At 43.8% G+C, this 144,179-nt stretch overlaps 1 protein-coding gene across 1 annotated transcript; it reads right to left on the bottom strand.

Moving 5' to 3' along the window:
- Positions 1–54,718: 54,718 nt before the first annotated feature.
- Positions 54,719–134,650, bottom strand: LOC121536720 (contactin-associated protein-like 5). The gene is made up of 24 exons (XM_045206593.1): positions 134,437–134,650; positions 117,916–118,026; positions 115,469–115,662; positions 105,765–105,912; positions 103,604–103,807; positions 102,637–102,821; positions 102,288–102,431; positions 101,040–101,307; positions 100,050–100,193; positions 99,724–99,892; positions 83,786–83,892; positions 82,817–82,936; positions 81,170–81,370; positions 79,293–79,449; positions 78,671–78,798; positions 78,287–78,457; positions 77,382–77,600; positions 77,028–77,267; positions 67,914–68,138; positions 67,674–67,807; positions 63,376–63,463; positions 61,324–61,527; positions 56,822–56,896; positions 54,719–56,175 (listed from the first exon to the last, which is right to left on the bottom strand). The coding sequence occupies exons 1-24, from the start codon at positions 134,519–134,521 to the stop codon at positions 55,940–55,942; spliced, it is 3,957 nt and encodes a 1,318-aa protein (XP_045062528.1). The 5' UTR covers positions 134,522–134,650; the 3' UTR covers positions 54,719–55,939.
- Between the last annotated feature and the right edge of the window lie 9,529 nt (positions 134,651–144,179).

Here is a 144,179-nt window from a genome sequence, read left to right as displayed (position 1 = left end):
ACAAAAGTTTCTCAATACTTTGTTATATACCCTTTGTTGGCAATGACACAGGTCAAACGTTTTCTGTAAGTCTTCACAAGGTTTTCACACACTGTTGCTGGTATTTTGGCCCATTCCTCCATGCAGATCTCCTCTAGAGCAGTGATGTTTTGGGGCTGTCGCTGGGCAACACAGACTTTCAACTCCCCTCCAAAGATTTTCTATGGGGTTGAGATCTGGAGACTGGCTAGGCCACTCCAGGACCTTGAAATGCTTCTTACAAAGCCACTCCTTCGTTGCCCGGGCGGTGTGTTTGGGATCATTGTCATGCTAAAAGACCCAGCCACGTTTCATCTTCAATGCCCTTGCTGATGGAAGGAGGTTTTCACTCAAAATCTCACGATACATGGCCCCATTCATTCTTTCCTTTACATGGATCAGTCGTCCTGGTCCCTTTGCAGAAAAGCAGCCCCAAAGCATGATGTTTCCACCCCCATACTTCATAGTAGGTATGGTGTTCTTTGGATGCAACTCAGCATTCTTTGTCCTCCAAACACGACGAGTTGAGTTTTTACCAAAAAGTTATATTTTGGTTTCATCTGACCATATGACATTCTCCCAATCCTCTTCTGGATCATCCAAATGCACTCTAGCAAACTTCAAACGGGCCTGGACATGTTCTGGCTTAAGCAGGGGGACACGTCTGGCACTGCAGGATTTGAGTCCCTGGCGACGTAGTGTGTTACTGATGGTAGGCTTTGTTACTTTGGTCCCAGCTCTCTGCAGGTCATTCACTAGGTCCCCCTGTGTGGTTCTGGGATTTTTGCTCACCGTTCTTGTGATCATTTTGACCCCACGGGGTGAGATCTTGCGTGGAGCCCCAGATCGAGGGAGATTATCAGTGGTCTTGTATGTCTTCCATTTCCTAATAATTGCTCCCACAGTTGATTTCTTCAAACCAAGCTGCTTACTTATTGCAGATTCAGTCTTCCCAGCCTGGTGCAGGTCTACACTTTTGTTTCTGGTGTCCTTTGACAGCTATTTGGTCTTGGCCATAGTGGAGTTTGGAGTGTGACTGTTTGAGGTTGTGGACAGGTGTCTTTTATACTGATAACAAGTTCAAACAGGTGCCATTAATACAGGTAACGAGTGGAGGACAGAGGAGCCTCTTAAAGAAGAAGTTACAGGTCTGTGAGAGCCAGAAATCTTGCTTGTTTGTAGGTGACCAAATACTTATTTTCCACCATAATTTGCAAATAAATTCATTAAAAATCCTACAATGTGATTTTCTGGATTTTCTTTCCTCAATTTGTCTGTCATAGTTGACGTGTACCTATGATGAAAATTACAGGCCTCTCTCATCTTTTTAAGTGGGAGAACTTGCATAATTGGTGGCTGACTAAACCCCACTGTAGCTATAAGGAACAAGAGATTGTGATACACTGTGCGCACATAGTCATAGCTGAAAGTTTCGTTTGTCAAGAGGCAAATATATTATATTCTCAATGTGTTTGTCTCACATTGTCTCAGCAAACTTTTATTTAAATAAAACATTAATTCAGTTTTCAAACATAATTTTTCTGTCATTTGAGTAGAGACCAAAGAAATGCATCACACATTTAGTTGATATGATTCTAAGTTAGTCTAAATATCCAAACCCATTTGTTTCATACCACATGCAGTGAAACCTTTTCTGTATCTGCTCTCTCCTCTAACAGGCTGATCTCTACGTCTAAAAATACCTACCTGTTTCCCATCTGGTGGCGACGGACGTCAGTTTTCAACAGGGGAGGGGACACTTATGTGGAGGGCCAAACATGAGGGCCTACAGAGGTACTGAGGCTTATTCACATTATATTTCCAAGAGCATTTGGTTGGTGTAGGACCTAGCATTTAAGTGCACTATATTCATCAACTGTTAAATTAACAGAAATGGCTAATTCAATTGTTGCTTGGCAACCATTTGCATATATTGCAAAGATGACACTGAATTGGTCACAAAGTTTTAAAATGCTAAGACTTTAGTCTCTCTCTCTCTCTCTCTCTCTCTCTCTCTCTCTCTCTCTCTCTCTCTCTCTCTCTCTCTCTCTCTCTCTCTCTCTCTCTCTCTCTCTCTCTCTCTCTCTCTCTCTCTCTCTCTCTCTCTCTCTCTGTCTCTCTCTCTCTCTCTCAGATTCAGATGAGCTTTATTAGCATGAATGACAAGGCCACTTTTGCTAAAGCAAAGTGATATAATGACAACAATAACATAAATTTTTTTATAATAGTAATGGTGATTAGAAAAAGGGGAATATATACAGTACCAGTCAAAAGTTTGGACACACCTACTCATTCAAGGGTTTTTCTTTATTTTTACTATTTTCTACATTGTAGAATAATAGTGAAGACATCAAAACTATGAAATAACACATATGGAATCATGTAGTAACCAAAAAAGTGTTAAACATGATGAGAGCCCAAGCACCTCCCCAGTGTTTCCCCAGATCAAGTATGCAGACATGGCGCAGACATGGCGCAGTCTAGCACAAACGTCTTCCCCCTGGCACATTTTCTGTCTGGCGCTCGCATTGCCTTCATTGTTGTTTTCCTTACAAATAATAACTTTGAACATGTGTGCGTTTCAATCAAAGTACCTTCTTTTCTGTATCTGTGTTGTCGTTTCTACTATAGCATACAATATGTATGTATGCAGCATAACGTATTTACTGTTTTATTCACATTTTCAAGTACTGGTGACAAATCATGCATTCCGGTTCTTGCATAGATTGTAATGGACACATATGATTTGTGTAAAATACTTTTTGATAGGTTGTACTGATTATGATGAGCTAATGCTAAGCTATTTGCCAGCTATGTGTGGCACCATAATAATAATAATAATAATAATAATAATAATAATAATAATAATAATAATAATAATAATAATATGCCATTTAGCAGACGCTTTTATCCAAAGCGACTTACAGTCATGCGTGCATACATTTTTGTGTATGGGTGGTCCCGGGGATCGAACCCACTACCTTGGCGTTTCAAGCGCCGTGCTCTACCATGTTTGTTGACATTATGCAATGCATTCTAAGTGTCACGTAACGTCTTTCAGACCATAAGTGTTGTTACAAAGTGAGGTGAGGAATGGTTCACTCATCTTTCGAGTAAGCTTCCGGAAGCGAATGAAGGGAAATTAATGATGGTAGATGACACACCCCCTTCAACATGCATACTGCAAACAGACCAAACGCATCTTGTCTCCACTTATCTTTGGTTAACCCTAGAAAACAAACATAGTGACAAGCACAAACTACCCATCGTCAGATTACTTTCGATTTTTATCAAGTGTTTTACTCAATTATTTTGATCAATGATGAGCTCACCTGTGATGTGATGAATTGTAAATAGCAATTTCTATTAGCTAATTCATATTATGGTTTCTGTCAGACAAATATGACTGCTTCCTCAGTTAGCGCTAGGACTAATGTAGCCTACATTTTCCGGTTTGGATGATTGTGTTATGCTGTCGTCACTTCTGTGAATGTCTGAACATTGCATCCAAAAATAAACAGGTCACATTCAGGACATAACTTTGTAAGGACTGTTTGTGCAAAATGTTTCTGTGAAAAAAACAGTGTTGCCAGCTCAAACACTGACTTTTGCGTCAATCGAAACTGGACGTTCTAAATAAGCATTCTAATCACACCGGTTTGAGCGTATGCTGCAGGGACCATGGTAGAATGATCACACCTGTGTGTTGGTAGGCATCAAAGGGTTAGGGAACATTTTAAAGATTGGAGGCAGTCTAGGAAGCCTGTCAGTAAACCAGGGCGGCCATTTTAATAGCATGACTGCCATTCAGATTTCCTGTTAGAAGAAAATAGGTTTAAATCATTCCAAACAATATCAACAGGACTTTGTAATGTTATCTACCCACTAAATAAACCCCACGGATGAAATAGACAATAATTCTGATCAAAGGTACTCTTAAGACATTCATGGGGGTCATATTGAGGTCATTTTGACCATAGTCCAGCGGCTACTCGATAACATTGTGGACTTTGTGATAGAGCCACCAAATTTCACACACAGCCAAGGCATGACGTATTTTGAGACCTTTCAGGCTCCACACAAAGTAAGTAAAAGTCCAAATAAATATGTCTAGCTATGGTGCCATTGCATATTTAACCTATTATACTCTAAAGGACCAGTTTTGCAAAATGACCGCCAACCAGCTCCATTGGACAGGATCCAAATGGCCATATCTCCGTAAATAATTAGTACATTAAGCCCAATGATGGCTTAAACTGTTTGAGGAGGCCCGAGTATGCTATATATGATATTCTGTACCTTCCCTCTACTTATTTCCCTGTACTTAAAATGGAACCATAGACAGTAAAGAGGTCAATGGAAATGCCATTGAAACACGTGGGGGAAAGATCTGCATCTCTTTTTTAATATGTATATTTCACAAAATGTTGAGGTAAAATCAGAGTATAATGCTTGTATGGATGTCAACCCCAATATACACTACATTACCAAAAGTATGTGGACACCTGCTCATCGAACATCTCATTCCAAAATCATGGGCATTCATATGGAGTTGGTCCCCTCTTTGCTGCTATAGCAGCCTAAAGTCTTCTGGGAAGGGTTTCCACTAGATGTTGGAACACTGCTGCGGGAACTTGTTTCCATTCAGCCACAAGAGCATTAGTGAGGTCGGACACTAATGTTGAATTAGGCCTGGCTCGCAGTCGGCATTCTAATTCATCGCAAAGGGGTTTGATGGGTTAGAGGTGAGGGCTCTGTGCAGGCCAGTCAAGTTCTTCCACACCGATCTCGACAAACATTTCTGTATGGACCTCGCTTTGTGCACGGGGGCATTGTCATGCTGAAACAGGAAAGGGCCTTCCCCAAACTGTTGCCACAAAGTTGGAAGCACAGAATCATCTAGAATGTAATTGTATGCTGTAGCGTTAAGATTTCACTTCACTGGAACTAAGGGGCCTAGCCAGAACCATGAAAAACACCCCCAGACCATTATTCCTCCTCCACCAAACTTTACAGTTGGCACTATGCAATGGGGCAGGTAGCGTTCTCCTGGCATCCGTCTGCTGCCTCAGTTTTGATGATGGCAATTTGCATATACTCCAGAATGTCATGAAGAGTGATCAGATGAATTGCAATTAATTGCAAAGTCCCTCTTTGCCATGAAAATGAACTTGATCCCAAAAAAACATTTCCACTGCATTTCAGCCCTGCCACAAAAGGACCAGCTGCCATCATGTCTGTGATTCACTCGTTAACACAGGTGAGAGTGTTGACGAGGACAAGGCTGGAGATCACTCTGTCATGCTGATTAAGTTAGAATAACAGACTGGAAGCTTTAAAAGGAGGGTGGTGCTTGAAATCATTGTTCTTCCTCTGTTAACCATGGTTACCTGCAAGGACACTTGCCGTCATCATTGCTTTGCACAAAAAGGGCTTCACAGGCAAGGATATTGCTGCTAGTAAGATTGCACCTAAATCAACCATTTATCGGATCATCAAGAACTTCAAGAAGAGAGGTTCAATTGTTGTGAAGAAGGCGTCAGGGCGCTCAAGAAAGTCCGGCAAGCGCCAGGAACGTCTCCTAAAGTTGATTCAGCTGTGGGATCGGGGCACCACCAGTGCAGAGCTTGCTCATGAATGGCAGCAGGCAGGTGTGAGTGCATCTGCACGCACAGTGAGGCGAATACTTTTGGAGGATGGCCTGGTGTCAAGAAGGGCAGCAAAGAAGCCACTTCTCTCCAGGAAACCATCAGGGACAGACTGATATTCTGCAAAAGGTACAGGGATTGGACTGCTGAGGACTTGGGTAAAGTCATTTTCTCTGATGAATCCCCTTTCCGATTGTTTGGGGCATCCGGAAAACACCTTGTCCGGAGAAGACAAGGTGAGCGCTACCATCAGTCCTGTGTCATGCCAACAGTAAAGCATCCTGAGACCATTCATGTGTGGGGTTGCTTCTCAGCAAAGGGAGTGGGCTCACTCACAATTTTGCCTAAGAACACCGCCATGAATAAAGAATGGTACCAACACATCCTCCGAGAGCAATTTCTCCCAACCATCCAAGAACAGTTTGGTGATGACCAATGCATTTTCCAGCCATGAGGCAAAAGTGATAACTAAGTGGCTCGGGGAACAAAACATCGAAATTTTGGGTCGATGGCCAGGAAACTCCCCAGACCTTAATCCCATTGAGAACTTGTGGTCGATCCTCAAGAGGCGGGAGGACAAACAAAAACCCACAAATTCTGACAAACTCCAAGCATTGATTATGCAAGAATGGGCTGCCATCAGTCAGGATGTGGCCCAGAAGTTAATTGACAGCATGCCAGGGCGGACATTTTGTTAAAATGGGTTACCTGTCTCTCTGCTGGACATAATGCATTCCTATGGGATTTCACCTAACATGACGTGTACAGGGAAGTTTTCCTATTGACTCAAAACAAAATATCATGTTATGTATCATTGCAATCAGTAGACTTCAGGGAACACTTTTTAGAGTGGTTACATGTACACTACTGGAACTAGCAATGAAAACATTGACAAAAAACAATAATTTGTGTATATATGGCATATTTGGCGCATTCTATTGTGTTTTCCAGACCCCGTCAAAGATTTTAAGACATCATTGGGCTGTATGTACCAATTATTTATGGAGATATGCTGCTAAATTACGTAAATGTAAATGTAAATGAGATATGGCCATATAAATCCTGTTCAATTTGGCCTCATGCAGCTGGTTGGCAGCCATATTGGAAATGGCCATCAGGGGGGCAACGGACAAAATCTGCAGAATGATTGTCTATATTATCTGTGGGGTTTATTTATTGGGTAGATAACATTACAAAGTCATTTTGATATTGTATGATTTTACCCATTTTCTTCTAACAGAAAATTGTATTACAAAGGCTGCCCTGGTTGACTGACAGTCTTCCCAGACTGACTCCAATCTTTAAAATGTTCCTTAAGGTATGTAGCATTAGTGTACCAAGTTTGATAATTGTATCATAAAATGCACGATCTTCAGAATATTTGGTTTTCATCTGCTGGTCCAACTCATAAATCATTTTAGAAAAAGTCTCAGTGCCGTTATATCCTCGCAAGGTGAGGTATTGAAAACAGGGGTGTCAATAATTTTTACCCCTATCTTTTTGAGATTTTTTGTCAATTACTTGTTGAACCAAATCTCTTTCTCTGAGCAATTGTATTAGTATAAAATAATATAATTTCCAAAAAATGTTGAGCATACAATATACACAACATAGCCAAATAGTGAATTCGGCTATTTCAGCCACACCCGTTGCTGACAGGTGTATAAAATTGAGCACAATGCCATGCAATCTCCATAGACAAACATTGACAGTAGAATGCCCGTATTTAAGAGCTCAGTGACTTTCAACGTGGCACCGTCATAGCTGCATGGCACCGTCATAGGATGCCACCTTTCCAACAAGTCCGTTCGTTAAATTTCTGCCCTGCTAGAGCTTCCCCGGTCAACTGTAAGTGCTGTTATTGTGAAGTGGAAATGTCTAGACGCAACAACGGCTCAGCCGCGAAGTGGTAGGCCACACAAGCTCAAAGAACAGGACCGCCGAGTCCTGAAGCGCGTAGCACGTAAAAATGGTCTGTCCTTGTTTGCAACACTCACTACCGAGTTCCAAACTGCCTCTGGAAGCAACGTCAGCACAATATCTGTTTGTCGGGAGCTTCGTGAAATGGGTTTCCATGGCCGAACAGCCGCACACAAGTCTAAGATCACATTGTGCAATGCAAAACGTTGTCTGGAGTGGTGTAAAACTCGCCACCATTGGACTCTGGAGCAGTGGAAACATGTTCTCTGGAGTAATAAATCATGCTTCACCATCTGGCAGTCTGACGGACAAATCTGGGTTTGGCAGATGCCAGGAGAATGCTACCTTCCCCGATGCATAGTGCCAACTGTAAAGTTTGGTAGAAGAGGAATAATAGTTTGGGACAATTTGGGGAAGGTCCTTTCCTGTTTCAGCATGACAATGCCCCTGTGCACAAAGCGAGGTCCATACAGAAATTGTTTGTCGAGATCGGTGTGGAAGAACTTGACTGGCCTGCACAGTTCCCATGACCTCAACCCCATCAAACAAGTTTGGGATGAATTGGAATGCCAGGCCTAATTGCCCAACATCAGTGCCCGACCTCACTAATGCTCTTGTGGCTGAATTGAAACAAGTCCCCGCAGCAATGTTTCAACATCTAGTGGAAAGCCTTCCCAGAAGAGTGGAGGCTGTTATAGCAGCAAAGGTGGGACCAACTCCATATTAATGCCCATGATTTTGGAATGAGATGTTCGACGAGCAGAATTTGAATTAAGTCATTATTGCCCTTTATTAAGGGTGTCAATCATTTCGGACACACTGTACATGTAAATATTTTAAGATATTATTCAAATAGAAATAAAAATAGTTATTATAATGTGATAATCTAAAACAAAAGTAAAAGGAAACAAAATAAAAAATAAAAAGAAGATACAGTGGGGTCCATCATTATTATTTTATTTAAAAAAACTGTATAAAATAAATAATACAAATACTGAGCTATATTGTTGTTATTTTATACTAATACAATTGCTCAGAGTAAGATATTTTGTTTAACAAGTAATAAAAAACTATATGAAAAAGATAAGGTTCAAAATTATTGCCACCCCTGTTTTCAGTACTCCAGCACCCTACCCTTGCAAGGATAACAACATTGAGCCTTTTTCAAAAATGTTTTATTACATTTACATTTACGTCATTTAGCAGACGCTCTTATCCAGATCGACTTACAAATTGGTGCATTCACCTTATAGCCAGTGGGATAAGCACTTTACAATATATTTTTTTGGGGGGTGGGGTGGGGTAAGGGGGGGGGTTAGAAGGATTACTTTATCCTATCCCAGGTGTTCCTTAAAGAGGTGGGGTTTCAAATGTCTCCGGAAGGTGGTAAGTGACTCCGCTGTCCTGGCGTCGTGAGGGAGCTTGTTCCACCATTGGGGTGCCAGAGCAGCGAACAGTTTTGACTGGGCTGAGCGGTAACTGTGCTTCAGCAGAGGTAGGGGAGCCAGAGGTGGATGAACGCAATGCCCTCGTTTGGGTATAGGGACTGATCAGAGCCTGAAGGTACGGAGGTGCTGTTCCCCTCACATCTCCGTAGGCAAGCACCATGGTCTTGTAGCAGATGCGAGCTTCAACTGGAAGCCAGTGTAGTGTGCGGAGGAGCGGGGTGACGTGAAAGAACTTGGGAAGGTTGAACACCAGACGGGCTGCGGCATTCTGGATGAGTTGTAGGGGTTTAATGGCACAGGCAGGGAGCCCAGCCAACAGCGACTTGCAGTAATCCAGACGGCAGATGACAAGTGCCTGGATTAGGACCTGTGCCGCTTCCTGTGTAAGGCAGGGTCGTACTCTCCGAATGTTGTAGAGCATGAACCTACAGGATCGGGTCACCGCCTTGATGTTAGCGGAGAACGACAGGGTGTTGTCCAGGGTCACGCCAAGGCTCTTCGCACTCTGGGAGGAGGACACAACGGAGTTGTCAACTGTGATGGCGAGATCAGGGAACGGGCAGTCCTTCCCCGGGAGGAAGAGCAGCTCCGTCTTGCCAAGGTTCAGCTTGAGGTGGTGATCCATCATCCATACTGATATGTCTGCCAGACATGCAGAGATACGATTCACCACCTGGTTATGAGAAGGGGGAAAGGAGAAGATTAGTTCTGTGTCGTCTGCGTAGCAATGATAGGAGAGGCCATGTGAGGATATGACAGAGCCAAGTGACTTGGTGTATAGCGAGAATAGGAGAGGGCCTAGAACTGAGCCCTGGGGGACACCAGTGGTGAGAGCACGTGGTGCGGAGACAGCTTCTCGCCACGCCACTTGGTAGGAGCGACCGGTCAGGTAGGACGCAATCCAAGAGTGAGCCGCGCGGAGATGCCCAGCTCGGAGAGGGTGGAGAGGAGGATCTGATGGTTCACAGTATCAAAGGCAGCAGACAGGTCTAGAAGGACAAGAGCAGAGGAGAGAGAGTTAGCTTTAGCAGTGCGGAGAGCCTCCGTGATACAGAGAAGAGCAGTCTCAGTTGAATGACCAGTCTTGAAACCTGACTGGTTTGGATCAAGAAGGTCATTCTGAGAGAGATAGCAAGAGAGTTGGCTAAAGACGGCACGCTCAATAGTTTTGGAGAGAAAAGAAAGAAGGGATACTGGTCTGTAGTTGTTGACATCAGAGGGATCGAGTGTTGGTTTTTTTGAGAAGGGGTGCAACTCTCGCTCTCTTGAAGACGGAAGGGACATAGCCAGCGGTCAAGGATGAGTTGATCAGCGAGGTGAGGTAAGGGAGAAGGTCACCGGAGATGGTCTGGAGAAGAGAGGAGGGGATAGGGTCAAGCGGGCAGGTTGTTGGGCAGCCGGCCGTCACAAGTCGCAAGATTTTATCTGGAGAGAGAGGGGAGAAAGAAGTCAAAGCATAGGGTAGGGCAGTGTGAGCAGGACCAGCAGTGTCATTTGACTTAACAAACGAGGATCGGATGTCGTCAACCTTCTTTTAAAAATGGTTGACGAAGTCATCCACAGAGAGGGAGGGGGGGAGGAGGATTCAGCAGGGAGGAGAAGGTGGCAAAGAGCTTCCTAGGGTTAGAGGCAGATGCTTGGAATTTAGAGTGGTAGAAAGTGGCCTTAGCAGCAGAAACAGATGAAGAAAATGTAGAGAGGAGGGAGTGAAAAGATGCCAGGTCCGCAGGGAGTCTAGTTTTCCTCCATTTCCGCTCGGCTGCCCGGAGCCCTATTCTGTGAGCTCGCAATGAGTCACGGAGCTGGAGGGGAGGACCGAGCCGGCCGGGAGGATAGGGGACATAGAGAGTCAAAGGATGCAGAAAGGGAGGAGAGGAGGGTTGAGGAGGCAGAATCAGGAGATTGGAGGGAGAAGGATTGAGCAGAGGGAAGAGATGATAGGATGGAAGAGGAGAGAGTAGCGGGAGAGAGAGAGCGAAGGTTGCGACGTCGCATTACCATCTGAGTAGGGGCAGAGTGAGTAGTGTTGGAGGAGAGCGAGAGAGAAAAGGATACAAAGTAGTGGTCGGAGACATGGAGGGGAGTTGCAGTGAGATTAGTAGAAGAACAGCATCTAGTAAAGATGAGGTCAAGCGTATTGCCTGCCTTGTGAGTAGGGGGGGATGGTGAGAGGGTGAGGTCAAAAGAGGAGAGGAGTGGAAAGAAGGAGGCAGAGAGAAATGAGTCAAAGGTAGACGTAGGGAGGTTGAAGTGCCCCAGAACTGTGAGGGGTGAGCCATCCTCAGGAAAGGAACTTATCAAGGCGTCAAGCTCATTGATGAACTCTCCAAGGGAACCTGGAGGGCGATAGATGACAAGGATATTAAGCTTAAATGGGCTAGTGACTGTGACAGCATGGAATTCAAATGAGGAGATAGAAAGATGGGTCAGGGGAGAAAGAGAGAATGTCCACTTGGGAGAGATGAGGATTCCTGTGCCATCGTCCCGCTGACCAGATGCTCTCGGGGTATGCGAGAACACATGGTCAGACGAGGAGAGAGCAGTAGGAGTAGCAGTGTTTTCTGTGGTAATCCATGTTTCCGTCAGCGCCAAGAAGTCGAGGGACTGGAGGGTAGCATAGGCTGAGATGAACTCTGCCTTGTTGGCCGCAGAACGGCAGTTCCAGAGGCTGCCGGAGACCTGGAACTCCACGTGGGTCGTGCGTGCAGGGACCACCAGGTTAGAGAGGCAGCAGCCACGCGGTGTGAGGCGTTTGTATAGCCTGTGCGGAGAGGAGAGAACAGGGATAGACAGAGGCATAGTTGACAGGCTGCAGAAAATGGCTACAATAATGCAAAGGAGATCGGAATGAAATTAACTAAACATCTGGGAAAGGAGAGAGCGGGGCCTCCCTCATCACAACACCCAAATATAACTCTCCCAACTTCCACCTCAGAAACTATAATTGTTGTAAACTACAGCGGTTCAATGTTTTCTAGGAATAGACTAACTTAGTTTATTCAGCTAGCTAACTAGGTACAGTATTCTTCCGTGAAAATCGTCCAGGGCACCTAGTCATAAGACGCCACAGCCAGCTAGCATGCCGGACTCCAACAACACGGTTTAGCACCAATAATCGGCCACAACAAACCACCAGTGTGTCAACACGCCAAGCAGATCGTTTGTGTCCGTGTCTAACGTTGTGGGTTAGTCCCGACAGCTTGAGCGAGTCCGTCGTCAACTTATTCAGCCAGTTAGTTAGCTAGAATAGTTAGCATACTAGCTAGCCATTGCTTTCAGACAAAGAAGAAACCCCTCCTTTCACGGCACGAACATACAGAGAGAGCAAAACTAACTTTAACTAGTCACCCATGTCCCGAATTCCTTGAACGACTCTAGCTACCAATATGTAAAAATAAAACACAAATGTAGGTTATGACTTACCCCTAGCAGCTACTGTTAGCTAGCCAATTGCAAAGCTAGCCACTGAATTGACTCAGACAGTTCGCGTCTGTTCGCTAGGTCGTGTTTACTAGTTGCTATCCAGGTAGCAACAAGCTAGCTATATTTCAAGCACAGTAGCCACTTACTACCTAACGTTAACGGTTCAGACAATGAGGTTAGAAAACAGCTGAATGGTAGGCAATTATTGTATGTAATTATTGTAGGCAGCCAGCTGGCGTAATTACAGGCACTCTCAGGCGTGAAACAATTATACAGTTGCTAATAGTTGCCAGTAGCTACCCGCTAGGTAGTGGGTTAGCCAGCTAGCTTCGTGCTTCACCGGGCTCAGCCGAATACAATACTAACCTACAATAATTACATACAACAACCCACGATAACTACCTACAATACCTAACTACAATACCTAACTACAATCTAAATACATAGTTTAAGCCTTACTCGACAAAGCCCAAACTATGTATAAAGCCAAGCTTACCCGACGACCTCACCCGACAACCTCCTCCTGCTAACATTTCAAATCAAATCAAATCAAATTTTATTGGCCACATGCGCCGAATACAACAGGTGCAGACATTACAGTGAAATGCTTACTTACAGCCCTTAACCAACAGTGCATTTATTTTTAACAAAACAGTAAAAATAAAACAACAACAAAAAAAGTGTTGAGAAAAAAAGAGCAGAAGTAAAATAAAATAACAGTAGGGAGGCTATATATACAGGGGGGTACCAGTGCAGAGTCAATGTGCGGGGGCACCGGCTAGTTGAGGTAGTTGAAGTAATATGTACATGTGGGCAGAGTTAAAGTGACTATGCATAAATAATTAACAGAGTAGCAGCAGCGTAAAAGGATGGGGTGGGGGGGGCAGTGCAAATAGTCCGGGTAGCCATGATTAGCTGTTCAGGAGTCTTATGGCTTGGGGGTAGAAGCTGTTGAGAAGTCTTTTGGACCTAGACTTGTCACTCCGGTACCGCTTGCCGTGCGGTAGCAGAGAGAACAGTCTATGACTAGGGTGGCTGGAGTCTTTGACAATTTTGAGGGCTTTCCTCTGACACCGCCTGGTATAGAGGTCCTGGATGGCAGGAAGCTTGGCCCCAGTGATGTACTGGGCCGTACGCACTACCCTCTGTAGTGCCTTGCGGTCGGAGGCCAAGCAGTTGCCATACCAGGCGGTGATGCAACCAGTCAGGATGCTCTCGATGGTGCAGCTGTAGAATTTTTTTGAGGATCTGAGGACCCATGCCAAATCTTTTCATTCTCCTGAGGGGGAATAGGCTTTGTCGTGCCCTCTTCACGACTCTCTTGGTGTGTTTGGACCATGATAGTTCGTTGGTGATGTGGACACCAAGGAACTTGAAGCTCTCAACCTGTTCCACTACAGCCCCGTCGATGAGAATGGGGGCGTGCTCAGTCCTCTTTTTTTTTCCTGTAGTCCACAATCATCTCCTTTGTCTTAATCAGCAAGAGATTAGATATGTCGGTACAATGAGATCATGTCGTATATATACGGCTACAGGTATAAGTGTAACAACATTGAATAGGTACTATGACATACAATGAGATCATCTATGGAATGTAGGTGTGAATGCAGTTGTCAGTAGTGTCTGTCTGTGTGTGTGTGTATGTGTGTGGATAAGTGTATTACATGTTCTTTGATGTATTACTTAATGTGTATTTAGAGTGTGTACATGAGGTGTTGTGTGTGAGTATGTCCAGAAATGAAATGAGTAAAATAATTAAGTAAGGACACAAAACAAAAACAAATCAAAACAAACACAACGAAACAAAACAATAACACTAACAACCGCAAAGTCTATCCCATCTCTCTCTGGTTGTGGCACAGGGTAACACATTTAGCTGCCAGCTCTCTCTCTCTCATACACACCCTGACTACCAACAGGCACACAATCACACATACATAAACATGAACCACCCACTTCTCCTTCTTGGCCTCTATAAGTACATTTATATGCATTTCTGACTATGACAGGATATTAAATTATGACCCAAGGTATAATTACATTCCAACTTCAATATCGCTGAGCCTCTTTCCATCCTTTGTAAAAGCCTTTTTTATTTCAAATCAAATGAACCTGTTGAAAATGATCAACAATGCAATGAGGCTGAACTTCAACTTGATGAATATCCCTGCAATCTTCCCTGCTTTAATGGCTCCCAGCCTTAATCAGATGCGATTTTAAAATACCCAAGTGCAAAAACAATTAGGCCCAGACCCCAATGAAAAAGAGAAAAACAGCTCGTACTCCTTGCCTTATAGCAGCCCTGTAGCCTACAGATTGTTGCCTACCCTGCGCATTACACATTTAGGGAAATGTAGTATATGCATAAAACATCAGATAGGTCTATTTACTGATTGTACTAAAATGAGTACATCTATTTGCATGGTTCCCTTATTCATTGTAACTTGATAGTCAGTTGCAGACACTAATTTGTATTATTCAATTTAATGAAGATGCAGTTCTGACTATGGATTTACTTAACCAACATGAACTTACACATAACTTTTCAATAGACAATAGGCCCTTTCTGTCTGACAGTTTGGTAGTTGTCATAGACTGTTGTACCATGTTTTGTATAGTAGAAATTGAAGTACAGTGCATTCGGAAAGTATTCAGACCGCTTCCTTTTTTCCACATTTTGTTACGTTACAGCCTTATTCTAAAATTGATTTAATATTTTTTTCACCTCATCAATCTACACACAATACCCCATAATTACAAATCAAAAACACCTTATTTACATAAGTATTCAGACCCTTTGCTATGGTACTTGGAATTGAGCTCAGGTGAATCCTGTTTCCATTGATCATAATTGAGATGTTTCTACAACTTGATTGGAGTCCACCTGTGGTAAATGCAATTGATTGGAGATTATTTGGAAAGGCACACACCTGTCTACATAAAGTCCCACATTTGACAGTGCATGTCAGAGCAAAAACCAAGCCATGAGGTCGAAGAAATTGTCCGTAGAGCTCCGAGACAGGATTGTGTCGAGGCATTAATCTGGAGAAGGGTACCAAAACATTTCTGCAGCATTAGAGAGCCCCAAGAACACAGTGGCCTCCATCATTCTTAAATGGAAGAAGTTTGGAACCACCAAACTGAGCAATCGGGAGAGAAGGGCCTTGGTCAGGGAGGTGACCAAGAACCCAATGGTCACTTTGACAGAGCTCCAGCGTTCCTCTGTGGAGATGGGACAACCTTCCAGAAGGACAACCATCTCTGCAGCACTCCACCAATCAGGCCTTTGTGGTAGCGTGGCCAGATGGAAGCCATTCCTCAGTAAAATGCACGACAGCCTGCTTGGAGTTTGCCAAAAGGCACCTAAAGGACTCTCAGACCATGAGAAATAAGATTCTCTGGTCTGATGAAACCAAGACTGAACTCTTTGGCCTGAATGCCAAGCGTCACATCTGGAGGAAACCTGGCACAATCCCTATGGTGAAGCATGGTGGTGGCAGCATCATGCTGTGGGGATGTTTTTCAGCGGCAGAGACTGGGACTAGTCAGAATCGAGGGGAAAATGAACGGAGCAAAGTACAGAGAGATGCTTGATGAAAACCTGCTCCAGAGCACTCAGGACCTCAGACTGGGGCGAAGGTTCACCTTCCAACAGGACAACGATCCTTAGAACACAGCCAAGACAATGCAGGAGTGGCTTCGGGACAAGTCTCTGAATGTCCTTAAGTGGCCCAGCCAGAGCCCGGACTTGAACCCGATCGAACATCTCTGGAGAGACATGAAAATAGCTCTGCAGCGACACTCCCCATCCAACCTGACAGAGCTTGAGAGGATCTGCTGAGTAGAATGGGAGAAACTCCCCAAATACAGGTGTGCCAAGGTTTTAGCGTCATACCCAAGAAGACTCGAGGCTGTAATTGCTGACAAAGGTGCTTCAACAAAGTACTGAGTAAAGGGTCTGAATACTTATGTAAATGTGATATTTCAGTTTTTGTTAGTTTTTTTGGTGCAACTTTTTCTAAAAACCTTTTTTTTTTGTAATTATGGGGTATTGTGAGTAGATTGATGAGGGAAAAAAACAATTTAGTCAATTTTAGAATAGGCTTGTACAGTGGCTTGCGAAAGTATTCACCCGCCTTGGCATTTTTCCAATTTTGTTGCCTTACAACCTGGAATTAAAATTGATTTTTTTGGGGTTTGTATTATTTGATTTACACAACATGCCTACCACCTTGAAGATGCAAAATATTCTAAATTCTCAGATTCTCAATTGGATTGAGGTCTGGGCTTTGACTAGGCCATTCCAAGACATTTAAATGTTTCCCCTTAAACCACTCGAGTGTTGCTTTAGCAGTATGCTTAGGGTCATTGTCGTGCTGGAAGGTGAACCTCCATCCCAGTCTCAAATCTCTGGAAGACTGAAACAGGTTTCCCTCAAGAATTTCCCTGTATTTAGCGCCATCCATCATTCCTTCAATTCTGACCAGTTTCCAAGTCCCTGCCTAGGAAAAACCTCCCCACAGCATGATGCTGCCACCACCATGCTTCACTGTAGGGATTGTGTTCTCGGGGTGATGAGAGGTGTTGGGTTTGCGCCAGACATAGCGTTTTCCTTGATGGCCAAAAAGCTCAATTTTAATCTCATCTGACCAGAGTACCTTCTTCCATATGTTTGGGGAGTGTCCCACATGCCTTTTGGCGAACACCAAACGTGTTTGCTTATTTTTTTCTTTAAGCAATGGCTTTTTTTCTAGCCACTCTTCCGTAAAGCCCAGCTTTGTGGATTGTACCTTAAGGTGGTCCTATGGACAGATACTCCAATCTCCGCTGTGGAGCTTTGGAGCTCCTTCGGGGTTATCTTTGGTCTCTTTGATGCCTCTCTGATTAATGCCCTCCTTGCCTGGTCCGTGAGTTTTGGTGGGCGGCCCTCTCTTGGCAGGTTTGTTGTGGTGCCATATTCTTTCCATTTTTTTAATAATGGATTTAATGGTGCTCCATGGGATGTTAAAAGTGTCTGATATTTTTTTATAACCCAACCCTGATCTGTACTTCTCCACAACTTTGTCCCTGACCTGTTTGGAGAGCTCCTTGGTCTTCATGGTGCCGCTTGCTTGGTGGTGCCCCTTGCTTCGTGGTGTTGCAGACTCTGGGGCCTTTCAGAACAGGTGTATATATACTGAGATCATGTGACAGATAATTTGACACTGAGATTGCACACAGGTGGACTTTATTTAACTAATTATGTGTCTTTTGAAAGTAATTGGTTGCACCAGATCTTATTTAGGGGCTTCATAGCAAAGGGGGTGCACGCACCACTTTTCGGTTATTTATGTTTTAGCATTTTTTGAAACAAGTTATTTTTTTCATTTCACTTCACCATTTTGGACTATTTTGTGTATGTCCATTACATGAAATCCAAAATAAAAATCCATTTAAATTACAGGTTGTAATGCAACAAAATAGGAAAAACACCAAGGGGGATGAATACTTTGGCAAGGCACTGTAACGTAACAAAATCTGGAAAAAGTAAAGGGCTCTGAATACTTTAGGAAAGCACTGTATGTATTACTCTGCTGCTAGTAAAATGCTGTTTATGTCATTATACCAATACAACCAACAGATTAACACTAATAGTAGCATTTGATTAACTTGACTTCCATGGATTTACCAAATGTCCAAGATTTTGGCTGTAGCATTTTTCTCCAGCTGTAGCATTGATGCAGTCTCCCTATAAATTAGATTGACGCTTGTTTATTATAATGACAGAAAAAAAAACGGTGCTACATTCCCAAGGCCAGGCAGGCCCAGACAGACCTCTGATTGGCTTTCTCAGTGGACTTCACACACACACACACGCACGCACGCACACACACACACACACACACACACACAGACATACTCACTGGAATCAATCAGAGGTAAATTGCGCAAGCCTGATCCAACTATAGTTGTAATTACTACAATTATGGCAATGGAGTTGATGGCGTAAATGTGTTTTTACACCGTGTGTGCTTGTGGGGGAGGGGTGTGTATGTGTGCGTGCCATAGAAATGACTTCACACCTGCAAAGGTATTTTATTACATGCTTGTCACCCATCTACACCGCTAAATATATTATTCACATGAATTCCCTCTGCTTCCTTGTCTGTGTGGGTGATTGTTTGTTGTGAGCTGTGTGTAGCTCGTTGAGCTACCCTTACCTTGTTGTTGCCAGAGTAGTATTTTCCCCTGTGCCTGAGTGTTGTTGTCGCATGCTTGCACAACTGTTTATCGACGGAATAACATTTACATTTACATTTTAGTCATTTAGCAGACGCTCTTATCCAGAGCGACTTACAGGAGCAATTAGGGTTAAGTGCCTTGCTTAAGGGCACATCGACAGATTTTTCACCTAGTCGGCTCGGGGATTAGAACCAGCGACCTTCCGGTTACTGGCACAACGCTCTTACCCACTAAGCTACCTGCCGAATAAACTCTTTGGATGCGTATTACTCTCCTGCGCCTGACTCCTTCTATCACACACACGCATCACAGTGTTATATAATGCGTTTCTATGGGTTTCAGTAGTAAAGGCCAAAATCTATATTTTATCAACAAAAACATTATAAAAATATATATATACTTAAAGGGGTCCTAAAAATTCAAAATCAAACAGCTAAATGATCCATAGTAAGACCATTTTAAACCCCCCAATGTCTTAGACTAAAGAATGAAGTACATTTTCAACATGTCCCTGAAATTCGATTACATTAACCTTATGTGAATTAGACTTGCGCTAAGAAACTCCAAGCAGATTTCTTTATTTCTTTATTTGAACCATAGCTTATGAGTCGGGATGTTTTGGAAATGCAGTAAAACAACGAGATGAGCAGTGTCCCCCAAAGTTACAATGGATGGCCCTGAAGTCATTAAGTAATTGCTGAATCTAATAAATAAGCAAAGAAAGTGATTTTAATCACTCCATTTCATCCCTCTCTGGTTTCTTGGATACAAGTTTACTGTGTGTGTGCGTGTGCGTGTGCGTGTGCGTGTGTGTGTGTTTGTGTGTATGTGAAACAATTCGTACCCTCTGACTTCGTCCACATTTTATTGTGTTACAGCCTGACTCACTCTGTGTGCAATAATAGTGTTTAACATTACTTTAGAAAGACTACCTCATCTCTGTACCTCACACATACAATTATCTGTAAGGTCCCTCAGTCGAACAGTGAATTTCCACCACAGATTCAACCACAAAGACCAGGGAGGTTTTCAAATGCCTAGCAAAGAAGGGCACCTATTGGTAGATGGGTAAAAAAAAAAAAAACTGACATTGAATATCTCTGTGAGTTATTAATTTCACTTTGGATGGTGTATCAATCCACCCAGCCACTACAAATATATAGATAAAATCAAATCAAATCAAATTGTATTTGCCACATGCGCCGAATACAACAGGTGTAGACATTACAGTGAAATGCTTACTTACAAGCCCTTAACCAACAATGCATATAATTATTTTTTTAAAGAATAAAAGCAAATAACTAAGGAGCAGCAGTAAAATAACAGTAGGGAGGCTATATACAGGGGGGTACCGGTGCAGAGTCAATGTGCGGGGGCACCGGCTAGTCGAGGTAATTGACGTAATATGTAAATGTGGGTAGAATTAAAGTGACTATGCATAAATAATAAACAGAGTAGCAGCAGCGTAAAAGAGGGGGATGGGGTGAGGGTGGGGGTGGGGGGCAATGCAAATAGTCTGGGTAGCCATGATTAGCTGTTCAGGAGTCTTATGGCTTGGGGGTAGAAGCTGTTAAGAAGCCTTTTGGACCTAGACTTGGCGCTCCAGTACCGCTTGCAGTGCGGTAGCAGAGAGAACAGTCTATGACTAGGGTGGCTGGAGTCTTTGACAATTTTGAGGGCCTTCCTCTGACACTGCCTGGTATAGAGGTCCTGGATGGCAGGAAGCTTGGCCCCAGTGATGTACTGGGCCGTACGCATTAACCTCTGTAGTGCCTTGCGGTCGGAGGCCGAGCAGTTGCCATACCAGGCGTGATGCAACCAGTCAGGATGCTCTCGATGGTGCAGCTGTAGAACTTTTTGAGGATATGAGGACCCATGCCAAATATTTTCAGTCTCCTGAGGGGGAATAGGCTTTGTCGTGCCCTCTTCACGACTGTCTTGGTGTTTTTGGACCATGATAGTTCGTTGGTGTTGTGGACACCAAGGAACTTGATGCTCTCAACCTGTTCCACTACACCCCCGTCGATGAGAATGGGGGCGTGCTCAGTCCTCTTTTTTTTCCTGTAGTCCACAATCATCTCCTTTGTCTTGATCACGTTGAGTGAGAGGTTGTTCTCCTGGCACCACACATCCAGGTCTCTGACCTCCTACCTATAGTCTGTCTCATTGTTGTCAGTGATCAGGCCTACCACTGTTGTGTCATCAGCAAACTTAATGATGGTGTTGGAGTCGTGCCTGGCCATGCAGTCATGGGTGAACAGGGAGTACAGGAGGGGACTGAGCACGCCACACATAATAGTACAATTGGTTAGAGGGCTGTAAAACGGCAGCCATCTTCTCCGGCGCCACCCTGATGAAAGATGTCCTTCCTAACTCAGTTGCCGAAGAGGAAAGAAACCACTCAGGGATTTTACCATGAGAGGCCAATGGTGACTTTAAAATAGTTACAGAGTTTAATGGATGTGATAGGAGAAAACTGAAGATGGATCAACAACATTGTAGTTACTCCACAATACTAACCTAATTGACAGAGTGAAAAGAAGAAAATCTGTAAAGAATACAAATATTGCAAGACATGCATCCTGTTTGCAAAAAGGCACTGCAAAATATTTGGGAAAGCAATTAGCTTTTTCTCCTGTATACAAAGTGTTATGTTTGGGGCAAATCAAATACAACACATTACTGAGTACCACTCTCCATATTTTCAAGCATAGTGGTGGCTGCATCATGTTATAGGCATGTTTGTAATTGTTAAGGACTGGGGAGTTTTTCAGGATAAAAAATAAATGGAATGGAGCTAAGCACAGGCAAAATCCTAGAGGAAAACCTTGTTCAGTCTGCTTTCCACCAGACACTGGGAGATTAATTCACTTTTCAGCGGGACAATAAACACAACACCAAATCTACCCTGGAGTTGCTTACAAAGAAGACAGTTTGGCTGAGTTACAGTTTTGACTTAAATCTATTTGAAAATCTATGGCGAGATCTGCAAATGGTTGTCTAGCAATGATCAACAACCAATTTGTCATTGCTTAAAGAAATTTGAAAAGAATAATGGGCAAATGTTGCACAATCCAGGTGTAGAAAGCTCTTAAAGACTTACCCAGAAAGAATCACAACTGTAATCACTGCCAAAGGTGTTCTACAAAGTATTGACTCAGTGGTGTGAATACTAATGTAGATTTGATATTTCTGTATTTCATTTTCAATACATTTGCTACAATTTCTAAAAACATGTTTTCACTTTGTCATTATGGAGTATTGTGTGTAGATGGGTGATGGTCCTCTGTAGCTCAGCTGGTAGAGCACGGCGCTTGTAACGCCAGGGTAGTGGGTTCGATCCCCGGGACCACCCATACACAAAAATGTATGCACGCATGACTGTAAGTCGCTTTGGATTAAAGCGTCTGCTAAATGGCATATTATTATTATTATTAAAACATAAATGTAATGCATTCTTGAATTCAGGCTATAACACAACACAATGTGTAGTAAGTCAAGGGGTATGAATAGTTTCTGAAGGCACTGTATACAGTATGTATATATAGTGCGTACAGGAACAGTTGGTGACAGAAAAAAACGGATATAGAAATAGGCCTGTGCAGATATGCCACGTGTATTCCATCGTCACAATAAAGAACCACAGATAAATCATGTGGATCCATTGGAATGCAAAGCTCACAGAAGACCACACTCTCACATGTTGAGTGATTAATAAGTAAGTGTTGTTTAAGCTGTGGGTGGATTTGACATGCTAATATCCTACAAAAATTATAACTTTTGTACTAAGGTAGAGCTTGTCAACAATAAGGCCACCGTAAACGACTGCTTTGATGTTCCTCCTCAATTAGATGAAGAGCTGTCACTGGTTTGGAACACTCTTGATGTAGTAGAAGACGTTGAGCCACACACACATGCGGACATGCAAGCCAGTGTGGTCAGTCTCACCAGGTTGTTCAGAATGTTGTTGCACCATTCCGCACAGAGTTCCCGGCAGAGTATTAGGAGTTCGGAAATTTGAAGCGCCATACTGTATCCCACTTCTGAGAAGAATACAGGTTTCACGGGCTGGCGGAAAACTCTCTTTGCATCCTTCGCAGGTGCCAACATGCAGAAGCGATAGAAGACATTCACTAGAAGACTGATGATGGATAATGACCCATTCAACACGATATTGACGTGGGGCTCCATCTAAAAAATAATATGTTGCTTTCACTCTGTCTCTTTGTGTTCCTCTTTCTCTCTACAAACATTTCAACTTTATGACTGAAACTGATGGAATTGAATCCTTAGGCTAACTTACAGTACTTACATGTACATATTAATTTACCACGACAAACTCTTATAGTTTATGTAAATCCTGACATCAAATTACATCAATGAGACATGCTGTTACACTTCAACTTACCTTAAAGTGTTGCATTGTTTACTACAATAATAAAACACCAGAAGTGCTTTATGTAAAATAAACATACCTTATTTGTCCAGGCTAGTTCTAATGCTAATACAAACAATCGTCTGTGACTTGCTCCCACCACCACAAATAATTAATAAGAAAGTTAATTCATGAACATTTTGTGCCAATTTCCCAGACACTGATAAAGTGTAGTCCTAGATAATCTCCATTGAACATGATTTTTAGTCTAGTAGTAGACTTAAACTGTGTCTGGGATTCAGCCCTTTAAAGTAATGGAAATTACATTCTTAAACCAGAACACAAAACAGTTACCCATTACGCTTGAAAATTCCCTTATTACATTGCTTGAAAACTCCCTCAAATAGAGACAGCGATGGGGCTGTAGTGGAGCGGGTCGAGCGCTTCAAGTTCCTCGGTGTCCACATCACTAAGGAATTAACATGGTCCACACACACCCACACAGTTGTGAAGAGGGCACGACAGCGCCTCTTCCCCCTCAGGAGGCTGAAAAGATTTGGCATGGGTCCTCAGATCCTCAAAAGGTTATACAGCTGCACCATTGAGAGCATATTGATTGGACGCATCAGCCCCACCTGTTTAGAGCCCTACATTTTTTGCAATAAATAAATAAATAATACAGGCTTGCCTGTTTTGCATGTTATTTTTCCATTAATACGTGTCACATATCAGTTTGCAAACAATGTAAAAAATATATATATCATTGAGTTAATAAAGCCGCATACAAACATGGTCTCTATTTTGTTTTCTTGAGTAAGGCAGCTCCAAAATGCAGGTGTTTCAGCCTAGCTCAGTGCTTTCTGTGGTGGTGGGGCAAGCCAGCAGAAAATACGGAGTGTTGCGCTGTGATTGGCTCAGTGTTCTGTCACTCATGGGGACACTACGTCACCGCCAAGTCTAAGGGTAGACCTCGGACATTCAAGCCCCTTGGGTGCTGCCATAGAGTTACATTAGAAGTGCCCATCCAAGAAAGCTCAAGGTCATTGGCCACAGATAAAATGACGTCAAATCACATTATATGTACAGTAGCTTTGATTGGACTGATCATGTCCACGTCATACTTTCAAAATCTTAGCTAGCAGTTATCATGAATCAAGTCGACAATCTACTGGGAAATCCTTTTTTATCCTTGTCATATGAAGAGAAATAATGAAGAGAAATTATAGATAAAACGTATCGGTGCTCATCGGCCATTGGACATAAACATTACACAAGTTGGAAATTGCAAATTCAACAATGAGTGGTTTGGAAGAAATCAGTGGCTAACTGCAAGCATGGCAAAGCAATCACTAGCCTGGTATTCAGTGGAGTAGCTGTGTGTTTTTTTTTCTCCAGAGCTCCCACCATAAATCCGGAGAATGCCAGACTTTGATGCCAAAGTTTGCTGACAAAATTTGCCCACGAAGGACCGCCGCACCACCTTCCTGTTTAAGTGAGCACAGCACAACAAGGTGAGTCCAATAATGTATTGTATGCTACTGCATAAATGATGTAATATGCAAGGGATATATGTATACTGTAGCTAAGAAAGTAATACTAAGTGTATGTTGTGTAGTAAGTGTCGTAGTAAATATCATTTGTTATAGATTGGTCTGACTAAAATGTTGCGCAAGACCCATTTGGAGCCTGTTTTCAATAAATGCTGTTCCAGGTCAGAGAACAAAGGACAGAGGAGAACACCTTATCTTCTCACCAGATGACCTAGTCTTGCAGGAATGCGATAACAGGACAACACCCCCTCTCCGGCCATAAACCACCAGTTACTCCCCACCACTTTCTCTTGACACACACCAATATTTCATTTCTTACGCACACTCATTCTCAGGCCTCACGAGTTCTTTGACACACACAGACATTTCACTGTGCACGCACACTCAAACTCCACTTCCTTCTACTGGTCGGGTGCCAAGGGCAGAGGACTCTGCCGTGCACCAATGGGGCATCTGCTCTGGACAGAGCAGACCCGCCTCCTACGCCTCGGGAACCAATCAAGGGACTAGAAGAAGGACCCCTTCCTTTATGTTACATTGTATAAAGTAATGCTGTAAACTCTGTTTATCCATCCTTCTCAACTGTCTCCATAAGAGGCAATTGATTGGGGTCCATGCATGTAGCTTGAGCAGGACAAGATCTCTCTGTTTTAATAAACTGCCTTTTTGCATTAAGCAAATTCCTCTCTGTCTAGCGTCGTTGGTTTTGTACTTCCTCTCCTAATTATGTGTTCACCAACATAAGCTATTAGTAGCCCATGTGCCTCACCCTAATAATTTGGTATATTTTCACCTCTTAATTTCGCCTACTGTTCTTTCTTGGTGGTTCACGGGTAGCCTATAACCTGTTTTAGAGAAATGTAATCATTAAATATTGAAGAGCTTTCATTGTCTGCTTATATGCCCCCTTTATTTATCCTACGGTTCTGACTTGGTGTACAATGAGAACATTGTAAGAACTGCCCATGTTCTGAATTCTGTCGTTGTACATTTCAAAGCTGCTGAACAAATAGTTACATTGACTACGTCCGTCGTAGCTCACTCATTAATGTCTTAATCGATATTACGGATTGTCTATCCGCTTGTCGTCCCCTTATGCCATAGTTTATACATCTCAATTGTCAAGTCAGCCATATCAGCTATGTTTATTTAAAAGCAATAAATGAGGCTGAATTAACTGTTTCGCTGCCAGACAAGGCTCCGCTGATAGCCAGGTGTAACAGTGGTAAGGTGTTGGGACTGCTATTGGGACAGCTTTATGTAGCTCCTAACAGTTTGTTGTCACCGTTTGTCACCGTTATAGTGCAATTAATGTATTGTTTAGTGTTGTGTAGTGTTGTGTTGTGTAGTGTTGTGTCTTTGCTGGCATGCATCCCACTTATTTTCTTTTTTTGCCCCACCAAGATTTCCATGCTAAAATCACTGCTGCTGCTTGGTATGGCAACGGCAATGCACCCAACCGCAAGGCGCTACAGAGGGTGAGTATGGCCCAGTACATCACTGGGGCGGAGCTCCCTGCCATCCAGGACCTCTATGCCAGGCAGTGTCAGAGGAAGGCCCAAAAAAGTGTCAAGGCCTCCAGCCATAGACTGTTCTCTGCTACCACACAGCAAGCGATACAAGTGCACAAAGTCTGGAACCAACAGGACCCTGAACATCTTCTACCCCCAAGCCATAAGACTGCTAAACAAGGCTGCTAAATATCTAATAAAATGGCTACCTGGACTACCTGCATTGACACTTTTTTGAACTAACTCTCTTGCACCGACCATGCACACTGACACATACTTACACTGACACCCCAACACACACACACACACACTACATATGCTCACACACACATAACATGTGCACACATGCATACTGACGCCACACGCACACACACCACATACGCTTCTGCTACTGTTCCACATACGCTGCTGCTACAGCTCAGTCTATTATCTATCATGTTGCCTAATCACTTTACCCCTACCTATATCTACAGAGCTACCTCAACCTCGTAACCCTGCACATCGACTCGTTACTGGTACTCCCTGTATATGGAGAGTGTCAATGGTGTAGAGAGGAGTAGGCAGGAGGCAGTCGCAGGTTTAGAACTACTGAATTTACTTAAGCACCATAGATCAAAGCGGGACGAAACCCAAACGCTGTTGACCTCAAAATATATCTTCATAAACAAAAAGGCACAGGGAGAACCCAAAGTGCAAAATATAAAGTACTCAGGAAATAGTAGGCGCGATTCCGCTCAGGAAAACAAGTAACATTTACAATGACCGACAAAGACAAACGGCAGAGGGAGTATACATCAAATCAAATCAAATCAAATTTTATTGGTCACATGCGCCGAATACAACAGGTGCAGACATTACAGTGAAATGCTTACTTACAGCCCTTAACCAACAGTGCATTTATTTTAAACAAAAAAAGTAAGAATAAAACAACAACAAAAAAAGTGTTGAGAAAAAAAGAGCAGAAGTAAAATAAAGTGACAGTAGGGAGGCTATATATACAGTAAAATAAAGTGACAGTAGGGAGGCTATATATACAGGGGGGTACCGTTGCAGAGTCAATGTGCGGGGGCACCGGCTAGTTGAGGTAGTTGAGGTAATATGTACATGTGGGTAGAGTTAAAGTGACTATGCATAAATACTTAACAGAGTAGCAGCAGCGTAAAAAGGATGGGGTGGGGGGCAGTGCAAATAGTCCGGGTAGCCATGATTAGCTGTTCAGGAGTCTTATGGCTTGGGGGTAGAAGCTGTTGAGAAGTCTTTTGGACCTAGACTTGGCACTCCGGTACCGCTTGCCGTGCGGTAGCAGAGAGAACAGTCTATGACTAGGGTGGCTGGAGTCTTTGACAATTTTGAGGGCCTTCCTCTGACACCGCCTGGTATAGAGGTCCTGGATGGCAGGGAGCTTTGCCCCAGTGATGTACTGGGCCGTACGCACTACCCTCTGTAGTGCCTTGCGGTCAGAGGCCAAGCAGTTGCCATACCAGGCGGTGATGCAACCAGTCAGGATGCTCTCGATGGTGCAGCTGTATAATTTTTTGAGGATCTGAGGACCCATGCCAAATCTTTTTAGTCTCCTGAGGGGGAATAGGCTTTGTTGTGCCCTCTTCACGACTGTCTTGGTGTGTTTGGACCATGATAGTTCGTTGGTGATGTGGACACCAAGGAACTTGAAGCTCTCAACCTGTTCCACTACAGCCCCGTCGATGAGAATGGGGGCGTGCTCAGTCCTCTTTTTTTTTCTGTAGTCCACAATCATCTCCTTTGTCTTGGTCACGTTGAGGGAGAGGTTGTTGTCCTGGCACCACACGGCCAGATCTCTGACCTCCTCCCTATAGGCTGTCTCATCGTTGTCGGTGATCAGGCCTACCACTGTTGTGTCGTCGGCAAACTTAATGATGGTGTTGGAGTCGTGCCTGGCCATGCAGTCATGGGTGAACAGAGAGTACAGGAGGGGACTGAGCACGCACCCCTGAGGGGGCCCCCGTGTTGAGGATCAGTGTGGCAGATGTGTTGTTACCTACCCTTACCACCTGGGGGCGGCCCGTCAGGAAGTCCAGGATCCAGTTGCAGAGGGAGGTGTTTAGTCCCAGGATCCTTAGCTTAGTGATGAGCTTAGAGGGCACTATGGTGTTGAATGCTGAGCTGTAGTCAATGAATAGCATTCTCACGTAGGTGTTCCTCTTGTCCAGGTGGGAAAGGGCAGTGTGGAGTGCGATAGAGATTGCATCATCTGTGGATCTGTTGGGGCGGTATGCAAATTGGAGTGGGTCTAGGGTTTCTGGGATTATGCTGTTGATGTGAGCCATGACCAGTCTTTCAAAGCACTTCATGGCTACAGACGTCAGTGCTACGGGTCGGTAGTCATTTAGGCAGGTTATCTTAGAGTTCTTGGGCATGGGGACTATGGTGGTCTGCTTGAAACATGTTGGTATTACAGACTCAGTCAGGGACATGTTGAAAATGTCAGTGAAGACACTTGCCAGTTGGTCAGCACATGCTCGGAGTACACGTCCTGGTAATCCGTCTGGCCCTGCGGCCTTGTGAATGTTGACCTGCTTAAAAGTCTTACTCACATCGGCTACGGAGAGCGTGATCACATAGTCGTCCGGAACATACAGTGATAGAGTGGGGATTGGAACCAGGTGTGTGTAATGATGACGAGACAAGTCCAGGGTTGATGAGTGAAGGGCGTTTGCCAGCAGTAGGTTCGGCAGCAGCTAGAAGGCCGGCGATGCCGAACGACTGAGCTGGACAGGAGGGGGAGCCAAAGCGAAGGCTGGTGTGACACAGAGGTTATTATTTACTCAGTTATTGTTATTCATTATTCACTGTGTATTTATTCCTTGTGTCACTATTTCTATTTTATATTTTTTATCTTTATCTTTAACTGCATTGTTGGAAAAGGACCCGTAAGTAAGCATTTCACTATTAGTCTACACATGTTGTTTACGAAGCATGTGATGAATAAAAATGTGATCTGATTTGATTTCACACCACCCTCTGTCTGAAAACAGATTGAGAGAACCCCAGGTACACAGAGCTTCATAGGCCAAACAGAGATGCTGTGGTCTGGATGTTATCATTGGGATCAACGTTATCATAACCAGGCATACTGTAAATACCAGAGTAATTTTTAACAGACCATGGTGGAAAAACAGCACTGCCTGGACTGAACCTGTAACAGTGACCCTCAACTGGCTCTGTAGCTGGAGCTGCGAGAAAAGGGCCACTGCTCTCCTCCATCCTCTTCATTTTCTTTCGCAAGTAGATGTAGATGCTGCTCCAAGACAGAACCATAGTCCAAGAAGATACTAGTAGATGGAAGGTATATATTGTGGCGCATATTTTCCCCAGATTAAAACAATATCCCTATCGCTGCCTAATTCTGTAGTGGCATTGAAAGAGGAGGATGAATTCAAGGGTTGTTCTTCTGGGCCGAGTATAGACACGTAGTCCAAATACCCCTGCAATTAGAACAATGGCCCTGTCCGCAACAAGACCAAAGTACACCACGTTATTGATGTCTCTTTATCCAGACGAAAAGCTGTCCATTGTTGGGCACAATGTTGATGTAGTAGAGGATGCTGAGCCAGGTCACTGAAGACAGGTTGACCACATGTCACGATCGTCAGGGAGAGACCAATGCGCAGCGTGTTGAACGAACATGGTGAACTTTATTATCTTTAGTGATAATCTACCATAAACAAAACAAGAAACGACTCGTGACGTCCAACGGTAACAATGACCGAACACGGAACAAAAACCCACAAACACAAAGGGAAAACAGACAGTTTAAATATGGCTCCCAATCAGAGACAACCAGCCAACAGCTGACACTCGTTGCCTCTGATTGGGAGTCACTCAGGCAAAACATAGAAATAGACGAACTAGAACCCCCAACATAGAAACACACCACATAGAACAAACACACCCTGGCTCAACAACTAGAGTCCCATAGCCAGGGTGTGACAGTACCCCCCCCTAAAGGCGCGGACTGCGACTGCGCCTCAAAAGAGCAAAACAGTGGAGGGCTGGGTGGGCATACCTCCTCGGCGGCGGTTCTGGCTCCGGGCTTGCCCACCACCCTCCAACAAACCCCCCATAGCGCCCCTGGTCCGGTCTGGCCCCGCTGGCTAGAGCTGGACTGGACGTAGCAGGAGCGGTTAGCTTCAACTCCGTAGTGGAGCCGTTGACCGGTACCTGGTTAGGCACCGGTGACCCAGGCACGGGTTGTGCCGGACAGACGACGCGCACCCCTGGCTTGGTGCGTGAGGCAGGAAAGGACCGGACCTGGCTGACGATACGCACCCCTGGCTTGGTGCGTGGAGCAGCAACGGGCCTCACTGGACTGACGACTCGCACCCCTGGCTTGGTGCGAGTGGCCGGAACGGGCTGGACCAGGCTGACGACTCGCACCCCTGGCTTGGTGCGAGTGGCAGGAACGGGCTGGACCAGGCTGACGACTCGCACCCATGGCTTGGTGCGAGTAGCAGGAACGGGCTGGACCAGGCTGACGACTCGCACCGTAGACTTGGTGCGAGTGGCAGGAACAGGCCGGGCCGGGCTGGCGACGCGCACCGTAGACTTGGTGTGAGTGGCAGGAACAGGCCGGGCCGGGCTGGCGACGCGCACCGTAGGCTTGGTGCGTGGAGCAGCAACGGGCCTTACCGGGCTGGCGATGCGCACCGTAGGCTTGGTGCGAGGGGCAGGAACAGGCCGGGCCGGGCTGGCGACGCACACCGTAGGCTTGGTGCGGGGAGCAGGCACGGGCCGTGCCGGACTGACGAAGCGCACCACTGACTTGGTGCGGGGAGCAGGAACGGGCCGGACCGGGCTGACGACGCGCACTACTGACTTGGTGCGGGGAGCAGGAACGGACCGGACCGGGCTGGCGAAGCGTACCACAGGCTCGATGCGGGGAGCAGGAACAGGCCGGACCGGGCTGGCGACGCGCACCACAGGCTCGATGCGAGGAACAGGAACAGACCGGACCGCACTGGGGACACACACCCCTGGCCCTACGCGGGGATCAGGAACGGGCCGGACCGGACTGGTAACACACCCCAGTACCTCTCGCCGTGCCTCCACACTTTCCTTCCCCTTAGTGACCAGTGGCCCCCTTAACATGGCGGCCTCCTCTGCCAACCCGCTGGACCGCTCTATCGCGGCCTCCTGCTGCCCCGACGTCGTGAGCCCCCCCCTAAAAATTTTCTGGGGGTCTCTCCTCCCCGTGGGCCAGGCCTCTATAGTTTTCGCCCAACTCTCGCTCTTCTGCCTCCAACTCCAGCCATTCTGCTCTTCATTAGGCTTGACCCAGTCGAGACTCTTCCTCCACTGTTCCCAAGTCCACCCTCTCTGCTCTTCACTCTGCTTAGCCCAGTCGAGACCCCTACTCCATCGATCCCAAGTCCTTCCTCTCTCCTCTTCACGCTGCTTGGTCCAGTTTTGGTGGGTTTTTCTGTCACGATCGTCAGGGAGAGACCAATGCGCAGCGTGTTGAACGAACATGGTGAACTTTATTATCTTTAGTGATAATCTACCATAAACAAAACAAGAAACGACTCGTGACGTCCAACGGTAACAATGACCGAACACGGAACAAAAACCCACAAACACAAAGGGAAAACAGACAGTTTAAATATGGCTCCCAATCAGAGACAACCAGCCAACAGCTGACACTCGTTGCCTCTGATTGGGAGTCACTCAGGCAAAACATAGAAATAGACGAACTAGAACCCCCAACATAGAAACACACCACATAGAACAAACACACCCTGGCTCAACAACTAGAGTCCCATAGCCAGGGTGTGACACCACATTGGTGAAGTAGAGTGCTTCAGGGTCAAATAAAGTCCATAAACAAAAGGACTGAGGGCAAAATGACAAACAAAGAAGATTGTTGATTGGTGGATAAAAATGAAACACCACCATAAATATCAGGAGGCCGCTGAACGTTTACCCCCTGCACATTTGGAGGACACAGGAGACAAAATGCAAAGACAATACCCATATTTAATGCGATTAAAGGTCAGCAATATGTTTTGCCTCAGCAGACACTAACCCAACTCAATTAATAGTGGTTTAATTCAATCAGAATTTACTTTGAGCCTGCTTGAATTTCCAAAACATCCTATATACAGTGGGGAGAACAAGTATTTGATACACTGCCGATTTTGCAGGTTTTCCTACTTACAAAGCATGTAGAGGTCTGTCATTTTTATCATAGGTACACTTCAACTGTGAGAGACGGAATCTAAAACAAAAATCCAGAAAATCACATTGTATGATTTTTAAGTAATTCATTTGCATTTTATTGCATGACATAAGTATTTGATCACCTACCAACCAGTAAGAATTCCGTCTCTCACAGACCTGTTTGTTTTTCTTTAAGAAGCCCTCCTGTTCTCCACTCATTACCTGTATTAACTGCACCTGTTCGAACTCATTACCTGTATAAAAGACACCTGTCCACACACTCAATCAAACAGACTCCAACCTCTCCACAATGGCCAAGACCAGAGAGCTGTGTAAGGACATCAGGGATAAAATTGTAGACCTGCACAAGGCTGGGATGGGCTACAGGACAATAGGCAAGCAGCTTGGTGAGAAGGCAACAACTGTTGGCGCGATTATTTGAAAATGGAAGAAGTTCAAGATGACAGTCAATCACCCTCGGTCTGGGGCTCCATGCAAGATCTCACCTAGTGGGGCATCAATGATTATGAGGAAGGTGAGGGATCAGCCCAGAACTACACGGCAGGACCTGGTCAATGACCTGAAGAGAGCTGGGACCACAGTCTCAAAGAAAACCATTAGTAACACACTACGCTGTCATGGATTAAAATCCTGCAGCGCACGCAAGGTCCCCCTGCTCAAGCCAGCGCATGTCCAGGCCCGTCTGAAGTTTGCCAATGACCATCTGGATGATCTAGAGGAGGAATGGGAGAAGGTCATGTGGTCTGATGAGACAAAAATAGAGCTTTTTGGTCTAAACTCCATTCGCTGTGTTTGGAGGAAGAAGAAGGATGAGTATAACCCCAAGAACACCATCCCAACCGTGAAGCATGGAGGTGGAAACGTCATTCTTTGGGGATGCTTTTCTGCAAAAGGGACAGGACGACTGCACCGTATTGACGGGAGGATGGATGGGGCCATGTATCGTGAGATCTTGGCCAACAACCTCCTTCCCTCAGAAAGAGCATTGAAGATGGGTCGTGGCTGGGTCTTCCAGCATGACAACGACCCGAAACACACAGCCAGGGCATCTAAGGAGTGGCTCCGTAAGAAGCATCTCAAGGTCCTGGAGTGGCCTAGCCAGTCTCCAGACCTGAACCCAATAGAACATCTTTGGAGGGAGCTGAAAGTCCGTATTGCCCAGCGACAGCCCCGAAACCTGAAGGATCTGGAGAAGGTCTGTATGGAGGAGTGGGCCAAAATCCCTGCTGCAGTGTGTGCAAACCTGGTCAAGACCTACAGGAAATGTATGATCTCTGTAATTGCAAACAAAGGTTTCTGTACCAAATATTAAGTTCTGCTTTTCTGATGTATCAAATACTTATGTCATGCAATAAAATGCAAATTAAAAGTTAAAAATCATACAATGTGATTTTCTGGATTTTTGTTTTAGATTCCGTCTCTCACAGTTGAAGTGTACATATGATAAAAATTACAGAAAATAAATAAAAATTAAAAATAATTCTTTGGGGACATCTACATGCTTTGTAAGTAGGAAAACCTGCAAAATCGGCAGTGTATCAAATACTTGTTCTCCCCACTGTATCACTAGAACACAGCAGATCTATGTAGCTAGCTAAAGAGAAGGCATGTAGCTACTCCAATAGAATTATCCGCTAAGTTAAAAACAATTGGCCTAGCATTAGTATTTACTGGACAACTACTACACTCTAGTTCACAAGTGTCAAACATACAATACGGCCCAACAAGGATTTCTTACTAAAATAAAATAAATATGTTGAACACAGAGAACACTTACCCATTACGCTAGAAAACTCTCTCATTACATTGATTGAAAACTCCCTTGAAGAGAGACACCACCCTCTGTCTGAAGACAGTTTGGGAGAACCCCAGACACACCGAGCTGTATAGGGCAACCAGAGAGGAAACTGTGACCTGGATGAAACCATGGGGATCAAAGTCCTCATAAATTGCCAGACTGACAAGAAACATCACACTAATTGTCCATAAACAGCAGGGGAAATACAGAACAGCCTGAACTAAACCTGTAACAGTGACCCTCATCTGGCTCTGTAGCTGGGGCTGGGAGAAAGGGCCACTGCTCTCCTCCATCCTCTTCATGTGCCTTCGCAGGTAAATGTAGGTGCTGCTCCAAGACAGAATCATAGTCCCAAAGTAGATGATTAAGAGAATGCCATACATTGTCAAGCAAGCTTTCTCCAGATTGAAAAATACATCCTTGTTGATGCCTAATTCTGTAGTGATGCTGAAGTAGGATGATGAATTAAAGTGTTGATCTTCTTCAATGTGCTGATCTTCTGTAAGGTGCCAAGTATAGACAACTAACTCTGCCACAAGAAGAACAATCCTGTCCACAACGAGACTGATGTACACCACGTTCTTGATATGTCTCTTCAACCAGACAAAAAGCTGTAGAGTGCTTTTTGGGCACGATGTTGACGTAGAAGAGGATGCTGAGCCAGGTCACTGAAGACAGATTCACAACACTGGTGAAGTTATAGATTTGATGAAGGGCCTTATCCAGTTCGGCCATTGAATGGATGATAACCTCACAAACAAAGAGCATTATTGTTGTTTGGTGGATAAAACAAAATAACACCATGGAAATCAGGAGGGCGTTCAGAGGCTGTTGAAGTCTCGCCAACTGCCCAATCTGAGGACATAGCAGACAAAGGGAAAAGACAATGTTCAGCACTATAGCATCTTCAGAACAGCTGTTTTCTTGAGATCTCTATTGAACAAATCAATCAGTGAATGAATGACAGATATGTCAATTTATCATCCCAACAGCCCAACCTTTGTCTTGATAAAATTTGAGTTAACTTATTTTACATCTGCAGTGTCAACAGAGACATGTTTTTGTAGGCAGCTCATGGCCTTGTTGTTCTATGTCAAACTGACTGTATCAACCCTCCACTGAGCATGTAAAGTGGGGAGTGTTTGTATCTATTTGCCTGGAAGATCACAAGAGGTTAGATGAGGACTTGAGGAATTTGAAGCAGATGATTATATAATCTTGCATTTGACATAGATTTTACAATCAACATATTATAATGTAAATTACTACATTTCGGAAAGTTTCGGATTGACATGCACATCCTCCCAACTGGGAATTAACCATATCAGGTTTTCACGTTTTGTCTGTTGTTGTTTTTTACTGTAGAAGTGGGACATACAGTACCAGTCAAAAGTTTGGACACACCTACTTGAGAGAATGCCATGAGTGTGCAAAGCTGTCATCAAGGCAATGGGTGGCTATTTGAAAATATAGTTTGATTTGTTTAACACTTTTTTGGCTACTACATGATTCCATATGTGTTATTTCATAATTTTGATATCTTCACTATTATTCTACAATGTAAAAAATAGTAAAAATATAGAAAAACCCTTGAATGAGTAGGTGTGTCCAAACTTTTGACTGGTAGTGTATACTTTACTCATCTTTCCATTCACAGCAAAATGCTCCCCTTTGAGCATAATCCATCATTTATGTAAAGGATAAACACTGACGTTCTGTACATTAACTTGTAAATAATGGACGACGCAGCGGGATGAGGCGGAGCCGAGTGTGGTTACATTTTTCCAAGGTAATGTACAGAACGGAGGCATTTATCCCGCTTATACCACAGTTGTCAAACAAAACAATACTAAAGCACACATTTACCAGTAGAAATTATGTTTGATTAATTGTATTATAATTTTTGTATTATTGAATATTAAAACACACAATCCACCTGCAGTGAAGCCGCTCAACATTTTACATTACATTCATTCATCTAACAGACTCCTATCCAAAGCAACCCACATGAGCAGCCAGGGTCAAGTACCCTGCCAAAGGGCACGTCGACAGATCTCACACCAAGTCAAAATGGGGACCCGAACCAGCGACCTATCGTTCACCGGCCAAACTCCCAACCGCCAGGCCACTAACCATCCAAGATCCCCCACAGTTCCCCGAGAGCTGCCCCTCAACCATCCGAGCCCTCCCCCCCCCAATGCATCAATAACCAACAAAATGAAAAAAATTGGGAAAAAAATAGAAAAAAAGGAAAACAACAACGCAAAAACAAAAGACATCAATGACAACACAAATCAAAACAACCGTATACGTTTGAGTGCATGTGTGGCACTATGTACATGTGTGTATGTACAGTATGTGTGTGTCTGTGTGTGTGCACGTGTGTGTTTGAATGCGAGTGTGTGTATATGCATGTGTACACGCGTACAAGCACTTGCGCGGCATCAGCCTCGGGCAAACAGGCATTGGATGTAACAGCGTTGCCCCTCAGCGTCATTCAAACAGACTTTTTTTGGTTTCTTTTATTGTTTAATTACATGTTTTATTGATATATACAGTACCAGTCAAAGGTTTGGACACACCTACTCATTCCAGGGTTTTTCTTTATTTTAATAATGAAGACATCAAAACTATGAAATAACACATATGGAATCATGTAGTAACCAAAAAAGTGTTAAACAAATCAAAATATATTTTATATTTGAGATTCTTCATCATTTCATGATGTCCATCAGTCAAAAATCTCTTTCCAACTATTTTGCAATCTATATGGGACGGCTGTGAATCTTTTGGTCCTTAAATGAAACTGGTAAACATTTTTTATTTATCACAATTTTCTTTAACCAATTATGTTCTTTAATGCAAGGCCGACAGACAAGTTCCTCACATTTTCCTCCTTCCACTTTCCTCTTCCATTCTTGCGGTAATGCTGCAATTATTTGGTTGTAATTTTGGGTAGAGCAGACATTTCTATATGTTTTTGTTAGCTGCATGTGCGACATAACTCCACTATTCCCACCGACAATATCATTTACGAAGATTATACCTTTTATTTTATTTTTTATTCTCAAAAAAGAACGTATTTTTTATCAATTAGTATATTTGAGTTTAACCACAATATTTGTTGCAATATTTGTTCTGTCATTTCCGGAGGATTAAATTGAAATTGCAACCAACTTGATTGTTAGTCTGTTGCCAAAGACGCGACCCAATTGTTCATTCTTTCTGTTCTATATCTATTGATGTGACCCAGTCGTTTGATCTTTTTATTCGGTTGCCATGCTATCTGGCAACGTTCTTATTCCTTGCTCGCTAGCTAGCCAACTAAGGCTAACACAGTCACGTCAACCTCTGCAGCCAGAATAACATCAAAAGGGGGTCAATGCAGATCATTCAGGTTTTTATTTGGTTAAGTATTTACTAGTCTTTTGGCTTGGGGATAGAAGCTGTTCAGGGTCCTGTTGGTTCCAGACATGCATCGGTACCGCTTGCCGTGCGGGAGCAGAGAGAACAGTCTATGACTTGCGTGGCTGGAATCTCAGAAAGTGTTTAGGGCCTTTGTCTGAAACCGCCTGGTATAGAGGTCCTGGATGGCAGGCAGCTCGGCCCCAGTGATGTACTGGGCCTTACGCGCTACCCTCTGTAGCGCCTTGCGTCGGATGCCAAGCCAGTCAAGATGCTCTCAATGGTGCAGCTGTAGAACTTTTAGAGAATCTGAGGGCACATAACAAATCTTTTCAGCCTCCTGAGGGGGAAGAGGCTTTGTCGTACCTTCTTCACAACAGTGTTGCTCTGTGTGAACCATGTTAATTCCTTAGTGATATGGACACAGAGGAACTTGAAGCTATTGACCCGCTGTACTACAGCCCTGTTGATGTGGATGGGGTCATGCTCAGCCCTCCATTTCCTGTAGTTCACGATCAGCTCCTTTGTCTTGCTGTCATTGAGGGAGAGGTTGTTGTCCTGGCAGTGTGGTGCCTATAGGCTTTCTCATCGTCAAACTTAATTATGGTGTTGGAGTCGTGCGCGGCCACGCAGTCGTGGGTGAACAGGGAGTACAGGAGTTGACTAAACACGCACCCTTGAGGGGCCCCCATGAGGAGGTTCAGTGTGGTGGATGTGTTGTTGCCTACCCTTAGCTCCTGGGGGCAGCCCATTAGGAAGTCCAGGATCCAGTTGCAGAGGAAGGTGTTCAGTGCAGGGTCCTGAGCTTAGCGATGAGCTTGGAGGGCACTATGGTGTTGAACACTGAGCTGTAGTCAATGAACAGCATTCTCACATAGGTGTTCCTCTTGTCCAGGTGGGAGAAAACAGTGTGGAGTGCAATAGAGATTGCGTCATCTGTGGATATGTTGGGGCGGTATGCGAATTGGAGTGGGTCCAAGGTGTCTGGGATGATGGTGTTAATGTGAGCCATGACCAGCCTTTCAAAGCATTTCATGGTTACAGATGTGAGTTCTACGGGGCGATAGTCATTTAGACAGGTTACCTTGGCATTCTTGGGCAGGGGGACTATGGTGGTTGCTTGAAACATGTAGGTATTACAGACTGGGTCAGGGAGAGGTTGAAAATGTCAGTAAAGACACTTGCCAGCTGGTCAGTGCATGCTCTGAGGACATGTCCTCGTAATCCATCTGGCCCGCAGACTTGTGAATGTTAACCTGCTACAGAGAGTGAGATCAAACAGGCGTCTGGAACAGCTCGTGCTCTCATGCATGGTTCAGTGTTGCATATTAAGCATTAGTCTAGAATCTAGCTAAATAGTTTGTTGCTGGCAAATATGCAAAACATGCCAAACAGCTGGTCAAACTAGAAACATGTGGGAGGATTTGACAGCATAGCGCTACTTGCGTCATGACTGCAACATTGATGGACCGGAAAAATTCATGTTCATCCCATCACGCACCACAATATGTCATCAGATGTCTCTGCAAAAACAAATTAATGCAATTTATGTCTCTGCAAAAAAAACAACACCAGATACAGTGGGGAAAAAAAGTATTTAGTCAGCCACCAATTGTGCAAGTTCTCCCACTTAAAAAGATGAGAGAGGCCTGTAATTTTCATCATAGGTACACGTCAACTGTGACAGACAAAATGAGAAAAAAAATCCAGAAAATCACATTGTAGGATTTTTAATGAATTTATTTGCAAATTATGGTGAAAAATAAGTATTTGGTCAATAACAAAAGTTTCTCAATACTTTGTTATATACCCTTTGTTGGCAATGACACAGGTCAAACGTTTTCTGTAAGTCTTCACAAGGTTTTCACACACTGTTGCTGGTATTTTGGCCCATTCCTCCATGCAGATCTCCTCTAGAGCAGTGATGTTTTGGGGCTGTCGCTGGGCAACACAGACTTTCAACTCCCTCCAAAGATGTTCTATGGGGTTGAGATCTGGAGACTGGCTAGGCCACTCCAGGACCTTGAAATGCTTCTTACGAAGCCACTCGTTCGTTGCCCGGGCGGTGTGTTTGGGATCATTGTCATGCTGAAAGACCCAGCCATGTTTCATCTTCAATGCCCTTGCTGATGGAAGGAGGTTTTCACTCAAAATCTCACGATACATGGCCCCATTCATTCTTTCCTTTACACGGATCAGTCGTCCTGGTCCCTTTGCAGAAAAACAGCCCCAAAGCATGATGTTTCCAACCCCATGCTTCACAGTAGGTATGGTGTTCTTTGGATGCAACTCAGCATTCTTTGTCCTCCAAACACAACAAGTTGAGTTTTTACCAAAAAGTTATATTTTGGTTTCATCTGACCTGTCACGGAATCTGCCGAGGCTGCTCCTCCTCCTTGTTCGGGCAGGCTTCGGCGTTCGTCGTCCCCGGAGTACTAGCTGCCACCGTTGAATGTTTCGATGTTCGTTTGGTTTGGTCTGTCTGTTACACCTGTGTCCGTTTGGTCTTGATTATGTGCCTTATAAGTTTCCTGTGGTTGTGTTCGTTAGTTGTGTGTTATTTTAGTTCCTGTCTGTTGGTGGTATCCTGTGCAGTACTCTGGCATTGTTATTAATACGCACTGTGTTGCGTTGTCGTTTTGCCTCCTCGTTAGAGGCACTTTATTTTGTACTGGTTGTGCATCTAGTAAAGTCCTGTTCGACTTAGCTTATGCGTCCTGCGTCTGACTCCTCTCCACGCACCCACACCAACACTGACATGACCATATGACATTCTCCCAATCCTCTTCTGGATCACCCAAATGCACTCTAGCAAACTTCAGACGGGCCTGGACATGTACTGGCTTAAGCAGGGGGACACGTCTGGCACTGCAGGATTTGAGTCCCTGGCGGCGTAGTGTGTTACTGATGGTAGACTTTGTTACTTTGGTCCCAGCTCTCTGCAGGTCATTCACTAGGTCCCCCCGTGTGGTTCTGGGATTTTTGCTCACCGTTCTTGTGATCATTTTGACCCTACGGGGTGAGATCTTGCGTGGAGCCCCAGATCGCGGAAGATTATCAGTGGTCTTGTATGTCTTCCATTTCCTAATAATTGCTCCCACAGTTGATTTCTTCAAACCAAGCTGCTTACCTTTGCAGATTCAGTCTTCCCAGCCTGGTGCAGGTCTACAATTTTGTTTCTGGTGTCCTTTGACAGCTCTTTGGTCTTGGCCATAGTGGAGTTTGGAGTGTGACTGTTTGAGGTTGTGGATAGATGTCTTTTATACTGATAAAAAGTTCAAACAGGTGCCATTAATACAGGTAACGAGTGGAGGACAGAGGAGCCTCTTAAAGAAGAAGTTACAGGTCTGTGAGAGCCAGAAATCTTGCTTGTTTGTAGGTGACCAAATACTTATTTTCCACCATAATTTGCAAATAAATTCATTAAAAATCCTACAATGTGAATTTTCTGGATTTTTTTTCTCAATTTGTCTGTCATAGTTGACGTGTACCTATGATGAAAATTACAGGCCTCTCTCATCTTTTTAAGTGGGAGAACTTGCACAATTGGTGGCTGACTAAATACTTTTTTCCCCCACTGTATGCCTTATGTAAAATAAACTTACCTTATTTGTCTATGCTAGTTCTAATGCTAATGCAAACAATCGTCTGTGACTTGCACCCATCATCATAAATACAGTTGAAGTCGGAAGTTTACATGCACTTAGGTTGGAGTCATTAAAACTAGTTTTTCAACCACTCCACAATTTTCTTGTTAACAAACTATAGTTTTGGCAAGTCGGTTAGGACATCTACTTTGTGCATGACAAAAGTAATTTTTCAAAAAATTGTTTATAGACAGATTATTTCACTTATAATTCACTGTAATCCCAATTCCAGTGGGTCAGAAGTTTACATTCACTAAATTGACTGTGCCTTTAAACAGCTTGGAAAATTCCAGAAAATGATGTAATGGATTTAGAAGCTTCTGATAGGCTAATTGACATCATTTGAGCGAATTGGAGGTGTACCTGTGGATGTATTTCAAGGCCTACCTTCAAAGTCAGTGCCTCTTTGCTTGACATCATGGGAAAATCAAAAGAAATCAGCCAAGACCGCAGAAAAAAAATGGTAGACCTCCACAAGTCTGGTTCATCCTTGGGAGCAATTTCCAAACGCCTGAAGGTACCACGTTCCTCTGTACAAACAATAGTACGTAAGTATAAACACCATGGGACCACGCAGCCGTCATACTGCTCAGGAACGAGATGCGTTCTGTCTCCTAGAGATGAACGTACTTTGGTGCGAAAAGTGCAAATCAATCCCAGAACAACAGCAAAGGACCTTGTGAAGGTGCTGGAGGAAACAGGTACAAAAGTATCTATATCGACATAACCTGAATGGCCGCTCAGCAAGGAAGAAGCCACTGCTCTAAAACCGTCATAAAAAAGCCAGACTACGGTTTGCAACTGCATATGGGGACAAAGATCGTACTATTTGGAAAAATGTCCTCTGGTCTGATGAAACAAAAATAGAACTGTTTGGCCATAATGACCATCGTAATGTTTGGAGGAAAAAGGGGGTTGCTTGCAAGCCGAAGAACACCATCCCATCCGTGAAGCACGGGGGTGGCAGCATCATGCTGTGGGGGTGCTTTGCTGTAGGAGGGACTGGTGCAACTCACAAAATAAATGGCATCATGAGGAAGGAAAATTATGTGGATATATTAAAGCAACATCTCAAGACATCAGTCAGGAAGTTAAAGCTTGGTCGCAAATGGGTCTTCCAAATGGACAATGACCCCAAGCATACTTCCAAAGTTGTGGCAAAATGGCTTAAGGACAACAAAGTCAAGGTATTGGAGTGGCCATCACAAAGCCCTGACCTCAATCCTATAGAAAATGTGTGAGCAGAATTGAAAAAGTGTGTGCGAGCAAGGAGGCCAACAAACCTGACTCAGTTACACCAGCTCTGTCAGGAAGAATGGGCCAAAATTCACCCAATTATTGTGGGAAGCTTGTGGAACGCTACCCGAAACGTTTGACCCAAGTTAAAGGCAATGCTACCAAATACTAATTGAGTGCATGTAAACTTCTGACCCAATGGGAATGTGATGAAAGAAATAAAAGCTGAAATAAAACATGCTCTCTACTATTATTCTGACATTTCACATTCTTAAAATAAAGTGGTGATCCTAACTTACCTAAGAAAGGGAATTTTTACTAGGATTAAATGTCAGGAATTGTGAAAAACTGAGTTTAAATGTATTTGGCTAAGGTGTATGTAAACTTCCGATTTCAACTGTAATTACTAAGAAAGTGAATTAATGTAACATTTAGTGCCAATTTCCAGGACACTGATAAAGCGTAGTCCTTGAGAATCTTCATCGAACATGCTTTTTATTCTAGTACTAGCCTTAAATTGTGTCCGGAAATCAAGTTTAAAGTTTTTATGTCCCGTGCACAAGTACAGTGAAATGTCTTTCTTGCAAGCTCTAAACCCAACTATACAGTAATCAATATCAATGTAGTACTAAAGATAACATAAGGTAGAACAAAAACATGTGAAATAAGCTGTATACGGAGTCAGTTCCAATACCATATTTACAATGTGCAGGGATACTGGAGTGATAGAGGTAGATACTGTATGTATAGGGGTAAGGTGACTAGGCATCAGGATACATGATAAACAGAGTAGCAGCAGCGTATATAATGATTGTATGTGAGTGTGTGTGCGTAGTCTGTATAAATGTGTGTGCATGTTATGTGTTTGTGAGCAAATTAAGTGTGTGTGTGCGCGCATGTGCGCGTGTGTTGGAGTGTCAGTGTGCGTGAGTCTGTAGAGTCCTGTGAGTATGCATAGAGACAATGCCAAAAAAATTAAAATAATACAAGGGTCATCTCAGATAGTCCGTGTAGCCATTTTGATAGCTATTTAGCAGTGTTATGGCTTAGGGATAGAAGCTGTTCAGGAGCCTGTTGGGTGTCAGACTTGATGCACCGGTACAGCTTGCATGCAGAAGCAAAGAGAACAGTCTATGGCTTGGGTGGCTAGATTCTTTAAGGATTTTCCGAGCCTTGCTTTGAGAACGTGCCCTGGAATACCGTCTGGCCCCGCAGCACGGTGTTGTTATTGTAGAGGTGTGCAACCCGTCCCTGTCCCAGGCTGTAGTCCCAACCTGCTTTAAGGAGACCACCATCTTCACAGTGCCCAAAAGAAACAAGGTGATATGCCCAAAATACTATCACCCCATCGCGCTCACCTCGGTCATCATGAAGTGCTTTGAGAGGCTGGTCGTGGCCCACATCAAGGCCAGCATGCCAGGCACACTGGACCTGCTCCAATTTGCCTACCGCGCCAACAGATCCACAGAAGTAGCCATTTCCATTGCTATTCACATGGCTGTAACACATCTGGACAAGAGGAAAACCTTTGAGAATGCTGTTCATTGACTAAAGTTCAGCATTCAACACTATTGTTCCCCCCAAGCTCAGAGCCCTGGGTCTGGACACCAGTCTCTGCAACTGGATCCTGGACTTCCTGACGGGCAGACCACAGGCTGTGAGGATTGGCAACAACACGTCCTCCACACTGACTCTTAACACAGGGTCCTCAGTCCTCTGCTGTACTCCCTGTTCACCCACGACTGAATGGCATTGCACGACACCAACTCCATCATTAAGTTTGCTGATGACACCATGGTTGTAAGCCTGATAACCAACCACGTCGAGTCCACCTATAGGGAGGAGGTAAGTGAACTGGCATTGTGGTGTCATGACAACAACATCTAGCTCAACATCAGCAAAACAAAGGAGTTGATTGTTGATTTGAGTGGCGCAGTGGTCTAAGGCACTGCATCGCAGTGCTAATTGTGCCACTAGAGATCCTGGTTCGAATCCAGGCTCTGTCGCAGCCGGCCGCGACCGGGAGACTAATGGGCGGCGCACAATTGGCCCAGCGTCGCCCAGGGTAGGGGAGGGAATGGCCGGCAGGGATGTAGCTCAGTTGATAGAGCATGGCGTTTGCAACGCCAGGGTTGTGGGTTCGATTCCCACGGGGGGCCAGTATAAAAAAATATATATATATATATATATATATATATGTATGTATTCACTAACTGTAAGTCGCTCTGGATAAGAGCGTCTGCTAAATGACTAAAATGTAAAATGTTGATTTGAGGAAGCAGGGGAGGGAAAATGCCCCGATCCACATCAACAGGACTGAGGTAGAGAGAGTCACAGGTTTTAAGTTCCTCTGCGTCAACATCACCGAGGACTTGTCATGGACCAACAACACCACCACTCTTGTCAAGAGGGCGCAACAGCGTCTCTACTTCCTAAGGTGGCTGAAGACATTTGGCATGCCGCTCCGGGTCCTCTCCAAATACTATCACTGCACCATCGAGAGCATCCTGACCAGTTGCATCACAGCTTAGTACGGGAATTGTGCCATCCACAACCGCAAGGCCCTCCAGCAGGTGGTGAAGACAGCCCAGTACATCACTGGGGCCGTGCTCCCACCCATCCAGGACATCTACTCAAAACAGTGGCTGAGGAAGGCACGCAGCATCATCAAGGACCCCACACACCCCAGCCACAATCTGCTCCCTTTCAGTCAGTCAACTTTGGTACAACATACTATGGGGAGTTACACTCTCGCAACTACAGTTGAAGGATATACAGATAAGCGTGGAAAAAGCCAACTAATCTGTCCCATAGTGGTAGAGCATGCTACCCCCTTGGACGTTGTGTGCTGTTTGTAGTTGTTCTCATAAGTTTTCTGATCACAAACAAGTAGTTATTCTTCAATTTGCTGTTGCAATGAGTAAGATGGCTTAGAAAAAGACTGAGATGATGATGGCAAAGCCAGATTCGGGGTCGAGCTACTTTACCCAGTCATGCGGTTATAGCATTTCTCTGAAAGATACTCACGATCTATGTTTAGTTTGTCTTGGCTTGGAGCATGCTCAGGCAGCCTAAGCTAGAACCAGTCTGTGTGCGCATTGCCCCGTACTTCGTGCAGACTCCCTGGAAAGACATGTAGCATTCTTGAGGAAGCTTGTAAATACCGATGGCGACATTCCTTTCCCGGATGCCGATACCTCGGCTGGGACCGAGGTGCAGGAAGCAGAGATGGATGGGTGGTCGGAGCAAATGTATTTTCGTGGGGTATGCGGTGGCAGCCCGTGCCCAACCCTGCTCATGTGCGCTCTGCCGCCAGTTATGGGAGGTTACCCGAAAAGAGACGGGGCCAATTTCAGTGGGTATCCCCCGCCGCCTGTGTCTGCCTCAGTCAAGCACCGCTTACCTCTCTTCGCAGACTTGTTGAGGAAGGGTCCGGTACCACCATGGTGTTCCAATCCTACGTGGACTTTTGAGACCGGACAAGCTAAACAAGCATTGCGTAGTGTGCCAGTCAGGCTTTTTCTGCTTCCCCATGGTGGAGATTCTGCTGGGGTAGCTCTCTTGTTTATTATACATACAGTGGGGAAAAAAAGTATTTAGTCAGCCACCAATTGTGCAAGTTCTCCCACTTAAAAAGATGAGAGAGGCCTGTAATTTTCATCATAGGTACACGTCAACTATGACAGACAAATTGAGGAAAAAAAATCCAGAAAATCACATTGTAGGATTTTTTATGAATTTATTTGCAAATTATGGTGGAAAATAAGTATTTGGTCACCTACAAACAAGCAAGATTTCTGGCTCTCACAGACCTGTAACTTCTTCTTTAAGAGGCTCCTCTGTCCTCCACTCGTTACCTGTATTAATGGCACCTGTTTTAACTTGTTATCAGTATAAAATACACCTGTCCACAACCTCAAACAGTCACACTCCAAACTCCACTATGGCCAAGACCAAAGAGCTGTCAAAGGACACCAGAAACAAAATTGTAGACCTGCACCAGGCTGGGAAGACTGAATCTGCAATAGGTAAGCAGCTTGGTTTGAAGAAATCAACTGTGGTAGCAATTATTAGGAAATGGAAGACATACAAGACCACTGATAATCTCCCTCGATCTGGAGCTCCACGCAAGATCTCACCCCGTGGGGTCAAAATGATCACAAGAACGGTGAGCAAAAATCCCAGAACCACACGGGGGGACCTAGTGAATGACCTGCAGAGAGCTGGGACCAAAGTAACAAAGCCTACCATCAGTAACACACTACGCCGCCAGGGACTCAAATCCTGCAGTGCCAGACGTGTCCCCCTGCTTAAGCCAGTACATGTCCAGGCCCGTCTGAAGTTTGCTAGAGTGCATTTGGATGATCCAGAAGAGGATTTGGAGAATGTCATATGGTCAGATGAAACCATAATATAACTTTTTGGTAAAAACTCAACTCGTCGTGTTTGGAGGACAAAGAATGCTGAGTTGCATCCAAAGAACACCATACCTACTGTGAAGCATGGGGGTGGAAACATCATGCTTTGGGGCTGTTTTTCTGCAAAGGGACCAGGACAACTGATCCGTGTAAAGGAAAGAATGAATGGGGCCATGTATCGTGAGATTTTGAGTGAAAACCTCCTTCCATCAGCAAGGGCATTGAAGATGAAACGTGGCTGGGTCTTTCAGCATGACAATGATCCCAAACACACCGCCCGGGCAACGAAGGAGTGGCTTCGTAAGAAGCATTTCAAGGTCCTGGAGTGGCTTAGCCAGTCTCCAGATCTCAACCCCATAGAAAATCTTTGGAGGGAGTTGAAAGTCCGTGTTGCCCAGCGACAGCCCCAAAACATCACTGCTCTAGAGGACATCTGCATGGAGGAATGGGCCAAAATACCAACAACAGTGTGTGAAAACCTTGTGAAGACTTACAGAAAACGTTTGACCTGTGTCATTGCCAACAAAGGGTATATAACAAAGTATTGAGAAACTTTTGTTATTGACCAAATACTTATTTTCCACCATAATTTGCAAATAAATTCATAAAAAATCCTACAATGTGATTTTCTTGATTTTTTTCCCTCATTTTGTCTGTCATAGTTGACGTGTACCTATGATGAAAATTACAGGCCTCTCTCATCTTTTTAAGTGGGAGAACTTGCACAATTGGTGGCTGACTAAATACTTTTTTTCCCCACTGTAGCGTTAAGTTGCTTGGTTATTCTAAACATACCATGCTGCAGGCAAAGAGGCTAACTAGCCTAGCTTAGGCTAAAAAGTCTCCTGGCTAACATCGGCTAGCATGGTTAATTTCCGGCAAGTGAAACTTACTAGCTTTCCCCTGGCGTTATGGCAACCCCATTCCTATTTTCAATTCCTGGAGTTGGAGGGAGTGGAGGAAGTGGTGTTTGCGTGCACCTCCGATGAGGAAGCAGCTTCCTGAGCACTTGGCTGGGGTAACCCCCGGAGAGAGGGGCCTTGGCACGGGTCTGATTGACCAGTGCACCCCTCCACAAAAATATTGCTGTGACAACAGTGCCCCCATGTTTGGCTAAATAGGGTACTACTTAAGCCATTGCCAGAGCCCCCTGTGCCTATAGAGGGGCCGGGCTTAATGCAGGCTATACAGTCTCATGGAAATGCAACGTATGTTGGAGGCTTGTCCATGTTTGCCCCAGGCGTACGGGCCGGTTTGGCACGCGATGCCAGAGATTTGGTTATTATGGGCCTAGCCCCTGAAAGGGCCGATCTAATGGCTAGAGGTTTACCTGAATGTTATTACTACCATTCAGTCCGCAAGGGCACCCTCCACAAGAGGGCTGTATGTTTGTAAGTGGTAAGCATTTGAGCTCTGGTGCCAGGATAAATGGCTGGTTCCTTTCAGTGCTCTGTGAGGGACATCCTTATGTTCCTAAAGGAGCTTTTCAATCATTTTCCACTTTACAAGTGTACATGGCTGCTATCTCAGCGTGTCATTTGGGAATTGATGGAGCCTCATCGGGTGGTGCGGTTCCTGAAAGGTGTACGTCGTCTCAGACCAGTCTCTAAACCTATTGCGTCCACATGGGAATTGGCACTGGTTTTGGAGGCATTGTGTGCAGCCCCATTTGAGCCTCTGGAGTCGGTGGATCTGAAGATCCTCTCTCACAAAACTTCCCTGCTCATGGCTTAGGCCTCAGCTAAATGTGTTTGGGACCTCCACGCGTTATCCATACAGCCTTCCTCTACTCAGTTCACCCCGGACGACTCTAAGATGACGTTGCATCCAAATGCGGCCTTCGCTTCGAAGGTCATGGCTATGTCTTACAGGTTCTTACCTTTTGAGCTATTTCCCTTTTTGTTTCTGTTTGCTTCTGAAGAGCAACAGACGTTACATGCCCTGTGTCCCGTGAGCGCTTTACACACAAACGTTGACTGAACAGGGATATCCGGTTATGTGACCAGCTTTTTGTGTGTTTTACTAATTCAGCTTGGCGGCAGGACACTCTCTAAGCAGCGTCTCTCCCACTGGATTGTGGAGACTATCTCCATGACATATAACAGCAGGGGACAAGGGTTACATTGCATTCGGAAAGTATTCAGACCCCTTGACTTTTTCGACATTTTGTTACCTTATTCTAAAATTGATTAAATGAAATGTTTTCCTCATCAACACAATACCCCATAATCACAAAGTGAAAACAGTTTTTATTTTTATTTTTTGCAAATTTATAAATAAATAAAAAACAGAAATACCTTATTTATATAATATTCAGACCCTTTGCTATGAGACTCGAGATTTAGCTCAGGTGCATCCTGTTTCCATTGATCATCCTTGAGATGTTTCTACAACTTGATTGGAGTCTTCCTGTGGTAAATTCAATTGATTGGACATGATTTGGAAAGGCACACATCTGTCTATATAAGGTCCCACATTTGCCAATGCATGTCAGAGCAAAAACCAAGCTGTGAGGTCGAAGGAATTGTCCGTAGAGCTCCGAGACAGGATTGTGTCGAGGTACAGATCTGGGGAAGGCTACCAAATTCTGCAGCATTGAAGGTCCCCAAGAACACAGTGGCCTCCATCATTCTTAAATGAAATAAGTTTGGAACCATCAAGACTCTTCCTAGAGCTGGCTGCCCGGCCAAACTGAGCAATCGGGGGAGAAGGGCCTTGGTCAGGGAGGTGACCAAGAACCCGATGGTCACTCTGACAGAGCTCCAGTTCCTCCGTGGAGATGGGAGAACCAGGCCTATGTGGTACAGTGATCTGACGGAAGCCACTCCTCAGTAAAAATCACATGACAGCACGCTTGGAGTTTGCCAAAAGGCACCTAAAGACTTTCAGACCATGAGAAACAAGATTCTCTGGTCTGATGAAACCAAGATTGAACTCTTTTGCCTGAATGCATCCTGTTTGCAACAAGGCACTAAAGTGATACTGCAAAAAATGTGGCAAAGCATTTCACTTTTTGTCCTGAATACAAAGTGTCATCTTTGGGGCAAATCCAATAAAACATTTATTTTTATTTTTTACAAATGTTTGAATATTTCTTCCACTTTTTTATCTACAAGCAGTGTTGCATTTTCGAGAAGGAACCTGGAAGTAAGTATTTAGTTGGACGATGTATAATGCTTACTTGCAGGTTCCTTCTCGACAATGCAATACCGCTTGTAGATAACAAAGTGGAAGATAAATTCTAACATTTGTTAAAAAAAAAAAATCAAGAAGAATATAACACTAATATATTGGTACTGGTATCCCATACATACGACTAATAAAACTTTAAACTTGTTCCTGTCCTCAGCCGTAGCCTAAGGGTTGTCTGCGATAGCCCTGTGTGTGGTATCCCTGTCGTTAAACCAGGGCTTTTGATTGGGGAAGCAGTGGACCTTCACTGTGGGGTCGCCGATGCATTTCCTAATGGAGCCGGTTACGGAGGTGGTTAGCTCGTCGATGTTATCGGCGGAGTCTCTGAACATTTTTCCAATCAGCGTTAGCAAAGCAGTCCTGTTGCATAATATCTGATAGTATTGACCTTCAGCTTGTAAACAGGAAGCAGGAATACGGAGTCATGATCTGATTTACTGAATGGGGAACGAGGGAAGGCCTTGTATGCTTGCTTGTGGGTAGAGTAACAGTGGTCTAGGACTTTATTGCCCCTAGTGGCGAAGGATATGTGTTGATGGAAGTTTGGCATCACGTGTCTTAATGACGCAGAATTCAAATCGCTGGCAACAATTAAAGCACGTTTTCCTGATTGTTTATAGCCTTGTACAGTTTGTTAAGTGACAGTTTCTTATTTTTCTTGTCCTGAGGTGGAATGTATTCAACAGTCACGATAACAGCTGAAACTCCCTCGGGAGGTAGAAGGGTCAGCATTTGACCATCAGGTATTCCAAGACGGGTGAACAATGGGTTGAGTCTTCCATTACGCTCGAGTCAACACACCATGTGTTGTTGATAAAGAGGCAAAACCCTCCCCCTCTCAATTTCCCTGACTCCACTGTCCTGTCCACTCGGTGAATGGAGAATCCATCCAGTTAGATAGCCATGGGGGGTATCTTGTCTGAAAGCCATGTTTCAGAAAAGCAGAGAATATTGCAGTTACGAGAGTCCCGTTGGTAGCAAATCCGGAATCGGAGGTCATCCATCTTATTATCAAGTTACTGGCCAATAGAATGGAGGGAAAAGGTGGCCGGTTTTTCCTTCGCCTTAATCTCACCAGAACTCCCCCTCTCTTGCCTCTATAGCGCCAGCATTTCCTCTTGTATACCCCAAAAAATCACACTCACTGTCCATAAACAGCAGGGGAAATACAGAACAGCCTGAACTAAACCTGTAACAGTGACCCTCATCTGGCTCTGTAGCTGGGGCTGGGAGAAAGGGCCACTGCTCTCCTCCATCCTCTTCATGTGCCTTCACAGGTACATGTAGGTGCTGCTCCAAGACAGAATCATAGTCCCAAAGTAGATGATTAAGAAAATGCCATACATCGTGATGCAGGCTTTCTCCAGATAGAAAGACAAGATAGAAATACATCCTTGTTGATGTCTAATTCTGCAATGATGTTGAAGTAGGACGATGAATTAAAGAGTTGATCTTCTGCAATGTGCTGATCTTCTGTAAAGTGCCAAGTATAGACAACTAACTCTGTCACAAGAAGCACAATCCTGTCTACAACGAGACTGATGTACACCATGTTCTCGATGTGTCTCTTCAGCCAGACAAAAAGCTGTCCATTGTTGGGCACGATGTTGACGTAGTAGAGGATGTGGAGCCAGGTCACTCAAGACAGATTCACAACACTGGTGAAGTTATAGATTTGATGAAGGGCCTTATCCAGTTCAGCCATTGAAGGGATGATAACCTCACAAACAAAGAGCATTATTGTCGTTTGGTGGATAAAACAAAATAACACCATGGAAATCAGGAGGGTGCTCAGAGGCTGTTGAAGTCTTGCCCCAGTCTTGCCCCATGCCCACTCTGAGGACATAGCAGACAAAGGGAAAAGACAATGTTCAGCAAAATCGCTATGAATGAAATGGGTCCATTTATTGCTGCAAAGACAACATTCTGCGTCCTCAAAACGTCTGTTGTTGAGATCTCTCTAGAGTGAATGTATCATTGAATGAATGATGGGTCTTGCAATTTATCATCACAACCTTCCTCTTGAGGTCAAAACAGACATGTCTGTTCAGGTGCATCATTGCTGTAGTAAATTGATCGTATCGTACCTATATTGAGCATGTAAAGTGGGAATGGTTTGTATCTATTAGCCTGGAGGATGTCACGAGAGGTTAGATGAGAATGCAGAGTTAAGTCACGGAAGGCAGGTTGCCTACTCAAGTGAAGCTATAGACCAGGGCCAGTTCAGAAGCTGAAGGGATGATAAACGGACAAACCAAACAACATTCTTATTGCAACCATTGAAATCAGGAGGACTTTTAGAGACTGTTGAAGTCTTGCCCCCTGCCCATGAAACAGGCCTCACTGTACTTGCTTAACATATACAGTGAGGGAAACAAGTATTTGATCCCCTGCTGATTTAGTGCGTTTGCCCACTGACAAAGAAATGACCAGTCTATGATTTTAATGGTAGGTTTATTTGAACAGTGAGAGACAGAATAACAACAAAACAAAATCCAGAAAAACGCATGTCAAAAATGTTATAAATTGATTTGCATTTTAATTAGGGAAAGAAGTATTTGACCCCCTCTCAATCAGAAAGATTTCTGGCTCCCAGGTGTCTTTTATACAGGTAACGAGCTGAGATTAGGAGCACACTCTTAAAGGGAGTGCTCCTAATCTCAGTTTGTTACCTGTATAAAAGACACCTGTCCGCAGAAGCAATCAATCAATCAGATTCCAAACTCTCCACCATGGCCAAGACCAAAGAGATCTCCAAGGATGTCAGGGACAAGATTGTAGACCTACACAAGGCTGGAATGGGCTACAAGACCATCGCGAAGCAGCTTGGTGAGAAGGTGACAACAGTTGGTGCGATTATTCGCAGATGGAAGAAACACAAAAGAACTGTCAATCTCCCTCGGCCTGGGGCTCCATGCAAGATCTCACCTCGTGGAATTGCAATGATCATGAGAACGGTGAGGAATCAGCCCAGAACTACACAGGAGGATCTTGTCAATGATCTCAAGGCAGCTGGGACCATAGTCACAAAGAAAACAATTGGTAACACACTACGCCGTGAAGGACTGAAATCCTGCAGTGCCCGCAAGGTCCCCCTGCTCAAGAAAGCACATATACAGGCCCGTCTGAAGTTTGCCAATGAACATCTGAATGATTCAGAGGAGTACTGGGTGAAAGTGTTGTGGTCAGATGAGACCAAAATCGAGCTCTTTGGCATCAACTCAACTCGCCATGTTTGGAGGAGGAGGAATGCTGCTTATGACCCCAAGAACACCATCCCCACCGTCAAACATGGAGGTGGAAACATTATGCTTTGGGGGTGTTTTTCTGCTAAGGGGACAGGACAACTTCAACGCATCAAAGGGACGATGGACGGGGCCATGTACCATCAAATCTTGGGTGAGAACTTCCTTCCCTCAGCCAGGGCATTGAAAATGGGTCGTGGATGGGTATTCCAGCATGGCAATGACCCAAAACACACGGCCAAGGCAACAAAGGAGTGGCTCAGGAAGAAGCACATTAAGGTCCTGGAGTGGCCTAGCCAGTCTCCAGACCTTAATCCAATAGAAAATCTGTGGAGGGAGCTGAAGGTTCGAGTTGCCAAACGTAAGTCTCGAAACCTTAATGACTTGGAGAAGATCTGCAAAGAAGAGTGGGACAAAATCCCTCCTGAGATGTGTGCAAACCTGGTGGCCAACTACAAGAAACGTCTGACCTCTGTGATTGCCAACAAGGGTTTTGCCACCAAGTACTAAGTCATGTTTTGCAGAGGGGTCAAATACTTATTTCCCTTATTAAAATTCAAATCAATTTATAACATTTTTGACATGCGTTTTTCTGGATTTTTTTATTGTTATTCTGTCTCTCACTGTTCAAATAAACCTACCATTAAAATTATAGACTGATCATGTCTTTTTCAGTGGGCAAACGTACAAAATCAGCAGGGGATCAAATACTTTTTTCACTCACTGTAGCTTCCTTCCCTGTCTCTGTCCTGCACTGTCCTTGAACCTGGGATCCTCTGCCTCGCAAACACACGTGACCACCCGCTTGAAAATATCTTAGCAAATTACGCTATAGAAAAGCTAGTTATTCATTAGCGTGTGTGGAGACATTTCAAGATGGGGAGTGAGGTTATGACTCCGTTACACCCTCTCTGAGGACATAGCAGACAAAAGGTAAAGGGCAAAGGTAAAGACCATATTCAACAATATAGCATTTTTAAAACAGCTGTTTTCTTGAGATCTCTCTTGAACAAATCAATCAGTGAATGAATGATAGGTCTCTCAATTTATCATTCCAACAGCCCAACCTTTGTCTTGATACATTTTTATTTGATTGAACATATTTTACATATACAGTGTCAACAGAGATAAAAGAAAATTAGGCGGCTCATGGCATTGTTGTTCTATTTCAAACTGACTGTATCAACCCTCCATTGAGCATGTAAAGTGGGGAGTGTGTGTATCTATTTGCCTGGAAGATCAAAAGAGGTTAGATGAGGACTTGGGGAATTTAAAGTACATGATCCTATAATCATGCATTTGATATTGATATTACACTCAACATATTTTAATGTAGGTTACTACATTTCTGAAGATTGAATTGACTTGCAAATCCTTATTATTTTAATTGACATCACAGTCAACTGAACTATTACAAGGGATGTAAGAAGGGAAAATTACAACATATCATTAAGAATGTCTTCAGTTTATTAATAAATATACATCTATACAATATACCTGTACAACTGCAACTATACAAATCATAAAGAAGGAAAGGTAAATAAATGACAAATATTGTAATAAAACAATGAGCAAAATCTCATTATTAGAGGTTAGTAAAGTTTTCCTATAGTCATCTGATCATTTCTTGTCTTGAGACGCACCTTCGTGACTTGAATCTTCGCACAACCATGCATTGATTTGAATGGCAGATTTGTAGGTAAATTCCAGTCACAGGCATGTCTCTAATGGATCTGGCCCAGCACTGTGAATTAAACCTATCAGGTTGTCTCGTTTTGTCCTAAAATGTTTGTCCTAAAATATATGTTTACTTTTGAAGTGGAACATAAACTGTACTCATCCATCCATTTTAACAGCAAAATGCTCCCCTTTGAGCACAATCTATCATTTAAACATACATTCCAGCATTATATAATTACACCAAAATACACCTTCCATTTGTTATAGGTTCGAACAGAGGAAGATTTTACAGGACAGGTGGTTCATGTTCAGATGTGTGATTGATTCCCTTATAAAAAATTCTAAACACAAGTTAACACTAACGAGTTGAAACCAAGTTGTAAAGGGTTGTTAAAAAAAAGGTTAAAACAATATGAAGAGGCACTCTTACAGAAGGCAGTATAGGCCCCTTGCCACACTGCAGAGTTCACAGTTGGCGTCACTTACAGACCTACAGTACGTTCTTATCTTTCAGATTTAATTTAGGACGTTCCACAGGACTCTGTGGGAAATCTTGAAGAATATTGGGGGTTACAAGAAGAATGATGTCTTCAGGAATTTGTACACATTCAGTAGGTGTGGCAGGTGACATTCACTTATGTTTCCTTTCCTTCATTATCTCAGTCCTTACCTCTGCTGGTTGAGAAATGGTTCACAATCACACCTGCATATTCACTCCATATTGTTTAACAGTTCCACTGACCACGTAATATACTTACAGCCCTAAAAATTGGCTAAACTTGCAGTCCACTACCTACATGTTTTGTAACAATCAGACAGTGGGAAAAGGCCCCGGCAGAATCCCTGGGCAAGGGTACTGGGCTTGGGCTCTGGGTTATTTTGTTTGTTCGGAATGTTGTCCATGATTCTGCAGAAACATCTCCACTTCCCAATCCACTAACAGAGAAGAGGCCTTCCCTGATGACCAACGGACTGGGACACTGGTGTTCAGATGTAGTACTCCCTGTTGTCCCTGAGGGTGGAGCTGTGGTGGAGGTGGAGCTCTGTCCGGTAGGCTGGTTCTGCTTGGTAGGCTGCTTCTCTCCGGTAGGCTGTTTCCAGGTTGTGTCGGTGCTCCTTCTCCTTGATGCTGGCGTCTCTCTGGGCTTGCCGGTGTTGGTACAGGAAACGGGTCATCACCGCCACCACACACAGAGTGATGAAGACCACCGCTGTCACCACTCCTGTGGGGGACAAATAGCAGTCATCTTTAGTGGACCACAGAGGAAGTTCTTTCTTCTATCAGGATTTCACTTTTTCTGTGTCTATATTATATCTATTAAGTAATTTCTCTCTCTGCATTGTTGGGAAGGGCCCAAAAGTAAGCATTTCACTGTTGGTCTACACCTGTTGTTTACAAAGCATGTGACGAATAACATTTGATTTGATTGTAATTTGGCTGTTTAGGCTCAGCAAAATGGCTTTTCATATCTTTTAACTTCAGTGGCACTGAGATAATTGTGAGTTTGAACTTAAAATCCCTTGACAAAAATGTCTCACTAGGAATTGACTTAGAAATTGACTTAGGAATATATAGATCAGTCATTCCATTATCTCCATGGCATACAATCATATCTGACTGAAAGTCAATTTACAAGACCTTTTACTTTACAGTTCAAATAACATCACTTCTGGGTAATTACTTTGGATGTCTCTCCAGGGCTGGAAATGCCTTAAATTGTAGCATGTTATCCTATCTTGACAGACACACATTATTCCATTATTCCTAGAAAACGTCTGATGAGAAAGGCAGAGATCGCTGGGGCACATTTCACATCACATTGACTTTTGCAATTGAGCACTTTAACAACTCTGAATTGGAAAACTCACCTCCAATTACCGCCGAGTTGCTTTTTGAAACCTTCCTTAATGGCCCTTTGCCTCTGCCGACAGTCTCTGAATGATCTACCGGAGGAGGGAAGAGAGAGCGGTGACATCATGAGGAATGGATTAGATCATTGATCTCTCGTTTGTTTGAGAACTGGGCGACCGAAGGATATGGATGAAAAACAAACATAAAATAATAAGCAACATTCACTTGGGTACCATCATTGTGACAATGGAAGAATCTGACAGACTGAAAACAATCACGGCTTCAGTGTTGACAAAATTGAAATGTTAAAGTAACTGTGTCTGGTGAAAATCTCACTTTTGAAGGCTCATATTCTGTTAACTTATACACAAATAATGTTGACTCTTCCTATACTCACATTTGTGGGCAAAGCATAAATAACACCCAAAAATTATTTTAAAAATCCCATCTCAAACTTGTATCTCAAACAGTGTTTAAAAAATGCTTGCTATTTCCTCATTTTTTGGCTCCCGAGTGGCACAGTGGTCTAAGGCACTGCATCTCAGTGCTTGAGGTGTCACTACAGACCCCCTGGTTCGATTCCAGGCTGTATCACAACCGGCCGTGATTGGGAGTCCCAAAGGGCGGCGCACAATTGACCCAGCGTCGTCATTGGTTTGGCCGGTGGCCGGTGTAGGCTGTCATTGTAAATAAGAATTTGTTCTTAACTGACTTGCCTAGTTAAATAAAAAAGACAAGTTGGCTCAGTGGCTGAGCTGCCCAATCAGCTGTTTACTTCTCATTAATATTATAAATGACCGGTATGCACCCACTAGTGGTGCGCGGATCAGCTATTTGTTCAACCCCACCCACCTGCAATTGCTAATAATCCATCCGCCCGACTATATGTGATCAAGTGAAAATCTGAGGCCCGCTCCCGACTAAAATGCGCTGTAAGCTACAGTCAGAAACGGCGGAACAATTTTTTGACAGGGGGTGCAGGACTTCTTTTGCCTGATTTAGATATGTTTCTCCTTATAATTTCCAACATTTTGGTAAGCTATTTGTAAGTCAACTTGTCTATATTTATATACATGCAGCTTCTCTCCTGTCATTATATGTTGACCTAGAAGACTAAATAAACCCTTGCTCACCAGAATAATGTAATACATCGATAGAATTAATGCTTCAATCTAGTTGACATCAGTACAGTTTTCTCTGTCATCTCGGCTTCTTTGGCGGAGCAAAGACGTTTAGGGACCGGTCGTAAGGAAATAGAAAGTTGTGAAAACGACCCAACATGTTTCTGATAAGATTTCAGTTCGGCTTGGATGTACATTTTATGTGGTTGAAATACTATCAGCTTTTATGATACTGATAAAGACAGTACCTCTACACACAGTATCTAACTGCGCATTCACATTCTCTCAAGATGCTGAAAGAAAGAAATCATATTTTTCCACTCCTGTTCTATAGTCAAAATATAGAGGCTATGTGAGAGGTTATAGACCTACAGTCAGTGTCACGTTCGTTTAAGGATGGGTCAGACCAAGGCGCAGCGTGAAATGCATACATGTTTATTTCAACGAATAAACACACGAACAAAACAACAAACCAACGTAACGTGAAGTCCTCAGGTTAAACACAAAACAAGCCTACACACGGAACAAGATCCCACAACTAATGATTGCAACCAGGCAACTTAAGTATGATCCCCAATCAGAGACAATGAGCGACAGCTGCCTCTGATTGGGAATCACACCCGGCCAAACATAGAAATGCAATAACTAGAATGTGAACATAGAAATAATGACATAGATCTCCACACCCTGACTCAACATACAAGAGTCCCATAAGTCAAGGTGTGACAGTACCCCCCTCCAAAGGTGCGGACTCCGACCGCACAAACCTGACATAACAGGGTAGGGTCCGGGTGGGCATTCCCCCTCGGAGGCGGATCCGGCTCCGGGCGTGACGACCACATTCTCTCAGCCTCCCCGTTGCGCCCCTGGTCTGGTCTGGACCTCGGTGTGCTGCTTCCCCTCTCCTTCCTCCCACGATGCACCAAGCCCTGTCTGGGCCCTGATGTGGGAGACCCCGAACCTGGAGAGGGGCTGACGTCTGGGTCTGGACTGGAGCCGCTGATCGGAGCTGGACTAGGCACCGGTGGAGCAGACTGCTCTGGCTCCGGAGTGGAGCTGCTGACCAGAGCTGGATTGGACCCCGGTGGAACGGACTACTCTGGCTTGGTGCGGGAAGCAGGCACGGGTCGTACCGGGCTGGCGACACGCACCATTGGCTTGGTGCGAGGAACAGGAACTGGCCGGGCCGGACTGGGAACACGCACCACTGGCTTGGTGAGAGGAGCAGGAACGGGCCGGACCGGACTGGGAACACGCACCACTGGCTTGGTGAGAGGAGCAGGAACGGGCCGGACCGGACTGGGAACACGCACCACTGGTCTGGTGCGAGGAGCAGGAACAGGCCGGGCCAGACTGGGGACACACACCACTGGCTTGGTGCGAGGAGCAGGTACGGGCCGTACAGGACTGGTGAGGTGCACTGGTGACACAGTGCGTAGAACCGGAGCAGGATATACTGGACCCTGGAGGTGCACTGGAGACCAGGAGCGTTGAGCCGGCACAACCCGTCCTGGCTGGCTGCCCACTTTCGCACGACACGTGCGGGGCGCTGGTACAGAACGCACTGGGCTGTGCATGCGCACTGGCGATACAGTGCGTATCTCCGCATACATGGGTTCCTCTATTAACCCACGCTCCTTATGTTGCCTAACCAGCTCCTCTCTCCGTGCATCTACTTCCTCCTTCTCCCTATGAGCCTCCTGCAGTGCCTCCTCTTGAATGGAGCTCTCCCGCTCTATTCTTGCTATCAGCCCCCGTAATGTGGTGGCCTCCTCTCTTACCCTGCAGATCCGATCCTTCTCTCTCTCTCGGCTCTCCTCCTCCAGTGAGGACTCCTCCGGGAGTTAAGGAACAGAAACTCATCATTGTCGTCATCCTCCGACTCCTCAGTATAAAACTGTTCCCACTCTTCTTCCCATGGTCGTAGGGACTCAACCTGGAAACCCACCGGGTGCAGTGGTCGGGGCTCTTCTCTCTCGCTCCCCGACCACCCCTTTAGCCCCCCAATTTTTTTTTTATTGGGGCTGCCTCTCGGGCTTCCTCCTCAGCTGGCGCCCTCTGTGTAGCCGTTGCTCCTCTCCTGCCTGGGCATCTACCTTCGCCCATGGTCCTTTCCCCGCAAATATCTCCTCCCAAGACCAAATCTTCCCCACCTGTGTCCAGGGTGTTTGCTCCTGGGCACGCTGCTTGGTCCTTGTTTGGTGGGATCTTCTGTCACGTTCGTTTAAGGACGGGTCAGACCAAGGCACAGCGTGAAATGCATACATGTTTATTTCAACGAATAAACACACGAACAAAACAACAAACCAACGTAACGTGAAGTCCTCAGGCTAAACACAAAACAAGCCTACACACGGAACAAGATCCCACAACTAATGATTGCAACCAGGCAACTTAAGTATGATCCCCAATCAGAGACAACGAGCGACAGCTGCCTCTGATTGGGAATCACACCCGGCCAAACGTAGAAATACAATAACTAGAATGTGAACATAGAAATAATGACATAGATCTCCACACCCTGACTCAACATACAAGAGTCCCATAAGTCAGGGTGTGACAGTCAGTGTCCAGATTTCAGTTTCCATTTAACCCATCTGAACAGTAGGCTACAGTAGGCCTATTTGAAGTCTGTGTCTTGTGACTGTCAAATTTGTATAGCGCCTCAAAATCATCACACAACATAGCCGGCACTGATATCATCCTCTTTTACCACTTCACCAAATCTTTCCCAAACATTACTTTTCTGGCCCTGCCTTCTCTTTAATTTCAACTCTCCATTTTGCAGCTTTTTGCCTCCGTGGATCAACGTTAACTTTTTCTGCTTGTTCCCAAAAGTATTTGGCGATTGGCGTATAGGCTATTTGGCGCCCATACAGTTAGGCCCTAAAGTTTAGGCTTACACACTAATGCCAGATAGCCTAAAATAATGAAAGAAAAACCTCAATGTAGCCTATAGATATAAATTGCACAATAATGATACATTTATGGATTTTTTAAGGTATTGTGTTCTCTTCATTCAGCCCGACCACCCCCCACCCGCCCTTCATCCACACAATACTTCATGACCCTAAACCTGCAGATATAATCGTGGGGACTGTGGGTTATGAGTCAACCCGCGCATCACTAACACCCACACCATTCTCATATTGGGGTACGCCCACACAATTCAAACACAGAAAAGCTGCTTTTTAGCATACTTGGAAGAAAAAACTTGGAAGGAAAAACGATTTCACTTATATTGTTATTAATTATAGCTCATTAATTATAGCCGGATAGTTACTTTAAATGACATTTTCCACAGTTAAAACTATACAAGTTAAATACAGTTAATCTTTGTACCCCACCTCTTCCAAAATGGCAGAAATACATTACATTTTGAATACATCATACAATACCTGATTGAGAGTGCAATATTGTCGAGTCAGCCAGCGTCCCACAGTTAGACTCCACCAGGTGACCTCGAACAGTGACCAATGAGCTGCCACGGTTAAGTAGCACTGCCTTCAGTGGAGCCATGTGATTAAACTGGACTGATGACAGACAGCCAATGAAGCCCTTAGATCCTGCCCGCATCACTTCCTCATCCACAGCATCCACTCCTGTAAACAATAAGTAGGGGACTCACTGATTTATCGATTCATCTGGATGTTAATAAAACATTCAAACATCCACGACTGCCACAATTACAACAGTATCTAACTTTGAATAATAGTTATATAATATATGCCATTTAGCAGACACTTCTATCAAAAGTGACTTACAGTCATGCGTGCATACATTTGACTAATGTGCATGTTGTATAGTATCCCTTATAGCAATCTCTGTTTGTCAATGTGAGATATGACCCATTGAGCAGGCTCTCTTGAGACTGTATGAAAATTGTCCCTGCTTGTTATGTTCAATGAGAGAGTCTGTAATTGCATATGAAATGTATGCAAATGAAATTAGAGCTACACAATACGTTTATTTAAAGATTCCTCATAATTTGCAGGAAAGTAATCATAACGACTGCCACATATACAGATAGCATCATGGCTGCTTAAAGCACTTGAATATAATTAATCAGAGATAGGAGAGCTGAGATGCAATTTACTATTTTGATTTGTGTTAAGGACAAGAGTAGATGGGAATATAAGATACAACAGAGATAGGAGTGTGCCTGTCATTCCTCTAAAGATATGGTCTTCTTCCTATATAAAACATTCTATAGTTAAATAATGGAGCTAATCAGACCATGTGAGTGAACATTCAACAGCATCTTCCCTTTAAAATAATATTATATCTAATTGGTTTGAAATCTATAATTACCAGCATACTTCCAATGGGGGACAAATTTGCTGTAGAGGAAGTAGTTGCCCCCAAAACAGTTGTACAATGATCATCGCCACCATGGTCTATCATTGATCTTTGTTTGTGGAGCTGCAGCATTCATTTTGACTTAATAGGTCCCTAGGAGACATAACCCAGCCAAGAAGGTACATGTCTTTCCTTTGATCCTTTAGATAACAAGTGGATGCTGTTGTGCTGTGCTGAAGTCATATGAATAGAATGTGACTGAGAGAGATAAACAGCATACCCTAGAGGGAATGTTATGTCCTATATAGTAAAAGGCCAGATTTGGCATACATGATGGAGATTTGATTTTGTCTGTTTAACTCTACCCTCATGATTTTTTATGAGTTTGATGAAAAAGTTGGAAATACAGCAATTACCATTAGATGATTAAGGCTTATAGGCCTGTGTTTAATATGTTTTGTTCAATGGCTCTAAATATCTTATACATTGCCAATGACCAATGTCCAAAAAATAATGTTCCTCTCAAAATCTCTATTTAAAATGTATTCATCCGTGGGGATCTGCGGTACCTTAATGATAAGATGAATACATTTGTTTTAAAAAGTAAATTGTGTTGTCAATTAGCATAGATTTGCTAGTTCCCCAAGCTATTGCGAATCTCTGTTAGACAAATTAGGCTTTATTTACATAAGAGTTCCATTTAGCTTCTGACTAATGCTCAAAGTGATAAGCTTGAGTGCAATACTCCCAAGATTTGCGGTGCGTGCAACGTGAGACTGATTATTATTGTATTTATTTATTTATTATTAGACAGATACAATGTCCTGGTGGGGTGGTGATGGGAGTGGCTCACACCCCTCCCCATCTGTTTGTCAATTCTACAGCAGATGCAAGAAGTGATTAAGATATTTGACCAAATCTAATTCTTAGAATGCCTATATCACATGTAATATCACTGACACGTCTCTTCTATCTCTTCCAGCTTACAAGCTTTGCTATTATTGCAAAGACTGATTCTCCAAATCCCTGCAACCATGTCCTAGGCTGTTTCTTTCTTCCATATAGAAATAAAACTTTGACAGTAGCCCCCAGTCATTCCGTCATTTCAAACTACATTAACCAACAGGTCCTCATTTCTCTGGTGGGCTCACCTGTGACTTTCCCCAAAGTCAGTGATTTGATGGAGATTAACTCTGTGTCTGATGACAGGCTGTACTTTAGGTTCATGTCCTTGTCAATCTAGTTGAGTGGGAAAGGGAAAAAGGACAAGAAGGTGTGAATAACACATTCAACCACATACAGTATACTTGGTTAATCCAACACATTGGTTAGTGTTAGCTACCGTAATTGACGACGTACTCACTCAAACTGTCAAAACTAACCCAAAACTTTACACAACTTTAGACACGGACACGAATGATCTGCTTGGCGTGTTAACACACTGGTGGTTTGTTGTAACCGAGTATTGGTGCTAAACCGTGTTATTGGAGGCTGGCATGCTAGTTGGCTTTGGCGTCATAGGATTCGGTGTACCAAGTTAGCTAGCTGAATAAACTAAGTTAGAGTCTATTCATAAAAACATTGAACCGCTGTAGTTTAAAACAATTATATTTGAGTGTTTCAGTGAAACGTAAGTGAGGGAGGCCCCCCTCTCTCGCTTTCCCAGATGTTTAGTTCATTTCATTCCGATCTCCTTTGCATTATTGTAGCCTTTCTCTGTAGCCTGTCAACTATGTGTCTGTCTATCCCTGTTCTCTCCTCTCTGCACAGGCCATACAAACGCTTCACACCACGTGGCTGTTGCCACTCTAATCTGGTGGTCCCTGCACGCACGACCCACGTGGAGTTCCAGGTCTCTGGCAGCCTCTGGAACTGCCGTTCTGCAGCCAACAAGGCAGAGTTCATCTCAGCCTATGCTACCCTCCAGTCCCTCGACTTCTTGGCGCTGACGGAAACATGGATTACCACTGAAAACACTGCTACTCCTACTGCTCTCTCCTCGTCTGACCATGTGTTCTCGCATACCCCGAGAGCATCTGGTCAGCGCGGCGGTGGCACAGGAATCCTCATCTCTCCCAAGTGTACATTCTCTCTTTCTCCCCTGACCCATCTGTCTATCTCCTCATTTGAATTCCATGCTGTCACAGTCACTAGCCCATTCAAGCTTAACATCCTTGTCATTTATCGCCCTCCAGGTTCCCTTGGAGAGTTCATCAATGAGCTTGACGCTTTGATAAGTTCCTTTCCTGAGGATGGCTCACCCCTCACAGTTCTGGTGACTTTAACCTCCCTATGTCTGCCTTTGACTAATTTCTCTCTGCCTCCTTCCTCCACTCCTTTCCTCTTTTGACCTCACCCTCTCACCGTCTCCCCCTACTCACAAGGCAGGCAATACGCTTGACCTCATCTTTACTAGATGCTGTTCTTCTACTAATCTCACTGCAACTCCCCTCCAAGTCTCCGACCACTACTACCTTTTCTCTCTCGCTCTCCTCCAACACTACTCACTCTGCCCCTACTCAGATGATAATGTGCCGTCGCAACCTTCGCTCTCTCTCTCCCGCTACTCTCTCCTCTTCCATCCTATCATCTCTTCCCTCTGCTAAATCCTTCTCCCTCCAATCTTCTGATTCTGCCTCCTCAACCCTCCTCTCCTCCCTTTCTGCATCGTTTGACTCTCTATGTCCCCTATCCTCCCGGCCGGCTCGGTCCTCCCCTCCTGCTCCGTGGCTTGACGACTCATTGCGAGCTCACAGAAGAGGGGAAATGGAGGAAAACTAGACTCCCTGCGGACCTGTCATCTTTTCACTCCCTCCTCTCTACATTCTCTTCCTCTGTTTCCACTGCTAAAGCCACTTTCTACCACTCTAAATTTCAAGCCTCTGCCTCTAACCCTAGGAAGCTCTTTGCCACCTTCTCCTCCCTGCTGAATCATCCTCCTCCTCCCACTCCCTCCTCCTTCTCTGTGGATGACTTCATCAACCATTTTGAAAAGAAGGTTGACGACATCCAATCCTCATTTACTAAGACAAATGACACCGCTGGTCCTGCTCACACTGCCCTACCCTATGCTTTGACTTCTTTCTCCCCTCTCTCTCCAGATGAAATCTTGCGACTTGTGACGGCCGGCCACCCAAAAACCTGCCAACTTGACCCTATCCCCTCCCCTCCTCTCTTCTCCAGACCATTTCCGGAGACCTTCTCCCTTACCTCACCTCGCTCATCAACTCATCCTTGACCACTGGCCATGTCCCTTCCGTCTTCAAGAGAGCGAGAGTTGCACCCCTCCTCAAAAAACCTGCACTCGATCCCTCCGATGTCAACAACTACAGACCAGTATCCCTTCTTTCTTTTCTCTCCAAAACTCTTGAGCGTGCCATCTCTAGCCAACTCTCCTGCTATCTCTCTCAGAATGACCTTCTTGATCCAAACCAGTCAGGTTTCAAGACTGGTCATTCAACTGAGACTGCTCTTCTCTGTGTCACGGAGGCTCTCCGCACTGCTAAAGCTAACTATCCGCTGCCTTTGATACTGTGAACCATCAGATCCTCCTCTCCACCCTCTCCGAGTTGGGCATCTCCAGCGCTGCTCACTCTTGGATTGCATCCTACCTGACAGGTTGCTCCTACCAGTTGGCGTGGCGAGAATCTGTCTCCGCACCACGTGCTCTCACCACTGGTGTCCCCCAGGGCTCAGTTCTAGGCCCTCTCCTATTCTCTCTATACACCAAGTCACTTGGCTCTGTCATATCCTCACATGGTCTTTCCTATCATTGCTACGCAGACAACACACAATTAATTTCTGATAACCAGGTGGCGAATCGTATCTCTGCATGTCTGGCAGACATATCAGTGTGGATGTCGGATCACCACCTCAAGCTGAACCTTGGCAAGACGGAGCTGCTCTTCCTCCTGGGGAAGGACTGCCCGCTCCATGATCTCGCCATTACGGTTGACAACTCCATTGTGTCCTCCTCCCAGAGTGCAAAGAACCTTGGCGTGACCCTGGACAACACCCTGTCGTTCTCCGCTAACATCAAAGCGGTGACCCGATCCTGCAGGTTCATGCTCTACAACATTCGCAGAGTACGACCCTATCTTACACAGAAAGCGGCACAGGTCCTAATCCAGGCACTTGTCATCTCCCGTCTGGATTACTGCAACTCGCTGTTGGCCGGGCTCCCTGCCTGTGCCATTAAATCCCTACAACTTATCCAGAATGCCGCAGCCCGTCTGGTGTTCGACCTTCCCAAGTTCTCTCATGTCACCCTGCTCCTCCGCACACTCCACTGGCTTCCAGTTGAGGCCCGCATCTACTACAAGACCATGGTGCTTGCCTACGGAGCTGTGAGGGGAACGGCACCTCCTTACCTTCAGGCTCTGATCAGACCCTACACCCAAACGAGGGCACTACGTTCATCCACCTCTGGCCTGCTAGCTCCCCTACCTCTACAGAAGCACAGTTCCCGCTCAGCCCAGTCAAAGCTATTTGCTGCTATGGCACCCCAATGGTGGAACTAGCTCCCCCACGACACCAGGACAGCGGAGTCACTGACCACTTTCTGGAGACACTTGAAACCCTACCTCTTTAAAGAATACCTGGAATAGTATAAAGTCATCCTTCTACCCCCCCCTCCCCCACCCCCCCATAAAAAAAAGAAGGAAAAAGTGGTTGTCCCACTTGCTATCATAAGTTGAATGCACCAATTTGTAAGTCGCTCTGGATAAGATTGTCTGCTAAATGATGTAAATGTAAATGTAAATGTAATTATATTTTTTCTCATGGTGACCAAGTACAGCGTAGTTCCTCTCTCTGCTCACATGTCATCTTTTATATTTTACATTTATTTTTATAGCACCAACTATTTCAATACACCTTGTACATATCCTCTTCACTCCCCTGCTCCTCACTCTCTTCACTCCCCTGCTCCTCACTCTCTTCACTCCCCTGCTCCTCACTCTCTTCACCCCTGCTCCTCACTCTCTTCACTCCCCTGCTCCGCACTCTCTTCACTCCCCTGCTCCCCACTCTCTTCACTCCCCTGCTCCTCACTCTCTTCACTCCCCTGCTCCTCACTCTCTTCACTCCCCTGCTCCTCACTCTCTTCACTCCCCTGTTCCTCACTCTCTTCACTCCCCTGCTCCTCACTCTCTTCACTCCCCTGCTCCTCACTCTCTTCACTCCCCTGCTCCACACTCTCTTCACTCCCCTGCTCCTCACTCTCTTCCCTCCCCTGCTTCTCACTCTCTCACTCCCCTGCTCCTCACTCTCTTCACTCCCCTGTTCCTCACTCTATTCACTCCCCTGCTCCTCACGCTCTTCACTCCCCTGCTCCTCACTCTCTTCACTCCCCTGCATCTACATTTCCCTTTGACACATGCAAATGTAAACATCCCAAATGTTTATACATCCCTTTGATGTAAACATCCCATATGTATCCTTCTCTCACCTGTAGGTAGACATCTTTTCCCTGACGGTCGATTCTGATACGGTGGAGGCGTCCATCTGCCAGGCTTCTAGGGCTGGGGCTGAACACATCTGGCTTTCTGTCAACATGGAGACAATACCAGATCTGGAGACTCCCTGTAGATCACAACACAAACTGGGTTAAACCGGGAATTCAGTGGTATGAATCCTACCTTGATAATCCTTATTTATTATAGTGAAAAATTAGTAGAGGGGTCCATACCGTTGCGTGCCAGGATGACTGCTATGTACTGCTGGCTGAAGGTGCTGATAGTGAGCAGCATGGCAGGGCTTTGTGTGGTCATGAAGCTGAAAGCCATGTTCTCTCTGGCCCTGCTGCTCTCTCTGTAGACGCTGGAGGCCTGGGAGCTCCTGTTCTGCATCACAGAGAAAGGCTCCTGGAAGGTGTAGGTCACTGACGATTCTCTATCAAATGAAACAGACACCTCTGCATGGACACAGAGAGAGACTCTGGGTTAGGTACTGCACTGTATCATGGTGACAGTCCAGCACAATGGGGTCACCTTTTACTTGAGGATAGCCTCAGCCCCAGGGCCAGCAACATTTATAGTATCTGCTGTTAGGCTAATAAGAAAATAAGTAAGAAGTTCCCTATTCCAGATGCTAGGTTCCATGGAAGTGGGATTGAATCAAAGTGGGACTATTGTATTTCAGACCAGTGGAATATTTCAGGCGGGTGTGCTCCATGATAATGGAGGCCTAGATTAGTGTGAATGTGAGAGCCGGATCCTCTCAGACAGACCAGAGACAGCAGAGCAGCAAGGATCTGTCATCTCATCCTCTCCCTCTTTGATCGCTTTTCCAATCTGCACTCTCAATGCCACTGATCTCAGCACCTCTACTGTAAGGGTTGGTGTGATGTGTGACTCAGGTGCGGTGCAGGATAGACAGTAGGCAGTAGGTAGAGATGGTGAAACAAGGATCTTTACTGGTGGTCCCAAAACCGGGATACAAAATAACCGACTTGTCATGAAAAAATAAAGGAGGAGCAAATTGGTCTCCAAAAACAGGCTGACAGCAAACATACGAAATACTTACTACGTCTGAAAACAACAATGAAACAGGGAGAACACTTCTCAAGTACCTGTACATACGTCTCGCGATCAGACACTGATTAGTACTGTTTGGCATCGAGAACTAGCAGAGAAAACAGAGCAAGGGAACACAGGGAAGTGAGGGCATAAATACACAGGTGAACAGGTAGACACAGGTGACACCAATAGGATAATGTTTAGTCCAGACTGTGAGTGAGGAGGTTCCTAAAGATGTCAGAGGATGACACCTTGTGGGTTGCTCCGGAACTGAGACCCCCTCCTGTAACAGTACCCCCTGACAAACAGCCCCAGGCGTTCACCTCGGCGCCTCCGGGTGAAGGCGACGGAATGTTGTTATCAGGCCTGGGTCCAGAATGTTCCTCCTGGGCACCCAGGACCGCTCCTCCTCCGTACCTGAGGAGCGATGGGGTGAGGTTGTGTTCCTCTAAGTGGGGAGGTAAGCTTGGCTTCTTTTTTATATGTGTCGAGTAAAGCTTAAACCATGCATTTAGATTGTAGGTAGGTATTGTAGTTAGGTATTGTAGGTAGTTTATCCAGGTAGTTATTGTAGGTAGTTATTGTAGGTAAGTATTGTAGTGTATTCGGCTGAGCCCGGTGAAGCACCAGGCTAGCTAGCTAACCCACTACCTGGACCATTAAAGCTAGCTAGCTAGCGGGTAGCAACACCGTAGCCACTACTAGCTGGCCAACTATACCAGCTAGCAGTACTGTAGCAACTAAATACATTTCAATGGAACGATTTGATCAGTGTAAAGTTAGCTAGCTACATAGTTGTCTTGGTATCAAAGACAAAGGTGTAGTATAGAGAAACTATCGAGGTTAGCTAGCCAGCTACATTTTCAAACTGTCAACACCGCAGCCACTGCTATCTAGCCAACATTACCAGCTAGCAGTACTGTATCATTTTAGTCAATGAGAATTTTGCAACGTAAGCTTCACTTTCTGAACATTCGAGATGTGTTGTCCACTTGTGTAGCTAGCATGACTGACTTCGTGCTAGCTAGCCAACGTTTAATTACTTCTGCGTTATGAAAGGAACTAGACACGGACATGAATGATCCATTGGTAGTTTGTTGTAACCAAGTATTGGTGCTAAACCGTGTGTTATTGGATGCTAGCATGCTAGTTAGCTATGGCGTCATAGGATACAGTGCCCTGAGTGGTTTTCACAGAAGAATACTGTACCAAGTTAGCTAGTTGAATAAACTAAGTTAGTCTATTCCTGGAAACATTGAACAACTGTAGTTTACAGCAATTATAGTTTCTAAAGTTGAAGTTGGAAGAGTTGTATTTGAGTGTTTCAGTGAAAGGTTAGTGAGGGAGGCCTCGCTTCCCCAGATGTTTAGTTAATTTCATTCCGATCTCCTTTGCATTAGTGTAGCCTTTTCTGTAGCCTGTCAACTATGTTTCTGTCTATCCCTGTTCTCTCCTAACCGCACAGGCCATACAAACGCCTCACACAGCGTGGCTGCTGCCTCTCTAACCTGGTGGTCCCTGCACGCACGACCCACGTGGAGTTCCAGGCCTCCGGCAGCCTCTGGAACTGCCGTTCTGCGGCCAACAAGGCAGAGTTCATCTCAGCCTATGCTACCCTCCAGTCCCTCGACTTCTTGGCGCTGACGGAAACATGGATTACCACAGAAAACACTGCTACTCCTACTGCTCTCTCCTCATCTGACCATGTGTTCTCGCATACCCCGAGAGCATCTGGTCAGCGGGGCGATGGCACAGGAATCCTCATCTCTCCCAAGTGGACATTCTCTCTTTCTCCCCTGACCCATCTGTCTATCTCCTCATTTGAATTCCATGCTGTCACAGTCACTAGCCCATTCAAGCTTAACATCCTTATCATTTATCGCCCTCCAGGTCCCTTGGAGAGTTCATCAATGAGCTTGACGCCTTGATAAGTTCCTTTCCTGAGGATGGCTCACCCCTCACAGTTCTGGGTAACTTTAACCTCCCTACGTCTACCTTTGACTAATTTCTCTCTGCCTCCTTCTTTCCACTCCTCTCCTCTTTTGACCTCACCCTCTCACCGTCTCCCCCTACTCACAAGGCAGGCAATACGCTTTACTAGATGCTGTTCTTCTACTAATCTCACTGCAACTCCCCTCCAAGTCTCCGACCACTACTTTGTATCCTTTTCTCTCTCGCTCTCCTCCAACACTACTCACTCTGCCCCTACTCAGATGGTAATGCGCCGTCGCGACCTTCACTCTCTCTCCCGCTACTCTCTCCTCTTCCATCCTATCATCTCTTCCCTCTGCTAAATCCTTCTCCCTCCAATCTCCTGATTCTGCCTCCTCAACCCTCCTCTCCTCCCGTTCTGCATCTTTTGACTCTCTATGTCCCCTATCCTCCCGGCCGGCTCGGTCCTCCACTCCTGCTCCGTAGATTGACGACTAATTGCAATCTAACAGAACAGGGCTACGGGCAGCCGAGCGGAAATGGAGGAAAACTAGACTCCCTGCCGACCTGTCATCTTTTCACTCCCTCCTCTCTACATTTTCTTCCTCTGTTTCTGCTGCTAAAGCCACTTTCAACCACTCTAAATTTCAAGCCTCTGCCTCTAACCCTAGGAAGCTCTTTGCCACCTTCTCCTCCCTGCTGAATTCTCCTCCTCCTCCCCCTCCCTCCCTCTCCCTCCTCCTCCCTCCTTCCTCCCTCTCTGTGGATGACTTCGTCAACCATTTTGAAAAGAAGGTTGACGACATCCGATCCTCATTCATTAAGTGAAATGACACAGCTGATCCTGCACTACCCTATGCTTTGACTTACATTTTTACATTTTAGTCATTTAGCAGACGCTCTTATCCAGAGCGACTTACAGTTAGTGAATACATATATATATATTTTTTATACTGGCCCCCAATGGGAATCGAATCCACAACCCTGGCGTTGCAAACGCCATGCTCTATCAACTGAGCTACATCCCTGCCGGCCATTCCCTCCCCTACCCTGGACGACGCTGGGCCAATTGTGCGCCGCCCATGAGTCTCCCGGTCGCGGCCGGCTGCGACAGAGCCTGGATTCGAACCAGGATCTCTAGTGGCACTGTTAGCACTGCGATGCAGTGCCTTAGACCACTGCGCCACTCAGGACTTCTTTCTCCCCTCTCTCTCCAGATGAAATCTTGCGACTTGTGACGGCCGGCCGCCCAACAACCTGCCCGCTTGACCCTATCCCCTCCTCTCTTCTCCAGACCATGAGGTAAGGGAGACCTTCTCCCTTACCTCACCTCGCTCATCAACTCATCCTTGACCACTGGCTATGTCCCTTCCGTCTTCAAGAGAGTGAGAGTTGCACCCCTTCTCAAAAAACCTACACTCGATCCCTCCGATGTCAGCAACTACAGAACAGTATCCCTTCTTTCTTTTCTCTCCAAAACTCTTGAGCGTGCCGTCTTTAGCCAACTCTCTTGCTATCTCTCTCAGAATGACCTTCTTGATCCAAACCAGTAAGGTTTCAAGACTGGTCATTCAACTGAGACTGCTCTTCTCTCTGTCAGTGCTCTCCGCACTGCTAAAGCTAACTCTCTCTCCTCTGCTCTCATCCTTCTAGACCTATCTGCTGCCTTTGATACTGTGAACCATCAGATCGTCCTCTCCACCCTCTCCGAGTTGGGCATCTCCGGCGCGGCTCACTCTTGGATTGCATCCTACCTGACAGGTCGCTCCCACAAGGTGGCATGGCGAGAATCTGTCTCCGCACCACGTGCTCTCACCACTGGTGTCCCCCAGGGCTCAGTTCTAGGCCCTCTCCTATTCTCTCTATACACCAAGTCACTTGGCTCTGTCATATCCTCACATGGTCTCTCCAATCATTGCTACGCAGACGACACACAATTAATCTTCTCCTTTCCCCCTTCTGATAACCAGGTGGCGAATCGTATCTCTGCATGTCTGGCAGACATATCAGTGTGGATGACGGATCACCACCTCAAGCTGAACCTCGGCAAGACAGAGCTGCTCTTCCTCCCGGGGAAGGACTGCCCGCTCCATGATCTCGCTATCACGGAGGACAACTCCGTTGTGTCCTCCTCCCAGAGGGCTTCAACTGGAAGCCAGTGGAGTGTGCAAAGAACCTTGGCGTGACCCTGGACAACACCCTGTCGTTCTCCGCTAACATCAAAGCGGTGACCCGATCCAGTAGGTTCATGCTCTACAACATTCGCAGAGTACGACCCTACCTTACACAGGAAGCGGCACAGGTCCTAATCCAGGCACTTGTCATCTCCCGTCTGGATTACTGAAACTCGCTGTTGGCTGCGCTCCCTGCCTGTGCCATTAAACCCCTACAACTCATCCAGAACGCTGCAGCCCATCTGGTGTTCAACCTTCCCAAGTTTTCTCACGTCACCCTGCTCCTCCGCACACTCCACTGGCTTCCAGTTGAAGCCCGCATCTGCTCCAAGACCATGGTGCTTGCCTACGGAGCTGTGAGGGGAACGGCACCTCCGTACCTTCAGGCTCTGATCAGTCCCTACACCCAAACAAGGGCATTGCGTTCATCCACCTCTGGCCTGCTGGCCACCCTACCTCTGCGGAAGCACAGTTCCCGCTCAGCCCAGTCAAAACTGTTCGCTGCTCTGGCACCCCAATGGTGGAACAAGCTCCCTCATGACGCCAGGACAGCAGAGTCACTCACCAACTTCCGGAGACACTTGAAACCCCACCTCTTTAAGGAATACCTGGGATAGGACAAAAGTAATCCTTCTACCCCCCCTTACACCACCCCAAAGAAAAAAAAATATATATTGTAAAGTGGTTGCCCCACTGGTTATCATAAGGTGAATGCCCCAATTCGTAAGTCGCTCCGGATAAGAGCGTCTGCTAAATGACGAAAATGTAAATGTAAATGTAAACTCCAATGTCCTGGCACCCCCCGGATGGCTGGTGAGGTCGGACGCGTGCGCCCACTGAAGCACTCGCGAGCACGCAGCCTTGGGTACATACATCCTCTACGATGGACCTCTGCCCGTATCGGGCTCCCGCCGTAGCACTGCTCTGACCAGCCTATCGATTCCCTACGAAACTGAGGCAGCAATCAGGGTGTTGGGGACAATGGGGTCATCCCTCTCCACCAGGTCCACAAGGTCGAACTGCCGGGAGAGCGCGTCAGGCTTGGTGTTCTTCGACCCCGGACGGTATGAGATTGTGAACCAGAATCTGGTGAAGAACAACACCTGAATGTAGGCTAAGTTCTTATTGTCAGTCCATACGACGAATGGATGGGTGGCCCCCTCTAGCCAATGCCTCCACTCCCCCAGGGCGAGCTTGACCGCTAGCAGCTCACGGTTCCCCACGTCGTAATTCCGCTCCACCGGGGACAGCCGATGGGAGAAAAACGCGCAGGGGTGGGTCTTACCGTCCGTGAGGAACTGCTGGGACAGGATTGCTCCCACCGCAACGTCTGAAGCATCCACCTCCACAATGAACGGTAGGGACGGATCAGGATGCCCTAGGACCGGGGCCGATGTAAAGCGCCCCTTAAGCGCATCAAATGCATTCCCCACTTCCGGGGTCCAGGCGAAGGAGCGCATGCTCGTCTGGGTGAGGGATATCAGCGGAGTGGCCAGAGAGCAAAAATTGCGAATAAATCAGCTATAAAAATTAGCGAACCCTAAAAACCTTTGTAGTTGCTTGAGGGATGAGGGCTGGGGCCAATCCAGTACCGCATTGACCTTGGCTGGGTCCATTCGTAGGTCCCCCTGGGTGACGATCAACCCCAGGAAGGAGACTGTCTCTGTGTGGAATACGCACTTCTCCGCCTTGACATAAAGCTGGTGATGGAGAAGGCGTTGGAGGACCTGCCGAACGTGCTGCTGGTGTTCACTCATGTCCTTTGAAAATATTAGGATGTCATCCAAATACACGAAGACGCTGTAGTCGAGGAGGTCCCGGAGCACGTCATTGACCAACACCTGGAACACCGCTGGCTCGTTGGCTAGACCGAATGGCACGACTTGATACTCGTAATGCCCACTGGGAGTGTTAAAAGCCGTCTTCCACTCGTCCCCCTCCCGAATCCTCACCAGGTTGTAGGCATTTCGTAGTCCAGCTTGGTGAAGACCGGGGCTCCCTGCAACGACTCGAATGCCTTCGTCATCAGGGTGAGTGGGTAGCGGTTCTTAACCGTGACGTCGTTGAGCGCCCGGTAATCAATGCACGGCCGCTGCCCACCGTCCTTTTTCCCCAAGAAGAAGAAGGTTTGGACTGATGAGTGGTCGGTGGTTACCGGAACAAGACGGAGGCGGAGCCTCCCTCCAGGATGAGCCGCCCCGTGGACCGGTCTATCCAGGGTTTGTGGACGACCAGCCAGGGGTGCCCGAGGACGAGGGGACACCGGAGAGTCCACAATGAAAAACTGGATATCCTCCCATAGCCCCCCTGCCACCCGGACACGCACGGGACAGTACGCCGGGTGATGAAGCCCAACCCCAACGGCCAGCCATCCAGGCCCATGACCGGAACCGGCTCGGAGAGGGAAAGTAAAGGAACGCTCCACCCTTGGGCCAGCCCCGCATCCATCAGGTTTCCCACGGCCCCCAAATCCACCAGTGCATGCACCCGATGCGCAGTTAGGCCCACTGAACCCTGACGGGACCGTCCAGTCGCTCAGGCAGCTCCCTGAAGGAGAGTTCGTCCTTCATCCCATCCAATAGCCCCTGCACGTAAAGGACGACCAGGGCGGCCTCCTCCCATCCTGCCTCTCAAGCCTGGGTCCGGAACACCACGGAGTAGTCCGCCACCGAACGGTCACCCTGCCGACAGGCTGTGAGTCGCCTCCCGGCCTCGTGCCCTGACACCACCCGAGAGGTGTCGAACACCTTGCGTAGCTCCCGGGTGAATTGGTAGGAGTCGGAGAACACCGGAGTTTGGCTCTCCCACTCCGTGGTAGCCCAGAAAAGGGCCCAACCTTTCAACAGAGTGATAATGTAGGCCACCCGGCCCTGCTCCGTCGGGAAGGAGGAGGGTTGTAGGCTGTATACCAGGGAACACTGGGTGAGGAATTCGCTGCAGCCCTCTGGAAATCTGTCGTACCTCTCCAGAGGTGGTAGGCGGGTTCCCGCGATGTCGCAGGCGAGACTGGAGACGCCGCTACTGCGGCTTCCGCGGCTTCCGCTCCGCCGGCTGCCGGGGCTGGTCGGGTGTCCACCCGGCTCTGCATGGCGATCGTCAGCTGGCGGAGATTCTCGGTTATCTGCTGCAGGCTGCGGTCGTGCTGGTTCAGCATAGCTCCCTGCATTGCCAATGCGCTACGATACTGTGCTGCCTCCGCTAGGTCCATATTGGCTCTGTTTTCTGTAAGGGTTGGTGTGAGGTGTGACCCAGGTGCGGTGCAGGATACACAGTAGGCAGTAGGCATAGATGGTGAAACAATGATCTTTACTGGTGGTTCCAAAACCAGGATAAAAATAACGGACTTAAGGCAAACTTATAGGCTCACCATTGAACTCGTCATCTTTCTTCTCGAATCCGGAGGACATAAAACAATATAGAGGTAAGATAGATATCGATTTTGAGACATGACATGTATTTTCTTCATATTTTTGTATGCACTTTTCATATTAATGTGAAATTCCAGTTATTTATTTTTTATTTCTCTGAAAAACAAGTGTATCTCTGTGAAATGTCAACGGAGCACTGAGCGAACAGCAAGATTTTTATTTTCAAAGTCTTTTACATTTTAATTCAGCTCGTGTCATGTTAATGTTGTTTTTGTGACCCACGGCAACAACTTTGCAGAAGATCACCACAACATGTAAAATCCTCAAAAGTCGCTGGGAGAAGTGGCACTGCTCTATCCACAGAGCTCGGTGCTTATAATTGGATGTATTAGTTTACGAAATCCAACTTTTTGGATATAATGTTCATGATATGTTAGAGAAAGACCCCACTGAACGATTCAGAACATGAAGAATCATATTTGTCTTGGTAAAATGTATTTTATAATATAAGGTGGACACCCTACTCTGAGCGATATTAGATTTCAGTTAATGTAAAGCAATATTTTGCAACAGAGGGCTGTTGTGATATCTTACAGCTCTATGTTAATCAACTTCTCCTGATTGCAGCCGATTGCACTTCACTACTTTACAAACAGTGCATGTTTTGTGTGTATACTTGAAGTTACATGCTGCATGTTAGAATCATAGATTCAGTGTCAAAACAGCATCAGAATGATTAGATGAAACAACATTACAGCTAAATTAACCCCAAGGATTAATCACTATGTTGACGTTACTTTAAGATTCACACCTTCCTTGCAGGAGGGTCCTCCGTAAGCAGACTGGGAGCAGTCACAGACGTAGCCGCTGTTCTTCTCGATGCACCTCCCTCTGTTGTGGCAGAGACGGCTGGAGCCGCTGCAGTGGCCGGGGCAGCCGGCACTTACCCCCGGGGTCATCTTAGCCCTCTCCTCCAGGTTAAAGGTCACGCTGTTTATAGTCAGAGTTCTGATGCAGCCCAGGAAGCCCCTCTGCCTTGCCGCTGTTCCCCCTGGAGGAGGGACAACAGGTTATAACTAATTAATATGGCTTTTCAGTGTTACAATATGTATAACTGCTCTATGTACATATTAATCCACAGAGGGGCTGTTCACCATAGCCCTACCCACAAACAGCTGGCTGTTGAGCCGGAGGCGGAGGTGTCCATCAGACGGGGCTTCCAGGAAGCGCAGGGGCAGCTGGTCCACCTGCAGAGAAGCCTCCTTCACGCTGCGCTCCGCCCTCAGATAGTGCCACTGCCTGTCATTCAGGGGCACGTGGGACTTCACGGCCAGGACCACTGGCCCGTTTCCCACATCAAAGGAGAACGTCACCACAGAGGGAGCTGAGAAAACAAAAAGGGGACACAAGCTGACAGTCAGTCAGGTCAGCATCTGAGACTCTTTTCTATGCTACACAATGTAGTTTTATGTCGATGGCATGCAATGTGATGCGTTGAGACTTAGAAGGCTTTGATGACCTGTATGGTTTTATGTAGGGCAGAGTTGACAGCTTGTCAATACTTCTAAATGCGCCTCACATTTCAAAAGCTGCAGTTATTTCAATGCTCCAAATGTCCTGTGAGAGAATGGACTCTTACAAAAGACCTAAAGAGAAGCTTTTACAGATACATTTTGAGCCCAGCAACTATGTTGCCCTCCTCTTTATGCTCTTTAGTACATTCACAATGTAGTTTGACCATTATTTTCTTCAACAATTACTTCTATATTCAGTGAGCATATTCTGATTACATGGTTGCCACGGAAAGTGCTATTAGAGGTTTATTTGACAGCTTGATAATAGAGCACTGTGTCTGTCATTAGGATTACATTATGCAGTTCAGGTCAGGAGTGACATGTTGCAAATTTTTCCAATTGCATGTCAAATGTAGGCTACTGTAGCTGGGAAGTGCTTTCATCAGAAAATAGAATTCTGATGATTTCACACCGCTGGCCTTCTCCAAATGGATTCTGGTGTGTGTGTGTGTGTGTTTACAGTATGTGTGTGTGTGTGGGGGGAGCACAGACTCACAGCTGAGCTCTAGTCTGATGAAGTGCTTGAGGCCCAGGTTTTCCAGAAAGACTCCTGATGGGATGCTGGTCTTGAAGTAGAAGGAGATGTCAGTGCTGAGCTCTGCCTGGAGGGTCGGGAAGTGCAGGTAGGATGACTCCTGGTAGAAGGACGCTGCATTCCACACAGACTCTAGAAAACAGGAAATACACATTTCTTCTTAGAGGTAAGTCTTGACTCATATAAGAAGGATATAAAGATGAGTGAAAAAGGGTTATGTCTTGGAACTGAGTGGAGCATTTGAACATACTCAATATTTAATCAGCATTTGGCCTGGAAAAACAAGGATGTCCAAAGGGACCATCTGTAAGATACAATTTTTACAAAATAGAAGAGTTCACCTACTGTCACCATTACAACGCAGTGGGCCAATTCTGTAGAGCGCCTCAGAGCCTGTTCTGTTGGTGTCTCCAATCACGATCTCAGTCACTGGTAAGTGCTCTTTGTAGGAGAGGACTCCTGTGTCATTAGCCCTGCAATATACAGCGAGAGAAGCCTCTTCATTTCACAACAGATAAACTAATCCATTCCTCAGTCAGCATTGCCTGGAACTTTAGAGTAAACACTATAAAGATGAAGTGATCTATCAAGGTCTGGACGGGTGCCTCAGGAGATATGCAAATGAGGTTCCCCAAATTCAAAACTACACAGGGACACACTGGGTGAGAATAAATGTAGGCAACGTCATTAAAGTTAAAGATAAAGTGTGTAATAAAGAATATCATGATAAGATCTGCAGTTGAAGCCTAATACGTTTTTATAGTAATTTATACCTTCATATAGTCATTTTACATTACAGCAGTTGAATTTGGATAGAAATATCCCTGTATTCAAAGTTCTATATAAATAAAGTAATGCATTTAAAAAAATTAAAATAATGGTCACTAGACAAACCCAAAGGCCTGTAGAGCATATTGATCAATGAGCAGCCCAGTAGATACACAGAGAGACATATTTGCCTTGTTACCTTGAGTCTGTGTCGGCATCACAGTTACAGAAGTAATTCATGTCCATGCAGTTTTCCTCCAGGCTGCAGGAGCACTGCTGAACCCCCGGCAGGAAGCCACCCCAGTAGGTCCGTCTCTCTCCACCCTGGTCCACCCACCAGGACAACGGGGTACCATCTACAGCAGAGCACAACATAGTTCATACAAAAACAAGCAATTATAGCAATGCAGTAAATGAAAAAAATATATATAGGGAAATATACAACTAAGAGAAAAAGCTTTACAGTAGCTAGTTATACAGTTAGTTCAAACGTATAACTATTGGATCAGATAGACACATAACTGTCCAGATGCTTAGAAAAAAACGGCACCGTTTTTGGAATGAAATCCTTGGAATACACAATGTCATCCATATTCAAATATAACAATTATCCTGCTGGTCAGTGAGACTCAGACAAATCCTATTAGAGACCAGCTAATAATCCAGGGGTCATCTCTGCAGTATGGCTATCTGCACAGTGACTGTGATTAGAGCCATTGGCATCTGTTGGCATCCCATGGCATTGTGTCAATGAGCCCTCAGTGATGCCAGTCAGACATCCAGGGCTCATTTCCTGGAGCATCTGTAAGTGGCCCTGCTACAGCCATCCGTCACACAATATGACTCTGCATTGGAGACACTACAGGCCTGCAGGGAGCAGTCCCTCAGCTCTCAGCTACTATCAACACATCTGCATTGTGCATTGCGGATACTTGATGTTGCATGCTAAACCTGCATACATTATATACGCCCTTTCATTGACCTTACTCTGCAAGAGGTTTTGAAATAAACTGCAGTACAATATTGACAGTAACAGTGTCTCTTATTGATCTAGTGTTGCTTGCTTATTTAGTAAGAATAGGTCCCAGTGTTGGGCAAGCATTTGAAAGCATATCAATACTTGACACATTTGTTGTTGTTTATTGTTTTGTTTTTGTGGTCATGACAAAGAATGTGCAAATGTGAATCCTTAGTATTCAAACTGCATGTTGATAGATAATGAAACGGTATAATGAAAAGAGAAGACGAGTCAAAATTACATTGTCATCGTGGATGGTAATTGGTATTTTCTTGTCATATTACAAGCTGCAGATGTTGTCTGTGCCCAACACTACAGCCACATAATTAAACAAATGAAAATGACAATTTAATAAATTAATAACAGTAATCAAACATATTTAACTAATGTGAACCATATTCCATGAATGCGTATAGGTTACGCATGCATGACGTTGTGGTGTCTGAGTTCACAAAAAGCCACTTTTAATCATGCAAATTTACATAAATCCATGGGCCAAATTGGTCTAATAATAAACAATTTGTGAATTGCTATTCATTGAACAGCTAAGAGACATGGTGTGTCTGACAGAGGGGCTGAACATCATTCATCTTCTATAGAGAATATCTGTGTTCAAGCACGACAGCCAGCAGAAACAACCTATTGATGTTCCATCTGAAACTGTTCATATATAGCCCAAAGAATAACATTTTTATTTTATTTTGACCCACTGTGATAATGAACTTGTTTATTTGCACGCACATGACAGCCGGGGAATCAGGGAATTCAGCACTTCATGAATTTTTCATGATTTAGGAGCAAATGTGAGATGTCTGGGAGACCGTTTGCTCCCAAAGCAATTGAAGATGAATGCTCAGAGATATGCTCGGTGGTAGCCTTTCAAGTTATTGCAAGATAATGGGAGAAATGGTTGAGGATGGAGTGTATATTCACATGCTCAGGTCAGAATCAGTTTTATTCTCAGAATACTAACCATTTATATTAGTGAACAGGTCCGTCTGGGACCATGTCTAAGTTTGACGTCATAGGACGAACAGGGTGCTATCGACCCAACTCACCTCTAGTGTTGAAGAGGCGGGACTTCCTGCAGCCGTACATCACTTCCTGTTGACATTGCTCTGACCCGGCCACGAGGGCCATCAGTTGTTCAGGTGAGGCGCTGTAGTTGAACTTCATAATGTAGGGCTTCTGGAGTGTAGAACCCTGGACCCTGACTGGATCTGTGCTGTTGTGGGTCACCACTGTCCACACCTTGTCTTCTACACACAACATGGAACAAAAGATGTCAAACCTTAAGACATTTTGACCTGTAACATGCTGTACATTGTGTGCAGAGCATGTTGGTTGTGTCATATTTACCCTTTTGATTATAAAAACATTGGATATATTCACAAGCTTTGACTTATACAAGCCAATACCCAAATAAAATAAATAAACATGTTGAATTAATTATTGATTAAATTGATTAAATTAAAAAAGGGAGTTCCTGCATGTACACTGTGGCGTGTCCAGGGGGTGGCCTAGGCTGAGACCCCCGAATGTTACAGTATAACTCGCACTCTGGATGGCACTTTCAAGTGAATTTATAGCTGTATGCTAACACCCTTATATAAAATCCTGACCTTCAATGCAAACACTTTTGGAATTGATTCATTATTTATTTGAACAGGGAAACGTACCAAACCTAAACTGAAGCATTTAATGCATTGAAACATCATACTTATATTGTAGAAATCCACCTTGCATCGATTAAGGTTCAACATGTTATGACCCCCTAAACTGGGTCTGTGCCCCAACTTGGTCACCCCATTCAAAATGTTCTGGACACGCTACTGCATGTACAATAATCCACAGCCAAACAAGATTTCCTGTAGGCTCTCTAACCAAGGATTAATAGCTTGCAAAATGAATTGAGGTGAGGACTCCAATTCATTTCCATCCCCCTATTTTGTGTATTATAGGGAATTCTGTTTACCTTGCCTGAGAAGAAATCCTCTTCCTCTTCGTGATTATTCACATCCCAGTTTGTCAAGCTGAGAGTTATTTACATCTCTAATGGATTCTTTAATTGAGGTCAACCTGAGGCAACTCCATGCAACATTATTAGGATTTGTGGCATGAAAAAAGGAAAATACATTGTGATCCTGAGCCAGACTATCAAAAGGCAGCAGCAGCCAGCCACCTCCGTAATGACTTAAATGTTGCATTAACCTCCGGAAAGGTCAGAGCTGTAAGCTCATGACAGCAATGTGATGGATATTGTCTTGTATGCCAGCGCCCAGGCATCGAGCTCCCATTCCTTTACTCTGTCTGTGAAAAGTCTGAGCCCTGAAGGTGAAGACATGACACAGACTTGAATCAGAGCTCTGGTCTTCTTTATGTGTATTCACTTTTGCGATTGTGTCATTTTGCACACTTTTGCACAAATAATGTCTTATTTACAGCAGACATTTTGGCAAATCTTTATTTGGAGCTATCATTGTAACCAGGGGCTGATTCCATGTCTAGTAACCCTAATGGTTTTCCACTTCATAGCTTGGCTGTCAGTTGTCAGTTGTGCTGTGGGCCAATACAATGTGTCTGTAAGTGACTGAATCAGATCTTGTTTACTCTGCCTCTCCTCTGCTACGATCTCAGAGTTCTTGTGGGATTCAGGAGAGTGCAGAGAGGTGATGACTGGGCTGTGTGCCCCAGTGGCAGCTTACCTGTCATGTTGCAGTAGACCTGTGTCGGCCCCAGAGGACCACTGCCATCTGGATCAACGGAGAAGTAGCCTGAGGAGCTGCCGGTCAGCCTGTAGGCCTCACATGATGCCTCATAGATGGCTATAGACGAACACAGATATACATAATGCTCTAAAATGGCTGACAGAAATCTCAGTGAGGAAGTTAAAAACTATTTTAATGGGTAGCATGTACATAATTGTACAGTGGCTGGTAAACATTTAGCAATAGCACTGAGTGGTCAAGCTCTAAAACACAAAGACAACCACCTTCACAAAATATGAATATAATATATGGTACATTAATATACATAAGTGACATACTTACAATTTGACCTTTTAATACTAATGTTGTAGCCTCCCCTACTTTTCCCTATATTGCATATTTTATATTGCACACATATGCATAACTTAGAAAATGTAGCAAGCCAGACACCATTATGCATATAAAGATGATGTTCAAAGTAAGTGGGCACATTTTCATTCATGTGGTGCATATTCATGTCAAGGTACACTCCAACATACAAGGACAACTGCATCCGCTGGCGAATAAACAAGAAATCAGTATTCTGAGCACGCTCAGTGGTGAATATCAAAGGGGCGTCTGTGGATGTCTGGAGACGACAGATGAGAGGAAAAACGTCCGTATGTCAAACTGAGGCTCTTGACGTATAGCTAACGGGGTTTACCTGTTTCCCAGGTAGTTATGCCAGGCAGAATACAAGGGGATTGATTACTATACGGTCACTCCGGCATTGAACCATCTCATGTTGTTACCAACCCTTTTGAATTGCACTTTATAAGGATGGCAGCATAGGGATAACAGTTCTATGAGATTGTGAGATTGCGAGCTGCATTTAAATATATTGTATATCCTGGCTTGGGTTGGATTGTGTTTGAGAAAAGTGTGGGAAGTGTATAGGTATATATAAGGGAAGAGTAGTTAACTCACAGTTGTGGCAGGTGGCTCCAGTGTATCCTGTTCCAGAGCAGTCACAGTAGAAGGTGTTCCAGGACTGGGAACACTGCCCTCCATGTTCACAGAAGTTGGGCAGACATCTGGAGAGACAGCAGCAATATACACTATATATACAAAAGTATGTGGACACCTCTTCAAAGTACTGGATTCAGATATTTCAGCCACACCTGTTGCTGAAAGGTGTATAAAATCGAGCACACAGCCATGCAATCTCCATAGACAAACATTGGCAGTAGATTGGCCTTACCGAAGAGCTCAGTGACTTTCAACGTGGCACCGTCATATGATGTCACCTTTCCAACAAGTCAGTTCGTCAAATTTCTGCCCTGCTAGAGCTGCCCTGGTCAACTGTAAGTGCTGTTATTGTGAAGTGGAAACGCTCAGCCGCGAAGTGGTAGGCCACACAAGCTCACAGAACGGGACCGTTGAGTGCTGAAGCGCGTAGCACGTAAAAATCGTCTGTCCTCAGTTGCAACACTCACTACCGAGTTCCAAACTGCTTATGGAAGCAACTTCAGCACAAGAACTGTTCGTCGGGAGCTTTATGAAATGGGTTTCCATGGCCGAGCAACCGCACACAAGCCTAAGATCACCATACACAATGCCAAGCGTCAGCTGGAGTGGTGTAAAGCTCGCTGCCATTGGACTCTGGAGCAGTGGAAACGTGTTCTCTGGAGTGATGAATCACGCTTCACCATCTGGCAGTCTGAAGGACAAATCTGGGTTTGGTGGATGCCAGGAGAACGCTACCTGCCCCAATGCATAGTGCCAACTGTAAAGTTTGGTGGAGGAGTAATAATGGTCTGTGGCTGTTTTTCATGGTTCAGGCCCCTTAGTTCCAGTGAAGGGAAATCTTAACGCTACAGCATACAATGTCATTCTGTGATTCCAACTTTGTTGCAACAGTTTGGGGAAGGCCCTTTCCTGTTTCAGCATGACAAAGCCCCCGTGCACAAAGCGAGGTCCATACAGAAATGGTTTGTCGAGATCGCTGTGGAAGAACTTGACTGGCCTGCATAGAGCCCTGACCTCAACCCCATCGAACACCTTTGGAATGAATTGGAACATTGACTATGAGCCAGGCCTAATCGCCCAACAGTGCTCGACCTCACTAATGCTCTTCTGGCTGAATGGAAACAAGTCCACGCAGCAATGTTCCAACATCTAGAGGCTGTTGTAGCAGCAAAGTGGGGACCAACTCCATATTAATGCCCATGATTTTGGAATGAGATGAGTAGGTGTCCACATGCTTTTGGTCTGAAGTGCCTTCAGAAAGTATTCATACCCCTTGACTTACTTAACATTTTGTTGTGTTACAGCCCATTTATTAACCTCTATGGGATCGGTGTCCCGTATACGGGACGGTTGAGCTAACGTGCGCTAATGTGATTAGCATGACCGTTGTAAGTAACAGCAATCTTTCCAGGACATAGACATGTCTTATATGGGTACAAAGCTTAAATTATTTTTAATCTAACTGTTCTGTCCAATTTACAGTAGCTATTACAGTGAAAAAATACCATGCTATTGTTTGAGGAGAGTGCACAACAACAAAAAACTTGTCACGGCAACTGGTTTGATACATTCACCTCTGAAGGTAAATAATGTACTTACATGTAAATTCAGTAATCTTGTTCTGATTTGTCATCCTAAGGGTCCCAGAGTTTAAAATGTAGCATAGTTTTGTTTGATAAAATCCATTTTTATATTCAAATGTAGTAACTGGGTTCTATAGTTTGAACCCCTGCTGTCTCTGGCTCCACACCCACCCCGCCCGGCCATCTAGATGTGTGAAAGTTAGTGTATAAGGTAATGATCCATCATGTATGACATTCCTGGGAGTGTGTAAACTTACATTTTGTATTACCATATCATTTTTGTGTGTTCTCTACAGTTATGCACTTGAAAATGTATCAATTGACCAATTCAGCACATTTGGGCAGACTTGATACAAAATAGTCCAGTATTGCAATGCTTCACTGGATCATTCTGAAACTTTGCACACACACTGCTGCCATCTAGTGGCCAAATTCTAAATTGCGTCTGAACTGCAATATTATATTGTGGCCTTTCTCTTACATTTCAAAGATGATGGAACAAAAAAACAAAATAAACGCATGTTTATTTGTTTGTATTATCTTTTACCAGATCTAATGTGTTATATTCTCCTACATTAATTTCACATTTCCACAAATTTGTATTTCCTTTCAAATGGTATCAAGAACATGCATATCCTTGCTTCAGGTCCTGAGCTACAGGCAGTTAGATTTGGGTATGTCATTTTAGGTGAAAATTGAAAAAAAAATTGTCAGATCCTTTTTTTCTCACACATATTTACACACGATACCCCATAATGGCAAAGTAAAAACATGTTTTTATTCATGTATTTAAGTATTTACACAACTTTGCCCTGACACTCCAAACTGAGCTCAGGTGCATCTAATTTCCTTTGATCATCCTTGAGACGTCACTATAACTTGATTGGAGCCCACCTGCGGCTAATTCAATTGTTTGGATGTGATTTAGAAAGAAACACACCTGTCTATAAATGGTCCCACAGTTGACAGTGCATGTCAGAGCAGAAACTATACCATGAAGTCAAGGAACTGTCTGTAGATCTCAGAGATTGTGATGAGGTATATACACTTGAAGTTGGAAGTTTACATACACTTAGGTTGGAGTCATTAAAACTCGTTTTTCAACCACTCCACAAATGTTTTGTTTACAAACTATAGTTTTGGCAAGTTGGTTAGGACATCTACTTTGTGCATGACATGAGGAATTTTTCCAACAATTGTTTACAGACAGATTATTTCACTTATTTTTTTATTTTTTTGTCATTTAGCAGACGGTCTTATCCAGAGCGATTTACATGAGCAATTATGGTTAAGTGCCTTGCTCAAGGGCACATCGACAGATTTTTCACCTAGTCGGCTCGGGGATTAGAACCAACGACCTTTCGGTTACTGGCACAACGCTCTTAACCACTAAGCTACCTGCTTATAATTCACTGTATCACAATTCCAGTGGGTCAGAACTTTACATACACTAAGTTGACTGTGCCTTTAAACAGATTGGAAAATTCCAGAAAATTATGTCATGGCTTTAGAAGCATCTGATAGGCTAATTGACATAATCTGAGGCAATTGGAGGTGTACCTGTGGATGTATTTCAAGGCCTACCTTCAGACTCAGTGCCTCTTTCCTTGACATCATGGGGAAATCAGCCAAGACCTCAGAAAAAACATTGTAGACCTCCACAAGTCTGGTTCATCCTTGGGAGCAATTTCCAAATGCCTGAAGGTACCACGTTCATCTGTACAAACAATAGTATGCAAGTATAATCACCATGTGACCAAGCAGCCGTCATACTGCTCTGGAAGGAGATGTGTTCTGTCTCCTAGAGATTAACAAACTTTCAAGAGATTAACAAACCTTCGAGCAAAGTTGTCTCCATCATCTGGAAATTGAAAAAATATGGAACTACCCTAGACCTGGCCATCTGACTAAACTGAGCAACCGGGCAAGTAGGAAATTGGTCAGGGAGATGCCCAAGAACCCCATGACCACTCTGACAGAACTACGGAGTTCCTTGGTTGAGATGGGAGAACCTGCCAGAAGGACAACAGTCTCTACATCACTTCACCAATCTGGGCTTTATAGGAAAGTGGCCAGACGGAAGCCACTCCTGAGAAAAAGGCACATGACAGCACGCCTGGAGATTGCAAAAAGGCACGTGAAAGATTTTTATGTTGGTATTTTATTAGGATCCCCATTAGCTGTAGCAAAAGCAGCGTCTACTCTTCCTGGGGTCCACACAAAACATTAAACATGACATACTGTATTACAGAACATTAATAGACAAGAACAGCTCAAGGACAGAACTACACAAATAAAAAAATGGCACACAGCCTACATATCAATACATACACACAAAATAACTAGGTCAAATAGGGGAGAGACATTGTGCCGTGAGGTGTTGCTTTATCTGTTTTTTGAAACCGGTTTGGTGTTCCTTTGAGCAATATGAGATGGAAGGGAGTTCCATGCAATAATGGCTCTATTTAATACTGTACACTTTCTTCAATTTGTTCTGGATTTGGGGACTCTGAAAAGACGCCTTGTGGTATGTCTGATGGGGTAAGTTACTTTGTCAGAGCTGTGTGTAAATTGACAATGGAATTTAACACATTCATGTTTCTTATAAAAAGAAGTCAACTCTTTGCCAAGAGAGAATGGAATGCATAGTACACTGCTCAAAAAAATAAAGGGAACACTTAAACAACACAATGTAACTCCAAGTCAATCACACTTCTGTGAAATCAAACTGTCCACTTAGGAAGTAACACTGATTGACAATACATTTCACATGCTGTTGTGCAAATGGAATAGACAACAGGTGGAAATTATAGGCAATTAGCAAGACACCCCCAATAAAGGACTGGTTTTGCAGGTGGTGACCACAGACCACTTCTCAGTTCCTATGCTTCCTGGCTGATGTTTTGGTCACTTTTGAATGCTGGCGGTGCTTTCACTCTAGTGGTAGCATGAGACGGAGTCTACAACCCATACAAGTGGCTCAGGTAGTGCAGCTCATCCAGGATGGCACATCAATGCGAGCTATGGCAAGAAGGTTTGCTGTGTCTGTCAGAGTAGTGTCCAGAAAATGGAGGCTCTACCAGGAGACAGGCCAGTACATCAGGTGACGTGGAGGAGGCCGTAGGAGGGCAACAACCCAGCAGCAGGACTGCTACCTCCGCCTTTGTGCAAGGAGGAGCAGGAGGAGCACTGCCAGAGCCCTGCAAAATTACCTCCAGCAGGCCACAAATGTACATGTGTCTGCTCAAACGGTCAGAAACAGACTCCATGAGGGTGGTATGAGGGCCCGACGTCCACAGGTTGGGGTTGTGCTTACAGCCCAACACCGTGCAGGACGTTTGGCATTTGCCAGAGAACACCAAGATTGGCAAATTCGCCACTGGCGCCCTGTGCTCTTCACAGATGAAAGCAGGTTCACACTGAGCACATGACAGACGTGACAGAGTCTGGAGACGCCCTGGAGAACGTTTTACTGCCTGCAACATCCTCCAGCATGACCGGTTTTGCGGTGGGTCAGTCATGGTGTGGAGTGGCATTTCTTTGGGGGTCGCCCAGCACTCCATGTGCTCGCCAGAGGTAGCCTGACTGACATTAGGTACCAAGATGAGATCCTCAGACCCCTTGTGAGACCATATACTGGTGTGGTTGGCCCTGGGTTCCTCCTAATGCAAGACAATGCTAGACCTCATGTGACTGGAGTGTGTCAGCAGTTCCTGCAAGAGGAAGGCATTGATGCTATGGACTGGCCCGCCCGTTCCCCAGACCTGAATCCAATTGAGCACATCTGGGACATCATGTCTCGCTCCATCCACCAACAGACTGTCCAGGAGTTGGCTGATGTTTTAGTCCAGGTCTGGGAGGAGATCCCTCAGGAGACCATCCGCCACCTCATCAGGAGCATGCCCAGGCGTTGTAGGGAGGTCATACAGGCACGTGGAGGCCACACACACTACTGAGCCTCATTTTGACTTGTTTTAAGGACATTACATCAAATTTGGATCAGCCTGTAGTGTGGTTTTCCACTTTAATTTTGAGGGTGACTCCAAATCCAGACCTCCATGGGTTGATACATTTGATTTCCATTGATAATTTTTGTGTGATTTTGTTGTCAGCACATTCAACTATGTAAAGAAAAAAGTATTTAATAAGATTATTTCATTCATTCAGATCTAGGATGTGTTATTTTAGTGTTCCCTTTATTTTTTTGAGCAGTGTATTTATATTAGCCCTCTGATTACAATGAAGAGCAAGACATGCTACTCTGCTCTGGGCCAGCTGCAGCTTAACTAGGTTTTTCTTTGCAGCACTTGACCACATGACTGGACAATAATGCAGATAAGACAAAACTAGAGCCTGCAGGATTTGCTTGTTGGAGTGTGGTGTCAAAAAAGCAGAGCATCTCTTTATTATTGACAGACCTCTCCACATCTTTACAACCATTGAATCTATATGTTTTGACCATGACAGTTTACAATCTAAGGTCATTTAATTTAGTCTCCTCAACTTGTTAAACAGCCACACCATTCATTACCAGATTCAGCTGAGGTCTAGAGCTTAGGGAATGTATTGTACCAAATACAATGCTCTTAGTTTTAGAGATGCTCAGTACCAGTTTATTACTGGCCACCCATTCCAAAACTGACTGCAACTCCTTGTTAAGGATTTCAGTGACTTCATTAGCTGTGGTTGCTGACATGTATATGGTTGAATCATCAGCATACATGGACACACAGGCTTTGTTTAATGCCAGTGGCAGGTCATTGGTAAAAATAGAAAAGAGTATAGGGCCTAGAGATCTGCCCTGTGGTACATCACACCCTACAACCCTCTGAGCTCTATTAGATAGATAATGTAGCTCTGAATCCACAATATGGCAGAGGTTGAAAAGCCATAAAGAAATACGTTTTCTCAACAACAGGTTTTGGTCAATAATATCGGCTTCACTGAAATCTAACAGTACAGCTCCCACAATCTTCTTATTATCAATTTATTTCAACCAATCATCAGTAATTTGTGTCTCTATAAGCATGCTGGAAGTCTGTTGTCAATTTATTTACAAAGAAATAGCATTGTATTTGGTCAAACAACATTTTTTCCAACAGTTTGCTAAGAGCTGGCAGCAAGCTGATAGGTCTTCTGTTAGAACCAGTAAAGGCCGCTTTACCACTCTTGGGTAGCGGAATGACTTTGGCTTCCCTCCAGGCCTGAGGACAAACACCTTCCTCTACTCAGATATATGACATAGGAGTGGCCATAGAGTCAGCTACCATCCTCAGTAGTAGCTTTCCATCTAAGTTGTCAATGGGTACGGATACAGCTTTAAACAGGTTACAGGCACTGGTGACAGTGAGGAGCTTCCTCTTGCATGGACAGCTTGATGAAAACAAGTCAATATTCAGGTACCCAAGAAGGTAGACCTCTCTGTTTACATCACATACATTATCAAGCATTTCACACACATTATTTAGAGACTGTACTCCCTGTTCACCCACGACTGCGTGGCCAAACACGACTCCAAAACCATCATTCAGTTTGCTGATGACACAACAGTGGTAGGCCTGATCACCGACAATGATGAGACAGCCTATAGGGAGGAGGTCAGAGACATGGCAGTGTGGTGCCAGGACAACAACCTCTCCCTCAACATGAGCAAGACAAAGGAGCTGATCGTGGACTACAGAAAAAGGAGGGCCGAACACACCCCCATTCACATCAACAGGGCTGTAGTGGAGCGGGTCGAGAGTTTCAAGTTCCTTGGTGTCCACATCACCAACAAACTATCATGGTCCAAACCAGAGCATGTGAGCGGAGTGGAGCGGGCGGATTTTGGACAGAGCGCAGAGCGGCATTTTTAAAAGGAAGGAGCGTTGCCCTATGTCCCGCTCCAATTTCGCTCCGCTCACACCACGAGTCTGAAGCACGCTGAAGCCTGACCCAGAATCCATCTTTGTCTTGCACAGTCATCAACAGTAGACTATTTTCAGTCAAAACTCGGCTCAATAATGGAGTTCACCAAGTACTTCAAAAAGGAAAATGAGAAGTCATACAGGTGTAATATTAATATAAAACTAACTAACAATGATAATGTGGTACAAGAAAAAGAATGTGGTGACATTGTTTCAGTCAGTAAAGATTCATTTTGGAATCTAAAAAGACACATCTCTTGAAAACACGAAAGTGTGCTACGTGAACACGCTGGGAAGAAAGCAAAAGGTTAGCAAGTTGAATACGGTATCTTGTAACAAAAGTGTAAAGTAAATATAGCCTAATATTCAAACAAATTAGTTTTGTAATTCAAAGTAGGCCTAATATATGGTTCGTTTAATTTAATTTGTGTCGTCCATGAATTTGTATTTTATAGAGCGAGAGGAGCAGCAGCTGCAACAAGAGAAAAGGGTTGAGGAATTCAAAAGTTTCTTCACTGCACGCAAAGGCCCAACCATAACAAGGGAGAGAAAAAGAGAGCTGGATGTAGCATTTTTAAAAATGATTTACATGGACTATGAACCGCTGAGTAAAGGAGAATGCGAAGGGATGCAACACTTGGCCAGCGCAGCTCAACCGGGCTACACCCCCCCATGCTACAACACCGTACGGGACACGCTCATGCCAAATGCCCTGGAAGAGATGGAAGCCAAACTGCAAGACCTACTGCAAAATGGTGATGGGCTCGTTCTGTCAGCGGACATTTGGACCAGTAGAAGAGGGCACAGCTTCCTTGGCATCGTGGCCAGTTTCATTGATGGGACGTTCCGGGGGCACACGGTTTTGTTGGGCTGTGAGCACATACAGGGGCACCATACCACAGATCGTATTACCAAAAGTATGAAAGTGTACTGAAATATTGGAATGTGCAACGACGTGTGATTCGGTCGTCACTGACAGTGCCAGCAACATGATCAAGGCGTTTAACCTCCTCCCTGGCACTGAAGAGGAGGCGGAGGGTGAAGTGACCGCGGATGCCAGCAGCAGCGCAGAACATGAAGAGGAGGATGAGGGACCACCTGCGCCCTCGCAAGTCCATGTGGAAGTGATAACCACTAATGTAGAAACTATGATAAATCAGTACTTTACTGTGTCAAATTTACATCTGAGATGCCTCATTCACATGCTTCAGCTGGCGATCAAAGACGCCGTTAACGAGCACGACAACATTAAAAGGCTGTTAATGAAAGTCGGGCACCTGGTGAAAAGTGTGCGCAAGAGCACCCTGAACACAGAGGAAACCGACCAATTAGGTGTCCGCCCCACAAATGCCTGCGCCACTCGATGGAGCAGCCAGCTGCGGATGATTCAGTCGTTCATTGGTTGTTCCAAAAAGACCCGTTATGGCAAAACAAACTCAAGTCTAATGTTGCTAACATCACCCTGAATCAAGTACGGCAGCTGACGCACCTTGTCAGTGTGCTGACACCACTGGCAGACCTCACAGACAAAATGCAGAAGGAGCTGGGGAACCTGGGGATGATCCTCCCTGCTGTCACAGAAATCAAATCCCTGCTCACCGATGACACTCACGCTGCACTTCCAATGGGCATTGCTGCTTTTGCAGAAACATTGGCAAACAACGTGTCAATTCGCTATGGAATATACTATACTGATAAACATCTCCTTTTAGCATCAGTGTTAGATCCCTGTTTCAAGGCAGAATGGATAATCCGAGATGAGTCTGTATGCAACAAACTCGGGGAGATAAGGTAAGGCTGTGGTTTAAGCTAAAAGTGAAATACATGCAGATTTTCTTCATTTTTTGGTGTGGGGGGCATTTGAGTGGAGCGCAATGCAAACTGCGTTGAGCGCTGAGCGATAATGAGCGGACTGGCCTGATGTGGCTTTGAGCGGGGGGAGCGGAGGGGTGTACAGCTCCGTGAGTGAGGAGCTGAGATTCTCACTGCTCCACTCCGCTCATATGCTCTGGTCCAAACACACCAAGACAGTCATGAAGAGGGCACGACAACACCTTTTCCTCCTCAGGAGATTTTGCATGGGTCCCCAGATCCTCAAAAAGTTATACAGCTGCACTATCGAGAGCATCCTGACCGGTTGCATCACCACCTAGTATGGCAACTGCTCGGCATCCGACCATAAGGCGCTACAGAGGGTAGTGCGTACGGTACTGTACATTACTGGGGCCAAGCTTCTTGCCATCCAGGACCTATATATACAAGGCGGTGTCATAGACTGTTCTCTCTGCTACTGCACGGCAAGCGGTACAGGAGCGCCAAGTCTAGGTCCAAAAGGCTCCTTAACAGCTTCTCCCCCCAAGCCATAAAACTGTACCCCCGCATATTAACACAATAAAATAACAATAACGAGGCTATATACCGGTACCCCCTGTATGTAACCTCGTTATTGTTATTTTATTGTGTTACAGGGATATGGCTCTGAATATATGTATAGCAACACCTCCCCCATAAGCATTCCTGTCTCTTCTATAGATGTTACATCCTTGTATTGCTACTGCTGTATCATCAAAGGAATTATTTAAGTGAGTCTCAGAAATGGCTAATATATGAATGTTATCTGATGTTAACAAGTTATTGATTTCATGAACCTTATTTCTATGGCTAAATATATTAATATGGCTATTTTCAGCCATTTCCTGGGTAGCTTCTCAGAGATAGACATAATATCTCAAGAGAAAATCACAAAAGATTCTGTGGTCTGATGAGACAAAAATGTAACTCTTTGGCCTGAATACAAAGTGATATGTCTGGAGAAAACCAGGCACAGCTCATCACCGGTCTAACACCATCCCTACCGTGAAGCATGGTATTTGGCTATGGGGATGTTATTAGCAGCAGGGACTGGGAGACTGGTAAGGATAGAGGGAACAATGAATGGAGCCAAATACAAGCAAATCCTTGATGAGAACCTGCTTCAGAGTGCAAACGACAATGACCCCAAGCATACAGCCAGAGCAATGCTGGAATGGCTTCAGAACAAGAATGGAAAGTCCTTGAGTGACCCAGCCAAAGCCCAGACTTGAATCCTATTGAAATGCTGTGGAAATACTTGAAGATTGCTGTTCACCGCCACTCCCCATCTAACGTAGCCCTTTCCTGCAGTCAAATGACTAGTGGCCTCATACTGTAGGTGGAATGTCATTAATATTTGAAATATTATTTATTTAAAAAACAGCTTAAAATCCAGTGTTTCAATGTCAAATGGCTTTGTTATATTTCAGTCTTCTGTGATGTACACTGAGTGTAGTAAACATTAAGAATACCTTCCTAATATTGAGTTGCACTAACCCTAACCCTTTTTGCCCTCAGAACAGCCTCAATTCGTCAGGGCATGGATTCTACAAGGTGTCGGAAGCGTTCCACAGGTATGCTGGCCCATGTTGGCTCCAATGCTTCCCACAGTTGTGTCAAGTCGGCTGGATGTCCTTTGGGTGGCGACCAGTCTTGATACACACGGGAAACTGTTGAGCATGAAAAACCCAGCAGCGTTGCAGTTGTTGACACGAACCGGTGCGCATGGCACCTACTTCCATACCCCATTCAAAAGCACTTAAATATTTTGTCTTGCCCATTCACCCTCTGAATGGCACACATACACAATCCGTCTCAATTGTCTCAAGGCTTAAAAATCCTTCTTTAACCTGTCTCCTCCCCTTCATCTACACTAATTGAAATGGATTTAACAAGTGGCATCAATAGGGGATCATAGCTTTCACCTGGATTCATCTGGTCAGTCTATGTCATGGAAAGAGCAGGTGTCCTTAATGTTTTGTGTACTCAGTGTCAGTGGTGTAAAGTGCTTAAGTAAAAATACTTTACAGTACTACTTAAGTCGTTTTTTGGGGTATCTGTACTTGACTTTACTATTTATATTTTTGACAACTTTTACTTTTACTTCACTACATTCCTAAAGAAAATAACATACTTTTTACTCCATACATTTTCCCCAAAAGTACTTGCTACATTTTGAATGCTTGGCAGGACAGGAAAATTGTCAAATTCACGCACTTATCAAGAGAACATCCCCAGTCATCCCTACTTTGGTCTGGTGGACTCACTAAACACAAAGCTTAGTTTGTAAATTATGTCTGAGTGTTGGAGTGTGCCCCTGGCTACTTAATATAAGGATTGTTAAGTTATTTATACTTTTACTTTTGATACTTAAGTATAGTTTAGCAATTACATTTACTTTTGATACATACTTAAGTATATTTAAAACCAAATATTTTTAGACTTTTACTCAAGTAGTATTTTACTGGGTGACTTTCAATTTTACTTGAGTCCTTTTCTATTAAGGTATCTTTACTTTTACTTAAGTATGAAAATTGGGTACTTTTTCTACCACTGCTCAGTGTATATTGGGATGCAAACTCAAAATGGAATACGTTTCAATTTGACATGGTACAGGTGTCTTATTTATTAAAAGCCTATAACAATGTGTGTGAGGTGTACAGTATACTTTGGTTTCAAAGTAGATTTGTTTAAGATTATAAACACTCTGTGTGACCCTGAATTAGTCCACTGCAGTAAAAGGTTAACAGAGCTTGAGAAAATCTCAAAGTCCAGATGTGCAAAGCTGATACAGACATACCCAAGACGACTCAAAGCTGTAGTCGCTGCCAAAGGTGCTTCTACAAAGTATTGACTCAGGGGTGTGAATACTTATGTAAATGATACATTTCTGTATTTCATTTTCAATACATTTGCAAAAATTTCTAAAAACATGTTTTCACTTTGTCATTAAGGGGTATTGTGTGTAGATGGGTGAGAGAGAGAAGAAAAACGATTTAATAAATTTTAACTCAGACTGTAACTCAACCAAATATGAAATAAATCAAGGGGTATTAATACGTTCTGAAAGCCCTGTATATTACATTACTATGTATATACAGTTGAAGTCGGAAGTTTACATACACCTTAGCCAAATACATTTAAACTCAGTTTTTCACAATTCCTGACATTTAATCCTAGTAAAAATTCCCTGCCTTAAGTCAGTTAGGATCACCACTTTATTTTAAGAATGTGAAATGTCTGAATAATAGCAGAGAGAATTATTTATTTCAGCTTTTATTTCTTTAATCACATTCCCAGTGGGTCAAAAGTTTACATACACTCAATTAGTATTTGGTAGCATTGCCTTTAAATTGTTTAACTTGGGTCAAACGTTTCGGGTAGCCTTCCACAAGCTTCCCAAAATAAATTGGGTGAATTTTAGCCCATTCTTCCAGACAGTGCTGGTGTAACTGAGTCAGGTTTGTAGGCCTCCTTGCTCGCACACATTTTTTCAGTTCTGCCCACAAATTTTCTATAGGATTGAGGTCAGGGCTTTCTGATGGCCACTCCAATACCATGACTTTGTTGTCCTTAAGCCATTTTGCCACAACTTTGAAAGTATGCTTGGGGTTATTGTCCATTTGGAAGTACCATTTGCGACCAAGCTTTAACTTTCTGACTGATGTCTTGAGATGTTGCTTCAATATATCCACATAATTTTCCTTCCTCATGATGCCATCTATTTTGTGAAGTGCACTGCTCCCTCCTGCAGCAAAGCACCCCCACAACATGATGCTGCCAACCCCGTGCTTCACGGTTGGGATGGTGTTCTTCGGCTTGCAAGCAACCCCATTTTTCCTCCAAACATAACGATGGTCATTATGGCCAAACAGTTCTATTTTTGTTTAATCAGACCAGAGGACATTTCTCCAAAAAGTATGATGTTTGTCCCCATGTGCAGTTGCAAACCGTAGTCTGGCTTTTTTATGGCGGTTTTGGAGCACTGGCTTCTTCCTTGCTGAGCGGTCTTTCAGGTTATGTCGATATAGGACTCGTTTTACTGTGGATATAGATACTTTTGTACCTGTTTCCTCCAGCATCTTCACAAGGTCCTTTGCTGTTGTTCTGGGATTGATTTGTACTTTTCGCACCAAAGTACGTTAATCTCTAGGAGACAGAACACATCTCCATCCTGAGCAGTATGACGGCTGCTTGGTCACATTGTTTGTACAGATGAACGTGGTACCTTCAGGCGTTTGGAAATTGCTCCCAAGGATGAACCAGACTTGTGGAGGTCTACAAAGAGGCACTGTTGAAGGTAGGCCTTGAAATACATCCACAGGTACACCTCCAATTGACTCAAATTATGTCAATTAGCCTATCAGAAGCTTCTAAAGCCATGACATCATTTTCTGGAATTTTCCAAGCTGTTTAAAGGCACAGTCAACTTAGTGTATGTAAAGTTCTGACCCACTGGAATTGTGATGCAGTGAATTATAAATGAAATAATCTGTCTGTAAACAATTGTTGGAAAAATTACTTGTAGTAGATGGCCTAACCGACTTGCCAAATCTATAGTTTGTTAACATGAAATTTGTGGAGTGGTTGAAAAACAAGTTTGAATGACTCCAACCTAAGTGTATGTAAACTTCCGACTTCAACTTTATATATCTTTACTATCCATGAGCAAATGTCAGGGTATTCGTAGTGACAAAAACAAACACAAATACATTTTAAAAGATTAACTTTGATAAAGTAGAAAAACAGAAAATCTGTTTTTACAATCTCAGAGATGGATGATATATACTAGTTATTTGTTTTAAAGATGAAAGACTTTTGTGCAGTAATAAACAGAAACAATCATACACCGTGATTGTGGAAATATCAGAGAAGGATAAAATGAGATGTATTGGTAGGAGAATGAAAGTAATTTAAAAGCATAAAGACATATCTGTAAGATTTGCCAAGCCTTTTTGTAGGGTAAAAAGGGAAAAAACAAGGTTTGTCTTTGTGTCAAGACCTACTATCCTCAGCCTTTCATTATCTGTTAAGCAGACTCACTTTTTCATTTCCTTGCCATTATCAAGGCACGGTCTGGCACCCGAGTACTCAAGAGGCGAGACAACACAGTTTGTGCATTTCCTTTTCCTTTGTTTATTTATGATTTACAAGGCCGCTCAGTAAATCCCAAATGAATTGGGTACCATTCCAACTCAGATTGTTGAGGCAAATGGTAAACAAACACTTGCCAGTACTGTGTTGTTGTGTGTTTAAAAAAAAGAAGCAGCAGCATCAAGTCAAACCCAGAGCACGTATTTGGATGTTTTGAACACCCAGCGCTTCTCTCTCCTAACCACGCTTTCCTGATTAATAGTCCCTTCCCAAAGCCTCCTTCAGTTTCATATAATTGCCCGGGTTTCAAGCGTGCATCTATAATTTCATACATTTTCGTCTCTCTCCCATTAATTGCCATGGAGCAGAGTGACCGCGGCGTGGATAAGGTTGCAGGCCATGGTTTAATTACCGTAGAGCTATTTTTATTGATGTGTTCACGGCTGCCCTCACAGGTCATGAAATTACAGAAGCCGTGGCACAGAAGTGCACACTTGCAAAAAATGTAGTCATGAAGTTTGATTGGACACAGAGAAAAGTAGATTAACACTCGTAAAGGTTAATCTTCCAATCCTTTAATGAAGCATAGTTTTGGTCATTACACAAAGACACGGCACTGCGATGGAAGTTAAAATACAGGCTAATTAAGAGATTTATAGAACGGTGAACAAAACTGAGCATAAACCTTGGCCTTACAACCGTCTGGTCGCACTAGCCTCCCTAAAACAAGGGATTAGGGGTAATATTGCATGGTAGTGAAATATACAAAACATTCTCTCAGCGTACTTCTCTTTCTGGAAGGCTCATTGAGAGACAGCCAATATAGGGCACACAGACAGCTGTCACCTGTTTTGTTTTCATGCTAACCATCTCATTCCATCTTTTACACATTTCCCATATTTCATGTATTTTACTAACAGCCCTGTAGGGCTCATTCATCTGTTGTGTTCCACACACTCCAACAGCCTTTCAATCTGCCGGTAAGCATTCCTAACAGAAGATTCAGGTATAGCTGCGATTTGACATCAGAGAAGTAGGATTCCCATCAGAGTGAATACAAGGAGAAGCACCAACTCCTTTGTTTGTCTCCTCCCTGTAAGTGTTTCAGGTTTCCTCAACTTTGCCATGACATCTATTTAGCCTGTACTAATCCCACCCATCGGTCCCACAACAGAGCGGGGTAATGAGGGACAGAGAGAACGCCACACGCCACACAGGAAGCAGCTTGTTAGCAGGGCCCTCAGCCAGGATGATAGTGCTACAGTACCAGGCTCCATTGCATGGTCTAATTGACTGATCCAGTCTGTAATCCTGTCTCTATTAGCTGACTTGTCAGCGACACTCAAGCATAGGCTGTGGTGGACAGAATAACCTCATCAACAAATAAAGATTGGACCTTTTAAACCTGTTTAGTTTGTCTTCCAAACACATTTTGGGATGGGAGCCCCACCTAAAGCCTTACCTGTCATGGATGCCACATGTGTCAAACTGCAGCTCCTTGTAGGTTCCCAGCCGTCCTTGGTGCACCCGGATCAGGTCCATGGGCTGGCTGTTGATGGAGATGAGACGCATGCACCCCTGAAACGCCAACGTGGGGTTCTCACAGCCTAAGATGTTCAGAGATGGACAACCTGTGACACAGATTGAAAAGGTGTTGCTAAATCATTGTATTTTCATCATTCAGCATTTTCTGTATACATCTTCAAATAATGTCTTCAGACGCTGCAACAAGACATGGTTTCATGAGATAGTGATGCAGACAACAAGACTCATTCTGTGTGGTCTTACCTCCGAAGTAGAGGCTGTCGCCTGCCTCCATGTTGTCCCCCAGCTCGATGGTTGAGGATGGCTCGTTGTCCAGGGTCATGGTGACTTGGAGACCTTGGGAGCTGAGACTCACAGAGTGCCACAGTCCATCATTCACTCTGTGACCTGTGGAGACAGCAGTGTGTATGTTCTATGTGAGACACTTCAATGAGAGACTATCAATCTCTATTACAGGCTCATCAAACATCAACTACATGTTCATTCAGGGACTGTTGGGATTGGGATCTCCCACATACTGTAGGTACTAGGCTACATTTTACATTGTAAATCAGAGCCTATCATTCACTGTGTAATCTATGGTCACGTGGTTTGTCATAATAACTGTGCTACACTACTAAACAAGAATGGAAGATGACATGGAAATGAAAATAAAATAAAGTGTGGCTGGTCAGATTGAATCTAAATCATTGCCAGAGGACAGAACGTAATGCTGGTTAATATTGGATGAAACATTCATTTGACCGTAGGTTCCAGCTTCAAACAGACGTAACAGCAGATTGTGGTATATTCATTTTGATTGTCCTTTATAGTGAAGGGCTTCCAAGCTGTGACGGTCTTTCTGTGTGTCTATAATTCCCTCTGTGCCTGCCATCTGCTGAAAGTCTGGGCTCTGCAATCCAACGTAATTATACATGTTATTTCTCTCTGACTGCAATCCTGTAAAGCTCACGTCCAAAATACAAGGATGCAATTTTTCCTCAAGCCATTCCAAGAAGATTAAGTGTGCTTTGAGTTTACCGGGGGCAAAAGGTCATATGAATGATGTTGATGTAATGATGTGCAAAACCAAACACAGACAGTCTCCCCCTGGATGATGGATTAGCTTTTCACTGTCTGTCTGCTTTGCTGGAATAAAGAACGTTTTATATTCTCTGCCCCCCTTGGTGCAAACACTGATTCCAGCCCATAGTGTGGGTCAGCTAGGCTAAAGGATGTTGGCCTGGCCCTCACCGGTGGAGACCTCTTCTTTCTGCTGGGCTGACTTGTGATGGGTCAAGCGCAGCCGGCTGTTGCTTATCTGCAGCTCCAGTCTCTGGGGCTCCAGGGCCAGCTGTGTGAAGAGCAGTAGCCCATCTGGGTTCCATGTTCTGAACTGGAAACGCACAGCGAAGCCCCCCGAAGCAGACGGCGTGGCCGGGAGCGACAGGAAGCTGCTGCTGGAGCTCAGGAATGTGGTGGACACCAGCTGGGGGTGCGAGCACGAGAAGGTCACGTTGCCCTGGAAACACACATGGAACACACAGATAATGGAATTATTCACTCATACCATCAACATGATGAATTCATAATTAATCTCATGTTGGATTTACCGTACTTTTACTGTACCATTCATCTGAGCAGAATGAAATACAGTGAGCTGATAAAGCAATTTACTGAATATGGTATTTAGATAATTAACTTGCCTGTAAGAACCACACATTTCCTTGAGAATGCCATATAAAGCTGAATGACTATCTGGAATTCAAAAGGTACAAACTATGAAATTCTGAGTTTCTCCCCTCCAATCCAGGTCAGTCGTCAGGTGGGCAGAGAAAGAACACACTAGTGATCCAGAGGCCTTGTGAGGTCCATGGACCAAAAGAGCATCCATGTCAATTGAGGTCAGCGGCCCATCAATCCCAGTGCCTCAGAGGCAGAGAAGAGCAATCGGCAGCACTTTGACTCTTAATGTGATCCCTCACCAGATAGTATTCCACATTGAAATTCCATTACGGATTCCATCATCGCAGTCACTCTCTCACTTGTAAGTAAAGGCCTTTTAACATAGCAATCAGATTTTCGAGGGGAATAGGGTGTCTGTGATGCAATGTGGCACTTTGGCTTCTGTCTGATTTGATTGGGGGGAGAAGGGTGTACAAATTATAGGGTGTGCCTACGGCTGAATCTATTCATGGATTTAGACTTAATGACACAGTAGTGAGGATCAGATATAACTTTTTTCTCTATGGACAGTGTCTCTGCCCTGGATCTCTTACAGTTTGAGGGACCATGGATAAGGCTATGTGACTAACTCAAATACAAATGTGATTAAACAGAATCACATTGTAGCAAAATGTGAAGTCTCACAGCAACAGTGCAATTAAAACAGACTATCTCTGAGCTCTAATAGGCATTGGTTGATTAACTACTTTGTCCACATACTATTTTAAGGATGTACTAATAATCTATGGTATGGTTGGATGAGAATAGTTGTCTTACCACACTGTAGATCTGAGGCTTGCGTCGCTTGGCTAGGTCGATGATGTTGATCCCGTTGTAGTAGAGGTTCTCGATGCAACCATGGAAGTTCTTCCTCAGGAAGGTACCAGGCTTACCTGGCAGTGGGATGCCCCCGAAGCTGAGCTTTGATGATGAAAGAGGGTGAAATGACAACATCCTTATTAGAAATGTACACAGAAACAAGAATGCATTTTATTGCCACATTCAGGTTTTTCTTCTGCTCATCTTAGAGTAAGATAACTTGGTTGAACTATTCTTGATATCTTGGTTGAACTATTTACTGAATAAGTATCTGACTATTCTACAATATGTGTTTGGATAGACACACCTCATAGTCCACCTCCAGAGAGTCTCCTTCCCCCTTTGTCCTAAAATGCTGTTTGTGGGTGTCCACAGTGAGGTTGACCTGCTTGTTGAAGCGTTCTATGAGAACAGAGTGCCAGTGCTGGTCATCCAGAAGACTCCCTAGAGTGACCGCAACACGACCACTGCTGAACCGCAGCCGGGTGTCATCTGAAGACAGAAAACAGAGAACAGATGATATAGTTACTTTAATATTGATATAGAAATTGATCATAAAACAGTACGGTTTATTGAGGAATGAGGGAGCTCTCATAGAATGTGCTCACAAGACGTTCCGAAAACAAACTACTTGACAATGGCCTTGCCAAGACTCAGCTGTTCACAATGTGGATCCTTAACAGTCTGAGTCCAGCTAGTAAATGGAGCTCAGGTGCAGTGGTAATTGGAAGGGCAGCAGAACACAAACATTCAGTTACCCTCCCAGACTGCTCCCCAGACTCCTTTTAAATGATTCAAAAGACTCCCTCATCCGTACCCAGAGTCCCTTGTGTCCTGTTACCCATGACCTTACCCTTGTGTCCTATTACCCATGACCTCTGCCCCCTGACCTCTCTGGTTGAGGTAGGGGGCCAGCCTGCCAGGTCTGTGCACAGACAGACAGGGAAATTAGCTTGTTTGATGTACAATTCATTACATTTAGATGTACAACACAAAATAGAAAATAGACTTTAAATAAGTAAAAATATATATTTTTAAATGCCACCAATTAAAAAGGGCAAAGGGCAGGTGCTCCAGCACCACTAGAGCCCTATCTGTGCACGTGCCTGCAGCCTGCCCCAGTGTTACAAACTCACCCAGGTTGAGGTAGAGGGCCAGCCTACCCAGGTGTGACAAACTCACCCAGGTTGAGGTAGAGGGCCAGCCTACACAGGTGTGACAAACTCACCCAGGTTGAGGTAGAGGGCCAGCCTGCCCCGGTGTGACAAACTCACCCAGGTTGAGGTAGAGGGCCAGCCTGCCCCGGTGCAGCTCCAGAGTGATGTAGTCGCCCCTCTGACCCTCTCCGTGGAGCAGCACCCCCTCAGCCTGGCGGCTCTTGAAGCGCAGCGAGATCACATCCTTCACCGTGCTCATGGACTTCTGGTTAAACCGGTAGAGCAGGGAGCTTCTGCCGTCAAAGTCCGCCACATCTGACTCTGAAGGCAATCAACAGGCAGTGAAATGGGTTGTCATTGGGTTACTTGTCCCCTGTCACTATGAGTCTATTTATGCACTGACTGTTATTGCTCTCAGGGCTTCATACCTGTTCCGGTAATGTGGCTATATCAGTGATGGTATTGAAATGTATTATGCTGGAAGCCATTTCCATGTGTAACTGGATAGCAACAATCTCTGACATACACCTGTTATTTTAATACTTGCAGTACATGCTCTAGTGCTCACCCCTTTCGGTCATACTACAAAATAGATTATTGTAAGTCCTCAAGAATTCAAGTTATGAGTTTGTCATAGGGGGCATTTTCAGCTTTTCCTATGTAATTTAGTCATTGGAAGACCTAGAGGACTCATGCATAGATACATGAATATGTAACTCCAGTAATGTAATGACATTGCATAGCAAGTCTCTCTCTTTTCATCTCTCTCTCTTCTCTTTCTCTCTCATCTCTCTGTGTTGTGAATTGATCAACCTGTATTATAGTTTGAATTGAGATATGTATGGTCTCTTCTTTTAATCTTTTAACATTGAGATGCATTTAGGTGCTTGTCATGCAGCATTTATTAGCAGAGTACACATTCATCCAACATTAATACAGGGATCATGCTGTGGAACAGTTCGGCATTATGAAAGTGCTCACTCAGCGATAATTATAACTGTCTTTCACAGAGCAGTAATTCACTGGCTGATCCAGTTAATGCTGCTTCAGAATGTGTGTGAGAGGCGTCCCAGTGACTCCCCTTTATTTATACTGAACAAAAATATAAACCCAACATGCAACGATTTCAAAGATTTTACTGAGTTACAGTTCATATAAGGAAATCAATCAATTGAAATAAATAAATTAGGCCCTAATCTATGGATTTCACATGACTGGGCAGGGGTGCAGCCATGGGTGGGCCTTGGAGGGCATATGCCCACCCACTTGGCAGCCAGGCCCACCCACTGGGGAGCCAGGCCCAGCCAATCAGAGTTTTTCCCCACAAAAGGGCTTTATTACAGACATAAATACTGCTCAGCACCCCCACACCCCTCAGACGATCCCACAGGTGAAGAAGCCGGATGTGGAGGTCCTGGGCTGGCGTGGTTACGTGTGGTCTGCGGTTGTGAGGAAGATTGGACGTACTGCCAAATTCTGTAAAACGATGTTGGAGGTGGCTTATGGTAGAAAATTAACATTCAATTATCTGGCAACAGCTCTGGTGGACATTCCTACAGTCAGCAGGCCAATTGCACATTCCCTCAAAACTTGAGACATCTGTGGCATTGTGTTGTGTGACAAAACTGCACATTTTAGAGTGGCCTTTTATTGTCCCCAGCATAAGGTGCACCTGTGTAATGATCATGCTGTTCAATCAGCTTCTTGATATGCCACACCTGTCAGGTGGATGGATTATCTTGGCAAAGGAGAAATGCTCACTAACAGGAATATAAACAAATTTGTGCACAGCATTTTAGAGAAATAAGCTTTTTGTGTGTATGAAAAATGTCTGGGATCTTTTATTTGAAAACATGGGACTGACACTTTACATGTTGCGTTTATAGTTTTGTTCAGTGTATTTATCATTACCCAGGCATAGACTGGCTCTCAAATGGCATGCCTGCCTGGCAGTCACTGTCTGCCTCTATTAGCTGTTGAGATATTTTGGTCAGCATTGTTCTTTAATAATTAGTGATAAATGAGAGAATAGCATCAATATCAAAATCCTCGCTATCTCTATTTCTGCAGTTGTCCTCAAACGTCCTGCTTTCATTAAAGGGTATACACAAAAGTAGGGTATTCTGGATGTAAGGGGTGTTCTGGTCACTCACTGTGGCATTATGATATTAGCTGAATGTGTATGGTCTGTGTGTAAGGCCTGGTGGCCACTTTATTGTAGGCACACCCTAATGTGTATGGTCTGTATGTAAGAGGTAGGGGTGGTCTGGTCACTCACTGTAGGCACAGCCGTACACCTCCACTCTGAGTCCCACCCAGCCACTGGGGTTCCAGTCCAGCGGGACGAAGCGCAGGAAGCGGCTTCTGATAGAGTGGGACAACTTGTGGTGGATGACACTGTCAGCATTCACGTTCCCCACAAACCTCTGGAGACACAGCAGAGAGAGAGGAGGGGCGAACAGGCAGAAGAGTTAGATGCAATGCCAAGCGTTAATATCCGGGGGGGGGGGGAATCTTGAGGGAACTGTATTCATTAAACAAAACTAAAAATTACAGCTCCGTTATCAAGGGAGTCACTGTTAACCAAGTATGGCTGTCTGAGCTGACCTTGAATCTTTTAGAGGAAAAATACTTTTCAACAAAGAATTTAAAAGGGTTTTGTGTCTTCTAGGACTGTTTTGGATCATAACATTAAAGGGGGTAGTTTCCAAGAACTGTAAAAGGTATTAGTATTCCGCGACAAAGCAAAACTAATGCCATATATTTCTCTTCACCTGACCCTACTTTTAGATAAAACATATAAAATGTGTTGCCTGGGTTGGAAATGTGAGGATTTCCACCACTGCACTACCACACACTTCTGTGGCAAGTAGCTGGAAAAAACAATTGGTATCACATTGTCTGCTCCAAGGCAGATAACAATGAATATCTCTCACTGAAACTGTGAGATGTTATTATTCTTCGTCATTTCCATCCCCCTATCCTCCTACCCTCCACTGCATTAATAATCTGCACCATGGAGGCTTAGGGGGTGAACCGAGATAGAGAGCGAGAAAGAGCGAGAGAGATAGAGAGAGAATGAGAGAGCGAGAGAGAGGAAACTCAGATGACTGATGACCAGCAGCCGTCATAACGGATTTGAGGCAGGTGACGAGCTAAATCGATAATGATGTGTATCACAGAGTAAAGGAAAGATGGATTCTTGACACCGGAGCTCCAGGCTCAACAGAGTCAAGAAATGCCATTAATTCACTTCTCCCTGCAGCTGAAAACACAATAGAAGATGGGGGAGGTAGTAGAAGAGGCACAAATTACACACACATGGAATTCAGGTATGGTGTTACCTCTTTGAGGGATAGACTGTACAGAGATTGGTCTCTGTAGATAATGAAGATAATGAAGAAGAGGCAGTCCTACAAGGTAACTATTTAGGCTGTTATTTTGATTTATTCCCATGCTTTTCTATTGTGAGTCCATTTAAGTGGAGCCTGGTGACTGTATTTTAGAAGAGGTGCAAGCTAAGCACTTACAAATGCATTATAACTCATGTCTATGCAAGATAAGCATTTGCAAACTCACTGGGGTTTACTCATCCACCCACTTATTTCGCAAATACAATTTGAAAAACGTTGCTTCACTAAAATGTGGCATACATATTCATTACTATATGTACCACCAGTAGCAGTGTGTGGGTAAAATCACTGGGGAAGCCAAACCAAGCCAGGAAAATATCCATATTACAACCTATGTTGTGATAATTGCATTGTTTGATCTATAACCAATTTGTTCATACACCACCATCATATACACTAAGGCAGACACAACAAAAAGACAACAGTCACACAGTGGTGGAATAAATTCTACCATGTATACGTTTGTTACATCACAAAGTCGGAGAGCAACATCTCTCCATGTGAAATCCACGAAGCAAATATTTAATGTAACAAACAGTTACATGACGTACAGCATGGTCAAGCAAGTTAATGTTTCTGACAGTTTACTAAACAACTACTGATTTAGACCAATGGAGCGTTAACGCAAGTCAGCACAAAGAAAACAGGAGCACTGCCTCTGCTATTCCAGCACCATTTCAACTTAAACTTTTAAACAAAATTAAATCAACTAGGCTATATATGCTTAGTCTAATACAGTGAAAACAAATGTAAAGACACCAAAAACGATTTAGTCCAATCAATGTTGCAAAATAACATGTGGCTGTCCATGGTACTGATTTCTGTGTGTGTATGCGTGTGTGCATGGGCCAGTAGAAAGAACATGTTGACTCACCCTACTTGTAGACTAGTTGAGCACCAATGCCATCTTCCACTCTTTCATGTTGGCAAAATGTTCTATGACTCTGTACACAATTTTAGTTTTTGTTGTCATAGGCTACCTGGCTAAAATGCTTGCTAGCCTAACTTCCTCTCATGAGCAACAATGAACAAGCTAAGTTAGCTTGCTAGTTAACGTGAGCCTACTAGGCAACATCTAGGCTAAGAGCGTTGGGCCAATAACCGAAAGGTCACTGGTTTGAATCCCTGAGCCGACTATGTGAAAAATTCTGTCTGTGCCCTTGAGCAAGGCACTTAACCCTAATTGCTCATGTAAGTCGTTCTGTATAAGAGTGTCTGCTAAATGACTCAAATGTAAATATTGACTTCCCCTTGGGCTTTGAACGGGGCACCTGGCTCACTTCCGAGAGGCAGCCCGATTCTAAAATGAATGCAATCAACTTTCACCCGGTGAAAAACACACCTACCCAGATGTATAGTATTTGCATTCTGTTTACCAAAGTAGTTATACAGGAGATATAGAACAAGGGCAAGTTAATCTAAAAGAGTTACCCAAATGTTTACTTCACTCTAGTTCATCAACACCAACCTAATGTTCGACACAAAACTAAACACCACAAACACTTCTGCATACATAGCTAACAGGCATGTCAATCCTTGGTTAAACACCCTCAACACCCTCTTCCTGACGGATTGAAGAGGTGATATCTGAGTATGTTTATATCCTCTCATTACTGTAGTCTTTAGTTTTTTCAACAACCCTTAAATGGTGTTTTGCACACTGTTTCACTCTGGGGGTAGAGACATTTATAATTGATGGAAAATACAACTTTCTTAACAAGCTCAGAGGGGTTTACATGAAAATACCTAAACATTGTAACTGAATGTGAAAGAAAAAATATCTTTATGATGTTGTGTATTTGGAGCAGAGAGCATCAATCTTCTCAAACGAACTGACGGAAACACAAAAACCAAAGTAAACAAATTTCCAACAAATCAATGGTACAAAAAAAGAACAACATCGTTAGACTATATTGCACAAAATAATAAAACATTTCATCACTTAATAGCTAGCTGGTCACCCACAAACATGAGTCGTTCCTGTCACAACTTCCTCCGAAGCTGCCTCCTCTCCTTGTTCGGGCAGGCTTCGGCGTTCATCGTCACCGGCCTTCTAGCCACTGTCACATCACATCTCATCATTCCATTTGTTTTGTCTTGTCTATTACACACACCTGGTTCATATCCCCTCATTAGTACGTGTATAAGTGTTCCCTCTGCCCCCTTGTCCTTGTGGGTGATTGTTTATTGTGAGGAGAGAGTAGCTTGGTTGAGCTACGTGTATTTTGTATTGCTGGGGTATATTTTCCTCGTGTGCCTGTTTTGTTCCAGTGCGCCTGTTTTGCGCACTGGACTGTTTGACGCTATCCTGCGTAACTCTGTATTCTGTGATTTACCCTCCTGCGCCTAACTCCTTCAAATCACCCATCACAGTTCCTTTCTTTTCTCTCTGGCTTTGTCTAATTGGATGATGAGCAACTGTTTCATGAGTGCCATCCTGTTGTTCCTGACATGGCCTATACTCCCTGTTGTGCCATTGCAGTGCTGGCCTTGCTATGTGACTCCTAGGAGACAAAGACTGAGGAGACTTGCAAGAATAGATAATCATGTTGCCATTGTGACCTGGTCTGGCACAGAGCAGAGATAAAAGGACTGCAGCTCTGGCTGTGTCTTGTGGCTATGGGTGTTGGTGTGTGTGTGTGTGTGTGTGTGTGCATGCGTGTTAGTGTGTATGTGTCATTGAAAGCGAGAGAAAGAAGGAGAGGGAGAGTGGGTGTGTTAGAGAACGTGCCTTTGCCCATGTGTGTATCTTAAGTGCTATAAAACCACTCTTTTCATATGCAGCACATACTAATGGCTAACCTTACAGGTGCAGAGTTGCTACAACCTGGCAGACGAAGGCAGCTGGTGTTCTCTCATTAGCCTTCTCAGTCTGCACCGCCGTCAGCAGGCCATTACCTTTGAACTTCCCTTGTTAAAATGCCAGACTGACGTCAATTCATATCTCCGTGTGGTGTACAGGTTCAAATTGGTCGCCCACCTTTTGGAGTGCCTTCATTAGGGAAGTCTCACTAATTAGCTGCCACTCATCCAATTCATCCCACCGTTTCCGTTTCTGTAGGCATGGATCAAAACCAGGTGACACCTGCTATCTTTTCACATTGACAGAAGAAATGTTATAACTATTCAACAGGTTAGTTAGACGTAGTATTCTGTGTGTCATTGATTGATTGACAAAAAAACAACTTGAAGTTTTTGTTTTTAATTCATTAACTGAGGATTGATGAGTCTCAACTTCAGTAATATGACTTGAAATACAGTTGCCGCCAAATAGAGTGAGCTCCAAAGTATTGGGACTGTGATTTTTTTGTTGTTGTTTTGGCTCTGTACTCCAGCACTTTGAAATGATACAATGACTATTAGGTTAAAGTGCAGACTGTCAGCTTTAATTTGAGTGTGTTTCATCAATATCGTGTGAACCGTTTAGAAATTACAGCACTTTTTGTACATAGTCCCCTCATTTTAGGGGACCAAAAGTATTGGGACAAATTCACTTATATGTGTATTAAAGTAGTCCAAAGTTTAGTATTTGATTACATCAAGCTTGTGACTCTACAAACTTGTTGGATGCATTTGCTGTTTGTTTTGGTTATGTTTCAGATTATTTTATGCCCAATAGAAATGAATGGTCTTGTGTCATTTTGTAAGTTTTATTGCAAATAAGAATATGTTTCTAAACACTTCTACATTAATGTGGATGCTACCATGATTACAGATAATTACTGAATGAATCGTGAATAATGATGAGTGAGAAAGTTACAGACGTACAAATATCATACCCCCAAGACATGCTAACCTCTCACCATTACAATAGCATTTCTTGATATTTATGCCTCTGTAACTTTATTCAAGATTCATTCAGGATTATCCGTAATCATGGTAGCATCCACATTAATGTAGAAGTGTTTAAAAACATATTATATTGCTTTTAATATTTATATATTGCTCCAAAATGACACAATAGATTAATTACCATTCATTTCTATTGGGCACAAAAAATTCTGAAACATAACCAAAACAAGTTCAGCAAATGCATCCAACAAATGTGTAGAGTCACAAGCTTGGCACTCTTGCACCTTTCTTGATTAATTCCCAATTCATTTTTTAAATAAGTAAAAACAAAAAAACAAAAAAAGTTTGTTCTCCACATCTTGTTATTGGATTGTCAACCTTGCAGAACCCATTATATTTGTGTAAACTTTAGTTTAATACAAAATGGCATGGACACAATTATTGGCACCCCAGAATTAGCACAGCCTTTGGCCAAGATAACTGCCAACAAATGCTTCTTAGAGCCACCAATGCACTTGCTGCACCTTTCTACTGGCAATTGTGCCCACTTTTCAGCAGCAAACTGCTCTAATTCTTCAATGTTTGAGGGGTACCCTCCACCAACTGCTGTTTTCAGCTCTCGACATTGGTTATGGATGTGATTCAGATCTATACTCTTCTCTGGCCACTTCAGAACAATAATTTTGTCCATGTAATTGGTTCTGCAATTGGTTCTGCAATGTTAAAAATATAATAACAAGGTGTGGGGACCAAAAACTTTTTTTTCCAATTCGAACTTATTTTAATTACATAGGCTAGAGTGTAGCCATAGTGTTCCCAGTCCGGCCCGACCCGTTCCTGCTCCCCGCACTAAGTTAGTGGTGCGTGTTCCCAGTCCGGCCCGACCCGTTCCTGCCCCTCGCACCAAGACAGTGGTGCGCGTCGCCAGCCCGGCCCGGCCTGTTCCTGCCCCTCGCACCAAGACAGTGGTGCGCGTCGCCAGCCCGGCCCGGCCTGTTCCTGCCCCTCGCACCAAGCCAGTGGTGCGCGTCGCCAGCCCGGCCCGGCCTGTTCCTGCCCCTCGCACCAAGCCAGTGGTGCGCGTCGCCAGCCCGGCCCGGCCTGTTCCTGCCCCTCGCACCAAGCCTGTGGTGCGCGTCGCCAGCCCGGCCCGGCCTGTTCCTGCCCCTCGCACCAAGCCTGTGGTGCGCGTCGCCAGCCCGGCCCGGCCTGTTCCTGCTCCCCGCACCAAGCCAGTGGTGCGCGTCGCCAGCCCGGTCCGGCCTGTTCCTGCTCCCCGCACCAAGCCAGTGGTGCGGCGTCGCCAGCCCGGTCCAGCCTGTTCCTGCTCCCCGCACCAAGCCAGTGGTGCGCGTCGCCAGCCCGGTCCGGCCTGTTCCTGCTCCCCGCACCAAGCCAGTGGTTCGCGTCGTCAGCCCGGTCCGGCCTGTTCCTGCTCCCCGCACCAAACCAGGGGTGCGCGTCGTCAGCCCGGTCCGGCCCGTTCCTGCTCCCCGCACCAAGCCAGTGGTGCGCGTCGTCAGTTTGGCACAGCCCGTGCCTGTTCCACACCGGAGCCTGAGCAATCCGCTCCACCGGTGTCCAGTCCAGCTCCGGCCAGCGGGACCAGACCAGGGGCGCTACGGGGGGGTAGCGAGAGAGTGGTGGTCACGCCCGGAGCCGGATCCGCCTCCAAAGTGGAATGCCCACCCAGCCCCTACCCTCTTGAGTTTGTGTGGCGCGGTCACAGTCCGCGCCTTTGGGGGGGGTACTGTCACGCCCTGGCTCTGGGGACTCTTATATGTTGAGCCAGGGTGTTAGTTTCTAGTTCATGTGTTTCTATGTTGGCCGGGGTGGTTCCCAATCAGAGGCAGCTGTGGCTTGTTGTCTCTGATTGGGAACCATACTTAGGCAGCCTGTTTTGCACTTGTCATTTGTGGGATCTTGTTCCGGAGAGGTTTGTGTTTGTTAACCTTAGGACTTCACATATCGTTTTGTTGTTTTGTAAATTGTTGTTTAAAGTACTCATTAAAAGATGTACGCATACCACGCTGCGCCTTGGTCCGTTGCTTACGACGATCGTGACAATATTAGGTAATGGATTTGCTTTCCTGTGAATCATGTAAGCTCATGAAAATATTATTGGATATACATAGTTCCTCACGATGTCCTCAAATTCACCTATACCAGCAATTTCAATATTGACATAAAAATGTTTCCTCAATCTGACTTTGCAACTCAAAGAAATCCCTGGTGTAAAATGCTGTCCAAATGAACATAATTATATTCTGGAAAATAAATACTCTTGGCATGAGTACAGCAAAGCCATGGGACTATTCCAAGGCCCATTTATAAAAACAAAAACAAAATGGACATATCACATTTACTTAATTATTCAGACCCTTTACTCAACTTTGAAAAAGCACCTTTGCCAGTGATTACAGCTTCAAGTCTTCTTGGGTATGATGCTACAAGCTTGGCACACCCGTATTTGGGGAGTTTATCCCATTCTTCTTTGCAGATCCTCTCAAGCTCTGTCAGGATGGATGGGGAGCGTCGCTGCACAGCTATTTTCAGGTCTCTCCAGAGATATTCGATCGGGTTCAAGTCCGGGCTCTGGCTGGGCCACTCAAGGACATTCAGAGACTTGTCCTGAAGCCACTCCTGCGTTGTCTTGGCTGTGTGCTTAGGGTCATTGTCCTGTTGGAAGGTGAACCTGTGCCCCAGTCTGAGGTCCTGAGCGCTCTAGAGCAGATATTCATCAAGGATCTCTCTGTATTTTGCTCCGTTCATCTTTGCCTTGATCCTGACTAGTCTTCCAGTCCCTGCCACTGAAAATCATCCCCACAGCATGATGCTGCCACCACCATACTTCACTGTAGGGATGGTGCCAGGTTTTCTCCAGACGTGACACTTGGCATTCAGGCCAAAGAGTTCAATTTTGGTTTCATCAGACCAGAGAATCTTGTTTCTCATGGTCTGAGAGTCCTTTAGGTGCCTTTTGGCAAACTCCAAGTGGGCTGTCATGTGCCTTTTACTGAGGAGTGGCTTCCGTCTGGCCACTCTACCATAAAGGACTGATTGTTGTTGCAGAGATGGTTGTCCTTCTGGAAGGTTCTACCACAGAGGAACTCTGGAGCTCTGTCAGGGTGACATCGGGTTCTTGGTCACCTCCCTGACCAAGGCCCTTCTCCCCCGATTGCTCAGTTTGGCCAGGCGGCTAGCTTTAGGAAGAGTCTTGGTGGTTCCAAACTTCTTCCATTTAAGAATGATGAAGGCCACTTCAATGCTGCAGACATTTTTTGGTACCCTTCCCCAGATCTGTGCCTCGACACAATCATGTCTCGGAGCTCTACGGACAATTCCTTCGACCTCATGGCTTGGTTTTTGCTCTGACATGCACTGTCAACTGTGGGACTTTATATAGACAGGTGTTTGCCTTTTCAAATCATCTCCAATCAATTGAATTTACGACAGGTGGACTCCAATCAAGTTGACAAAACATCTCAAGGATGGTCAATGGAAACAGGATGCACCTGAGCTCAATTTTGAGTCTCATAGCAAAGGGTCTGAATACTTATGTAAATAAGGTATTTCTGTTTTAAATTTTTTGTACAATTGCATAAATGTCTAAAAACCTGTTTTCGCTTCGTCATTATGGGGTATTGTGTGTAGATTGATGAGGAATTTGTTTCATTTGATCCATTTTAATGTTACAAAATTTGGAAAAAGTCAAGGGGTCTGAATACTTTCTGAATGCACTGTACATCCCAATTATTGTTCAGTCCCTAGCAATCATTGAAACATTTTTCAAAGCATGTCTCCCAGGATTAATACACTACACCAGCATTTCTACACCATCCCACATTCCCATAGTGGAGTGAAAACAATGTATTTTTAAAGACGAAGAAGATAATAAATAATAGAAGACAGGCTGCAGTAGTATACTGGACACGCTGTTTGTACTTGTAACTCCAACTACTATTCATTATACACCATGAGAGAGAAACTTCTTCAGAAAAAATGGCAGGAATGTTGTGTTGTATCCATTTTCTCTCCTCATTCTTTTTCAGTGCTTCCAATTTAAGATTTCTGTCACGCTATTTGACATAACTGGGGCGAGCACAATGGGTTGTATGTGCACACCAACATCATGAGGTACAAACAGGCATTTTTTGGTAGATGTTATCTCAATTATGCACACACGCTAGCCAAGCACTAGCTATAAATTCATAGTAGAGGGTGAATAGGATGCACGTGGAGTGAGCCAGAAGTGTGTAGTGTACATCCACACAGTTCATCCCAGACTATTGTCAGACTTAACAAAATGTTTCCTTCACAAGGATATGAAACAATGAGATAAAAAGTGAGTTACAGAGTCTGAATTCTCCTAATCGTTTTCCCACAAAGCATGGTACCTCTGGGCAGAGCAAAACGAAGACAGAGATGTTTAGCCATCTGCTCTCTCTCACACCCAGAGGACACTAACTCATGTACAAGAGCGGGACCCAATGTCTTATTTTATGAGGTTTACCCTTGCAGCTCTGACCTACTCTGAGTTACAGCTCAATACACAGCTACTCACTCACCCTAGTGTGCCAAGTGAAAAGAAAAGTCAGAACTTAGATGGTTACGTTGAAGTCAATGTGACCGACTGGGTTCAAACCTGGTTCTCCAGCATGCCCGTATTAGCCCATTGAGCTATAGCCAAGGCAATACCTCAGCGAATAGCACATCAGTGAAGTCTTCACAAGTCTTCACAAACGAAACAGTAAATCTACAGTATGATGCAACTCACCCCCACCCCGTCCTCCTGTCGGTACTGCTTCCAGGCTAGGCCGGTGTCACTGAACAGCAGCAGGTAGCCGCTGACCCAGTCTGAGCTGCCGTAGCGACCCTGTGTGGCAATGGCCGTCACCTCCATCCTGTCTCTGAGGTCCAGCTGCATCCACGGCTGGCTGTCTGTCACCTGGGGAGACCAGCCTCCCGCTCCTTGGGAGACCAGAGAGAGAAAATATATATTTTTTGCATTCTGTCGATGCACAGTTTGGATCGAATTGTGGTCTGTGTTTTATCTAGTAACCCTTAACCTGTGGGCGTTACCTGCCTGCAATTGATGCTGAATTCTTGCATTGCTGTGTGCATAGGGAGTATCCTGTGTATGCTAAGCTCTTCTGTATACTGTATGTGAGGTTTTTTGATTGATGTGGAATATTAACTAACCCCCTCTATCATGTTGTCTAATAACCTTGAATCATTTGAGAGCTGTGTTATCTAACAAACATTGTGCTGTCTTTAGTTTGGCTAGCAGGCAAACGCAATAATGGCCCTTGTAGGCTAAATACTGCTACCAAAATGTCTTATATTAACTGAGAAAACCACTGTACATGGTTAAAACCTATTTCATCATTTCGGGGTTCATCTGGATCAGTCAAGGACCAATAACGTGTTGCTTTAGCTTATGCAAGGATGAACACCGAACACAAAAATAGTTCTGTGTTCTGTGCACCAGCGTGCAACAAAAGTAACCAAGGTGAAAAATAGCAACATATTACCCAAGATGTGCTATGATTTCGATGCTAAAATAGTAACTTTTGTTTTAACTTTAACAAATGAATGTGCAACTTTTACAAGTTTCATATTCATAACATTATCTATGTAATGTTGTTGAAATGTTGCAGTTTTGTTTCCTGGGTCACAGAATTAAAAAAAATTGGTGGGTGGCCCTTGGACTAATATGATAAATACACTGGTGAATAATAACCTCAGTATCTACAGCCAAACATTAATGTGAAAGTGTGATATGGCGGTGCTGTGCACAATTAGTAGAATCAGACCCCACAAGCCGCCCAGTTATCATGGCCACAGCACAATGGGAGCAGATGAGTGCTGAATATTAAACCAGAGTCTCAGCCACAGTGGAAGCATCATTTACACACAATGCCCCCGGGAGCAGATTAATTCTGGTCGTTACAGACTCATACACTACAACAGAGGTAAAACATGACCTGGGCTCGGTCGGGTTAGGCTGGGTCATCACCTTAACATCCTATGTCATTGAGAATCACTATCTAGTTACAGACAGTAGACTCATTTATAGATCGATTTATTGATCTGTGGTCTTTGTTGTTAGGGCTAAGAGCAACATTTTAAATCGGCTAAATGGTGCTGACATATAAACTCAGCAAAAAAAGAAACATCCCTTTTTCAGGACCCTGTCTTTCAAAGATAATTCGTAAAAATCCAAATAACTTTACAGATCTTCATTGTAAAGGGTTTAAACACTGTTTCCCATGCTTGTTCAATGAACCATAAACAATTAATGAACATGCACCTGTGGAACGGTCGTTAAGACACTAACAGCTTACAGACGGTAGGCAATTAAGGTTAGTTATGAAAACTTAGGACACTAAAGAGGCCTTTTACCAAAAGAAAGATGCCGAGGGTCCCTGCTCATCTGCGTGAATGTGCCTTAGGCATGCTGCAAGGAGGCATGAGGACTGTAGATGTGGCCAGGTCAATAATTGCAATGTACGTACTGTGAGACGCCTAAGACAGCGCTACAGGACGGACAGCTGAGCATTTATTTTACATTTACATTTTAGTCATTTAACAGACACTCTTATCCAGAGCGACTTACAGTTAGTGAATACATATATATTTTTTTTATACTGGCCCCCCGTGGGAATCGAACCCACAACCCTGGTGTTGCAAACGCCATGCTCTATCAACTGAGCTACATCCCTGCCGGCCATTCCCTCCCCTGGACAACGCAGGGCCAATTGTGCGCCGCCCATGAGTCTCCCGGTCGCGGCCAGCTGCAACAGAGCCTGGATTCGAACCAGGATCTCTAGTGGCACAGTTAGCACTGCGATGCAGTGCCTTACTTTTTTGATTTTATGTCTCAGTTGTTGAATCTTGTCATGTTCATACAAATATTTACACATGTTAAGTTTGCTGAAAATAAACGCAGTTGACAGTGAGAAGACGTTTCTTTTTTTGCTGAGTTTACAAAGATGACTTTATCCGGGACTTATATTGAAGATGCTCATGAGGTGAATCTTAATGCAATAATAAGCATAATGCTATTTCAAACTAATTATTATCTCCTAATATTACGCTCCATAAGAACTGTTTAGCAAACTAAAACACTTGCCTTTTACCTTAGATAAAGCATTATTGATTGTCTCTAGGTACTGTTCAGAAATATTAAATAATAAAAGATAACTTTCCATTGTAACTCACCATCTCTTCTGTTGATCTTGGCAAAGTGTGGAGCGTTACTGAGAGAGCACTGCGAGGAGCTCTCAAAGGAAACCTGTGGTAGCATGGATACCAATGGGCCATTACAAATATCTGTAAGAGTAAAAAAGAGAGTATGTTATATGAAGTTTATGGTTGGGTACAATATATAGAGCTTTAGGACCATCATTATCTACTAGAGCAGGGGTGTCAAACATACATAATAATAAAAAATAATAATAATACTAATAATATATATATATATATATATATATATATATATATATATATATATATATATATATATATATATAATTATTATACAGTACCAGTCAAAAGTTTACTCATTAATCTACTCATTCAAGGGTTTTTCTAAATTTTTTACTATTTTCTACATTGTACGGAGAACAACCATCGTGTAGGCCAAACCGTTTGGACGCTACAGACGTTTTTGGGAGAACGATTTTTGGGATGTCTCATGGTCTGACAAAAACTGCTGTAGCTCGGCCACCTTTCAACGCAGAGGCAGAAGGCCGACATGGGCGGATGCGGTGGATTGAGACACAGCATCCGCCCAGATATCTCTAGCTTAAACTGACAGATTTTGATGGGGACTTTTTTATTATGTTACTTAGATTGATGCACTGATGCATCAATAGACTCTTACGGGTTAACCTGTCTTCTCCCCTACATCTACACTGATGGAAGTGGATTTAACATCAATAAGTGATCATAGCTTTCACCTGGTTTCACCTGGTCAGTCAATGTCATGGTCAGTCTATGTCATGTACCTAATGTTTTGTACACTCAGTGTTTACAGTATACAGTGAGGGAAAAAAAGTATTTGATCCCCTGCTGATTTTGTACGTTTGCCCACTGACAAAGAAATGATCAGTCTATCATTTTAATGGTAGGTTTATTTGAACAGTGAGAGACAGAATAACAACAAAAAAATCCTGATGTTATAAATGGATTTGCATTTTAGTGAGGGAAGTAACTATTAGACCCCCTCTCAATCAGAAAGATTTCTGGCTCCCAGGTGTCTTTTATACAGGTAACAAGCTGAGATTAGGAGCACACTCTTAAAGGGAGTGCTCCTAATCTCAGCTTGTTACCTGTATAAAAGACACCTGTCCACAGAAGCAATCAATCAGATTCCAAACTCTCCACCATGACCAAGACCAAAGAGCTCTCCAAGGATGTCAAGGACAAGATTGTAGACCTACACAAGGCTGGAATGGGCTACAAGACCATTGCCAAGCAGCTTGGTGATAAGGTGGCAACAGCTGGTGCGATTATTCGCAAATGGAAGAAACACAAAAGAACTGTCAATCTCCCTCGGCCTGGGGCTCCATGCAAGATCTCACCTCGTGGAGTTGCAATGATCATGAGAACGGTGAGGAATCAGCCCAGAACTACACGGGAGGATCTTGTCAATTATCTCAAGGCAACTGGGACCATAGTCACCAAGAAAACAATTAGTAACACACTAAGCCGTGAAGGACTGAAATCCTGCAGTGCCTGCAAGGTCCCCATGCTCAAGAAAGCACATATACAGGCCCGTCTGAAGTTTGCCAATGAACATCTGAATGATTCAGAGGAGAACTGGGTGAAAGTGTTGTGGTCAGATGAGACCAAAATCGAGCTCTTTGGCATCAACTCAACTCACTGTGTTTGGAGGAGGAGGAATGCTGCCTATGACCCCAAGAACACCATCCCCACCGTCAAACATGGAGGTGGAAACATTATGCTTTGGGGGTGTTTATCTGCTAAGGGGACAGGACAACTTCACCGCATCAAAGGGATGATGGACGGGGCCATGTATCATCAAATCTTGGGTGAGAACCTCCTTGTCACGCCCTGACTCAGGGGACTCTTATATGTTGGATCAGGGTGTGAATATTCTATGTTCTGTTTTCTATGTTTCAGTCTAGGTGTTGTATGTCTATGTTTGGACGGGTGTGATTCCCAATCAGAGACAGCTGTCGCTCATTGTCGCTGATTGGGGATCATACTTAGGCAGCCTGTTGGCATGCATTAGTTGTGGGATCTTGTTCCATGTATAGGTTTGTTGTGTGTTCAACCTTAGGACTTCACGTTTCGTTTGTTTATTGTTTTGTCGTGTGTTTATCAGTTTAATAAACATGTACGCATTTCACGCTGCGCCTTGGTCTGACCCGTCCTTAAACGAACGTGACACTCCTTCCCTCAGCCAGGGCATTGAAAATGGGTCATGGATGGGTATTCCAGCATGACAATGACCCAAAACACATGGCCAAGGCAACAAAGGAGTGGCTCAAGAAGAAGCACATTAAGGTCCTAGAGTGGCCAAACCAGTCTCCAGACCCTAATTCCATAGAAAATATGTGGAGGGAGCTGAAGGTTCGAGTTGCCAAACGTCAGCCTCGAAACCTTAATGACTTGGAGAAAATCTGCAAAGAGGAGTGGGACAAAATCCCTCCTGAGATGTGTGCAAACCTGGTGGCCAACTACAAGAAACGTCTGACCTCTGTTATTGTCACCAAGGGTTTTGCCACCAAGTACTAAGTCATGTTTTGCAGAGGGGTCAAATACTCATTTCCCTCATTAAAATGCAAAGCTTCACCTGGAATGCTTGTCCAACAGGAGTTCCCACATACAGTGGCTTGCGAAAGTATTCACCCCCTTTGGCATTTTTCCTATTTTGTTGCCTTACAACCTGGAATTAACATGTATATTTTGGGGGGTTGTATCATTTGATTTACACAACATGCCTACCATATTTGAAGATGCAAAATATTTTTTTTTTGTGAAACAAACAAGGAATAAGACAAACAAACTGAAAACTTGAGCGTGCATAACTATTCACACCCCGAAAGTCAATACTTTGTAGAGCCACCTTTTGCAGCAATTACAGCTGCAAGTCTCTTGGGGTATGTCTATATAAGCTTGGCACATCTAGCCACAGGGATTTCTGCCCATTCTTCAAGGCAAAACTGCTCCAGCTCCTTCAAGTTCGATGGGTTCTGCTGGTGTACAGCAATCTTTAAGTCATACCACAGATTCTCAATTGGATTGAGGTCTGGGCTTTGAATAAGTCATTCCAAGACAATTAAATGTTTCCCCTTAAACCACTCAACTGTTGCTTTAGCAGTATGCTTAGGGTCATTGTCCTGCTGGAAGGTGAACATCCATCCCAGTCTCAAATCTCTGGAAGACTGAAACAGGTTTCCCTCAAGAATTTCCCTATATTTAACGCCATCCATCATTCCTTCAATTCTAACCAATTTCCCAGTCCCTGCCGATGAAAAACATCCACACAGCATGATGCTGCCACCACCATGCTTCACTGTGGGGATGGTGTTCTCGGGGTGATGAGAGGTGTTGGGTTTGCGCCAGACATAGCATTTTCCTTGATGGCCAAAAAGCTCAATTTTAGTCTCATCTGACCAGAGTACCTTCTTCCATATATTTGGGCAGTCTCCCACATGCCTTTTGGCGAACACCAAACGTGTTTGCTTATTGTTTTCTTTAAGCAATGGCTTTTTTTCTGGCCACTCTTCCGTAAATCCGAGCTCTGTGGAGTGTACGGCTTAAAGTGGTCCTATGGACAGATACTCCAATCACCGCTGTGGAGCTTTGCAGCTCCTTCAGGGTTACCTTTGGTCTCTTTGTTGCCTCTCTGATTAATGCCCTCCTTGCCTGGTCTGTGAGATTTGGTGGGCGGCCCTCTCTTGGCAGGTTTGTTGTGGTGCCATATTCTTTCCATTTTTTAATAATGGTGCTCCGTGGGATGTTCAAAGTTTCAGATATTTTTTTATAACCCAACCCTGATCTGTACTTCTCCACAACTTTGTCCCTGACCTGTTTGGAGAGCTCCTTGGTCTTCATGGTGCCGCTTGCTTGGTGGTGCCCCTTGCTTAGTGGTGTTGCAGACTCTGGGGCCTTTCAGAACAGGTGTATATATACAGAGATCAAGTGACACTTATATTGCACACAGGTGGACTTTATTTAACTAATTATGTGACTTCTGAAGGTAATTGGTTGCACCAGATCTTATTTAGGGGTTTCATAGCAAAGTATTTTTTTTTTTCACTTCACCAATTTGGACTATGTTGTGTATGTCCATTACATGAAATCAAAATAGAAATCCATTGAAATTACAGGTTGTAATGCAACAAAATAGGAAAAAACTCCAAGGGGGATGAATACTTTTGCAAGGCACTGTATGCTGAGCACTTGTTGGCTGCTTTTCCTTCACTCTGACGTCTGACTCATCCTAAACCATCTCAATTGGGTTGAGGTCGGGGGATTGTTGAGGCCAGGTCATCTGATGCAGCACTCCATCACTCTCCTTCTTGGTAAAATAGCCCTTACACAGCCTGGAGGTGTGTTGGGTCATTGTCCTGTTGAAAAACAAATGATAGTCCCACTAAGCCCAAACCAGATGGGATGGCGTATCGCTGCAGAATGCTGTTGTAGCAATGCTGGTTAAGTGTGCCTTGAATTCTAAATAAATCACAGACAGTGTCACCAGCAAAGCACCCCCACACCATAACACCTCCTCCTCCATGCTTTATTTGGCCTACACAATGGTCCGTTTTGCTCTATGACACCCACAAGCCCCACGGGACTTCTCTGAAGCTGGTATCGCTGAAGTTCCAAAGTCTGTCTATAGCGTCCGAACCGTTTGGGCTACAAACTAAGGGGAGACTCTCACGAACACGATGATGTTCTCCGTTTTGCTCTACGACCCCCACAAGTGTCACATGACTTGTCTGAAGATAACCCACACAAATGAATGGAAGCATGGAGGTAGTTTTGTGCCAACAGAAATAAGGGGTTAAATATGTGTCCAAAAAAACGACTATATTTCCTGAGCTTTCTTATATCTCCTAGATATAGGACAGACACTTCAAAACCTTATTCTTTATAATTTATTTTTTTACTGTATTTTTGTTACCATTTATGAATGTGTTATTCAATGGGCTATAGTAGTAATGGCCAAATTCAATATTTTATCAAATACATTTTTATATAATATTTTGATACCTAAAGGGGTCCTAAAATTCTAATTAAATAGCTAAATCCAAAATGTTAGCTTAGTTGAGGATGTTCTGAGGGCAAATAGGGGGTGCAACCCAATATTAGGAAGGTGTTCTTAATGTTTTGTACACTCAGTCAAATCGAACCTATGTAGAAATGAATATGGAACTACATTCATACAGTCTCTTAAGATATATGGAACTACATTTATACAGTCTCTTAAAATAATTTACTATGTAAAGCTTGATAACAATCACCGAATGAAAGCTAGTCAGTCAGAGAGCATCGAAAATTCCAAAAACGATGGATAGAGGACTATTTTTATTACATTTTACATATTTAGCAGACGCTCTTATCCAGAGCGACTTACAGTTAGTGCATACATTATTTTTTTCATACCCCCTGTGGGAATCGAACCCACAACCCTGGCGTTGCAAACGCCATGCTCTATCAACTGAGCTACATCCCTGCCGGCCATTCCCTCCCCTACCCTGGGCCAATTGCGCGCCGCCCCATGGGTCTCCCGGTCACGGCCGGCTACGACAGAGCCTGGATTCGAACCAGGATCTCTAGTGGCACAGCAAGCACTGTGATGCAGTGCCTTAGACCACTGCGCCACTCGGGAGTGGTCTATCTTATTTTGATGGCGAGAAAACATAAACAATTATCAATGTGGCCCTCTGGACCTCGGTGAAGACCAAAAGCGGCCCGCGAGGCAAAATAAGTTTGACACCCCTGTACTAGAGAATGATTTACTCCACGCTGGGTAGGCATGCTGGATAGGCAGAGCCTGTTATAGATACTCTTTATCCTACTAAATGTGTAAGAATAACAACTAAAACAGAATTATCTTGACTTCTGTTCGCAATTCTATGGAAAATTATGTTTGTGTTTGCAAGTGCAGCACGCTATGGGGTCTAAATGCAAGTATTGCTAAAATAGCGGGGCTGCCTCACTTAACCACTCCACAAATCTCTCCACAGCAGTCCATTAACTCAAGCAGTGACCCCTAAAAAGAGGACAGTAGAATCCACAGTACCCTAGGCAGCCCTATGTGTTTGTGTGCGTGTGTGTGTGCATGTGTGTGTGTGTCAGTAGTGTTCCTCCTAATCCATCAGATTAGATCACTTCCACCAGGCAGAAGGAGATTAAGAGGGCAGTGATCTGAACGTGTCGGCCTCATCTTCGACTGATCCAGCCCTGCCTGCCAGGCCCCAATAAGAGCAGTGAGTGGGGTGGAGCTCCTTCACATAGCTAGCTACTGCACCACAACTCTCCTTTGTTGTTTCCATTGAGCAGTGTGGCTCCTGGAGCATCACCGTGGATTTATCCTGGAAACATCTGCGGTGACTAATGAGCATTTATCTGGTAGACAACAACTTCATGTTGAAAATGACAGCAGGAGCCTGTTTGCGATACTTTGGAAGTGTCTTTGAGGACAGCCCACCACATTTCATCTGACATGATTTGACTGCACTTAGATCACTTGCCAGCAGATGTCTCTAAATGTTGATTTACAGATTGACTCAAGTGGATCAAGCTTATAGACACAATATAGCAGATATATACATGCAGCAATATAGCCTCAGATCCCCAACTTCTGAGAAAAATCCCTACAGAATTTCACAAGGAATTATACATCAGTTTTTTTCCTAATGTTATTAAACATTGTGTGGCAATGTGAACATCCTTGCTTTACATTGTAGTAATTTCCTGCAGTCTAATGACCAAATCGCCCTCTAATGGCCTCATGGGTAGAATGTTATTCATATTTTTCATAATTTCATAATGAATAAACATTATTTCAAAAAAACTTTATATCAGATGGTTTTGTTATATTTCAGTCTTCTGTGATGTATATAAAGTGTAATGTTGGGATGCAAACTCAAAATGTAATACATTTCAACTCTGATTTAGCCCACTGTAGTAGAAGGATTGAATCATCCCTGTCCACCACTTAAGCACTTTAAGCATGACTCTGTCTCTCTCTTTCTATTTATATCTATCCATCTCTTTTTATCTCTCACACAATCCATCAGGCTCTGGGGATCATGCAACCCCTTCGACACAAAGCAAGCACCTTTGATCCTGACTGCCTTCTCACAAACCACAGGCTTGGCAACATCTTCATAAATGTCAGGTTAGTCTATCACTTCTGTAAAAGTACCTGCTCCATTTCATCTGATGGTTACACCAAAACTTAACACACATATAAGACCTTGGTACAGTGGAAAGGGTACACCAATAATATGTTTTATGTCACAGCAGCATACAACATAAAGCAATCGGTAAGGACATAACTCTAAGAGGCCCCTGAATACAAAGACAATTTCGGTAGCTCACTTATAAAATGTGTGTTTTATGAACAGTGTTTTTGTTTATAGCCTTCATCTAGTTATTTGGCACCGAGCCAATAGCTGGGCTGTCAATCAGGAAGAATTATGGGCAGAGGATGATTTGCCTGCAAAGCTGCACTGCTCTGCTCAGTGCCTCCTTGCCTTGGGATAATTGAAAATCTCTCCAAGCTATGAATGCGATCGTGCCACAGCACACTCGCTATGCAAAGTGCTTGGGCTTGAATCTTAAACACACACACCCATAAGCAGACACACACACAGAGAGAGAGCGAACACAAACAAACACAAAAAAAGTTGGAAAAGAAAGCTGAACCAGGAGCAAGCCCTTTCTATAAACTCATAGCTTGTACAGTAGATCCTGACAGGGTATAGCATCACTGTGTGATTTTAGTATCCACACCAGTGAGAGACATCTTGACACCTCCAGGCTAGTAGAACATAGCTGGGGTTATCAGTGATTGTGTTTGGGATAAAAATAAAAGAAGCTGCACCCTCTGTTCCCCAAGGTGTGCCATCATGCAGTGATGCATGGTAAGATAGATGGCTGTGAACACATTTAGATGCACACTGTGAGCTCTCTTTTTCCTCTTTGGCCTATACGCTTCCTTAAGGCCCATAAAGAACATATTTTTGTCATGTAACACAATGACCCATACTTAATTTAGTGGAAAGACTATTCAAGTAGAAGGAAGTTAGACTATTTTGAGGTTGAAAACATCAATATGGCTGCACATTAGAGTACAAAAACAAACATATTTTGTGAGTTTTATTGTCAGGAATGGAAAAACAACCACATTATCCAGTCAAACTTGATGGGCACATTTAGCTCATTCAAATCCACGAAATACTGCCATTGGTTCTGCTTTTCACACTATATTATTTCAAGCTGTTTGGTGACTTTCAAACCCAATTTACGTTATCTAACTTGCTCTCTTCAAAATGTGCAACAACTTTTTACAACACAAAGGCCCTTGAGTTGACTTCCATCCCTCACACTGCTCATTAGCCAGCATCCCCTCCTAGTCTTTGTGCTAAACAAACAGCGCTGCACAAAGAAATCAACCTCAATTACGCCAACAAACTGCCTTTTGTAGCGTATGCGGCTGGAATATTTTTAGCTCCGTTTAAGGCCCCAGCACACCTGCCGATGACTATCAGCATGGTCAGAGCAGAAGATGGAGAGCTGTTTAAATACTGAGACCAAACAGAAGAAACAACACTATACTGTCTGTGAAGATCAAGGTCTCTCTGCCTCTCCCCTCTGTGTGATACAGGAACAGCGTTTGCAACAGCTAATGGCGATCCAAATCAAATCCTAAATCCTAATTCCATTATTATCTCTATGGAAGTATATGGAGAGACTTGGAGAAGACAAAGATCCTCAAAGGAGCTTCCCGTGTGCTAGGCACAGCAGGCATTGTCTACCCACGATGCATCACTCCAAACGGATCCAGAGGAACAATGACATGATCCTGTAAAGAATGGCTGTATACCTCCGGGTGGTATCGATAAAGCAGAATCCGATACCTCACATGTATTAATAGACTAGTCCTATCTCATCTCTGTTCAGCCAGAACCATTGAGTATGGCTGAGGTATCGGTTGACAATTAGCTACAGACGCAGGCTGAATTTGAGGATGTGCCGGTCAATACATGTGATTGAGAAACACAGCACTGTACTGTAGCACTTAATTTACAATAATGTGTCTGATAGAGTGAGCAGCAAAACAGAGTTCAGAGAGCTAGAGAGAAAGAGTTGATAACTGATCTGAAGGCTGATATGTATAGGTTTACTTATAGACCGACCGATCACATGACTATCACACACTTCATAAATTCAAAAGATTTTACACTGCTGGTGAGAATTCTCAATCAATGCACAAAGGAGAAGTAAGTAACACATACTGTGAAACATTGTCAACCACTCTGTACATTTTTCATATCAGGTTGCTGATTCTATCTGTCATAGGCCAATTTCTATTTTGCCCTGTTTATCAAAAGTGTTGGAAATACTTGTCAATAATCAACTGACTGGCTTTCTTGATGTCTATAGTATTCTCTCTGGTATGCAATCTGGTTTCTGCTTAGGTTATGGATGTGTCACTGCAACCTTAAAGGTCCTAAATGATGTCACCATTGCCCTTGATTTTGATACGGTAGACCATTCCATTCTTGTGGGAGTATTGGTGTCTCAGGGGTCTTTGGCCTGGTTTGCTAACTACCTCTCTCAAAGAGTGCAGTGTATAAAATCAGAACATCTGCTGTCTCAGCCACTGCCTGTCACCAAGGGAGTACACCAAGGCTCGATCCTAGGCCCCACGCTCTTCTCAATTTACATCAACAACATAACTCAGGCAGTAGGAAGCTCTCTCATCCATTTATATGCAGATGATACAGTCGTATACTCAGCTGGTCCCTTCCTGGATTTTGTGTTAAACGCTCTACAACAAAGCTTTCTTAGTGTCCAACAAGCTTTCTCTGCCCTTAACCTTGTTCTGAACACAGATCCAAAACAAAGGTCATGTGGTTTAGTAAGAAGAATGCCCCTCTCCCCACCGGTGTGATTTCTACCTCTGAGGGTTTAGAGTTTGAGGTAGTCACCTCATACAAGTACTTGGGAATATAGCTAGACGGTACACTGTCCTTCTCTCAACACATATCAAAGCTGCAGGCTAAGGTTAAATCTAGACTTGGTTTCCTCTATCGTAATCGCTCCTCTTTCACCCCAGCTGCCAAACTAACCCTGATTCAGATGACCATCCTAGCCATGCTAGATTACGGAGACGTAATTTATAGATCGGCAGGTAAGGGTGCTCTCGAGCGGCTAGATGTTCTTTACCATTCGGCCATCAGATTTGCCACCAATGCTCCTTACAGGACACATCACTGCACTCTATACTCCTCTGTATACAGGTAATCTCTGTATACCCGTCACAAGACCCACTGGTTTATGCTTATTTATAAAGCCCTCATAGGCCTCACTCCCCCCTATCTGAGATACCTACTGCAGCCCTCATCCTCCACATACAACACCTGTTCTGCCAGTCACATTCTGTTAAAGGTCCCCAAAGCACACACATCCCTGGGTCGCTCCTCTTTTGGGTTCACTGCAGCTAGCGACTGGAACGAGCTGCAAAAAACACTCAAACTGGACAGTTTTATCTCCATCTCTTCATTAAAAGAATCAATCATGGACACTCTTACTGACAGTGATGTATTGTTGTCTCTACCTTCTTGCCTTTGTGCTGTTGTCTGTGCCCAATAATGTTTGTACCATGTTTTGTGCTGCTACCATGTTTTTGTCCTGCTGCCATGTGGTGTTGCTACCATGCTGTGTTGTCATGTGTTGCTGCCATGCTATGTTGTTGTCTTAGGTCTCTCTTTATGTAGTGTTGTGGTGTCTCTGTTGTTGTTATGTGTGTTTTGTCCTATATATATATATTTTTATCCCAGCCCCCGTCCCCACAGGAGGCCTTTTGCCTTTTGGTAGGCCGTCATTGCAAATAAGAATTTGTTCTTAACTGACTTGCCTAGTTAAATAAAGGTTAAATAAAAATAAATAAATAAATAAAAGATGGTGGTGTAGCTGCTCTTTTGATACATATCCCTTTCTGATTAGTCTTTCTGGTTGTGTCACCTCTCTGTGATACACTACCCCACACTGAACTCACCATTAGCCAACACTGTGTGTCACTATGCAAAGAAACCAGAGGTTACTGGCTGATTAGCCCCTGGTGAATACTAGATTGGAGCAGAGAGGCTCCCATTGGACAAGAATGACAGCTTGGCTTCCATATCCAAGCAGCCCAAGATGGTGGGCCTGATACAGCTCTCCTGCATGTGGAAATGTCACCAAGCCTGCTTACATTTAAATACATGCAGATTAAGTGTTGAAGGCTCACCTTCATTAGAACTGGGAAATAACTCATACAATACTTTGTGGAGAAACACATTTAAAAGCTTTCCAAAGATGGGCAGACTGTTAAAATAAAGACAGCAGGTTTCAGATTAGATCATTGTTTGACTGTTCACTTTCAGAACATCAATTCCCAATCCCAGATGTACTAATTTGGTCATTTGGTTACAGAAGCTATGCTGTAATAGCTACCTGGCTCAATCATGAGTCCTGCTCAAAATGTTTGCAGGATCCACCTGTATCATCAATCCCTGGATCATCAATTGAAGACTGTGTGTGTATGAGATTCCTTCTCACAGGAATGAGGAATTGCAGAGTAATAGATACTGACAGAAAATGCCTGGCAGTTTTACCAAGTTTAAAACCGTGCTTCCTGTCTGCTCGATCTACTTTGGAGATGGAAAGTACGGAAACATTACCTTGTTATTCTTATCACTCAGTAAAATCCCTGCATAGCACCAATGCTCTTTTATTGGCACGGTCAATAGTAAGTGGGCACTTCTTAACAATCATTTGCCAGTAACACCAGAAATAAATAGAAGATGGAACTTACGGACTATACAGCTATTTGTAGCATATTCATTGCACTCTATAGATCGGGAATGGTGTACCATCAGTGTCAGAGCGATACGATTGGAAATGCAAAGGCCTCCACTGGCGCCACATTCATCAAATAGATTTTTCCTCTCCCAGGGGGGCCAGTAAATGATTGCTCTAAATAGCCTTATATCATATATAGTTCGTTTTTTGGGGGGGTTGGTTTTAGCATTGACCAATACCAGTTAGCTCTCCTCTCTCCAGACCAAATATATGTATCATAAACAACCCTAAGATAATACAATTTTGACACTTCCTGCTCATATGATTTTATGTGAACACATAGGCTGCAGAAAAACATTGGATATGCATTCAAGATGCAAATACCTTGGTATTTGGATTGAGAATGATTTATCGTTTTTTTAAAACATACGACTGAGCTTGTTAAGAATTTTCTTTTTTACTGAAACAGATCTTGTCTCTCTCTAGTCAGCAGGAAGCAGGTTGGTGTCACGTCTCCTCCCCTTGCTCCCCTCCGGCGCTCTGATTCGCCGGTCTACTGAGCCACCGGTCTGAGCGCACCACTTCGGCAACACCGGAATGGAAACCCAACGCACCCTTATCACCTCCAGCACACCTGCACCTCATCATCTCATCACCACCCCTCTTTAGCCCTGGACTGTTCTGGATGATGTTGTGTGTGATTGTTTAGCTTCGTGTCGTTTACGCTCTCTTTGTTATTTATCTTTCTCATTGTTAAGTAAACCTTGACCTTATTCATTCCAGTGTCTGCGTCCTGCCTCTTTGTATACTCAGTACTCGTCACAGTCCGGCAGTCAACCTTTCTACCTGTTCTTGATTGTGGTGATACTATTTATCTAAGTGCAGCTGCCTCTACACATAAACCCTTGGATGCCGTTTTGCATAGCGCCCTTCGTTTTATCACAGGAGACAGTTTCATTGCTCATCACTGTATTCTTTACCAAAAGGTTGGCTGAACTTCTTCGAAGTCACGTAGATCACATCATTATGTTATTTTTGTTTACAGAGCCCTGCTCCAAAAACTTCAGACTTACCTAAGATTTAAAATGACATGTTATCAAACCCGTTATCAGGGTTGGTTAACTCTGGAGACTCCTTTGGTGTCTAGAGAGTTAGGTAAATTAGCCTTTAATTTCCTTGGACCTTTCGTGTGGAATGATCTACAATACATTGGTGCCTCTAGCGCATTTCAGACAGTTGTTAGGGGACCTTGCTACTGAAAAATTAGTAATTTTTTTTATGATTGTGTTTTGCTTTTCGTGTATTGTTGTGTATAATAACGTCTATTTTATTGTGTATATGAATGTGTAGATTAATGTGTTTATTGTATTTTTATGTGTATTGTGGTGTTATACAGGGCTCATCTGGAAAAGAGACCTTGGTCTCAGCATTGACTCCCTGTCAAAATAAAGGTTAAATACATTTACAGTGATAAATTAGATTTCATTCTCCCTACAGTATTCAGCACATACAGTATACATTATGTGTGGCCATGGGGCGATAACATGAACAAGCACAAGTGTATGATAGGGGAACAAAAAACAACCCCTTACAAAGATATTTTTACATAACAGGGTGTACCCATAGCAACAACTAGGAAGATATTCCAACGTACAGTATATAATTGGTTTAATACTGCCATACCCCTTTCTTCATTCATTAGCTACATGTACACGTTCTTAACAAGGCATGCTCCTCGACCATACTATCTCTGAATACATTATGCTACATTCAAGGGTGTAGCCTAATGTATCTGTTGACTCCTGTACCAAATGTCACCCCCGTCAATAGCACAGAACAGCTTTCTAATGTGATGATCGACAACACCTTAAAAGAACCACAGCCTTTTTTCTTGGCATTTCAAATTAACAACATGCTCCTCGAAGTCACACACTAAAGGAAGTGCAAAACAGCCTCCATCCATCCATATCCAGCCATCCACACTCTAAATAGAACAAAATACAGAGAAACCTGTTTCATTTAATTAACGATGTAGTAATTGCACTCACACTTCTGGGAAACATGTAGGAATCTTTATGAATAAGGCATACTGAAAATAAAATCTATTGTAATCAACCTGATTCATTGACTTCATATTGCCATTGTGATGTTTTGGCTGTGTGTGTATGTACACACTGTGAACAATGCAGAACATCAATAAGACTACCTTTGCCTTTAGGACCGTACCAGCCCTACCAAGTCAAACATTCAATAACCCTATCACCAGAGTAGCTCATAAAATGCTGCTGGCTTTATCAGTGGGTGCCCTTTTATTTGGATATTTGGTTGAATGTCAATCTGTTTTGCTGTATGCCATCCCCCACACCACTGGGGAGATAATATCGATCTGTCTTTCCATATTTAACTGCATGTGTGCTGTCCATCTCTGATCCATTACCAGCAACAGTAATGACAGCACTATACACTCTACTAAATTACCAAAATTGGTCCATTATGTGACATCAGATATATGAAGGAAATCCAGAACCATTATCGAGAAGGGAAAACATTTAATTGTTTAATTATGTGTAGTGACTTACATCTACTTTTACTTCTACTGCCTCCCACTGCCTTTCCATGTTATTACATACAGTATGCACTGTACATCGACCCATTCATGAGATGTGCTTTTGAACACTCATTGCCTATGGCGGTTTGGAGCTCCCAGGCTCTAGCTAGCTGAGCTTTTTCTCCATACTGGAGACTTTAGTCTAAACAGTGGAGGAAGTGGGAGCTCCCTACTGTTGTGTTCTGCCTAATTTATCTCTTGATAAATGCATCACCCTTTTATGAATCTCTACAACAGTAGGAGTTCCTTCCATTCTAGAGACTGAGTGAGAGCCTGCTTTGCATTAATCAGCTAGTAGAATATGGCGAGGACTCACGACTGCTTTTACACATGCATGCATAGTAAATATGATGCTGTCATCTCTGCTGCATTGTGGGATGGTACAGTACTTTACCAAATGTACTTCAGTAAGTGCCTCAGCTATGGGACAAAATTTACTCTGAAAGGTCTGCTCAAAAATATAATACAAACCGAAACAGAACGGAAAATCCAAGCAAATAAGTATTGTGTTATCTGTGTGACAGTTTATACTGTTAGAAATTTAAGATGTACAGAATTTGCATAATATTGTGGGCTATAGTAGCTATGATTGTATCGCTGTAAAACTGGAGCAATATTCCACCCACAGAGGCATGGTGAAGTCTGCCATATCAAGAGACAGCTCTGGTAATGAAAGCCCCCGCTGTTTTCAGCCAAAGGCAACCTTCAAAATCGTAATTTCACTCCCAGCAGGAAACTTTCCTTTTCAAGCACCACACTTTAGCCTTCATAAAAATAAGATAAAGCAAATGATAAAGCAAGTCCAACCACCTGCTGAACTTCACTGTGAATCATGTGAATAGCACTAAGATTACAGGCCCATGGGCCCAGCAGCATATGCTGGCAATCATTGGATGAAATAGGTTATTTAGTAGACGCAGGACACTATAGATATTCAGTATCAATTATGAATATTTGCAAGAGGCGGATCTGGTAGCCTTTATAGAACACCAGACCTAAGAGCATGAGGACATGCTCCTCTGAGAGGATGTGGCTGCCATTATCTCTGTCACCAGACACAGGAGCCACACAAACCACCCATGATGGATATCGGGCTTCTCCTTTTGTTTCTCAAAGGTAAATATGAGAACGGCCATTTGCTTGTCCTCCAGGAGAATCTAGCCATTTCATCTCTGACCAGCATGTCAATTCTGATCACTGGATACATTTGAGCGACCACAAGAAGGTCATAAATGAATAATCTAGCTGTCAGTTTAGCTCAGTTCACTGGGTTACATCATTAGAATAAACTGCTTTTATGCCCATCTCACAGGCGCCAGGTCTCAAAGTAAGAAGCCACCCATAAATTCTATGTTTTGGATAACAATCATAGACTATCAGTATTTTGAGTCCAGCTTCCTCAATAACTTAATGAATGATGCACGAATCAAACATATAGTTGTCTAACGTGTTTGATATGGAGTGTGGATGAAAAACATAAAGTGTTGTTATTACAAGTCGTTACCGATGTTGCAAAATACACCACTTATCCTCCACCTAAAAACTCAGGTGAGGAATGACGACCTCTAGCGACGACAACATTAAAACAATTGGATTTAACGGATCCTGGCAGAGCAAATCAAAGACAACTGAATGTTGATTTAATACGGCATATCAGAGAGAGAAACAAATGCCATCGATGCTGTGAATGACAATTGGGGTGAATATAATTTCCACCAAATTATTTCACTGCTAATTATGCTGCTATGCTAGGTTATAGACTATAACTTACTGATAATTCAAATTTCAAAATCAAAAAAGTGTCATCTTATGCTACACTAGAAAGACAATGGGCAAAGGAATCCAATGCATCACGTTATAGCTAGTTGCAACAAACGGCCCTACGCCTATACATTTACGAGTAAAAAAGAAACATAGCTATAACGTTATTATCTAGGCTTTTGATTCTTCGGGCATTTCAACATACATCTATTTTTTTCATCCATATGTCATACGACTACTGCAAAAAGCATGTCGCAAAACGTGCGCGGTTTCATATCCAAAACCAGTGGTACTGGTAAGCAACTTCTGATACTCACGGTGACTGGCGGCGGACGCAGAGCTGGAGGCACTCAAAACACAGACAATGAAGATATATAACCGAGACAACTTTCGCAATTCCATCCTCCCTACTGTGATATATCCTTGTGTTGTAGAAAGAGAGTAAATCTCATGAAAGCGATGCCTCCAAGTGTCTCCAGCGCGGTCGGAATCATGCAGTGTGCTTGAAGCCCAGTGAAAAAGTAAACCACTCCCCGCATCAACAGTCCTTCACAGACTCTCTCTCTCTCTCTCTCTCTCTCTCTCTCTCTCTCTCTCTCTCTCTCTCTCTCTCTCAACGTATATCTCTCTAGTATTCCATGAGTTGATTTTAGATCATGGCGTTCTAGTATTTTTCTTGAAGTGTGTGTGCGTGTCTCTGTATGTCTGTGATTTTGTGCTGTAGTGTAACTAGTTTTGCCGCTCCGCTTGCTGCGCACTAGACCATTTCAGCACCACAGTAGCTGGACAGCTCCAAACTGTCAAGCAGGAGGAGGCTCTGGAGTCAAAATGAGTGAACGTTCATTTGTATAAGAGTATGTCAATATTGAACTGTATGTAAGAGGCTATTGGGAAAAAATATAGTTTTTGATGCAATCCGTTTCAAATATATATGTTTATGGTAAAATAAGATGAGGATATTACATTCATGAATTTAGGAGGAAGTTAAGTTTTATGGATAATTCTCTCTCCTCCAGGCAGCTATAAGACAGCAATCCCTGCTGACACTGTGCCACAAGCTGTATGTTTTTTTTTTTTGATCAGCTCAGGTCTTTCATCACTGCCAGTGGATGGTGACTGTTTTCAGGCATGGGTTATTACTTAGTCAAAAGGTGTTATGTAGTCAAAAGTATCACTATGAAATAGTGAGAGACATGCAACATGATCGCTGTAGGAGCCATTTTGACTGTACTTATGTGTTTTTGACTTTACTTATGGTTATGGGTCACTGATCACATGACCAGGAAGTATGGAAGCACAGTATGGATGGAGAACAGGCCAAACAGCTCTTAGCGTGTTCACAGGAAACACGCCTTTATGGAATTCTTGCTATGTTTTTACCTTTGCTCCAAAGATCCACGTCTGAAAAGCTGAAACTTATGTTTGGCATGCCTTTATAAACAATTGCAATCCCCCTGTGCTGGCTCTCAGTAACTAATGACCAGGTTAGCCACTACTAAAGTAAGAATTTACCTCTCGAGGAGATTGGATTAGTTCATGGATATCAGATGGATTCGTTTTCCTCCAATGGATTATAATTTTATAAAGTTTGAAGATGCTTCTGAACCGTAGTGTGCCTATATAGTGTACATGTGACCAGTGACCTATGACCCAAATGGAATGAATATACTAAGACATACAAACTACACACTACTCAACACAACAACCACATAAGTAGGCCAAAATGGCTCCTACAATTGCATCTGTGATTGTGTTACGCTGTGTTCCATCTTCGTGTGTAAAATGGCTGTAGCATATCTCTTGTGAATATATTTATTGTACTCCATACGTTCTTGAGATTGAACGTGCTTTACAAAAGCTTGGCTAATGGAAATGTTATTGAAGCTCCCTCCCATTGTAACATTCATTCTGTACTTCATCAGAGGAAGAGGACTAGAGCTAATTTGAAAAGGCTAATGCAGCCATGATTAGATGACAAATCTGCCCTCCTTCTCTGGGTAATACAAAAGATGACCACTGATATGGACAATTCCACAGTAACAGAATAACGCTGAGACTCAGATTTTTCACTTTAAAAGTATGCCAAACAAAAACCATTGATTGCAAAGTTAAACAAACCATACAAATCTCTAAGGACTACTTTTAACAATTTCCACAGAAAATGTTACAAAAACACAGTGCAGATGTAAATTATATATATATATATATATATATATATATATATATATATATATATATATATATATATATATATATAATTTCAAAACATACATAAAACAATAGAAAATGTATTATGTATTTCCCTACAACCTCTTGTTTTTTACAGATATTTTGCTACATACATTTCACATGCTGTACATGGCACTTTACCACATAGTGTTACGTTACACAAATACAGTTCAATATACACACCACACACAAAATGGCATTCAGCCATATGCGGCACACATGACACATGGTGCTCTTGGCCCCAGCCACTACAGATCATGAGCTTTTAATCCCACCCCTCAGCTACTCTCAGCCCATCCCACCTACAGTATCTCCGTAGACCACCCTCTCTTGATTTCCATGTGCCATATATATATATGTCATACAATAATTTGGAACCTTTCTAATCTCACAGTATCCACAGATTGTAAATTAAAGACCAAGACTTTTATATTGTTAATTGATTATGGCTTTCCAAATCACCCAACAGTGCTATTTGCAGGGTTAGTTTTAAGTGAATGTTGTGATTTTTCAGCCATTCCTGAACCTGTGACCAGAAACAAGCTACTTGGAGGCAGTACCAGAATACATGTGCTAATGATTCTGTCTCCTTGCTGCAAAATCAGCAGAGCTGACTTGGTTGTATGCCCCATATACAATTGAAGTCGGAACTTTACATACAGACAGATTATTTCACTTATAATTCACTGTATCACAATTCCAGTGGGTCAGAAGTTTACATACACTAAATTGACTGTGCCTTTAAACAGCTTGGAAAATTCCAGAAATTGATGTCATGGATTTAGAAGCTTCTGATAGGCTAATTGACATCATTTGAGTCAATTGGAGGTGTACCTGTGGATGTATTTCAAGGCCTACCTTCAAACTCAGTGCCTCTTTGCTTGACATCATGGGAAAATCAAAAGAAATCAGCCAAGACCTCAGAAAAAAATGGTAGACCTCCACAAGTTTGGTTCATCCTTGGGAGCAATTTCCAAACACCTGTAGGTACCACGTTCATCTGTACAAACAATAGTACACAAGTATAAACACAATGGGACCACGCAGCCGTCATACCGCTCAGGAAGGAGACTCGTTCTGTCTCCTAGAGATGAACGTACTTTGGTGCAAAAAGTGCAAATCAATCCAGAAAAACAGCAAAGGACCTTGTGAAGATGCTGGAGGAAACAGATACAAAAGTATCTATATCCACAGTAAAACGAGTCCTATATCGACATAACCTGAAAGGCCGCTCCTCAAGGAAGAAGCCACTGCTCCAAAACCGCCATAAAAAAACCAGACTACGGTTTGCAACTGCACATGGGGACAAAGATTGTACTTTTTGGAGAAATGTCCTCTGGTCTGATGAAACAAAAATATAACTGTTTGGCCATAATGACCATCATTATGTTTGGAGGAAAAAGGGGAATGCTTGCAAGCCGAAGAACACCATCCCAACCGTGAAGCACGGGGGTGGAAGCATCATGCTGTGGGGGTGCTTTGCTGCAGGTGGGACTGGTGCACTTCACAAAATAGATGGCATCATGAGGAAGGAAAAGTATGTGGATATATTGAATAACATCTCAAGACATCAGTCAGGAAGTTAAAGCTTGGTCACAAATGGGTCTTCCAAATGGACAGTTTCAGTTACATAGCTAGCAAATGCAGCTGTCTAGTTTAGTTACTCAAACACCCAGTTCAAACAGCTAGCTAGCTGGCTATGACTATCCAACACAAAACTGGAACTCTTCCAAGTGTAGGTAAGAATTTTGGTTTTATTAATTTATTGCCACCGGGGCCCGCCGGTGTAACTGCTTACTGACTATACACTGTAACGTTACTGCATGATTGTAGCGGGTTTACTAACGCATTAGTTATATTAGCTTTGTTGACTAGGATGTTACTTTAGCTAATATGGGGACAACGATGTAGGCTGTGTGTAGCGGTTATTACATAATTTGGCTTGGAAAGGTTTTTTCGCCTGGTCACACACAGCTGATGTGTTGTTCATTGAAGTCCACAAACGAAGGGAAAAGGTGAGAGGAGGAGAGTGCATAGATGCGAGAAGGAATACAACGTGGCTGCTATGAAAGTGAACTGTGTTTATGTGTGATCAGGGGTGTATTCATTCCGCCGATTCGGTTGAAAAACGTTTCTTAAATGGAAGCAAACGAAACAGGGATAACAATGCCTGAATTTGTCCAATAGAACTCTCATTTGCAACTGTTGGACTAATGATTGCACCCTATATAAGCTAGATGTAGGCAGGAGTGTGCAAGCCGTTATTGAATGTGTCACTGTCTGTCCATGTGTCACTGTCTGTCATCTCAAATTTGTCTCTCGACCTGTGTGCACCTACGTTGTAAACTTTCATTCATAGGCTAGGTTGTAGCAAGCTCATGATGGTTAAGGGAAAATTAGAATATCATGTAGTAGCCTAAACCTATCGATGTTACATTTAACTGGGTGAATGGAATATGAATGACAGTCATCCAACATGCTGTAATAGAAGTAAGGCCATGCTCATGATTTTTTTTTTTGTCATAGACAGTTGTATTTTTCACAAGTTTGGACATCACAATACAGCACAGTAGAGTACAGTACAGTCAGTGCTTAATTTGAGCACTGACTGTATCGTGCTTGAGACCAACGTGTGGCTGTGTAAGAAGCGTGCCTGTATCTCTCACAGAACTAGAATAGAGCCCCACAGTGGAGGTGTCATAATACCCATAAAACCTAGTGGTCAAACAGGGAAATGGTTCCAATCATTTTTACACCATTCATTTTTACCATTGGGGATTTTAGAAACACTTAAAAGAAGGGTTGTGTTTCGTGTAGGCTTACCCTGGCGTGACGTTTTGATAACCATGCAAATCTGTCTCGGACAAGGTGACTTTTATCAATAAATTTGGCTCCATTTACTCCTAGATTTGAAAATACTAATTAGCATCAAAGTAGACATCATGCAAAGCGACAAATTCCTGCAAACTCCTTAATGTCATCTCTAGCTGACACCTTTGCTAACAGGTATTGTGCCAATTTAAAACTTGCACAAGACAGTCCACAGAATTGTCAATTTAAATGAATGTAGTGGATTTATTCATTACTACATTTAGCTAACATTAGATAGTTAATCCAGATATTCTTACCTTTGCCTCGATTCGGCAGTCTCGTCCAGATCATCATGACATTTGTAGTTCTTTATGATAGCCACATTAGCAGCTAATTAGCATTTCATTTTTTGGGGGTAAATACAGGCAAATATATTGATAAAAGTCACCTTGTCCTAGAAAAATGTACACGGTTGTCAAATTGTCACGCCAGGGTAAGTTTACACGAAACACAGACCTTATTTTAAGTGTTTCTAAAATCCCCTATGGGAAAAATGAATGGTGGAAAAACAATTGGAACCATTTCCCTGTTTGACTGCCAGGTTTTATGGGTATTATGACTCATACTTTGGTACTCTATGAGTTGAAATACATTTGCCAAATTTATTGAATTACTGCTGTCTGTTCAGAAAGAAATGAAACAATTCAGAATAGCCTACTACACCATGAGAAGGCCTATAATTTAGCCACAAAGGAGGAATAGCTTCTTTAAAAGAAATAGCCTAGCTGTGGATTGTGTGTAGGCAAGCCTACAGTCGGGAACGCGCAGCAAATCTGTCAGTGAAGAGCATGCAGAAAAAACTGGCCATTCACAATATTTCAAATACAATCACGGGAAAACACAGGTTGGAAAGCAAATGGCTCCTGCTGAAAAGTGAAGACTCTAATCTGTCTGCTGTAGGCTACCAAAATATTTGATCAACTTCCAATTATTGTTTTACAAAGTAAAACAAAGTAAAACAAGAGAGAGATAGACCTTTGGCACGAACGCATTGGCCATCACCGGCAAGTGAGCTGCACATCATTGAGTGAGTCTGTGAAACTTGAAATAATTTTTAGGGCTATCATTTCCTCCTCATGTTGTAGCCTACAATATGTGTCTCTCCACACACCTAGACCTAGGTTATTGATGGTTTCAAGACAAGGTTGTTTTTATTGTTCTCAGATTCTCAGTTTGTCAGTGTCAAAGTACCCTGTCATTTCGATCATTTATGCAGTATTAAAAAAGTCTCCAGTCATGTAAAATTACACAGAATTGCATGAAATGCGTTTCTAAAAAGGCCAAATTTTTCTCAAACCCTAGGCTACTAAAATGTTTTCCTATGTGTGCATCTTTTGTAAGTGCCTTTACTCTACTGCTCTATGCCAATACGGAAATGCGATGATAAGCATGCAATGCTTTATTATAAAGGTGATTTTTTTCTCTCTCATGCTTTTGGGTACCTCAGAGCTCCCCAGGTCACCCACCCTCATGCGTTCCGGTACCTCAGAGCTCCCCAGGTCCCCCCTCTCATGCTAATTTTTTGTTCTGGCACCACCCAATATACAAATTAAGCACTGAGCACAGCACAGTCAGCACAGCAGAGTACAGTATAGTAGAGTTCAGTACACTACAGCACAGTACAGTACAGTATAGCACAGTAGAGTACAGTACAGTAGAGTGGAATACAGTATAGTAAATTATACTGTACTCTACTGTGCTCTACTGTACTGTATTGTACTTACTCTACTTTTCTTTACTGTACTGTACTCTCCTGTGCAGTACTGTGCTGCCCAAACTTGTAAAACAGATGTCTATGATTGGTTCAGATTTGGACTGATCAAATTTTAACTACTTATCAACATCCATGGATGTCCAGTGTCGGTCGGTGCTCAGTGGGTGAGAGGGCTGGTTACAGTAAATGGAAAGAGAGGGGGCTCATGGGTCATTAAGAGCCAGGTTAGGGGACATTAACTGGAGAGAGAGAGATGAGAGACAGGGAGAAAGCGGGGGGGGTTGTCCAGACTTTTTACAATCTTGCTTTGACTACCACATGACAGAAGGAGAAAGAAAACAGTTATGAGCTGAACATAACAGTATGTCAGTGGAAGGGAGAACAGTAGCAGGTGACCCAACTGTGAATAGTAGACAATTCAGTTGCAGTCATTCTGTTAGAGATTTTTTGGATCATTCTTTTACCAATTTGGTAACAGAATTACTAATTTTAATCACTTAATGAATCATATACGAAATTGTTATCAGTAACTAATTGGTAGGTCTACCTTTACTTGTTACTTCTGTGAACTTTCATTATCTCCCCTCCTCATGAGGGAGAGAAATTATAAAATATCTTAAAGATATTCAGATTTTTGGTAACAAAATGACAAGACAATATGCAATATGTCTTAAACTTACAGAAGGCTTTTGCTTTCTGCAAAACTAAATATAAATGTTGATATTAGTTGGCAGGGGTCTTAACTTTGATTTATTTCTAATATTATTTAAGACTTTTTCTGCTAGATGTTTTCTAAGTCCCCTTTTCCATCTGTTTGACCAGAAATCAAAGACTTTGCTTATTCCATATTTTTTGGATGGAAAATGCTTGAAAAAATGTATATACTGAATGCCTTTAATTTAAAAAAAATATAGACTCTTTTGACACCAAATGTGATGGGCTCCTATGTACTTCACATGTTAGTGCTTATTAGGCTTTTTACGTGGAAATGCCAATATTGCTTCAAGATCACAGCAATATATCAGACAAAAACAAGTCTTTATTACTTATGAAATCTGACGGATTCACTGGGCAAGGACCAATCTTGGGACTCATCTGCTGTAGAGCTCCTCTTCAATGTTTATTTTATATTTTTCCGGTTGCCACAGAGGGTAATTGCAGAACATTTTGTTTCTAAAAGATACACAATTTCTACCAAGTAAACAATATAACTTTATGATCAAAATACACTTGTTAGCTCAGTGAAAACAACAAAGAGAGTCTAAACAGTTTATCTGGATGTAAAAAAACAGACAGCAGTGTATCTGCTTGGTGGATTAAGCTGAGGTTTAGGTTAATTACATCATAGATTTTTGTAATCAAGAAAGAATACAATAATGTGAGCTGTTTGTATAATTACCCTTTCACACTAAGAAATTACAATCCAATAAGATATAGCACATATGCCAGAAAATCATAGAAGTACTACTTTCGACTATATAAACTTTTAAAATGGTACCCTCATCCAGAGACATAAAATTATGTTTTCTGCTTGCTTGGGTCTTGTGATTGTGTGAGAGAACAATCTTTCAAGGGAGTCGTCATCAGAATAACTCAGCCCTAAATATGAGAGTTCTTTGCATCTGAGATCGCAACCTCATCCATCATCCATATGAGTGAAACTATAGGCATCCTCTCCGTTTTCCAAATTAAATTCTCCACAGTGGCTGCATCTTAGGATGTTCACAGAAGAGTAATGTGACGGAGAGGAGAACCTGAGAATGCAGCAATCGAGGAGGTGTCAGAGATCTAGGTGATCTGTGAGACCTGAACCCAGAAGCCATCTTGCCTACTTTTCTCCTCAGGTAGCAAAAACATTTCACACATGACAACCTCACACAAACCTGATACAAACCTCCCAACATTCATATGTTGGGCATGATTTAAACCACATACAGTGCCTTCGGAAAGTATTCATTTGTTACGTTACATCCTTATTCTAAAATGGATTAAATTGTTTTTTTTCCCCCTCATCAGTCTACATACAATACCCCATAATAACAAAGCAAAAACAGGTTTTTAGACATTTTTGATAATGTATAAAAAAAAGAAAAATGAAATCTCACATTTACATAAGTATTCAGACCCTTTACTCAGTACTTTGTTGAAGCACCTTTGGCAGCTATTACAGCATCGAGTCTTCTTGGGTATGACGCTACAAGCTTGGCACACCTGTATTTGGAGAGTTTCTCCCATTCTTCTCTGCAGATCCTCTCAAGCTCTGTCAGGTTGGATGGGGAATGTTGCTGCACAGCTATTTTCAGGTCTCTCCAGAGATGCTCAATCGGGTTCAAGTCCGGGATCAGGCTGGACTACTCAAGGACGTTCAGAGACTTCTCCCGAAGCCACTCCTGCGTTGTCTTGGCTGTGTGCTTAGGGTCGTTGTCCTGTTGGAAGGTGAACCTTCACTCCAGTCTGAGGTACTGAGCGCTCTGGAGCAAGTTTTCATCAAGGATCTTTCTGTACTTTGCTCCGTTCATTTTTGCTGAAAAACATCCCCACTGCATGATACTTCCACCATCATGCTTCACGATAGGGATGGAGGAGTGGCTTCTGTCTGGCCACTACCATAAAGGCCTGATTGGTGGAGTTCTGCAGAGATGGTTGTCCTTCTGAAAGTTTCTTCCATCTCCACAGAGGAACTCTAGAGCTCTGTCAGAGTGACCATCAGGTTCTTGGTCACCTCCCTGACCAAGGCCCTTCTCCTCCGATTGCTCAGTTTGGCCAGGCGACCAGCTCTAGGAAGAGTCTTGGTGGTTCCAAACGTCTTTTATTTAAGAATGATGGAGGCCACTGTGTTCTTGGGGACCTTCAATGCTGCATAAATTTTTTTTCGTACCCTTCCCCAGATCTGTGCCTCAACACAATCCTGTCTCGGAGCTCTACGGACAATTCCTTCGACCTCATGGCTTGGTTTTTGCTCTGACATGCACTGTCAACTGTGGGACCATATATAGACAGGTGTGTGCCTTTCCAAATCATGTCCAATCAATTGAATATAGCACAGGGGGACTCCAATCAAGTTGTAGAAACATATCAAGGATGATCAATGGAAACAGGATGCACCTGAGCTAAATTTTGAGTGTCATAGCAAAGGGGCTGAATACTTACGTAAATTTGCAAACATTTCAAAAAACCTGTTTTAACTTTGTCATTATGGGGTATTGTGTGTAGATTGATGAGGAAATTGTTTTATTTAATCCATTT

This window comes from Coregonus clupeaformis, chromosome 23 (assembly GCF_020615455.1).
Source record: "Coregonus clupeaformis isolate EN_2021a chromosome 23, ASM2061545v1, whole genome shotgun sequence".
Classification (NCBI taxonomy): Eukaryota; Metazoa; Chordata; class Actinopteri; order Salmoniformes; family Salmonidae; genus Coregonus; species Coregonus clupeaformis.
Note: the sequence above shows the minus strand (reverse complement) of the source record. Positions and strands in the feature narration are given on the sequence as shown.

Coding starts and splice junctions, on each gene's coding strand:
- LOC121536720 (XM_045206593.1), bottom strand. CDS start 134,521: ATGGAATTGCGAAAGTTGTCTCGGTTATATATCTTCATTGTCTGTGTT. Junction 118,027..134,436: donor TGCGTCCGCCGCCAGTCACC/GTGAGTATCAGA, acceptor TTACTCTTACAG/ATATTTGTAATGGCCCATTG. Junction 101,308..102,287: donor AGCCTCAGATCTACAGTGTG/GTAAGACAACTA, acceptor GTGTGTTTCCAG/GGCAACGTGACCTTCTCGTG.